This window comes from Embiotoca jacksoni, unplaced genomic scaffold (genome assembly GCF_022577435.1).
Source record: "Embiotoca jacksoni isolate LCO1_2020_lvr unplaced genomic scaffold, fEmbJac1.0.p SCAF_3, whole genome shotgun sequence".
In the NCBI taxonomy this organism is placed as follows: domain Eukaryota; kingdom Metazoa; phylum Chordata; class Actinopteri; family Embiotocidae; genus Embiotoca; species Embiotoca jacksoni.
In genome coordinates this window covers 13760023-13899382 of record NW_027185381.1, presented here as the reverse complement: position 1 = coordinate 13899382, position 139360 = coordinate 13760023, and the positions used below count along the sequence as shown (strand labels likewise).

General features: G+C 40.7%; 13 protein-coding genes across 19 annotated transcripts in view; 6 read left to right on the top strand and 7 right to left on the bottom strand.

The window, feature by feature from the left end:
- The window catches only part of klf13 (Kruppel like factor 13), a 19783-nt gene extending 8661 nt beyond the window's left edge, over positions 1–11122 (bottom strand). The window contains exon 1 of the mRNA XM_069161886.1: positions 10225–11122. Coding sequence (XP_069017987.1) covers positions 10225–10702 — 478 coding nt within the window. The 5' untranslated portion in view covers positions 10703–11122. The remainder of the gene's footprint in view (positions 1–10224) is intronic.
- A 25381-nt stretch (positions 11123–36503) lies between these two features.
- Positions 36504–47852, top strand: LOC138205762 (transient receptor potential cation channel subfamily M member 1-like). The gene is made up of 24 exons (XM_069161977.1): positions 36504–36676; positions 37021–37234; positions 37538–37662; positions 37769–37940; positions 38284–38458; positions 38553–38676; positions 40263–40335; positions 40508–40608; positions 41032–41208; positions 41311–41445; positions 41578–41628; positions 41714–41854; positions 41951–41980; positions 42080–42372; positions 42636–42864; positions 42959–43090; positions 43183–43314; positions 43412–43540; positions 43625–43876; positions 43976–44150; positions 44924–45068; positions 45171–45376; positions 45611–45743; positions 45833–47852. The coding sequence occupies exons 1-24, from the start codon at positions 36593–36595 to the stop codon at positions 47193–47195; spliced, it is 4791 nt and encodes a 1596-aa protein (XP_069018078.1). The 5' UTR covers positions 36504–36592; the 3' UTR covers positions 47196–47852.
- LOC138205764 (ras-related protein Rab-8B-like) lies at positions 47481–51642 on the bottom strand. Its single transcript, XM_069161979.1, has 8 exons — positions 50333–51642; positions 49674–49734; positions 49494–49554; positions 49335–49412; positions 49096–49185; positions 48919–48984; positions 48773–48823; positions 47481–48651 (listed from the first exon to the last, which is right to left on the bottom strand). Exons 1-8 carry the CDS (start codon positions 50454–50456, stop codon positions 48559–48561), a joined length of 624 nt encoding a protein of 207 aa, XP_069018080.1. The 5' UTR covers positions 50457–51642; the 3' UTR covers positions 47481–48558.
- On the top strand, positions 51119–52884 carry rps27l (ribosomal protein S27 like). The gene is made up of 4 exons (XM_069161981.1): positions 51119–51174; positions 51870–51978; positions 52357–52467; positions 52628–52884. Exons 1-4 carry the CDS (start codon positions 51169–51171, stop codon positions 52654–52656), a joined length of 255 nt encoding a protein of 84 aa, XP_069018082.1. The 5' UTR covers positions 51119–51168; the 3' UTR covers positions 52657–52884.
- Positions 52871–56954, bottom strand: dnaja (DnaJ heat shock protein family (Hsp40) member A). Its single transcript, XM_069161978.1, has 8 exons — positions 56843–56954; positions 56412–56553; positions 54682–54856; positions 54471–54575; positions 54164–54391; positions 53826–54056; positions 53622–53722; positions 52871–53497 (listed from the first exon to the last, which is right to left on the bottom strand). The coding sequence occupies exons 2-8, from the start codon at positions 56541–56543 to the stop codon at positions 53282–53284; spliced, it is 1188 nt and encodes a 395-aa protein (XP_069018079.1). The 5' UTR covers positions 56544–56553; positions 56843–56954; the 3' UTR covers positions 52871–53281.
- A 2220-nt stretch (positions 56955–59174) lies between these two features.
- Positions 59175–64043, top strand: acsbg1 (acyl-CoA synthetase bubblegum family member 1). The gene is made up of 14 exons (XM_069163692.1): positions 59175–59410; positions 60054–60121; positions 60299–60567; positions 60679–60767; positions 60950–61070; positions 61154–61234; positions 61318–61467; positions 61623–61799; positions 62011–62192; positions 62429–62662; positions 62756–62973; positions 63144–63283; positions 63504–63750; positions 63917–64043. The coding sequence occupies exons 1-14, from the start codon at positions 59364–59366 to the stop codon at positions 63991–63993; spliced, it is 2100 nt and encodes a 699-aa protein (XP_069019793.1). The 5' UTR covers positions 59175–59363; the 3' UTR covers positions 63994–64043.
- A 267-nt stretch (positions 64044–64310) lies between these two features.
- idh3a (isocitrate dehydrogenase (NAD(+)) 3 catalytic subunit alpha) lies at positions 64311–69304 on the bottom strand. Of its 3 annotated transcripts, XM_069163694.1 has the most exons (12): positions 68731–68807; positions 68339–68404; positions 67775–67837; positions 67532–67615; positions 67235–67349; positions 66739–66926; positions 66358–66491; positions 66158–66260; positions 65964–66028; positions 65485–65569; positions 65114–65266; positions 64311–65032 (listed from the first exon to the last, which is right to left on the bottom strand). In XM_069163694.1, the coding sequence occupies exons 1-12, from the start codon at positions 68755–68757 to the stop codon at positions 64949–64951; spliced, it is 1167 nt and encodes a 388-aa protein (XP_069019795.1). In that variant the 5' UTR covers positions 68758–68807; the 3' UTR covers positions 64311–64948. The 3 variants fall into 3 exon arrangements, with proteins under 3 accessions (XP_069019795.1, XP_069019796.1, XP_069019797.1); XM_069163695.1 differs by lacking the exon at positions 68339–68404 and having other exon boundaries at positions 68731–69304; XM_069163696.1 differs by lacking the exons at positions 68339–68404; positions 68731–68807 and adding an exon at positions 68445–68716.
- A 102-nt stretch (positions 69305–69406) lies between these two features.
- lrrc61 (leucine rich repeat containing 61) lies at positions 69407–72755 on the bottom strand. Of its 2 annotated transcripts, XM_069163698.1 has the most exons (9): positions 72550–72755; positions 71531–71626; positions 71297–71443; positions 71144–71204; positions 70862–70947; positions 70706–70771; positions 70509–70577; positions 70188–70313; positions 69445–70077 (listed from the first exon to the last, which is right to left on the bottom strand). In XM_069163698.1, exons 1-9 carry the CDS (start codon positions 72575–72577, stop codon positions 69971–69973), a joined length of 786 nt encoding a protein of 261 aa, XP_069019799.1. In that variant the 5' UTR covers positions 72578–72755; the 3' UTR covers positions 69445–69970. The 2 variants fall into 2 exon arrangements, with proteins under 2 accessions (XP_069019798.1, XP_069019799.1); XM_069163697.1 differs by lacking the exon at positions 72550–72755 and having other exon boundaries at positions 69407–70077; positions 71531–72083.
- Positions 72315–81075, top strand: cib2 (calcium and integrin binding family member 2). Its single transcript, XM_069163699.1, has 7 exons — positions 72315–72389; positions 73830–74069; positions 75512–75546; positions 77861–77972; positions 79135–79282; positions 79387–79582; positions 80266–81075. The coding sequence occupies exons 2-7, from the start codon at positions 74019–74021 to the stop codon at positions 80285–80287; spliced, it is 564 nt and encodes a 187-aa protein (XP_069019800.1). The 5' UTR covers positions 72315–72389; positions 73830–74018; the 3' UTR covers positions 80288–81075.
- Positions 81076–84238: 3163 nt separating this feature from the next.
- LOC138206333 (uncharacterized) lies at positions 84239–87680 on the bottom strand. The gene is made up of 8 exons (XM_069162955.1): positions 87560–87680; positions 87329–87471; positions 86879–87045; positions 86399–86488; positions 85639–85804; positions 85392–85547; positions 84582–85274; positions 84239–84468 (listed from the first exon to the last, which is right to left on the bottom strand). Exons 1-8 carry the CDS (start codon positions 87612–87614, stop codon positions 84421–84423), a joined length of 1518 nt encoding a protein of 505 aa, XP_069019056.1. The 5' UTR covers positions 87615–87680; the 3' UTR covers positions 84239–84420.
- A 2404-nt stretch (positions 87681–90084) lies between these two features.
- tbc1d2b (TBC1 domain family, member 2B) lies at positions 90085–106352 on the top strand. The gene is made up of 13 exons (XM_069163045.1): positions 90085–90470; positions 92506–92656; positions 95268–95442; positions 96611–96762; positions 96872–97125; positions 99006–99431; positions 99581–99691; positions 99884–100080; positions 100788–101282; positions 101366–101483; positions 101731–101916; positions 103198–103319; positions 104099–106352. Exons 1-13 carry the CDS (start codon positions 90129–90131, stop codon positions 104292–104294), a joined length of 2925 nt encoding a protein of 974 aa, XP_069019146.1. The 5' UTR covers positions 90085–90128; the 3' UTR covers positions 104295–106352.
- Positions 106353–106555: 203 nt separating this feature from the next.
- Positions 106556–121895, top strand: dapk2b (death-associated protein kinase 2b). Of its 4 annotated transcripts, none has more exons than XM_069163444.1 (12): positions 106556–106645; positions 107233–107390; positions 113124–113345; positions 114179–114317; positions 115922–116051; positions 116167–116215; positions 116308–116334; positions 116433–116585; positions 117034–117079; positions 119860–119949; positions 120039–120119; positions 120911–121895. In XM_069163444.1, exons 2-12 carry the CDS (start codon positions 107314–107316, stop codon positions 120986–120988), a joined length of 1092 nt encoding a protein of 363 aa, XP_069019545.1. In that variant the 5' UTR covers positions 106556–106645; positions 107233–107313; the 3' UTR covers positions 120989–121895. The 4 variants fall into 4 exon arrangements, with proteins under 4 accessions (XP_069019545.1, XP_069019546.1, XP_069019543.1 ...); XM_069163445.1 differs by having other exon boundaries at positions 120039–120150; XM_069163442.1 differs by lacking the exons at positions 119860–119949; positions 120039–120119; positions 120911–121895 and adding an exon at positions 117807–119522.
- Positions 121896–129122: 7227 nt separating this feature from the next.
- Positions 129123–138292, bottom strand: LOC138206255 (circadian-associated transcriptional repressor). Its single transcript, XM_069162832.1, has 6 exons — positions 138163–138292; positions 135345–135810; positions 134920–134995; positions 134154–134232; positions 132209–132335; positions 129123–130740 (listed from the first exon to the last, which is right to left on the bottom strand). The coding sequence occupies exons 2-6, from the start codon at positions 135768–135770 to the stop codon at positions 130354–130356; spliced, it is 1095 nt and encodes a 364-aa protein (XP_069018933.1). The 5' UTR covers positions 135771–135810; positions 138163–138292; the 3' UTR covers positions 129123–130353.
- Between the last annotated feature and the right edge of the window lie 1068 nt (positions 138293–139360).

The following is a 139360-nucleotide window of genomic DNA, read 5'->3' as shown; positions in this document are numbered from 1 at the left end:
GCAAGGAGCCATAGAGTGTATGCAGTGTTCTGCAACTGCTGGCCAATGTGTGTAATACTGTATTCAATTTAGTTCCCTTTCAGTGAGTTTCTGCCTAACAATAGCGACATCCAGCAGTCTAATTTTACCAGCATGGCCTTACAGAGCTACAGCAAAGAGCAGCACCTATTCTTTCAATGTTTGGGTTCTTTCGTGAGAATAAGAATATTCGATCATCATGCACACGCCCCTGCCAGGGATCTGAGGTATTAAAAGGGAAAAGATGTTGAGATGCGTGAATGTTTATCAGGAGGCACATAAGAACACTTGTGCCAAATGTTTTCTTTGTTCTGTGGTTTCCCTCTGGGCCACAATGGAAACAGTGTTGTTCAGCATCAAACACTTATATGCTACCTGATGCCAGAGAGTCTCAAAAACAAGAACTCTAGTCTCGCCCCCCCCCCCCCCCCCCTCCGTCCCTCTCCCACTCCCACCCCCTATACTGCATGGTTACAAAACATGCAGACAGACAGAGCAAGTCTAGACAGTCAGGTCTGTGTTCCTGCCTCTGATGCCTCACCTCAGCCCCAGAAAAACTCAAGTCAGCCCTGCCCACTACAGTTCCTTTGGATTCATACAAGGCTCAGTGTACTTAAACTCTGTAATTTACAGATATGCATTTGCATACACTCTCTCTGCACAGTCCTGTCTCCTCAAAACACTATCTGTACTGTTTACACTCTTCTGGTGGAGCTGACATATATAAAAGGAACGCATTCATCTGCAATGCATGAAGTTCTAATTCATAAGGATGAGGCGTCTGTGGTTGTTTGACTCTGCTTACAAACCCTGGATTACACCTCCCTTGAAGCATAGCTCCAGGGGAAAGAAAAAAAAAAGAAAGCAGTGTAAATTTTAAGGTATTCATCTGATTGAAGTGACTCACGATAGACTGATTTTATACCATATGAGCAAAAGAAGAAGCCCGTGCTGCCGCCTGGCACTGCAAAATGAGTTATTGGCTAAAAAGTAGAGCGAAGCTCTGCAGGCTGCTTAAGGCTCAACAACCAGTGAAACTGATCCAACAACATTAATATTTAACCAGACACAAGAGAGCTAGGCTGAGATATCCAGTCTAACTGCCCTGATACAGTAACACAGTCATAGTGGAAGCATCAGGTATCCAACAGCAACTCAAGTCAGATTATTTGGAGCTCTATGACCTCTGAGAAAATGCAGAATTAACAGATACGGAGCCCATTTCGACCTCACTCTGAACAGCTTTTGGTATTTAGGCCAACAGTATGAATATTAATAGAAATCTTGCTGCTTTAATGTCAGCCTTGAAAGATTCACTTGCATGAAGGAAAAGCATGCATTAATGCCCCATTAATTGCGGTGCTTGTTTCATAACACAAATGTTGGGATTTCCATGAAGGCAAACATGTCTTCTTATGGTAACAATGAGGAGGTTTAGGGAACAAACGCTTTGACCCTGAGAGGAAATAATGAAAGGGTCTATTACCCTGTGTGGAAGAGAATGCCGCTCTCCACGATAGTTCAATTGACTGCAGCTATACTCAGCATCTCTGCTGAAGAAGAATGCCACGAGCTTCTCCCCTTATCCGGCTTTTCTTCCCATCTAGTTCCAGTGTTGCCACAGCAGGGCACCGTGGTGACTGTGACGCCAGGCCACGCCGATTGGTTATCCCATCTCTGGCAGCGTGCCACTTCCAGGGTGTGGTTTGTCTTTCTCAGAATGTGTCAGTTGCAGAGGGGGGAGTGCGGGAGGGGGCAGGGGGGTAATGAGGGAAGCTTTTCCCTAACGAACACAGTGACCCAGTTACCCATAAAGTGAGTTACATCATGCACGCAAACTGTACCTCTACTAAGCACTAGTGTCCCCCCTCCAAGGCAATGTGATTATGTCACAGGTACTCTTGTTATATAACTGTTCTCTGAGTCCACTGGGTCAGTAAATAAACGGCTCATCCCAGCTCCCCCCCCTATTCATATCTAAGAAGTTTAGCTCCTTGCTTTCTGCAGAAATGGTTTTAGAGAAATGGAATCTTGTCTCCCTGGTGTAAGGGATGCTCTCTGTAACGGTGAGATCAAATCTCTTTTTGACGTGAGTAGTGGCGCAGGAACTCAACTCGATCACCTGTTCCAACAACAGCGACCAGCATTTCAACCATGAGCAGATAACATTCCTGGAGTGTTCTCAAGCACGGGCAAAACTCACACAGTGTACACCTGAAACCTCGGTGTGAGCTTGCCATAAGAGAGTTAGAGTAAATAGCTCTGCAGGGTGAGAAGGAAAAAACGCAGTTCCTGTGGAAACATCAGAGATCACCTTGAAGTCAACTTTGCTCTGCCTGCACAGTGAGAACCAGAGCAGGAAATATCTTTTACAGAGCTCAGAACAACAACAAGGTGCACCTCAAACCTGCGTAGACTTTTAGAGGCAAACAAGCCAAGAAGGGAAAGTACAGATAGAATCAGACTGTAAATCGCAGCCCATTAAAGTTGGAGCTACCTCACTTCAGCGCTGGCTTAGTGGCAGAGCCAGTTTGGCAACATGAAATGAGAGGGACACCAGTAACTCCGGTGGCAGGGCTCAGCACAGTCCTATAATTTGGTTTCATGTTCACAACAGACTGTGACCTGTAACCAACCAGGAGCTAGCTTTACTGCCAGCAGACAACCATTCATGGGATTTTGGGTAATACTGAAATGACTGCTGAGTCCCCCATCAGCATAAACCACTGGGGCAGACAGGGTTAACCCAACTGTACTCAGCCGCTCCCTCTACACGCACCATCACATGCCAAGATGATATAAACACTACCATGTGTGTGCAGAACAATAAATATACATTAAAGCTTCTGCAGCTCCTCCTGTCATTGTTCACAGAGCAGTATATGCAGCCTTCGCTTCTGCAATAACAACAAAGGCTTACAAAGTTCTGCGGTCTGCAGTAAGACACCGCTTGATTTGAAACACATCTGAGATCAGAACGTCTGTTTATGGTGCTGTTTGCCTATGAAATATTAACTCTGTGGGCGATTAGACAAATTACCAAGAAAATCAATCAGTCAAAACACATTTTCTTATAAGCTCCATTCAGAGTGGGTTGCAAACAAGAATACGTCGTCTCTGCAGGAGCAACAAAGGACCTTTGGGTGGGTCAGGCATTCGTGATGAGATTCAGCTCAAGCTTGTCAGAAGAAAGCTCAGAAAACAGAGAGTTTTTAACGTATATCATCTTTTGTCTTTATTGAGAGGGACCTTGCTTGTGGTTGAATAGCCTGCCTCCCCTTGTGGGCCTATAGCTGTCAGGTTGTGAACAATAGCAGCAGCCTCGCTCCCAGCAGGAGAGGCACTCCTGTAATGCATTTCAATCAGACAGGCTGCACGTACTAACCGTAACTCACTCCCCTTGGTCTACACTGTGCAGGGCTATTGACATTCACACAGAGACATGCAGTGGGGTCGAGTGTGACCATCTGATTCCTGCACACACTTAGCCATACGTTACTTCATCCATCCCCTTAACTGTTTAAGGGAAGAGCAGAGAGAGTTTGCCTGCATTGACCAGCTCTTCACATTTACCTCAATTAGTTAAAATGGGCACTCTCTTTCAGCCTTGAGTGCATGTTAAAGCAACCCCCGGCCTTGATGTGTTGCTGGCAGTCTACTTATCTCTTAAACCCCGGTTAACTGACGACATGCAAACAGCTGTGGCCATTAAAGGGTGTTTACAGTTGGTCCACAGAAGCAGGTGGGAGCAGGGATGACCCATCATCCGTGACTCTTACGCAGCTCATTACACTGATAGAGTCCGACACTAAAGCTCATATGAGATAGACATCCTTACCCAGCATCAAACAAAGGGACGTACCTCTGCTAGATCCTGAGAAGCCTCACCACACTGCGATAAGAGGAGATACAGGGGAGATAGTGCGAGCTGTCCCAACATAATGCCTGATACTCTGACGACAAGTAGAAATATTTTCATGTATTGCAGAGTAAATGATTAGGTCCTCATTCTCCCAAGACTCTACAAAATACTCCTCATTTTGTCCCCAGGGCCACACCCAAGTGCATTGTGGTCTGCCACGGTCTGATTTATCACACGGAGAAAGGGGACACACCTTGCATAGCGTGCAGAGCACAAACAGCACAGCTCGAGACAAAACACTGCATGTGACATTAGCTCCACAGCAATTTCCACCATTCCTCTCCCATTCAGTCTGAACACAACACAGTGGACATAGTCAGTGTCTAACTCTCAGATGGGACCCTGTGAGTGCCGGGCTCACAGGAGTGGGTTCTGCTGTTGAGGTCACAGCCCTTCAAACGTTAATCAGATTAGCTGCAGATGCAGCTGAATAAATGACCTACATCAATGGAGGGCATTTACGGTGAATATCCTGGTATCTAAACCCACCCCCACCACCCTGCCGCACTGTATATTCTGTCTTTGTACTGAAGATCCCTCCCTCACATGTGTGATGCGGTTGGTGGTTCTTGAACAGTGGAGGTGAAAAAATACACAGTGTTCCACAGGTCTGTATCCCTCTCTTCCTGCTGCTGGTAATCAACACCAAACCACAAGACGTGGACGGGGCTCGGCCTCGCAACACAACACGCTTCAGCACCTATTTTGCTTTGCAGGCTGGGAAAGGGCGGGAGGGGCTGGTGGGGGAATAGACAGAGAAGCTTTTATAGAGCTACTCCAGAGCTAACTAAAGAATACATGAGCCCTGTGGGCCATTGAAAGCAGCACAACCAGCGAAGCCTATACTGCCTGACAGGAGCCTTTCAGTGTTATGACTGTCCACTATGCATGCTTGGCTGCTTAATCACAGTTAAATCAGGTTTATATTCCAACATTAGTGAGGAACTATCCAAGCTTCACACGTGCACATATAGGATAACATATGGACGGCATGTGCACCAGCACACGCCTTGGAGATGTCTTCCGTGGAGCAGTAACGCTGCACCAGAGGATTAACAGGCAAGATGGTGGCTCCACTTTGGCTTTATTTACATCCCGAGGATCAAGTAGATTTAACTAATTCCTTGTTTCCATTGGACACATACTCCACTGTTACACGTGACCTTCAAGGGCCAACCAGATTGTATTTGTGGGAGACACTACCAACAGAAGAAAACACTTGAATGTATGCATCTGTAAATTTATAACAGGACTAAGAGCCATGCAGTGGTGCCTCAAGCTGAATTGATGTCAGGTAGCATGTTCACAATGACAGTGCTGATGTATTTTAACTTGATTATGGTGCTAAACAAAAAGAAGATCACCAAAGTTATTACAATATGCAGACTAAAATGTACCAAATCTGAAGCAAATTTCAGGGCAAATAGTGAAGATACTTCACTCAAAACCAGAATTGTCAATCTGCTACTGGTGCAACAGGAAAAGCCAAAGGGAGGTCCAAACTCTTTGGGGTTAATTTTCTGGGAACCATGAACAAAATAAATGAATGGCAATCTATCCCATAGGTGTTCAGATAGGCTACTTCAGTTTGAATCAAAATGGTGGACAGACACGACCCTAGCATGCTTAAAAACACACTAATATTTATCTTGGTATTACCAGACCTAGATTCACTGCGTGAATATATAGGTTGAGCCATGTTTTACCACTTCCAAATGAAGGAAGACCTCGGATTAATTTTAAAACCAATGGAGCAGCTTTTAACCAATCGGCAATGACCACCTTGTCATGTATGTAGTGCGCCAGGCTGTAAGCAACAAAGACCCTCCCTCAATGTGAGCAGAGTGCAACGCCATGGCAGTAAATTACCATATCAGACCTTTTTTTTTTTTTTTTTTTTTTTCAATTTTAGGCAATGTTCTTGCCGTGGCTTCAGTTCCTTTAAATTTGCTAAAACTGTTCGTACTGCTTCACGTAGCTCTACCACCGCCGCCCTTGTTGGAACCACATTTCGAAACAACTGCTTGACTTCAGCGTCGTTGCATACTGGCCACTGATTGGTCCGCCCTTCTGATTGGCTCAGTGCACCTTAATGGGAAGAGTTTCCAAACTAAGAAGTTGAAGCTGTGAGCAATAGGCAGGCACAGACAGCCGAGAGAGGACCAGGAGCAGTTTTGGAAATCCTGACACGTGGTAGGTAGACGGATTGACCTCTTCTACCTCAGTAGAGTTTTTACCCATTGCTGTGCCAAGGTTAGGCTCAAGCAAGAGCAGGAAAACCCCATCTCCACCCTGCTACCTCGTCACTACCACCAGCCACACAGGAACACTGTGCACTCTTTGTAGCAGTGCAGCCAAATATAAAACCACTGGCAAAGATGCAGAATATATAATCAGAGACTCCTGCTGCTTTTTCCATGTGGAATTTGGGATAATTTCACGTTTAAAAAAGTATCATTAACCACAGTTATTTGACCAAACGCATGCATGAATAACTGGGTCTACATGGCAGTGGAACTGAGCTACCAGGTGGTGCCACAATTTTTTTAGGACAGACAGCAAAGGACTTTACAGCAATCTTACAGTATCAGCAGCAAAATACAAAAGAGGTTCAGACAAAACATCAACCCAACTGTAAAATATGCCATTAGGCTCTTTGTCTTTGAGTAATATTGACCTTGTTCCTCCCGGTGATTCCAATAATTCTCTAATAGGTCTTGTACACTGACAAGAAGGCCTTTTGTAAGACCTGGCTGTGGGGGGGGCACAGAATGTCTGCGCTGTTTTGTTTTTTTATGTGAAGAACAGTCAGGGGCCATCTCAGAGATGGCACTCTGCATGACATGACCACAGCACAGAAATGAGGCTTCACAGAGAACACCATAGACTCCGTGACCACCATACGCCTCTTGGGAAAGTGGGCCTTACTCATTGGGCTCAATTAGAAAGAACCTGAAGCAGTTTGTGTACGTCCTTCAAATGTTTCATCCACAACTAGGTTGATCTGTGCATCAGTGTTACATGACTGCATTTTCCATACTGCGGGATATTTGTCGCAGAAAAGCCCCACCTCCCACACCAGGAGATCACACAAAAGCTGTCTTGTAACCTTTGACCCCTAAACTGCTGTGGATTCCTCACCATCAAACTCAATGGGGCATTATGAGCGATTTAAATTCAGTGTGTTCCCCTGTGTCTCCTACATCCTGATGCCCCTCTTAGACTGTGTTTGAGAAGGAACCTAACATTAATCCTACTAAGTCTCCACTGAGGGGACACTTAATTGGGAACTTTATATATATATATATATATATATATATATATATATATATATATATATATATATATAAAAAGATGAGTTTCCAGTTAAATAGTCATAATCCACAGGCCTTGTTAAGGACAGTTTTTTTGCTGACTGTTAATGTAAACCACTCACAGTAAGGTTAGTAAGTGAAACCTTATTTTACCTATATTTTAATACTGTTAGTTTGGCAGACAAAGGCTCATCAGGAGAGTTCAGAGAGTTTAGGGGAACTGGCCCTTTGTTTGCAAAAGAGACACAAAAAAAATGCAATGTACAGCACAAAATAGTTATACTGATTCAGAATTCAGTTATAAAACAACTAATTGATCATATTTCATGTGCTTGGCAGTATTAGTAAAAGCTAATGTCAACAAACAACATTATAAAATAAACTGAAGTATGTTAATATGCAATAAGAATTATGATGCCTTCCAAAAGCTTTGCTACTAGGCACGGTTAATTTTGAGCAAGTCATGGGATTTATGTGCTGCAGACATTGCGTAAGAAATAAAACATAGCTTAAGTTTCATCTGCTGTAAGAATGCTGACAAATCAGACACACAAGAATTGCAAAAGCTGGGATGATTAGGCTTTGGGCGTTACAGAAGTCAAGTGAGGACATCGTGTCCCTGGCTCGTTGTTTGGTGTCTATAGCAGTGTTTCCCTCCTCAGTGAGATAGCTGTGTTTGGCTGGAACTGACTGAGTTGGGATCTATTCTATCTGGCCTCTGCTAGTTGGGACTGAAGGAAAGCACACTGCGAGAATTTGGCTCTATGAAAGCACTGCAAGGTTGGCTGAGGCAGCCCGGCTGAACTCAGATGACCCGCATTCTGCAGCCCATCCAATCAAACGGGTAGAGAGAGTCATTATTATCCGAATTTATGGGACACAAACCAATCGTGAGCACAGACGCCGGAGCGTACCCAAACAGAGAGGCAGGCGAAAGGAAGCGCTTAATAGGCACAGAGACAAGGGCAGGGCTAATACGGAGCAATAAAACTGCACGAAACTCACATGGTCAGAGCCGAAGGGAAGCACACTGAGGGGCTGGAGGCCGGCTCTCTGAAAGCGCGGCTGAAAGTTGGCCCGAGACGAGGCAGCTGAACTGAGATGATTCACGTTCTGTTACTATCCAATTAAATCAGCAGAAACTGGCCTTATCAGAAATTATAGGACACGATTACAAAGCCAAGACACAAGAATGTCAAAAAGAAAGGGAAAGGCTTCCGTAGGAAAGGAGACAAGTAGGCCAGGGCTGACAGACACTAATAAAACTGCACTAAAACAGCAGACACACAAGTCAGCAAACAGACTAATACTAACCACAAATCAGTGTTTCACTTCCATAGCTTGTTTTTGACCAACACTGATTTTATCCCACAGCAGACAACAGCAGCAGATGAATAAAATATACATATATTTTAAACTAATTGATTATCCACCGACCACAAGATAATTCATCATATATCAGGCGTGTGGTGTCTTATAGTTAAGATTTTTTTTTTTGGAATCAAATACGGCATCAATGTGCAGTCCTTCCTCAGGATAGGTGATTTTAGGACACAAACCGAAAGCCAGACAGGGGTGGGTCTTTACTGATGAAAAAGTGGATCAGACAAGATTCATCCATGAGAGGATGGGTGACAGATCTTTAATATTTGAAACAAGGGAAGGGTAACTTGGGGGGGGGGGGGGGGGGGGGGACTCAATGTCATGGAGGTGTCCCACATATTTAATTTTTTTTTCTTGCACATATTTTGCAGTGACTCAAATATGGGTCAAATTCACACAAAGCGTTTTCTCCAGTGATTCTGGGAGGTGGGTTGTGTTTCTCATCTGTCAGGTTGATGTGTGTGTGTGTGTGTGTGTGTGTGTGTGTGTGTGTGTGTGTGTGTGTGTGTGTAGGGGAGTGAGGGGGTGGGAAAGGAGCATAGCAGCGGGAAGCTGAAGCGAGAGCTGCAGAGGAAAGCAGCTCACTCCTCAGTCGAGGCTCAGCTAGCTGTGTCTGTTGCTGGCCAGATCAGCTGGCAGTCTGTCTAACGGGGGTGTGGCACATCACAACAAAGGGCTTTGGGCAGACAGGCGACTGCACAGCTCTTATCAAACCCCCAATTTGAGTCGATCTACATCACCCCCCCCCCCCCCCCCCCCCCCCCCCACACACACACACACACACACACACACACACACAACACCTCTCAGTAGCATATTCTGCGGAATGCAGAGCGCAAACAGGGAGGTACGGTCCTTCAGGAAGGTCACACGTAACATACTGCTGATCCGGAGCGCATTGATAGCCTTTCTCTCAGCAGTGCGACGGAACACACTCTGGATTGATCTTGCAAAACTTTCTGCATGTATATGTTTGTGCACACTTTTTTTTGTTTTTTTGTCATTGCACTTATATGTTATTTAAGATTTTTTTTATTTTTTGGGGGGGGAATTATTATTTTACCGGGGAACAAACAAAAGTTTACTTTAATTTATACGAACAGAACAATGAAATCCGATCCGTGTAATTTTGTTCAGCATTTGCACTGCAGTTTTGGTCTGAACATACTGTCCAGTGCGGCGGTGTGTGTGTGTGTGTGTGTGTGTGTGTGTGTGTCTGTGTAGGGGCGCAAAAGGAAAGCCGTGACAAAGCTTGAGTGGGAGTGGCACTATTTTCGACTCCCTCCCCCTAAAATTAAAAGGACATTTCGCAAAGTTCACACAAGTTAACGGAATAAATGAATTATACAACTATTCCGGCTTTACTCTCCTGAATGTGTACATTATTTCCATTCAGGGTGGAAACGTGAATGTGTATGACTCGAAAGACAGTAATGACCCTCCTCCTGTACAGATATCTCTATGAACAATTTACACTTTTTTTTTTTTAATCAGTATTCTCAGTTCCAATAATGTCATCCGTTGTCAAATGGCAATGGACATACAATATGTTCACAGCAACAAACATTTGCATCCAATGGAACTGACCTGTGTGTGTCCTTAGATGAGCTTTGAGGTGAGATGATTTGCCATAAACTTTTTCACAACCTGAATAATGGCATTTGTGCTTTTTCTGAGGGGATTCTTGCTCAGTTCGACCTCTCGATCTTTTGCCTCTTTGTTTGAGCGAAGGATCGGAGATGGTGGTAGGTGTGGCAGAGTTTCCATCATCTATGAGGTTCGGCATGCTCTCATCCTTTATTTTTGTCTGCTCGGCAACACTGTTGGGAGTCTGCTGGTTAAAATCCGCCAGAATCCGCGCCACCACAAAAAGAGAGGAGTTATCCTTCACCAAAGGCTCTTTAATTTCCTCTCCGTTCTTGGAGGAGGACGGGATTTCTGGTTTAATCTCCCTATTCCCTTTAGGAGCGTGAACAATTGCACGACTGGACATTGAAACAAGGCACTCTGCTGCAAAGTGATCCATTTTGTCTTTGAAACAGCCCCCTCTGCTTCTAAATGACATTCAAAAAATAAAATGATGGCGTGTGGAAAAAAACAAAAGTACTTGTTCCGTGGTTCCCTTTGTGTAGTAGTGGTGGTGGTGAGGAGGAGGAGGAGGAGGAGGAGGAGGAGGTCGTTCTCATCAGAGAGAACTGACTTTATGATCTTACCCGGCTTTCCAATATCATCAACATCCTGTGCGAGAAACGCCTCGGACAAAAATGCAGACAAGCCCCCTCAGAGAGAGAGAGAGAGAGAGAGCGAGATGAGGGGGGGAGACAGAGGACAGAAAAAAAATAAAAAAAAAATAAGAGAAACCTAAAGTCTTTGTTTAGTGCAACGACGCTGGTGGCAGGAACTCCTGAAACTTGGATGCGTTAACTCCCATCGCGGCTTCAAACAATCTCCAGCATAGTGAGTGTGTCTCCTGAGCGCCTGTTCCTGCTCGTTGTATCCATGCTGGGGGCGTGTCGACCGGCAGCGCTCGGCATCACCGTCAGAGGAGCCGCTCACTCATTGGGCACTGCGTGTCCTGAAATGCACTGTGCAGCACGAGTTACTTGAAAGTTTCACCACAGGTTGCCTCCATGCATTTCGATGATGTGTCTCGCCCAGTTATGCATTGCAGATACCTTTATGAAAACCACAGTCGTGTGCAGTGCTTGTAGCCTACAGTAACCTTTATGCACGCGTGATGTTTAAAATGTTTTTTTTTTTTTTTTTAATTTGTTTATCCATCACATAGGAGATGTCATTCGTTCCAAAATTCATTCCGCAGCATTTCATGACCTCAAAATGTACAGCCAAAGTCATAAATAACCATTTTCATCAGCAAGAAGAATAAAGGGTGCGGCAACAGGTGGTATCGCCCCCACTCGGCCCTGATCTCAGCATTATTGAGTCAGTCTGATTTAGATAAAAGAGACAGAGGACACTGGGACAGCCAGTCCACAGAAGAAAACTGTGGCAAGAACTGTGGAATAACCTACCTGCCAAGTATCTTAAACATCTGCATGCAATTGTACCGAAGGACAGCCATAAGGAGGCAATGTATACACCAAGTATAGGTTTTAGTTTCTGTTTACTGCACTTTTTATGGTGTTAATTCATAAATAGAATAAAAACTTACTCACAATTTAGAAAAAAAAAAAAAAAAAAAAAACGTGATTTATTTTTAGTGGCTAAGTCTTTTGTTTTGTATGTATTTGTATATTTTATTGTGCAGCTCAGTTTGCACAACAGCTACCCACATCCAAGCCATGAGCACTGGACATTTGAAAAAAAAAAAAAAAAGGTATTTGATGCGACTGAGTATTAGGGTAGCAACTAATTATTGTTCTCTTGTTATCCTGCTAGTTAATTATCAGAAAAAAATTGAATCTTTAGCTTCCAAACTGATGTCTTCAAATCACTTGTTTTACCTCACTAATTGTCCAAAACTCAAACATCATTTTCAGTGATATAAAACAATTCTCACTTTAAGGAGGCTGAAACCGGATTACAGTAACTGATTAATCATAAACGGTGAATTTTCTGTCAATTCTGTCTATCAATTACTAATTTCAGCAATACTATTAGTGAAAATACAAGCAATTTTGCTAAGGATATTAGTGAATTGTAAATCTTTAAGTATTAAAACAATTTCCCTCATAGCACTGAAAGAGCAATTTTTAGCAGTAAAGTAACCTTATGAGGGAAACCTCTGGAATCCTTATGGCAGTTGTCTGTTACATATTATCTCATAACAAATGAGGACAATAATACAGAAAAGCACACAAGTCACAGAAGAACATATTAGCATTGAGGCAAGTAAGTTGTATCGTCTGCAAAAAGGCAAACAACACGATGTCCCCATTTTTTTTAATATATTGATTGTGTCACTGTGTTGGAGCGATCTGCACACTCTCTGGCCAACAAGACTTTGTTCCAGCAGAGAACACAAATGCAGCAACTGCCAATTTATTGGTTTAGTCTACTGTGATTCCACACATTGAACATTTTTCTTCTTCACAGCCTTTTTTAATTACATTTTAGTCAAAGAAGGGATAGAGGTGTAAACTTGACTAGTAATAATAGTTACAGTCATTCAAATTCAATTCAAACCTGATCATTTAGCTTACTAACAGAAAAGTTACACTATATTTGCCTTGTTGACTCAAAGAGTTGACATGCTTCTTATGATTCATTTTTGAGTGTAATATTCTTCTTAAATGAACAGATTGTGCATTTTTTTTGGAAGATGGTGTCTTCCTTTCAGCAAACTAGCAATTTACCTCAAAACCCTCCCCGGAGCAACTCTATGGACTCTGCCAACTGAAATCCAGCCAGCCACCACAGGCAATGTCTTCTTCGTTCTATCCTCGGGCAAGAGACAAGTGACACCATTACAAGGAAGAAAGATAGAAAGCTGTGCGATACTAAAGTTTTTTTTTCCACTATTAGGCTGTCATTTATCTGGTGGTGATGTGTTACAACTTGGTGAATCTGAATATATACCCAAACATCTGGAATTAAATCCATAAAGAGGCCATTTTTCATTACTTTTCAAACACAGGCATGCTGGAAAATAGCTTGTTTATATCTACAAAGTCCTGGCAGAAAACAAATCAGTTGATACTAATCATTATACCAGCAAGGACACACCTGATTGTCCCTATTAAACCCCTTTGCACCTTTGAACCCCACTGTAAAATCAAGAGTTTTAAAGATCTGTTTGTCTCAGATTAGGAACAAAATTCTGCCTTGCACATAACCTCCTCAGTGATCATGTACATTTCAGCTGTTGTATCCCAGCTCAGAGACCAACAGACCAAAGAGTCAAATTAAAACACATTTATTAAGGACAAGAATAAACTTTCCATCCACTGATACAAGATTAGATCTGCTTTCCTGCAGCAGCTCATGCTCTCCTGTGAGAATGAATGCACACTTTCAGCATTGTGCACAAAAGCCCACACTAGAAAGTTCCCAGTGTTCAGTGTGAGCAAGGCGATGTGGCATTCAGAAGGCCATCTGGCTGTATTATTTTACATATTCTTTCACCACAAAAACGTTGTGTTCTTGTGTTTCATGTGGTGCTTTGGCGATCTCTTCTAACGAGAGCACAGCAAGAGGGTATAGTTCCTCTTTCACAGGGTTATTTCCCAGAGCTGTGCAGAAACTGCACGTGTTTATCAACTCCCATTGGGTGTAAAGTACAAGGAGGCCAAATGAGACAGTGAGAAAATCTGCTGCAGCTCATACAACTCAACGTCTCCAAAGGCAACAAGCAGCTGCAGCAATGATCATTTCTTTACAAATCCCACACTGAGTGAAAAAGGGAAATATCTCTCTCTGTAGCTGCAGCAATGTGATGATTCAAGAGACCTTTTGTACGTTTCCAAATCCCAGCACCAACCCCCAGCGCAGTGTCCAAACAGCACGTTGTCTGGCACTGACATAATGTTCTCAGGCAGGAACAGCGATTTGATTGGCCTCTTCACTTCTGTTTGTGATGGGAGAGATCCTCTTAAAGCAGAGGACAGATTGACCACTGTAACAATCTGTCTGAGGCAGCCACGTCAAGGTTCTCAATGCAGACCAAAAGACGACACCGCTCCCCCTGAACTTAAAGAACTATAAAAACATCAAACAGCCACTGCCTTCAGTCTATTGTCAGTTTTCTCCTCTCTGCAGCAGGTGGAGATGATCAGTGGAGGCTGCTGACCGCTCTGACTTTAATCCCAAATTTTGAGTGTCAGATGCCGAGCTGACGTCAACTGCAGACAGAGCTTTTTCTCTGTAATGTTACCCAGTGAGGGCACATAAGAACAGACTTCCTTTCATACTCGTAACAAAATCCTTGTTTGAGTTATGCAAAGGTTAAATAAACATCTTTTCGTGCCATGCTAGTGGCTGTGAGGTTTTGCTAAATGCTAACAATATCAAAGCAGATACAATGTTAAGCGTGTTTGTATGCTACGATTTGGTCATTAGCAATAAACAGGGTAACTGAGTTGGGTGGGAATGACTTTAGTTTTACAGTTTTATTAGTTTTACAGGCACATAAATGCATATACTAAAGAACTGGACAAATTAGACCTTTGTTGGCCCCATGATGGTTCTAAAGTTAAGGGACAACAAACATGGCTACGTGGCTGAAATATTTCCTTTTATGCTGTTTTGGAAATAAAATGCAACTTTCCTCATAAACCTGATCATTTATTAACTAAAGTTGGAAAGGCATTCCTGCACCTTGTCAAATTTCCCTGAAATGAAAATGAACTCTTATCAAAACGGACAAAGTAATAAAGCACCTGTTTTAGTACAGAGATATCATCAAGCCATGTGCTTCTGGTCATATCATGTTTTCTTATCCATTCTCGATTCCTAGGACAATAATACAGATTTAATTTGTGATGTCATGTACACCAGGTAATTCACAGATTGAAATAAATTAAGTTTGAGAGCTAATCAGTCCTACAGAGTATAAGGTGCTATAGCGTGGGTACTGTACTAGACCGTTTTTCTTTTTTGTTGTCGTACTATAAAGCTTACCCATCCTCAGTGACACACCAGCAGTTGGGTCCTGTGACTAATAATGACAAAACAGGCTATAGTTTCACCTGTACAACAGAAACGAAGATTAGTCATACAAAAGACACACAGGTGTTAAAGAGTAAACATGTAAGTGTAATATGTTTGAGTCAACATGAAGTACACCTACCCCCTGAGCCTCTGTGCAACAATGAACCACGTGTACTTGTGTTTCAACAGGGCTCAACTGAAATATTGTTCCTTTGCCTTCGGAGGGAAACGAACACCAGCTTATGTACAGCATGTATGAGTGCAGTAATCACACGAGGTCGGATGAGTCAGTCAGGCGTAGCTGAAACGAGTAAACAAGTCCAAACTACATGTTATAGTAGCAAAGTGCAGGCTGCCTGCTGTCTGGCAGGATATACTGGTTACAGTCTCATTGTGTCCTTATCAAGGCTCCACTGTCATAACATTAGCATGAGACACAGAGTGCAAACATGATATTGAACAAAGACTACTGGCAACAACGAAAGCCACATAATTACCAGGCACGTGTACTAATTAGATCACATACCTAACCTTTCTCCAGCTATTCTCAAAGATTTACGTATAATATATATGAATTATCATTTTTTGGTAAAGGTTTCAGTTAGTTTTAGTATAAAATCTACAGGGTTTCTTTTTATAGGTCAAATATGACATCTATTTACAGAAAAGTTACAGCAGAGATTAACTTTCCCATGTGAGTTTGATTTACATATCCAAAATGTGCTGTCTGGTGATCAATTTATTCCAGGTTTTTTTTTTTTTCAGTATATTTTAGGCAGATGACAGTTCAACCTCATATTTAAATGAAAAATTCAACATTTTACAAAACAGGTTTGTTTGCTTCTTGCAAAGAGTTAGATGAGATGATCGACACCACTCAAATGTGTGATCACTGAATATTTATTAAAGCAAGCAACTGATTAGCGTAGTTCTGCATAACCCCATGTAAAATCACAACTTTGTCACTTTTGTCACATTTTTTATGGATTAAATAAAATATGACATGTCAATCAATGAGATTTTTTTTGGTCCTGTACATGATTTTTGTTGCCTTTGAAGAGAAACAGACGAAACGGCCTACAGAAATGCAAAAATAGGTCTATTTTCCGATAACTCCCAATACAATATAGATGAGAGCTTTCAACGACCTCTATTGGACCACCATTTCCTGATACCTCAATGAGAATAGGTCATTTGCCATTTGTTTTTGTCATGGTAACAGTAATAAAAACGTAGTTAATGTTGTGAACGGTCAGGCATTGGTTAAGTTTAGGCACCAAAACTACTTGGTTAGGTTTATGAAAAGATTATGGTTTGGGTTAAAACTAGTACGTTTATTATGTAATTTACGTTATGTATATGGCATGAGTTAAAAACGTTACATAAGTTAACTAATGAGTTTGATCCATCTAACCATGACCTTCTCCCTATGCAGACTTTGTCACTCGTTATACTTCGTCGCCCGACTTCCTCATTTTCTCCCATCACAATTACTGCAGCTACTGGAGGTTGCAATAAATGTAGTTATGGGTCCTATTAAGATGCTTGTACATATAAATTATGCGTCCGTGTTTTAGCGGAGAATGGTCAAGAACCAGGGCAGTAGTTTCCCCCTTTTTCCAGCCATTAGGCTAAGCTAACCTAACTGTCTTCGTGCAGTGGCTTATTTCTCACTGGAGACATAAGTGATATTAATCCTCACACCTAACGTGTAGCAAAAAAGCATTTCCAAACGAGTAGCTATAAAGAATAGGTAGCTAAGCGTAGAAGATATGTGTAGTTTACAAGTGTCTAGACCTGTTAAATCATTGTCATAAAGACCTTGTGTAAGCAGCACGTGCGTACACACAAATGAGGAATCACAGCTTATCACAGCTTTCCCAGCAACAACTGGTAAGTGGAGACTGGGGAGAAAGGCGGACGATGAAGCATCGTAAAGTCTGATGGTATCAAAGAGAAGTCAAAGGTGCTGTGTGAGGCACCTTGCAGAAAGGGCGTTGAGGCTGAAATGGGGTCGCTTAATGAGTTCACAGAAGGGTGGGAGGTGGTGTTTAGGATGGAGTTCAGTTTGGTTGTCATCCTCCCTCTGCCTCTGCCTCCGGGCTGTCGATGTTCAGCCACACAACAGAGGCAGCCTTCTTCACTACTATGGTAATCCTGCCTGCCTCCCCCGCCTCGGTGCTGCCTCCCTGGCACACCACCACAAAGAACAGTGCTGCTCAACATCATTGAGAGAACATGTTGAATTTCCTGTTGCATAATTTGAAAAAAAAAGAAGCCAACTACTCAGTCATATGACGTGAGAGTGACCAACGTCACATATGTAGACTTAGGGTACCATAATCACAAGCTAACACCGACGTCACTCACTTGACCCCAGGCTGATGCTGAGCCATGACTATGTACTGCCATCATTGTTCCTTCACATTGCAGCATGGTGGCTTTGTCTGCTCGACACAATACAGCTCAAAAGGGCAAAGTGAAGCGGACAGAGTTTTGTTTTTGCACCCATTTGCTGGTCAGTAGTGGCTCTATTCAAAATGAATTGATCAGTGCACTGGCTGGAGAGGGATGTGCCTTGCAGGCACTGCTGAGGGGACCTGACTCTGAAATGCACTATACAGCTGGGTGGTGAGACTGCGGGGCGCTGCATGAGCTCGCAGTCCTGATACTATAGGGTTGATTGTCCCTTTTCTAAGGCCTTTCAACAGAGGCATTTCAAATGGTATGTAATCCACAAGGATTGTATAGGCCATCGCACTGAAAAAAGACTTCGATCTAGATATATCTGCATGATTCTGATGTCTGATGTCCCTGGCAAATAAAAGGAAAAGAAAAATATATCTCTCATTATTTATTTTTGTCACATTGACTGAACATCAAAAGGAATGCAAATAAAGAAGAGTTCAGTCATTAATTTTTATGATACAAAAGGCCCTTTGTGTACATCTCAAGTTCATGGCCTTTTTTTTCCCAAGGTCAGACTTCAAACCCTGCTTAATTTTGATTTGAATGTAATTCTATTGTTGTATACAAATGACACATACATGTTTGCTTTAACGAAATGTACAACTTACCATATGCTGTAAAATATGTTTGTATTTTCTCTATTTATCATTTCCACCACACTAATGCAAATTCTGAGAGTTTCTTTAGGGTCTGTATGCTGACATGCCACATAGTCATACTACTGCATATCACATGACAGACACATAACAAGGGATGCTGCTTGTATTGTAAGAAACCAAAAAAATGTTGGACTGCTGTTGTTAGCACACTAACCAGGATAACCAGGTCCTGCAGTTTATGTTTACAACCCTATTTACATTTTTTTCCTGTCTGACCTGCTCTGGGCCACACTATACGAGTCAGTTTTGGCTGGTGAATCTCAATCTAACTGCAGTTTCATGCATTTGTTTTTCCCTACATCTGCCCTTTTTGTATTAGATAAAAACCCAACCTGTTGATATTAGGAAACCAATGAAAATGGAGAATGATGAGTGTACACGAGAAGAGTCCATATGAACCCTCCTGCAGTATTCACAATGTCAGTACTCGTAATTTTCCATAATCCCCAAATTGATGAGTTGTGATGTGTTTGCTGACGCTTATGGAAATGGCAGGGGCCATGGACGTTAATTTTTGGTAGGATGTTAAGCTAATATATTGTAATTTTAGTTCGTAGGTGAAGAACTAGTGCTGCCAGATAATTTGCATTGATGTGCTTATTGATGAAACGCCCTTTGTGTGACAGAATATGATTTGTCCTCAATCCACTTTTGCGAGTTCATTTTTGTCTGATTTGTGCATTTCATGGTGTTTGATTCAAATCCTGACATTCTCCTCTCTTTTCTTTATCTATTGTATGTTTTTCGACTTTAATTGCAATAAGAAACTTGCTTGCAGTTGTGCACGGTCCTGATGCATTGCAGACCTGCAATTTGGATAGCGGAGCGTACATGGCAACTCCTTTAAAATCTATGCGGTGCACAGAGAGTTCAAAGGGAAAACAGCGAGGCTAAATTTCAAAACATACGATTTCTGAATAGGTAACGTTACATCACACGGCTGTTTCCACCGCTCTGAAGTCACCGGGTTCACGAGTGGGCGTGGCTCCACACGGACCGGAGCAGTGCACAACCTCTGCTCGGTGCATGAAGCAGCCTGACCGCGGCGATGCGCCCGGTGAGGACACGGTGGTATGCAATGAAATGAAATGGGGAGGGGGAGTTGCAGCGTCTCCCTTAAAACTTCCCGGTGTACGTTGCTCCGTAACACTCCCCGTAACGACGCCGTCTACAGGGGACGTACGTTGTTTATCCTCAAATGACCCGAATGCTGAAGCGAGAACATCCCGTTCCTGAGATATTAATAGTTCCCCTTGCGTCACCAAACTGGCGGACCGCTTCGCTAGACACGCAACGGAGCCACAAATTGTGCCAGCAACACATTCTCCTCCAAAGCAAACATGGTTATAAAACAGGTAGTCATCATTCTCCACCAGCTGTCTGCGGGTGTTACAGCCAATGTGATTACACTTTTAAGTGTTACACACGTTGTTATTTAGGTTTTAAGAGCCGAGTCTCGATGACAACAATAACTCAAGACAGTGCACATTTAGGGAGTGAAGTGTCAAACTGAATGAGTGCGACTTTGTTTGAGTTAATGCATAAAGAACATACAGAAAGTCGGTCAGCAGAGAGGGAATACTGTAAAGGGTGCATACTGCACAAAAGTCTGCAGCGCAATTTTCCAGCCTTAATTACAACACAATACTTTTGCGTTAGAAGGAGAGCCAATGTTGATAAGCTGAAAGCCATAGCCCACAATGCACAATAAGCCATATGTTAACTCAGCCCCTTCCCCCAATCCTGAAGTGAGGCTGGAGCTACAGAGCCTGGCCCGCATCGCTCCAGAGGGAGGGAGCCCAGAGAGGTGGGAGGAGAGTTTCTGTTGCTATGTTCACTGGGAGTCTCCTGTCTGGAGGATCTATGCGCAGGCTGACTTTGAGGGCTGACATGGCAAGTTGTATGTAGGTCAACAACAGTAAAACCACAAAGGCAGCCCAAAAGCACACTGGAAGAAATGTGTTCTCGTACAACACCAACTGTACATCTTTACTTATGTGCAACTAGAACACACTGACAGGCTGGGAATGCGCCTCATCCTGTCATGTCACTGGTGCTTTTGTCTCAGCTGACATTTTCTTATATCACCCTTTCCATACTGTGACTGCGTGACTGTTCATCACCTCCACACCTGCATCCACAAGCGCAACAGTCGAGGCTTTCACCTCTGGAGGATGCCAAATGAAACGTGCTGAAGAAACACTAAAACTATGTTGGAAACAAAAGTTCCACTAAATAACCTCAACTCCAGATCCACCCTTTGACTTCATATTAAGCTTTTGACTGTGCCACAAGGTCACATTTTGTCCAAAGTTTGCATGATGTCAAGCATCTTGTCATCCATATTGATTTAAAAATTGATAGTTTATTCTTGACCTCGGAAAAAAACAAATTCAATCTGCTGAAGATTGGGATAAAGTCAAAAGTACCTCAAGCTGGACTGTTTTGTCATCTGCTGCTTCAAGGTCAAGAATGAAGCTTTTCTCTCGGGCAAACTGTACTTCCTGTGAGTGTGATGAGTTTGTTTTGAACGGAAATAATTGGATTTGCACAGACAAAAAAAAAAAAACATCTGCAGAAATATACTGAGCAAAAGGCTCAGGTGAAACTTGCGTCATCATAACTGGCATTTCCATGAAAAAACAAGAATAACTTTGGGGTCCCGATAAAGTGCCTTGGTTTTGAATGGTGACTGGATGCACAATATACAGCACAGTATGTGTGGTGAGGTTGAAAAGGTTAATGAACGCCATGAGGAAATATCCATATGTGATTCAATAGTCAGTGGTTTGATTTTTATTTCAGATCCATCCACATCTTCAGAATAGCTGTAACATGCAGCTGAAGAGTTTTTCTTGATAATACGTCTCTAAAATGAAGAAGCTACAGTAAATGTGTTCAGACTGGCTCCGTCTGACTCGCGTCAATGAATGTTTAGCCTCTCAGGTCGGGTCTTTAAAGATTTGTCTGCTCCCACAGCCCCAACCGATTACCTTACTATTCGCTTAGTCTCCCACTACCATCTGTGTTTCAGATCATCCAAGGCAGTTCTAATTACAGTCACAGGCAAGAGCCCACAGATAATGACAATGCTGCTATGATCAGCAGGATTAGATAAGTGCTTGTCAACTTGCTTTGACTTGGGCTTTTATGGTCTGTAACACAACCTGGACAATCAATGAGGAGATGAGAACCTCACTGAGTCTTTGTCTTGGGCTCAGATACATTAACAATGCAATTTCCTTTAAGAAAGAGATATTTGGGTTTTTTTTCATGTCGCTGTTAAAGAGCCATGTCTTGTCGCATACACATAAACACAATGAGTAGTAATTAAATTGTATTTAGCATAGGCAGCTTTGAAACAGCCTGTGATGTGTTCTTGTGCTTTACGCTGGGTCTTCCAAGAGACTCAAAGTGGAGTGCAGCCAGGGTAACTGCTTCATTTTTATCCTTTTTGATTGTAAAACAGAATTCTGGATTAATGCTGAAAAGGATTGCATAAAAGATTTGTTCAGATAAGGTGCAATTTAAGGATTTATATTTTCCTAGTTCGAACCTGAATGTTTGGTAAATGGGCTGCGTTTACTTTATATAGTGCTGTTATGCTAATAGCAATTACAACTGACCTTTCATTCACTCATTCAGACACATGTGCAGGGTTAGGTCTAACCACTGGGATGATTGGGGTTCAGTGCCTTGCTCAAGGACATAGGGGGGGGGGAGCAAGGAATTGAACCACCAACCCTTGTAAACTCTCTTTAAAGCTACAGTCACCTAATATGATGTCTGAGGCAAATATTTTTGAAATATGTTTTATATTTACTCAATGATTTGAATCCAAAAGAGTGATCGTTTTATGCATCTACTAATTCAGCACGCTAACCTAACGTTCATGTGCTCTGGTGATAGTCAGCATATAAATGTCCTCACTGCTCTAGATCTCGCTCTTTCGCTAGTTGAAAGTGGAACAGAATAATCAGACCTCATGGCTCTCTCGTGCCAGACAATAGTGTTTATGTATGATCCAGTAATATAAATATTTCTGTGGATTACGGAGAGCTACCGTGGCATTAACGGCGGCCTGTGGCTCCGATGAGGCACTGAAAATATTGACCGTTTTTTGGTCTGTAATGCTCAGTAATCCCGCTCTCAGCGGCTCTTTGGCTGAGGAGGTAATCAAACAAGCGCAGGCATGATTATTGATTTTTGCTTGTTTACACCCAATTCTGACATTCATTTAAATCTATCAAACTGTGGTCGTGTACTGACGCAAAGACAGCCGCATCCCGAGGCTTCAGTTCTTGAGAACTGAGAAAGTGTTGAGTAGCACTTCTGCACTATCTGTCTGTCTGTCTGTCTGTCTGTTCCTATCTCCAGAAGTGTTATTGCAGGGCAGCTCAAATCCTTCTTTGATCACATCCATGTCAGTCCCTCAGAAGGTCAGGGAAAGTGTGGGGGGAAGTAAGGATTTTGAGTGTGAATCCCACATCTGGTTGTTTGGATGTTGGCCGATAAACTGGTTCTGGAAGTTTACGCAGCTGAGTGCAGGGCTCAACACCCCCTCGTCCAGTGAAAGAGATCTGCTCCACAGGTCCCTGGGAAAGCACAGATACTGCGGTCACATGTAGGTTTATGAAACTGATCTGATCAAAAGAAGGAGCCACTGCTCAGTTCAGTTTGACAGATTGTGAAATCTGGTGGTTGGAGTAACTTCCTGCAGGTTGAGAGGGCTGCTGTTTTACAGCCTCACTGCAGCACACACATTCCCTGTGAACCTTTGTGCGGGCCCCAGGGTCAGTCTCAGATATTCCCTATGCCAGCATGTGCTCACCGAGTAGCAGAATAGAGACATGCACACAGGCTATAAAAAGCAAGGGGGTCTTTAAATGCACTTCTCCAGGAGGACAGGTTTCCAGGAGCAGTTTTGCTCTAGTGGTGTGCAGTGAGCCACTCTGCAAGCAGGAGCAGACAGCTGGGTGTGCACGAGCCCGCCCTGGTGCTCACAAGTGAAGATGTGAGCCACAAGCAGACCAACAGTGTGCCACACCCCCTTCCTGTCTACTTCCCTAAAATCTATTTTGTGGATTGCTGACAGCAGAGTACAGAGTATCACTCACTACAGGATTAGATGATTAGATTAGATTTTGTTGTCATTGCACATTGTACGACAAACTGCACTTTAGAATCTAACCAGATTTTTTTTTTTTTTTTTCTTTCCACAATGACAAGTTAAAGTCTATAGTACTTTTTCTGATACAAATAAAGTACAAATTATGGGGAAATGCAAACATTACTGTCACAGTAGCACAAGTAGAGTCATAAAGAAAAAGGTCTGGCTGTGCAAAGTTAGCTTCCACGGTCCACACCAAGTGAAGCAGAACTGAACAAGGAAGCATTTTATCGCATACGATCCCAACCTTGTATTTTTTAAGATTATTTCTTATGTATGTCTGTAATAAAAAAGTTCCATATTCTTTTTTTGAATGGTAATTTAACACCATCAGTGGCTTATATCATTCTTATAAAGTTTCGATTCAGGTCTTTGACACACACTTCTTTAATGTGTCCATTTGTTGGGGTGAAGACGTACAAAATCAGGTTTTTTACTGTGTACGCCCAAGAAGTTGTTATTATGTGGGAAGCTCAAGGTGCTACCCATGGACAGGCAGAGAGCACAGGGAACATGTCCTGACATGACACGCGTGCAACAAACCACCAAAGACCATTTCCCGGCCTGAAGTTCAGGCAGAGTGCTCAATCTGTCTGTCTGTCTGCTCGGTCTATCTATGTGTCTATCCCTGTGATATGATATCTCCCTCTACACATGTAATGTAGTGTTGTTTTCCTCTGCTCGAGTGTGTTTGTCCTCCTCTGCAGTACTGAGGGACTGAACACACACCTCTGCAGCTCCAGGGTCTCAGGTGAGGGTGTTGTCTGTTTCCTGAGCAACCAGGACAAACACCGGCTGTTCATCGAGTCAAAAGCACGCAGGTTTTATTGTTTTGGTAGTGCAGGTCAGTGCAGATCACCATGATTAAAAAAAACGAAACAATGCACGCACACCGACAAAAGAAGACACAAATGCCTCTGTTTGTTGTTTTTCTCCAACAAGTTTCTGCAATACTCTTGTTACGTACATTGATGTGTTTGGGTTTCCTTGCCAGAAGACGTGCCTGCATGTGAGCCCTTTACAGGAACAAAGAGGGACTTCCACAGCCCAGCTAAACTAGACAAAGTGTAACATGTCTTCTTCCTTTGACGGTGTCTCCTACCAGATAATCACGTGGAAGTAGTTTCACCCTAACCTGTTTCCAGCTGTTGGTTTTATGCCATCTGACTTAAGTGCTGAGAGTAGTCCACCCAAGACATTTACAAAATATTAGGTAAAACAACTGAAGATAAATTGAGCTTGATGCAATGCAGGAGGCAGGAGCCCCATACTAAAGTATAGGGAACCAGTGAACCTTCTCTGTTTGTGTATACAGATTTATTCTCGATGTTCTGGCTGTGTGGACGAGTCTAACATAGGAATAACATGAATAGACGTGATAGAGTTGAAGCACAAAGCATTTCCTACAACCACTCTGTGACCCCCTTGTCTGAGCGCTGCCTGACTCGCCTTATAAAAGATTAGAGTGCCCTCTTGTGGCTGGAGTTAGAACCAGTCTGCTCCACTGACGCCTGTGCTTACAGATTTCTTTCAATTCGAGCTTTGCAGTAGGTGGTTTACTCCACAGTGATGTACTGCTGCTGTTTCATTAAATTCTGTCCGAGTCTTTATTTAATTTACATAAAGCTGTCACACATATTATGACTAATAAATTAAAAACAGTCAGATTATGTGACTGAATTGGATTTAAGATTACATTTGTCACTTGTTACGCCCCCTCCCTTTCTCCTTTCCTTCATGAGCTTGCAATTATGGTCGTTAAGGTAATGTGGTGACACCTTTGTGGGCATCTACCAGTGCTACAAATACCAGCCTGGTTACATTCTTTCTCTCCCTCCTACAGGCACCACATCTCCCAGGTTTTATTTGTTTGACCTTTTCTTTCACCGTCTACACTTGTATTTACATGTCTCACCCATAAATAGAGTCCAATTGCCACTGATCCAACTCATCTTCACAGTTGTAAGTTGTTATATTTATTTAAAATAAAGTTGAGCATTGGCATTCTAATCTCCCCTCCCTCTTTATCAAAACCATTGAGCCAGTTTGTGACTATACATCTGAACATGTGGGAGATGCTTTTTTTCCCCCCTTTATCTTTGCAATTACCAAGGCAGTGGCCTGTTCAATGTTCCCTTCCTGTCAACTTGGATTTATTTTCAATATTACCTAAATATTAGCTGTTGTCATTTTTTGATTGTTTTGTTTTTGCCAAAGTTTATCAACAGATAGAAACTTTGCAGAAGATAATGCCAGATAATATCAGCAATCCAACAAAATAAAAAAAATTCTATCGGCCGACCACACATGCATCCAGGGGTCCTCAAACTATTACTAGTAATTTTTTAACACACATTTTAAGATTTCTTACAACAAGAGTGATCCAGTATTTGCCTCTTCCATTCTATCAAAGCAGCGTATGTGTAGAGTCTGTTGCCACTTTTAAAACTATGAGAGTAGTGAAGATGGAAAGTGTGTCTGGATGAAATGTGTCAAAGGAAACTAAAATTGAGCCTGAAAAATCTGTTTAAATTGAGCTTTCTAACACATTTATGGATAGACGCCCATCTAAATTCAAATCTCCAGTTCAATCGACCTAAACTTATTGTAAATAAGGACCTGCCTTGTGTTTATGCAGAGGTAGTGATACATTTCCCTGTAGTTTTTTTTTTTACGTCACCACACTGTTTTCAGTCCTCACTCCTTTTCTCTTCTGCTCGACTCACTGCTCTACCTTCTCGTGGAGATAAATAATCTCCTCCACTGACCAATGCAAGGCCACCAACAGATGATAAAGCTCACCTGTGTTTGCTTACAAGGAGAAATTACGCATTATCCATTCTTAGAGGCAGCCAACACCTACACACATGGCTGGAGTGGAGGTGGGAAGAAAAGGAAATCATCCATTCATGGTCCATGTTTATTGGCTGAGATTATGACTGGATGAACATATCAAACTTTCTTCACTGACAACGGCAGGTATGGTGAGGTCACGGAGCTCATGATAGTACAACAGATTCTTGATGATTTCATACTTTGGATTAGCTGATTAGTTTCCTCTTTGCTTCACTTACACGTGTTTTGTTTCTAGTCTCGTGTGCTTTTATTGAGTTTCTGTGAGTTTCCAGTTCAACATGGGAGGGGTTTTATTTGTAATCTGCTCAGTTTATTTCATTGTAAGGCAGATGTTCAGTCACGTGTGCTGTCATATTCTGCTTTTGTACATGTTTTCTTGACAAGTTTGGATGTTGCTAAGGAAAATATTATTAGGGTGAGCTTGGCAATCAATTTCACGTGACCTATTTTTGCACCCTTAAAACCATTTAATTCAATATCCAGCAGAGGGAGGTGATACATATCTTATTTATCTGAAACCATCTGTAGCTCAGATTATTTTTTTGTTTGTTTGAAATTCAGACTATATATATACGTGAAAACTATCTACATTTCATTACTATATATAACCTCCTGTAAAAGATCTGCGATTGCAATAAGTTTAGATTCTTAAATGTAAAAGTTCAGGCATTAAACACCAAAGCTTAATTTCACCTTAACATTTAGCAGGTCATAGCAGGTCATAATGACATTGCATAACAGTGAAACAGGTCTGAAAGTGATACATTTGGTATCAAATAAATACAGTTTATTGCTACTAATGGTTTCAGCTTTTGTTTTTCATATTCACTGCTCTGTTAATGAATAGCAAAACATTTGCTCTAAATGTCAGGACCAGGCCAAATGCGATGTGGTATTCATAGCCTTAATAAGGAATTAATAGTTTTATTTTCCATTAATTTTGTACAGATTATATAACGGGTCAAACTCTTAACTATGCTGAGTATCAAGCTGCTCTGCATCTGCGTTGCACAACTACTTTATGAGGAAAAAAACGACATGTAAAATGTTGCCAGCAAGTGGAAGTGGGAGAATAAATGCAACATGCATTATACTTTGTGTACATTATACTCGGTGCCCAAAATATGACAGCTGTACAAGACATTTCATCCTCACTAAGGGGACCACCGTTGTTTCTGGAAGAGTCTAACAGTGTGGTGCAGTTTAAAATGCTTGGAGAGAATATTTCTGTTGTGGCCTCCAGCAGATTCATAGTGCTGTTCACTATAAGTTAATTCTGTCTCTGCATCACACTCTCTGTCTTTTTGCACCCTGATGGGACACTCCTGTCTCCACTGTCAGACACTCTGAGCCTCATCTGATGGGACAACCTTTTGGATCTCTGCCGGCTAACTTTAGCCACAGCTTGCATGGTCTCTTTAAGCCTTTTTTGGGGTTGTGGTGTGCCAAAGTAGATTTACCTTCAATAACCATTTATTAAATCTCTATCCATTAGACTCTGAGGCTTCATAAGAGCTGGCTGCATTAAGCCTGATTATGGGATGCCCGGCAGAGGAAAAGGGTCTATGTGTCAAGTGAGTCATCAAGTGATTTATATCCCTGGCTGGGATTTCTATCTTGTCAGTCGGGAGTAAGCTGCAGAGAAGGGAGAGAAGGGCTGAAACATATACTGATGCTGAAGAAGAAGAATTTTAAAGTGTAAAACCAGAGGTTGCTGTCATGCCTTGGTTCTGTAGTGGTTCTCGAGGGTTTCTATCTGTCTCTAATGTTGATGTTGCTGCTGAACCTTGAGCTGTCACCACTTTCGAAGGATCTCTCTCTTGACTTAAGTTTTTAACATGGACCCCAAGGGCCAGTCTGGCACCTTTAAACGGACCTCCCTCAAACGCTCCGTATCTGGCTCACAGAAGGTAAGATTAAGACTGCAGGCAACAATGTTGCATTCAACAGGGGGTTTTGTATTACCTTTCAGAACGGTCTTCATCCGGGAGTGTAGTCGTTTATATGGACAAAAAAAAGAAAGATGTTTTCTGAGTTTTTTTCTTGAATTATAATGGTATTTATTTTCAGAGTAAGTTTAATGTTTGGTGTTTTGTTTTCAAGTTAAAGTCCCCCTCCACTCAAAAACCTCGTTCTACTTGTTCCAAGAGTTGAATGTTTGAGTATCACTGTGCAGGATGCTGTATGTGCAGAGTTTAAAGTTTGTTTTCACAGGCATCTACTGAAGGGGGGATTGTTTCTTTGGGCTCACTGAAAATCTAATTTAAACGGGCGTGCCTACGAGCATGATTTGTGACATCACAAATAGTTTGCAAGATGATCCTGGTCCAATAATCAACTTACACAAGTATAAAACTTTAAACCTCCAGTGCACGCACACTGAGCATGGATTTTACAGTGAAGTAAGAGGCCTCGTGTCCAAAAGGTTACTTTTTTTTTTACTTTAGAAGTGAAATATATTTGCATATTCATAGATTCAGGAATTTTTAAGGAGTGAGAGAGTAGATGTCATTTTAAGAATTTTTACAAGATAATTGAAACTTATTAGTGAAAAAAACATCAGATACTGAATTTTATTCGAGAGAATTTTATGTACATCCTAAAACATGTCTGGAAAGGACCTGTAATTAAGTAAATGACTGACAACTGTAGTCGGTCTGAGATTTACTTTTGAATTGAGAAACTGTATGAATACTAAGATCACTTGTGCTGCACGGCATGCCACATGGAACCATTACTACAAGATGGCCTGAGCTAATATTAACCAATCACTTTAGAGCATTTCTCTTCGGCATAAAGACACGCACCAGTCAGGACTGCTGCTGGTGGTATGCTGGTGAGCACATGGTCTGCACTCCCAGCTCTTTAAAGTTACCGTTAAGTGGTGTTTAAAGCTGAGCAGCAACTCACTCCACTACAGCAGTTTTAATCCTTCATAATGGCCCAATGTGGACAACCACGGGCACGGCAGATTGCAGACTTTTATATATTTCTAAAGTCTGCTTTCATGTGATTAACACACTCCTGCTAGCATGTCCTTGAAAGCAAGAAATATCTCATTTTTATGTTCATGCACTTTTCAACTCCCAATCCAACGAGGAATGTATCCTGGAATTAGAGCACACGTACAACAAACAAACTCAGTTTGTATGGCTTTTGTGGCTGCTTATATTCGCAGAGCAGTGGTGATATGTTGAGGACAAATAACAAAAAACTTTTCTTATTTAAATGTTTTAAATAATCAGAAAAAAAAAATGCCTGTAGTTTTTGAAAACAGATAAAAATGTTCATTTGCCATGCCGTTATTTAGTCTTTAACTGTGGATTTATCATCTTTATTGAATTGTTAGGCATACGCATCACTTAAAGTGGTTCATGGTATGAAGAAGGATTTATTTTTTTATCCCGAGTAATTAATTTGATCAGAATTTAGAAGTTAACATCTCAAATTAAAAACTGAGGGTAAAAGTACTGCTGGTTTGAAGCCTTAACTCCAACAGAGAGCCCACTCAGTTAAATATGTTCATATGGCATTATCCTGTCGTGACTAATTAAATGAGTAAAGTATATCTCCATCTCGTTCTCTTTTACTAATGTGTATGAAGAAAAGTTTATGTGGTCTGACATTTAAAGCAAACTTGCTTCATTAGTAAAAGCTGTAGAGCCATCAAAACCAGTACCAGTTTGTGATTAACACGTCCTACAATTTTCGCTCTTTGTAGTCTCATATGACTGTGATGTAAGCATCAGGCTCTGGTCAGGTGAGGGCCAAGAATCCTCTCAATGCTTTATGGCTCAGGTCTGTGTAATAGAGCATAAATGTTAAGGACTGAGCTACAGGAGACATATTTGTGTGAAGAAAGTTCGATAAGTAAGAGTTGCAGATGTTGCGGCATTCTGTGGTAAAGTTAAATGTGTTTCTCATTACTTAAGTACAAAACTCAGCTGTCGTACCTAAATGATATCTTTATGAAAATTTGGTCAGACCGAATAGAGAGTGCCTGGAATATTTAATTGGGCTATGGAGGTGGCAAAGTCTTTCACCCCATGTGATTATATGTCAAAACAAAGTGGTTTGCAGTTTGGCCAAATTAAATACAATAAATAAATACAACCCCAACCGTCCTGCAAAAATGCACTGTGCACACTATGAGGGTCCGGCTTTCAATCTTCACTGTCCAAAATGTCACTTAAAAATGTCATGTTGAACTGTGGAGTCCATGACCCGATCTGGAAGACCAAGAAAACTTTTAGATAAAACTGCACGCCTGCTAGGCTGAAAGGCAAATCTAAACTCATATGACTGCAACAGATCTGCAGGAAGGGTTTAGCTGACTCAGGAGCGGTGGTGTCGTGTTTCACGGTGCAGGACTGATAAATGGAAGAGTCATCACGAGGAAACCTTACTGGCAACCTCATTATAAAAGTGACTGTCTGAAGTGGCTGTGAACAGAAGAGACCAAATTGAGGTCTTTAGACACAATCCCTGAGGGTACGTTTGGAAAAAAAAAAAAAAAAGGAGCAGCATTAGATTAAAAAAAACAACCAGATTGTGTGCAGGAAACACTGCAATGGATTCCACTAAATATCAGCAAATATATGACAGTGAATCCAACATGAGCCACTTCAAGAAACATAAACTGAATCCTTTCTGGAGTGGCCATCTGAGGAAACGCTCATTTTTAACGTTTTTTTTTTTTTGCTACAGCGGCTGTTTTATAATTTTTCACTTTAAAAATCAACAAAATATAGTATTTACCCAACTGCACACAACACTTTATTTGCTACCGATTGAAGTTCACTCACTTTCCCTTTAAGTTTCAGAATCACACAAACATTAAAAATCATATCACTTAATTGGATGTTTCTTTCTATGTATTTCTACATATATATAAAAACTTAAAACTGACGGGTAACCTGCTGTCACATTTTTTGAATTTGTCAAATCGATCATTATAAGGTTGGAAGGAAAGTCCCTGCACACAAATACTTCACTCTCCCTACAAAAATATTTAAAAGACCAGTTGCTTATTGTTAAGTAGGAGCCGTCTTTAACCTCATTCCTTGATTTTATGTAAAATTTCATTTGGCCTCTTTTTCAGTCTGACTACCCTCTGGGGAAAACAGAAAAACAGCATCTTTAAAACATGTCTTATGACTCCATCTACTCTTGGGGATAATCAGTGACATGTTGGACTCGTGATTGCTAACTGGATTTTCAAACTCAGGAGGACAATGAGTGCATTTACAAACAGGGCTGACTGAAAACAGTTATTCACAGTTAACACAAATTTGCCTCTCCAGAGCCTGAAAACTCAAGTGTGTCTCTTTGTCAAAATAAGTCTTCCCCTCAAGTGAAAACACGCAAAAGCAGCTTTTTATACGGTCCGTGCGGACTGAGCATGAGTCTGAAATACTTTTCTAGACGGTGAAAAGAGTCTACGTGGGTTACCTTCCTGTCACAGTGCATCAAGCTCTAACCACATCGCCATTCAATACCAAAGCCGAGCAATTAGTTGCTTTTATCTTCAACCCTGGTGACATTACATTCCTCATAGGACCCCCAAATCCTTTCTGATCCATTTCACTCGTGCTGATGAGGCCGTATGAAATCCGTTGTCACCACAATATTCTGATTAAATATGTGGCTTTGACGCATAGTTTAAGGCCATAGAGGGCAAAAAAATTACGTGTTCAAAATGTTCTGAAATCGACCAGGTCAAAGGTCAACATACAGAAATAAAGTCATACCTTATCCGAATGACTATTGGGGCTGAATAGGCTGTGTAATTATAGCTTCACTGGAACAAATTAGCTCTGATCTAGTTTCTTGCCAAGCTGTGGGTCAGGAGACCAGCACCATGTGATTCCAGTACAAGAAGGAATGAATGTATGGCACACTGTGTATGAGGCCTCTATGTGTCTGGACCAACATTATTACTTTATCTACTGCATTCTACGTCCGCTAGAAGAACTTATTCTTCGAGAGAATCAGAATGGAGATATGCATGTACAACAAGTGCACATCCCATATAGTCAAATGTTTAGGGAAAAGCATTATTGCATGAGAACGGCTAATGAAAAATAATTTCGTTCTGTTTCCTTTTCAACAACCCAGAAACGAATGATTTCCATCTCACACAATTGTCTTTTGTTTTCACTATTTCCTCAGAAAATTCAGCATTTTGTAATGAATGCCATTTATTGTTCAAGGCTTGTCTTAAGTTTTGTTAATTTGCTTGGTGTGACACAATCTGATTCTGCAGTGTCTAATTCTTGTTAAGTGCTCGAAGGCAGCTCTTAACGAGCCAGCTGGTTGCTGACTGGATTTTGGTTTTAATTGCTGTGGTTAATGAATTTAAGTAAGCTGAAATGACTGCGTCATACTGGACAAACCCTTCAGGAAATGCTCTTTGTTTTGTTCGGCTATAATTAACAGTGGCCCACGTGCGTTTTTTACCGGAGCAGAACGAAAAGTGGGAAAGGGGGGGTAGATGTTAGGCTTCTCTCGCTGTCTTTCTGTGTCAGCAACCACCAACGTCCCTGGTCTTTTTCACAGAGTAACAGGCAGCCTCAAACTGCTCCCTTCGACCATAAAAGGAGTACTTATCAAATAATTCACATGAGGAAGGTTTTAAGCAGCTCTCTACTACTTTGTGTGCTTGTTAACTCCATCTCAGCTTCTAGCTCACCGAATACCTTCCTCTAATTATCTAAGCACGCACCCAAAGCTAGCCCTTCATAAATTCAAACAAACAATAAACAAGACTTCTTTTAAGCAGATTAAAATTGGTTTGATTTGACTTTTCTAAAAGTCCAGCGATATGTATTCTTTTTATTTTAGTGTATCATTGAATAGTTGACTCAGACTGCAGCCAGGAAATTTTTTTTTTAAACTACTTGCTGAGAGACTTTATTATTCAAAAGCAATGATGTTCCTAAATGCAAATCCACTTAACATTAGCAACATTATAAAGCAAGATTAGAAGAATATTGAATAGCTGGTCTGCTGAGTTTTCTTTTGCTCCACAAAAACCTGGTGGGTGGAAATGGAGATTAACGGCAATTAGCATTGACTGACCTTGCCCCCAACTGGAGACCAGTCATGTCTTAACAAGGCGCCTTCCAAAAGAATGCCTGTGTCCAATTCTCTCAATTATGCAAATTGGGTTGAAATCAAAGTAGTTGGAGGGGCTGAAAATGTTCTAATGAAAAGTTGGGAAGCCTCTGAACGACAGTGCAGTGCTTTTAGGTTGGCCACTCTGCTCCGTCTTCTCACACCAACTAAGATCCTCCACACTGTGAAGTGAGCACAAAGAAAGGAGTTTGAACAAATTGGGAGATTAGGGGCCGGTTATCAAAGTAGATTTATTGTGCCTTGTTCAAGCGAAGGATGAAAATACCCTGTGGGCATGGAGAAGGGGTCATGGGACTCCCAAAAGGATTACCTTGAACTGGAGTCATGAGACTTGGGCGAACAAAGACCCTGCTCACATGCTCATCATATTAACTGGCCCTCATAAAGTGAAGAAGTTTCATGTCCTGTGGGATTCAATGAGACCACTTGACCGGGAGTGCAGCACCAGACGACAGCTCTGGTAGGGGAGCAGCAGACTCTAGACTTCCCCTCAACTCTCAAGCCTTAATCTTCAGCAGCCCTAGAGATAGGACTCTGCAGCTCCGTCACAGGATCGTGTGTAAGTGTATTCTGAAACTGCAACTCTTCTAAAACTTAATTTCTTTACTTTGAACTTTATTTAATCACTTTTATTACAGAATCACTTGGATACTACTTAATGGCAATAGTTGTGATTTGAATTGTAGAACCTGTACTGTGAATTCAGATGTGGTAAATGAGAGCAGGCAGCAATGCATGAGTTCTGGGTGCTTAATGATGCATGATCGCACTGACACGGAAAATTGCCAAAACAAGACAGACAGAAAGAAAAGAAAAACGGACAGCAAAATATAACAAGATGGTGATATTTTTTTCAAAAACCCACAGGTGAAATAGGAAATGCAAAAATGCAAATACAAAAAATTTGTACAAGTTAGATAAAACTAGTTGTATCGACTGAAAACAAGTTATTTCATCTACTCCTAAATTCAGATGATGTTTCGAATTGAGACTATTGAGACAAATTAATTGATTGTTTAATGATTCTTTTGGGAAAAATCCATCCTTGTGGTAGCAGACAATACATGTAAAGTTTATATGTATATTTATAATTTATACAATTGTAGTGTTGCAGTGCAAGTCGTTGACATTCAAAATCAAATACAACAAAAGAGTAATTTTTGAAAAATAAAATAATATGCAACATAAAATAAGTTATACGCCAAAAACATACTGTCTGCCAATATTTGCATTCACATGATAAATACTTGATTATTTAAGGGGTTGTTCGAGAACATACGAGCGGCACACACAGAAAAGGGATCCAGAGATTTGCTCTGGACATTTTCTTTGTAGTCAGTGATAGTTTGTGATTTTGTGGTGCAGCTTCCCTGCTGGCTGAGGCCATTTGAGCAGATAAACCGAGACAGAACAGTTACTGTACTGTGTAAGGAGCACTTGTGATAGTCACAAGACTTCAGTAGAGTTTATCTATGTTCCTTAATTTATTCTCATATGACTTCAGGCTTATAGGTAAAGATAATTAATTTTAAGATAATTCTGCAGCTAAATATTTTAACTCTGTTTTCTATTGAACTTCCTGGTGTTTTCTTGGAAAGCTTTGCTTCCAATGATTCAGTTTTTAATTGGGCTTCCACTGTCAACAATAGCCCTCAGAGAAACTTTGCTTTGAACTCGGGATATTTTTGCTCAGCCCTGGAAAACGACCAGACGGCAGGATCTGACAAAGTGTGTGGGGATTGTACTTTTGTATGGTGCTTTTCGCTGGCTGCTTATCAAACTTGAACTGACAATAAAAGTAGACAATTGCACGTAGTTATTCAGCATCAATTTTGGTGTAATAACCTCAGGAATAACAGAACGTGCTTGATTTGTATACTGTATACTAACATGCGAATTCAAAATGTTTTTGTCAGTGGATGTGACTCAACATGCAATACAAACTGTATTTACTTCTCGTCGCTGCAGAAATATTTTCACATTAATGAGATTTTAACCTCTGTCGTTTATGCTTTTTTTGTATGATGCAAACAGTCTTCATCTCTTAGGCAGGATTACATACTAAGAGGATTTGGATAGTGAAACTAAGATTCAGATGATCTCCATGTGACTGGTGTGACAGCCCGTAATGTGAGCTTTTTGTTTCGTATTTTGTCTTTTCAGGCACAGAGAGCTTGGATCGAGAGGTCCTTTGTTAAAAGAGAATGTATTCACATATTTCCCACCAAGGACCCAACCAGGTATGATTATGATTTTCAAATTTTGCTTTGAATGGATATATAGTACTTGTTTTAAACATATGAACTTAGATTGGAATAGCCACTTTGTTATTTCTGTTTCATATGAGAGATAACACTTTTAGTGAGTTACTAAAAAACTCACTAAAACAACTTTTTCTGTCAAATGCAGTCTGGTTTCATCATTAGTGGTGCTGCTTTTTACTGCTCAAGACAGTTTACTGTTCATTTTAGTCAAATATCTTTTAAAGTGTGAATGCTACATACGTTTATAAAAATGTTTGTCTTTTAAAAAGTGCTTTACAAAGACAATTTTTTCAGTTCACACAAAAAGATGAAGTATAAGGGTATATTTTGCTCTGTATTCACTAATTCATTATGAGACATTTCTCCCTATTAAGTCACCTCATTTACTAAATCATGACACCTATGACCGCGGTTTGTCAGACATTTATCATGATTAAAGCAGATTTTTACTGATGATTACTATCCTGGGCTCCAAAGCTCATCTGGGCTGCTGAGAGCAGCGAGGCAGTGCGGCCCTTTATTCATCGAGGCACACATTTCCCAGAAATGGGCACAGTCATGAAAGAACATGTGCGATGTGCGTCGCGAGGAATTAGATATGCCACCTTCACGAGCACGACTACACAACAGTGTTTCATTCACTTCAAGTCGTGGTTCATACCCTCTGTGATCTTTCTAGATGTGCCTGTGGTCAGCTGACAACGCAGCACGTGGCCATCCCTCCTGGTGCCAACTCAGTCGAGGAAACGCACCAGCTGGTGCAGATTGACACCCCGAAGGATAAATGGAGTATGATCAAGCACACCAGGACGTACCCAACAGACTCCTTTGGCATCATCGAGTTCCAGGGAGGAGGATTCATTAACAAGGCCATGGTGAGTCTCAGCCACTGAAAATTATCATTGCTTGTCTTGTAAGAAGTTCCAGCACCGTGATGCAGCCTTAAAGAGCTACCTCATGATTCAGAGTTTAAAACATGTTGAATTTGCTGCTGACAACGTGACTGTGTTGATCAGAAATAGGATGAGGATGTTTATTGTCATGGTAAAAAGATACAACGAAATTGAATTGGCAACTTATCAGTTCAGCAGCAGAACAAGATAAAAGATGTATAAAAACAACTAGGATAAAACAAGACATTACTGATTTAAAACAAGACATTAAATAAATATATAAAATAAGTTACAATACTGAACATTCCCCTTCTTTTTTTCCCTAGTACATCCGGGTTTCATATGACACCAAGCCTGACAATCTCCTGCATTTGATGGTGAAGGACTGGCAGCTGGAGCTGCCCACCTTGCTAATCTCTGTACACGGAGGTCTCCAGAACTTTGACCTCCAGCCCAAACTCAAGCAAGTGTTTGGCAAAGGCCTGATCAAAGCCGCTGTCACCACCGGAGCTTGGATCTTCACGGGCGGAGTCAACACGGGTACGCTGCTGACCGTTCAGGATAATGCTTTTAGTGTCCACTTAAGAAATATCAGCTTGTGACATTAGAAGATTACCTTTGTTCTAAATTGTCATTACATAATTCCTATTCTGCAATTTCCTGGGAGAGATTTGACCAACCCATTGTCACAGGTTTAAGCTCTATAATTAAAGCTTTGGTGGGGAAATTCATCACATCGGTGTTGATTTTGCGTGCGGCTACCACAGTATGTCCCATGATGCATCCCCACTGGGTATCTGAAAGAGGGATTCATATTGTTCTATTTTGCTCATTACAATTTAGGGGTGATTCGTCATGTTGGAGATGCCTTAAAGGACCATTCCTCCAAGTCACGAGGGAAGGTGTGCGCGATCGGAATTGCTCCATGGGGGATCTTGGAAAACAAAGAGGATCTCATTGGAAAAGATGTAAGAACATTCACAGCTGCATCTAGTTTCTTTTTTAAAAAAAGATCTTTTCATACTAATCCATCTTCCTTAAACACTTCACTCTTATGTCTCCTTCTTTGTCTAGGTAACCAGACCGTATCAGACAATGGCAAACCCACTGAGCAAGCTGGCTGTGCTTAACAATAGCCATTCCCACTTCATCCTCACTGACAATGGAACCTGCGGGAAATACGGCTCTGAGGTCAAACTCCGTCGACTGCTGGAGAAGCACATCTCATTGCAGAAGATCAACACACGTAAGTCAGATAGCACCCTGCAGATGTCATAAAACATCCTCCATCCTCCATGGTGTGTGCATGTGAGCCAGAGTCTTGCTGGACAAGTGGGTGGAGAGCTCCTCTGTGACCTGTGGGCTTCCCTTTGTCATCCTATGCCTGGAGCTCCGATAAGGCAGGGACAGCAAAGGGATGCTCAGCTGTCACCACTGACTTCACTCCCTCCTTCCTCTGGTTTGTCTGTTCACACATCAGATCCAACATACTCTTCTTCATCCCTTCATTCTCAAACGCCTGTTATTATACGGTTATACTTTAGCGATGAAATGAATGGAAGGACTGACTATTTTTTCCTGTGTTCCAGGTTTGGGTCAGGGGGTTCCTCTGGTGTGTCTGATAGTAGAAGGAGGTCCGAATGTCATCTCTATTGCCCTGGAGAGTCTGAGAGACGAGCCTCCCATCCCTGTGGTAGTGTGTGATGGAAGCGGCCGCGCCTCTGACATCATTTCCTTCGCCCACAAGTTCTCAGAGGATGGAGGGTGAGCTATTTTTCGATGATTTGTCCCTCACTCTACTCTGATTTTATTCCTCTGATAAAAATCGGAAACGTCATTTTTAAACCCTCTCCTCCAGCCTGGTTAACGATGATGTCAGAGATCAACTTTTAGTGACGATTCAGAAGACGTTCAATTACACCAAGAGCCAGTCGCAGCAGATTCTGCTCATGGTAATGGAGTGCATGAAGAAAAGGGAACTGGTGAGTGGAAGAAATATTCCTTGTAACGGTGAAGGTGTTAACATCTTCACATCATCTTGTATTGAAGAAAAACACGTCTGTGTCAATCAATAAATGTCTTTGAGTTGTGAAGCATTTGGTCTCCATCGTCATTCATCCGTTCCACTCATTTGTGTCACACCATTAACATATTGAATAAACATAATCCCCACAACCTGCTTGTCATTTCTCCTACTTTTTGTGGTCATGTGTGGTATGTAACCCAGAGCATTCACAGATTTACTGTAGGTTATCATTAACCTCTCGTAAAACACAGCTGTAAAAGGGTGGTGGATGTCTAATTCTGTAGTGTTACTTTCATGTAGACAATACAGTTCAGCACACGCCCCAGTAAGAGTCTTCACAGATAGCACATTCATCCCAGAGCGGAGAGTGTTTCTCCAAAGTGTTTGCTGTAGACTTTGGTACATAAATAGCGGCAGCATTTGTGCGTCTCCGGCAGATTTCCATCAGTATAAGCGATGTGATTAGTAGTTTGTAATACCCGGCGCATATAATCTCCGGACTCCATACATTCGGGTGGGAAAGATCAGTGCACACTACCACCTGCTTAGTAGAGGCTCTTACTTCATCTATTTAACAGTAAGCATGCAGCACACAGATGGAGGAGAGGCTGCATCTCCCTAATCCTCGGCCAGGTTCCTCTCTCCACTCCCCAAGCTTTCAGACACCAGAGTGCTATCACTTCATCAGCAACTCTGCATTATATATCTGTTGTATTAGACTGCCTAATGCTCCAACACACTCAGATAAGCAACTTAAACTGCTTTCCCCCCCCCACTATACCATTTAGTTTGATACCCAATCCAGACAATGTGTCAGAAAAGTTGTTTGACCTCTTTATACACAACTAACTACTGCCTTTCTCTTAAACTAAAGTGCCATGACTAACCTATAGGTAAATCAGTGTCGCAGTGTCTAGTCCCCATATAATCCTTTCATCCTAAGTGCATCTGATGTGAACAGCTGGGTTAGGCGAATAAAAACACTTATTTAGAGGGATGAAATTTGCTGTGATGTAACACCAGGATGCAACATTTCAAAATAAAACCCCCAAAAAACAACACACAGTGCACCCAGCAACCGTCTGAAAGAGCAACAAAAGTTTTCAGTGTTCATATTGATGTAGGCTGCTCATTATTAACACATCCCAAGGCCAGCTCTGAAATCTCTGGCGCCCTGCCGCATATTCATGCCAGTCTAATCCCATTCACTATGGCTGCACATGTGACAGACCCGTCAGCATAATTTCATTTGATATACTTGAGTCTATAACAAGGCGAGTGCTGTCACTCTGTCCGAGAAGTAAATTAGCTGTTTGTGCTGGAAAGGTCAGCCACAGAGTGCTGCTGTGAGAAGTCCTGCTGAAAATCAGTTGATACCACATGTTTACCGCTGCAATACATTCCTGGCACAAATTCATTCCTTCATTCATCCATCCATTCATTCATGCAGTGTGTTATTAACCACATCAACTATTACAGTTCACGACTCTCTAACTCGCACCTGCAATCGTTCTTTCTCTTTAAATGTTTTCTCACATGTAGATCACAGTTTTCCGAATGGGTTCTGAGGGACAACAAGATATTGAAATGGCCATCCTTACTGCCTTGTTAAAAGGTATTATCAGACTGCATCACAAACAGTAATCCCACTCTGAGTTGGAAACAAACTTTCACTTGTATGTGTACTGTGTATATTTCACAGCGATATTTTGTCTGAATGCTACACATACCTGCTCTTTTCGTCCTTGTCTTTCTTTCTCTATCCACCTTGGTTTCTTTTGCATCAGGCACGAATGCTGCAGCAGCAGACCAGCTCAGTTTGGCTCTGGCCTGGAACAGAGTGGATATCGCTCGCAATCACATCTTTGTTTATGGACACAATTTACCAGTGAGTGGTCCTCACATTTAAATGCTACAAATTAATTGTTTTGCGCAAGTTTACAATTGCAAAACTACAGAAGGTATAAATATGACTGAAGGAAAGAACCTGGTTGTAATAGTTTGAAATAGAGTTGATGAAAGTCCTCCTGCAATGAAAAATGTGTTAACTTCCCCTGGATGTTTGACTATAAGTGTGCAGAATGTTGCACGTGCAGAGTTTGACAATAGAAAGCTGTTTTCAAATTCATATGCTGAAACACCTGTAACTTTCAGAAGTGATGTGAAAAAGCGTTCAGTGCACATAAACTGAGAATGAACTTTTCTGTGAAGGAGGAGACATCATGTATAATCCAGCAGATAAAAAGACTGACGTATTTATGTTCAAGCAAAGAGGAGGCTGAGCTTTCTTCTTTTGCTCCTGCTTGGTCAGCCTGCCGGTGCCATGACCAGCACTACAACCTCTGGCACTCCAACCCAGGAGAGACAGAAGAGCCCTGCCACCGCTCCTCGTAACAAGACCCGTGGCAAAAAAGGGAAGGGAAAAGGAAAGGCCAAACCTGAACCTCCAGAGGAAACAGATCCGAGGAAGTTGGAATTGATGCGCTGGGTAATAACGGGGATCATGACAAACACTTTGGGTGGAAATCTAAGAGAGTAGAATAAATGTATTAATTATAATTTTTCTGTCTCATACATTACCTTCTTTCAGGTGAACTCTCTGGAGCAGGCGATGATGGATGCTCTTGTGCTGGACCGAGTGGACTTTGTCAAACTGCTCCTGGAGAATGGGGTCAATATTCATCATTTCCTTACCATTCCCAGGCTGGAGGAGTTATACAACACGGTGGGTCTGAGGACCTACAGCAAATGAAAAAAAGACCAATTCTGAAAGTTCTCAGGGGCAACAACATATGGAAATGGCAGACCCTTATTATTTACCTTCTTGTTTGTCCTCTCCTCCCTTCTCTTCTCTCAGAAACTTGGCCCTGCGAATACACTGTATGCCGTGGTTAGGGATGTCAAAAAGGTGAAACCATACTTCCTACTATATTAAATATGCAGTCTATCATTTCAAACTATTTCAGGTTTTATGATACTTAACTATTTTTCAGGGAAACCTTCCTCCAGATTATCAGATCACTTTGATTGATATTGGTCTGGTTCTGGAGTACCTCATGGGTGGAGCTTACAGGAGCAATTACACCAGGAAGGTTTTCCGCAACCTCTACAATACTTTATATGGACTGAAAAGGGTACGCATGTCTGCCAGAAAATAAATTACAATTGCTTGTTTGTGGTATTAAGTACTATTTAATATTAATTACAATGTTCTGTTCTTTTTTTTGTAGCCGAAAGCGCTGAAGCTTCTAGGAATGGAGGTGTGGTGTCCTTTTCACAGCAAAATACTTCTAATTTGTTGAAACAATCAAAACTCCTACAGCAGAATGATCAATCATAATTTGTTTTCTTTTCATCAGGATGATGAACCCAGGGCAAAAGGCAAGAAAAAGGGAAAAAAGAAGAAAGAAGAAGAGTTGGACATTGATGTGGATGACCCTGAGGTCTGTCGATTCAAGTACCCCTTCCATGAGCTGATGCTGTGGGGGGTGCTGATGAAGCGCCAGAAGATGTCACTATTCCTGTGGCAGCGTGGAGAAGAGGCGATGGCAAAAGCCTTAGTGGCATGTAAACTGTACAAGGCCATGGCTCATGACTGCTCCGAGAGTGAACTGGTGGATGACATCTCCCAAGATCTGGAGAACAACTCCAAGTCAGTGTAACAGTAGAACACAGTCAAACAAGAGTGCATAACATAAAACACATTTCACGTCGATTGTAATGACTTATTTTATCCATATAAAAGCATACGGGTGCATACCACTCTAATTTTAGCACCATTGTGTACAGTATGTTTTCTGTCCACTACGGCTTAGACTTTCTGTTATGTTTTGACATTTTCTTCTTGGTGAATGATTTTGAGAAGTACTATACAGTAATAAATATTTATCTGTATGCCATATGTTCCATTCACAGGGAATTTGGCCAATTGGCCTATGAGCTGTTGGACCAGTCCTACAAGCATGATGAGCAGGTGGCCATGAAACTCTTAACATATGAGCTGGTTAACTGGAGCAACTCCACCTGTCTGAAGTTGGCTGTGGCTGCTAAGCAACGTGACTTCATCGCTCACACCTGCAGCCAGATGTTGCTCACTGACATGTGGATGGGCTGCTTAAGGATTGGAAAAAACCCCGGGCTCAAGGTTGAAATAACTAAATATTTTCCCCTGATAAATATTTCACCATAACAAAAAATAAACAACAAACTCGCTGTTATGTCTCCGATATCTCACCTAGGTTATTCTTGGAATCATCTTCCCTCCTCTGATTCTACTGCTCGATTTCCGTCTCGGAGATGATGCTACGTATCACGCACCTAGAGGCAAAGAAGAGGGAAAAGACAAAGATGATGACGCAAAATCCGGCAAGGTCCTTGTTTGTGCTGCCTTTCTAAGATTTTATGTACTGTTAATGCAAGAGTGAAAGATTACACACTGAGAGTTTGCTGTTTAATGTTGCAGGAACAAAACACTGATACAACTTCCCGAAAGGGAGACGAGGAGGAAGGCAGCACTAAAGTCAACAAAATCCCTATTGGCAAAAGGTTCTTTGAGTTTTATGATGCGCCCTTCACCAAATTCTGGTTTAACACTGTAAGTTCCCTTTATGTGCATTGAAAGGATTTCGGCATGCATCTTTGAAAATCATGATAAAATGGGATGATTTTTTATAAATTTCTCCTTCTGATAGATTTGCTATTTGGGCTATTTGATGTTGTACAACTACATTATCCTGGTGAAAATGGAACGGTGGCCATGTTTACAAGAGTGGATTGTCATAGCATACATCCTCACACTTGGCTCTGAAAAAGTCAGACAGGTAAAAGACACAAAGACCTTCAGAATATCTGAAAAGATGTTTAAGATGTTTAATGGGCTCTGACCTTTAAATCCTGTTGTCCAGATTCTGATGTCAGAGCCAGGGAAGCTGAAACAGAAGATAAGTGTGTGGTTGGAGGAGTACTGGAACATCACAGACATGGCTGCCATTTTCACCTTCCTTCTGGGGCTAATGCTGCGGCTGCAGCACGAACCGTATATGGGCTACGGCAGAGTCATCTACTGTATAGACATCATCTTTTGGTACATTCGTGTGTTGGACATCTTTGGAGTCAACAAATACCTGGGACCCTATGTGATGATGATAGGGAAGATGGTAATGATTGATTAAACAAATCGTATGAAAATCACATGACAGACATGACATGAATAACGATGAAAAGTTCAAATGTTATGTTTGTTTCTTTTCTTCCAGATGATTGACATGATGTACTTTGTAGTGATCATGCTGGTGGTGCTTATGAGCTTCGGAGTGGCTCGGCAAGCCATCCTTCACCCAGATGAGGAGCCTACATGGCGCCTGGCCAGAAACATTTTCTACATGCCCTACTGGATGATCTATGGAGAGGTTTTTGCGGACTCGATAGACCGTAAGACTAGAATTCATAGTAAGATTCTGTTTCCTGATTCTGGGCAGATGATCAGTGTTACATTAAGTTCTGTCCTTTAACTTCTGTGATGTTTAGCAAGAATATATTGAACTGAGAGCCCTCAATGCTTTGTCTCCCTCTGCTGGCACATTTGTTATAGCTTCAACATGTGGCATTGAGTTTGAGCAGAACAAGTATCATTACCTCTTCTGCATGATCATCTGCCATCAAGTTTTATTTTTCTGTGAGCGTTTCTTCTGTCAGGGTGAAGGCAACAAACTAAATTATCACTGTTATTAAATCCCCAAATAGTTACTTTCTGAGTAAGATATTAACATATTATCACTCATACATACTGGAATCTGCATATTTGAATTCCTCATCTTGAAAACAAATGCTGCGGTCTTTGATTTTGCCGAGCAAGTTGAGAACTAATCTTAAAATTAGATTTACCACAAATTACAGTATTAAAGAGAACCGTATGGAACTAAGTAAATTTGAATCCTGGAAAGACGGAAGAACATTTTGATGACACGAGTCCACTCTTTCATGGACACCAGCTTGACCTTGACAGAAATATGAAATAAAAAACCCACGTTCATCGATTTTAACACTTTCTCCTTGTTTGTGTGGGACGGCGCTTTTTTCTGATTTTTCCAAGTCTATGCAATGGAAATCAACCGTGAGTAGTCTTTAAGTCAAGAATGTAGATCCAATCAATCAGTTTAAGTTCTCAGAAAAAAATCTATAGCTATAACCTCGTTTTCTCACAGCTCCATGTGGTGAACACTTGTATGATGAAGACGGGAAGAAACTGCCTCCGTGTATCCCCGGTGCCTGGCTAACACCTGCTATCATGGCCTGTTACCTTCTCGTGGCAAACATTCTTCTGGTCAACTTGCTCATTGCAGTCTTCAAGTAAAATACATGTTCCAGTGTTTGCCTGCCTGTTTTATTATTTTGTGGGAAACATCTGCTTCTATAGTGTGCACTAACTGGTTTGCATTTCCTCTCGCAAAGCAACACCTTCTTTGAAGTCAAGTCCATTTCCAACCAGGTGTGGAAGTTCCAGAGATATCAGCTGATCATGACTTTCCATGACCGCCCCATTCTGCCTCCACCTCTCATCATCTTCAGCCACCTCTACATCGTCTTCAACAGGCTGTTTCGACGGTGTGCCAAGAAGAAACAGGAGGGAGAGCTAGATGAAAAGGACCGAGGCCTCAGTTAGTCTCTCTATTAATCTGTGACAAATCCATACAATTTTATCAGAAGCATGAAGTAGCATTAATATTTATTATACTGATAACCCTTTAGAACCAGACCAAATTTAGTTCGAGGCGACTACAAAAATTACAATTTTAACATGCAGCCGATAAACATACAAACACAGATGCACAATCTTGGACAAGACCAAGTTGAAGAAACGCAATGACATCATCATGTTCTGTTTCCTTCAGAGCTCAGGTTGAATCCAGAGGAGTTAAAAAATCTGTACGAGTTCGAAGAGCAGTGTGTGGAGGAATATTTCAGAGAGAAAGAGGACGAGCAGCAGTCTTCCAGTGGTGAACGCATCAAGGTTACTTCAGAGAGGTAAATTGCCATCTCCCACGTGATTTAGATAGTTCAAAACAATTTACAGTTCCTGTTTTCATAAACTCTACTGCTCATGTTCTCGGCAGAGTTGAGAATATGTCGATGCGTCTGGAGGAAGTAAATGAGAGGGAGAACACGATGAAGGCCTCCCTGCAGACAGTGGATCTGCGTCTGGCCCAGCTAGAGGAGATCCATGGACGTATGGCGGTCGCATTGGAAAAGCTTGCAGGGGTTGACCGACTGGAGCTGACCAGAACCTATTCACGAAACTCCTCTGTGTGCGACCCTTCCTCTCTCCTTCGCCAGGGTAGCATCAGTAGTGCTGACGGTTACAGTCTTTACCGCTTCCACATGGACATGGAGGATTTTGCATCCAAGCAGAAGGACATGGACGAGACGACTAAAAGTGGCCTAGAAAAAAGCCGCAGTTTGAGGCAAGCACCCAGTACCTGCAATCTCAACACAAAGGAAGGCGGTCAGACCTTGGAGGTTGGTGGTTTGGACAGGTCGCGACCGAGCTCGGGTGTGGACATTCTCATATCTCCGTGTGAACAAAAACCTGCTTCGATAGCATCAAGCCAAGAGACCATAACCGACATAAAACAAGGCAGCACAATACTGCTAGATAGACTGGCTGACAAAAATAGACTAAGCCCTTCGTCCCCTCCTAAAAGGACTAAATCCTTGAGATACTACCCAGTTGAAGATCAACCCACCTCCCCTTTGACAAAGAGGAGGGCTATGAGCACCATCATTATCAACCCCCCTGATGAACCAGAGGAAGCTGCCGAGCCCACAGAGAAGGTCCCTCTGCTGCCGAGAACCTCATCCTCTCCAAAGAGGACTAAATCTCTGCGATATATCCCGACTGAAAGCCAAAGCCAGACTTCTCCTATTACAAAGAAGAGGGCTACGAGCGGCATCATCTACAACCCGGCCGAGGCAGGTGGCGATGTGCTGCACGCCGCAGATCACAGCTCACTGGTAGACCAGGTCACTAAAGCTCCAAATCAGTGGCCAGAAAATCTGGAGTATCAAGTGCAACCCAGCACTCTGGGTCACCTGCCTAAAGTGTCAACAGTCAGAGCGCTTGCCATGCAGTTTCAAGGTGCACCTGCAGAGCTTAAAACACAGAACGAAACTGATGCAATTCCTTCAGAAAGTAAAGGAACTCCCCTCGAGACAAAACCGGTAGAAGACCAAGAAAAGATGAAGGCCAAGAGAAACCTCTCGGACGCCACCGACTACCTGACGGTGGCTGATGCGAAGTATATGCCGTCTCACAGGTCACAGAGCTGGAATGCCAGCGACAGGAAGGTGAAGTCCTCGAGGATGAGCAAGGAGCCGAGCAGTGAGCTGGACCTTGCTGAAGCCAGAATTGTGTCAGCTGCGGAAGATGAGGGAAAGGAGACGGAGGCAAAGAAGATAGGAGATGGTGCACAGGAGTAGAAATGAAAGCCTTAGAGGATAGGCTGATATAAGTAGCAACAAAGGGAAATAAAACTGAATGAGGGAAAATGGAAAGTGACTATAATTCTTCCGGCGAGACTGTGAACTGTCCTGAATTAGATAGTCTGCCTTCAAAGATCATTACTGACCAAGTTTCTGAAACTGTTTTCACAATGATAAATACGGAATGACACTGATGGAAAAATCCCCACCAAACCTGTCAATATTTTCAATCATGCAGTTGATGTTAGTCGTCAGAGGAGGGTAGTGAAAATCCAGACTCTCTTGTAGAGATACACTTTCTTGACCATCTTTACTTTTCATTGGTGTAATATACAGTAGCTTACAGAGACAATCATTTACATTACAGCTTTCCCCAGTCACTGTATTTTCATGTTGGAATTGTAAAGGGAACCTGTTGGATGTCTACAGCTTCGGGAGAAAACAAAGAAAAACCAGTTAGTTGTGCTGACATGTATAGTATATGAACAGCAAAAACATGAACTTCTTCTGTATGGTTGTCTGTAAACATGTTCTTTTTTTTTTTTCCCAGATACTATGTGCTTAGTAATGACCCCTCAGAGGTATCCCTACAACTTTCATGCAAACACTGATAATTGTAACAATATGTAGCTTCTCAATAAACGAAAAACCCTTTCACAGTTTCATTTTTGACTCTGAAACCTGTATAAATAAAGGTTCCATTAGAAAATAAAAAAAAAGAGTAGAATACAGTCGGTTGTATTTATACGTATTTTTTATCTTTTCTATCACAACACTGTGGCTCCTTCTAGGCACACATGAACAAATAGAAATAATGCCAATGCAACTGGAGACCATAAGCATATTAATATATGTAAATTCACACAGACAAATACAATCAATGCTGAGACTTGATATGTTTATCTTACAGCATCATCATAGTAAATATGACAATAGTTAGTGTGTACAAAATGATGCTACAATATATGAAAGAATCTGAATTTTTTTTTTTTTTTTTTTTTTTTTTTAATAAAAGACTGTGTGACTGAGATATTTGTAGATCAAGCAGACGTGTTATAAATGCCAGCAGACTCATTGCCCACTGTGAGCAGGCACTGCAGGACAAGCTACAAACCACTGCTGATGGTCACGCACAAGTCTTTTGCATGAGCGGATATTAAAACATCAGGCCTCATTCCTCATTGATCCTCTTCAAGGTCAGCGGTTCAGGGTAGCATCTCAGCCACCCATGAACCTGTGACCTCAGCTGGCAGCAAGGCCCCTCTGATTATGATCAGTGCTGCTGCTGCTGAGGGGAAGCCCGAGAAGCAGGAACCCTCCAAAACAGCAAGGTTCACATGAACACTCACAGACGAGCTGCCTACAGGAGCGAACACTTGAAGAATTTAATTCTCTTCGACTTCTTCTCTGTGATCTTGACTGGTTTGCCCGATCCTCCGCCGTTGTTGTCAGCCTACCAAGGAATAATATGATCGTGAAGAAATGTAAAACATACAGTATTTCTTTTTTTTTTTTTTTTTTTAAATGCAAGTACAAAGTGTAGCATCTATTTTAAGAAACTCTTCACTACTTACCGTCTTTGAGCTCAGATTATGTAATATGTCTCTTCCTATAGTATAAAAAGCCTTGTGTGACAGAAAAACAAAAGCAAATGTTATATTTACATATTGTATACAAGTCACGTTGTATGATACTTTCAGGGTTAAACCATTCATCTTACCTCTTCTACATTTAAGCTAGACTTTGCACTGGTTTCCAAGAACTTAACTCCATAATCAATAGCCAGCTACGAGAGATAAAAAAAAAAAAAATACAAATGTTAGTGTCACCCAACGCAAATTGGAAAACTACATTTGAATTTGTTTGAGAGTACTTTCTAGTAAGTGCGGAGACTCACTTTTTCACCTCTGTCTTTAGACACCTGTCTCCTGTCAGTCATGTCACATTTGTTACCCAGGATCATCTTCTCAACATCAGATGAAGCATGCTGGGAGTTTTGAAAAGACTCATTATGTAAGGTTGTAAAGTCTGCTACTTCAAGTATCCAATGACAACATCAAACAGCAATTTACACCAATTCATTTTATAGTAAAATATGAATTAAACTACTACTAGAACATTGAATTCAGAGCTCACCTCTTCAATATTTCTAATCCAGTTTTTTATGTTCTCAAAGGACTTCTCATTGCAGATGTCATAGACCAGCATAATACCCTGTGAAGAAAAAATATATGATGATGATATGTAAGGGTAAGGTAGGCTTATCGTCACAAAGTGAGAGCGGTAGGGACTTACCATTGCCCCTCTGTAGTAAGCTGTAGTGATGGTGCGAAACCGCTCCTGCCCGGCAGTGTCCCTGAGCACATCAAATCAAAAAACGATACAGTCCAAAATGACTTTTTTTTTTTCTTTCAAAGTGTAGATTCATTGTACTTTCACGTGTTGAAAATGGAGGGAAAGGCTACTCAAACTTACCAAATCTGAAGTTTGACTCTCTTCCCATCCAGCTCTATTGTTCTGATTTTGAAGTCTATGCCTGATTTGCGCAATAAAGGAAAAAACAGGGCAGCGTAAGCTCATGCTTACTGCATTGATTAGTTACATGACATCACCTAATTTGTCGCATGCCATGGCAATTCTGCATGCATGGTTATTCTCTGTCAATTTTTTTTAAAATTATTATTATTATAAGAATGAATAATTTGTGAAATAAATCCAAATTCGATTTGTAAAATATAATTTGAGACTATCTTTAAGAGATTATTATAACATGAATATAGCAATACTGATGGGAAAAAAAAGATAACAGTGCAATAAGGTTTTTAAAGGTCAATAGTCTTGACTATAGTTTCGCACTCATTCTATATCTAATCTTTCTGGTGTATGATCCTTCAAGGGCAGAATATCATTATTCGTCTCAGCCCCATTGTCTTGCTCTTATGCAGTTACTGCCCTGTAACACTCTGGGTCTGCATTATAGAAATACATTTTTAAAAAAAATCCCGAGTTTAGGCTACAGGTATTACTAGCAATATAGAGTCACTGTTATCTGTTTAATCCAAAACGCTCCGTTATGTCGATGCGGGCATTCATTGGGTTGGATTTATCCAAAGGGGCGTCTGCAGGGTACTCACCTATTGTGGATATGAAGGTGGTATTGAAGGAGTCTTCGCTGAATCTGAACAGCAGACATGTCTTGCCGACTCCGCTGTCTCCTATGAGCAACAGTTTAAAGAGATAATCGTACGTTTTCGCCATCTAAACAAACTATAGACTCCAAGCGGTTCGCGATTATAAGGCCGATTATATGGATCCCGCGTCTGGAGATCCTCAACTGTCTGTTGCAGACTGGCAGCAAACCGGTGTCTAGAGAAGTGACGTCACTTTCTACTTTGCATTATGGGTTGTGTAGTTTAAATGGAAGACAGTGATTTTTTTTTTTTTTTTTTTTTTACCATACTGACTTGCATAAACAGACAAAAGCATAAAGGTTAGTTAAATGTGTCTACTCTGCTTCTTGGTAAAATTTAACTGAGTTGAGTGAAACAAATACAAACTGGTTTCTTGGAAAAGAAAAGAAAAAGACAAGCCTACAAAAACAAAACTCTGGGGTGTTTTTTTTTTTTTTTTCCTCTTTTTTTAAACGAATTTCGTCTTATCAGAAATTGTTTGCCCAACGTAAGGCAATACAGAGCTCCCAAACGCACTGCAGAGATCTGAAACGGGTTACAAGGATTGACTGTATAATATTAAAATTATTAAAAGTTGACTTTTTTTAACCATATCTACAGCAAACACGGGCAATGCGTGGCAATTATAATAATAAAAAAAAGGTCAAAACAAATATTAAAACCGTTGAGCTCAGCTTCATTAGATGTTTATAATATTTCTTCACGATTCTCAGTGTCGCGCTGTTTCTGTCACGTCAACACGCGCATGCGCAGAGTCAACCTAGCGCAGCACGGCCAAAATGCCTGTAAGTTCCCAAGTTGTTTTGGGTTTTTTTTTGTTGTTTTTAGTTCAAATGCAACATTTTCAGCTTTCCTTTCGTTTTTGTCGACGAGTCCCCTGCCGTCGCACGGTGCGGTTGCGTCCGCGGTGTGACTTGAGGCCTCGGAAGTTTAGTTGTTGATTAAGTCGCAGCGACACGTGGAGTCGAAGTTAGCTTTCGTGTAGCCGTCCGACCCGGAGGGGTGGCGACTACTTGCTGAAACGCAACAGCGACAAAAAAAAAAAAAAAACGGGTGTGAGGTTTAAACCGCGGCGGAGCAAAGTCGTGCCGAGAAACCGTAACCGCGAGTGCTATTTCAATGCCCTCATCGTTTTTTTAGATCCGTATGTTGAAGCGAATATTATGGGCTGTTCGCTTTTCAAGAAAGTGTCGCGTGTTATCGGCGTCCGTGCTACCGCTAAAACGTGAAAGTCGGCACGTTACGTGGCACAAATATAAGCTTAAAATTAAATAAAAGAAACTAAACAGTCTTTTTTTAACCTCGTTAATCGTATGAAAACCGTATATAGAAAAGTAATGTGCTTCAACCAGCTGCTATATTGTACGGGATCCTGTAAAACACGAACGCTCTCACTTAGTAGACAGCACCTGCTTCCGGTTTTGCTGGTTGAAATTGTCAAAATATGTGACTGACTAATGACCTTTTTCATTCATTTTAGCTGGCTAAAGACCTCCTCCACCCTCCTGTTGACTTTGAGAGAAGACAGCATAAAAAGAAAAGACTTGTCCAGAGTCCCAACTCCTACTTCATGGACGTGAAGTGCCCAGGTTTGTTATTAATATTATTATTATTATTATTATTATTATTATTATTATTATTATGAGGATTTCACTCGAATATATACATAAAAGTGTGATGCATGCATTGGGGGGGAAAAAAGACAGCATGTCGTTGGAGGTTTGGTGCAGTGTTTTTAGGCCATTGAAAGAGCTGTTACAATTAATCAATTAGTTCATTGACAGTAAATCAATTGCAACTATTTTGGTAATGATAGTAAGCATCTTAAATGTGAATTATTTTCTGCTTTCTTCGGTCCTCAATGATAATAAACGATACATCTTAAGGACGTAGACTGTTCAGGACTGAGCCTTGCATTTTTATGCCGGGCCAGTTGTTTTAACAGTTTCACACTTATTTCTTTGCAGGCTGTTACAAGATCACTACTGTGTTCAGTCATGCGCAGACCGTGGTACTTTGTGTGGGATGCTCAACAGTATTGTGCCAGCCGAAAGGAGGAAAGGCCAGACTGACAGAGGGTAAGAAATCCAAGAGAGCGTTACTGCCAGTGCTGTAATTACATAAGTGTAATGGTAGTAAGAATTTGGCCAAGTATCACAACCTTGAAGTGTACATATCCCTGAATGAAGTAGGCCATCTAATTCATTTTGATTTTTTGTTTTGTTTTTTGTTCCACAGGTTGCTCTTTCAGGAGGAAGCAACACTAAAAGGGCATTATGCACTTAATCATGTCTGTAATTAAGTCATACTTTTCAGAAATCCTTAATTTTCCCACTGATCACAGTGTTGTGCATTCACGAATGACAGGTTCTGTCATTGTACAGATGTTCAGCTTTTATGATAAATTTATAATCTTACTCGCAACATTTTTATTATGCAAAATACTTAAAAAGTAAAAATGTAAGTCAATAAAGACAGCTGTTGTAAAAGTTGAAGGATCCTGGGACTTTTATTAATAAAATACCACATGTTTGTTGCGATTTGAAATTACCTTCACAGAAAGCATACGAAGTTGTCCTTTCAGTTTCTGAATGAAAAGATTGTGCCATAAGTTTCTGAGAAGCACGTACATATAAAAGACATGGATTTAAATAGAACAAGATGGTAACACAAAATACAGTTTTGGGAGCCGACGACTCCACTTGCATATTTGCGTCCCCAAAATAACAGCAACAGTGGGAACTGTTTTAACTTCTCACTGATAAGTGTATTACTTGATGAAATAGAGACTAATAAGGCAGAGGTCAAACTTCTTTGGAAAAAAAAAAAACGACAACCAGAACAACAAAAACCGCGACGAGCTTTACAACAGATTTGTATCGCTGACTGCAATCACTGCGTCTGACATTGCACTCCGCTCCTGGGACCCTCGTCGTCTTCCTCGTAAGCTTCCCCACCGTAGTTTTTCTGTTGTTTGCTCCCGTCTGCCTCCGTAAGGTCCACTTCCTCCATGTCATCAGTAATCATCACATCCTCTCTGGAAGGAAGCAGTCTTTCAAGCTGGAACATGAGATGCTCTGGGAGCCAGTGCTTTTCGGGGAATTCCACCTGCAGGATACATTACAATGAGCTGAAATTCACGTTTGCACTACCAACACAAGAACGTGCCAAACAGATTTAACTCCAGGGTTGTGTCACACTTGGTGAAATGTTTAGTGTTCCGGTCTTTTACCTGGAAGTGAATATTAAGCTGTCCCTTCTCATAGGGATCCCTGTAAATCGGCATGCCCTCGTTCTGAACACATTTGACGGCATTGTGCTTGACTACTTCACCTGAATAAGAAATACAGATGTTAGTGAAATCTGTAATGCAAATACTGACGACCAAAACATTTCGCAAGCCAGCTCTGGAGGTAAGCGGACATCAGGCAGTTACCTTGCAGTGAGCTGATGACGAGTGTTCGGTTGTCTAACGTTTCAACGGTCTTCCTGAAACCACACAGGGCCTCCACCAGTTTAATGTTCATCACCATGATTAAATTCTCATCTTGTCTCTTGAACACCGCATGCGCCTTCTGATCCAGCACAACGATCACATCCCCGGGCTCCAGTCCAGGTTCCTGGTCGCCCTCTCCGTTGAAAATAATCTTCTGACCATCTTTCATACCTGCACAAAACATTTATCTCAAGGATTAGTTTATGAAAATACATTTACAAGTAATTACATTTTCTTTTAAATATGTCACGGATGGGGAAAAACAAACAAACGCGTACCTTTGTCAATGTGAACTTCAAGAATTTTCTTCTTGCGTTCTACTTTGCGTCCGTTGCAGTTCTTGCAGCGGTCCTTTGAGTTGAATTTCTCACCCTGTCCCTGGCAGTCCGTACACATGCTTTGGATCTGCTGAATCATGCCTGGCCCAATCTGTTGCACCTTGATTTGTACTCCTCTTCCTTTGCAATTTGAGCACTTCTCCAGGGCACCCTTCTTACCGCCATACCCTGTGATTAAAAACACTTTGGGTACTGCTGCGCACACTTCAAATGTTACTGGGATTTCTTTGTAGTCACCGGTACTTACCGTCACATTTCTCACAAATGACATTCTTTTGGAGTCCGAGCTTCCTCGTGGCACCATTGTACATCTCGTCCAGCGTAACGCTGAGCTGGTGGACAACATTCTTCCCTTCAGAACAACGATAAATGTTCACGTTATTAATTCATGAATTCAAACTGGACAAACGGCATTTTGCGGAAGTTCTTAGAAACTCTTAACAGCGTGTATATCTTACCTTTTCTCTCTCTCTGCATCTGTCCTCCGCCGCCAAAGAACATGTTGAAAATGTCCATGGGGGAACCCCCTCCACTCATGCCCCCCTCTTTGATAGCTTGCTCCCCTCCTTGGTCATACAAGTCTCTCTTCTTTGGATCTGACAGCACCTCATATGCCTGAGATATGAGCTTGAACTGTGGAAATGAAACAAAAGCCATTCCGTCACTTTTGAAAACAAAATGGCATCATAAATAATTTAAGTGAATCACTCCACCATCACCGTACTGGAATAAAACAAATCTTAAGTGGCTACAAATGCAGCATAATTAAATTGTGATATCTAGAACAAAGATGTAAGTTTGTATCTCCGCATGAATATATCTGGTTTTCAAGTATATCTGCATCTGTTCAAAACAAATTTGATCCTAAACAAAATGTATTCAGATAATCATAGACAATCTTAGGATCGCCCACAGCGCAAACTTGTTTTATTTACTCTGCTCCAATGTATTTGCAAAGTCGGAGGAGCTGCAGGCTGTTTTTCACTACAGGGTGGAGCTGTGCACCAGATTGTTAATATATTAAAAACGTAATATGCAGCTAGATATTGTAATATTATGGTATAGCACAAGCATCGTCTTTTCCTGGTTTTAAATGCTGCATCACAGTCAAGTGATGTGGTTTTCTGAATTTAAGAATCTTCTCACTGTTCTATTATTTGCATTTACCCACTAAATCATACTGATGATTATTTATCATTGTGTAAATATTTTGTGAAAGCATCAATAGTCATCCCTCCCTACATACAAATATTGTAATATTTGATTGTGTGTCCTCATAACCCGGTCTTACCACGGGGTTATGTTAGGGCTGTCATTTCATAATGGTCCATCTTTGTTTTTGAGAAATCGCATTACTTCGACCATTCAAATGCCAAAATAGCACCAAGTACCGAGCCTTGACTGTTGCTATGGTGAAGACGTCCGCTGAAGCAACAAATCGCATTCAAATAAATTCAATATTAAATTATATTCTAGCAATTTCCCTCACTTTGTATTGTGTCTACTGCTGGATTTGTTACTTTTTGTTGTTGTTGTTGTTGTTTTACTTCCTGTTTGCCAGCTGTCTTTTCTGAACATGGTGGTTTACGTTGGTAAGTTTCGTGCTGGTTTTATCAGTTCTTGTCCCCTAAACATCACGCATCAACATAGTTGTTGATATTTCCAGTATATAAAATGTGAGTAAAACCACCAGCATGTACGGAAACACAAGATATCCCACTTCAAGAAAAAAAAAAAAGCAAGTTTCAACTCAAAAGGGACATTTAAAACTACCTAAAGTGAAGTAGTTCACACTAAAAAAAAAAAAAAAAAAAAAGACCATAGATATGCTACAATTAAAGCAAATTACACATCCATTTTTTTCTTACAAAAAAAAAAAAAAAAAAATTAGAGGATATACATAATAATTTATATATATAAAAGGCAGTGGATGTATTTCGTTTTAAACATGTATTTCCCCACCTCCCGACACAGTCTTAACAGCGTTTCCGAGGACTGATCTCCCGGTACCGACCCAGAGGAGCTGCTGCTGCTCCGAGATCCGTCCAGAAACCCCCCCCCCCCCCTCACCCCCCCGGACCAGTTCAACACAGCCGTGCGGTTTAAAATTAGAAAGGACATTTTCCAAGCAGGGCCCATAAACGGCCGCAGTTGGCTTTCCGTACAAGGTCGATAAATGGTCGCTCACCTTCTCTCCTTCGCTGGGATTCTTGTCGGGGTGATATTTCAGTGCGAGTTTCCTGTAAGCTTTCTTGATCTCCTCCGGTGAGGTTTTGGGGCTCACGCCCAGGAGATCGTAGAAACCGGTTTCGCGTACCATGGTGACCGATCTTAACAAACAAAAACAAAAACAAAAAACACGAACATATTACATGACTGCCGGACGTAGAAACGCGTATTACATATTATATTATATTAACATCGCCTGAATGTTCTTCTGGTTTTAAGCTCCGACGCGTTAAAAGTCACGTTAAGATATAGAAAGTTAACGGATACTAACGTTAGCTCACGTTAAAGCCTGAGTGTGACCGCTACCGGTTGTTTGTTTGTTGTTGTTGTTGTTGTTGTTTTTAGCCGTATAGCTCCATCGTCTTTCGTACTGTGGGTTAGAGTACTTACTTGCCACTGTGTTTGGTTATGTTAGCTTCGGCCCGTGTTACTGAGGCAGCGGAGAAGATGGCTGGTTGCTATTAGTCTCGCTTCCACAGTGCAGAACTTTCTAGAGAGCTCCGGTCGAAGAGGGGGGAGGAGGGGGAGGAGGAGGAGGAGGGAGGGAGGAGGAGGACAAATAACATAAAGGGGGGAGGGAGAAGGGGAGGAGAAGGGGGGGGGGGGGGAGGCCTGATCAGCTTCTTCGAAAGCTCGTGTTACCTCGATTTGGGCGCATTGTGAAGCAGCTTAAACATGTTGCGTGCAGTGTTGTTCTTATAGAAAGAGCAAACGTAGCAAAGTCTGTGTGATCTCTCTTTACGGCGAGCTTCATAAACATTTCCTCCCCCCGAGAGCACGCTTCATTCAGGGGTGGGAAGTTAGGTTAGGTTAGGTTAGGTTAGGTTAGGTTAGGTTAGGTTAGGTAGTTACTTTATTCATCCCCGAGGGGACTTTTTTTTTTTTTTTTTTTTTTCGCTACAGCAGCATACAGGAAGCAATAAGATAATAATAGAACAATAGAAAAGCAATAAAATAGCAGTAAAAAAATATAAAATATAATATAAAATGCACAGTATATACAGTACAGTATATATCTATATATATTATATACAACATATAATAAGTTAGTGCATTTATCCATCACATAACAATAACACTGTTGTCTGTGTTTCTTGGTTGTTTGTATATAATATATATAGATAATATATATAGATATATATATACTGTACTGTATATACTGTGCATTTTATATTTAATATTTTTTACTGCTATTTTATTGATTTTTATTATTCTATTATTATCTTATTGCTTCCTGTATGCTGCTGTAGCGAAAAAAAAATTTCCCCTTGGGGATTAATAAAGTAACTACCTACCTACCTACCTACCATTTACTCAAGCAATGTACTTAACTAGCTCTAATTCTGAGTTACTTGCAGTTTTACTTGAGTATTACCGTTTCAATTTCCGCTACACTAAAACTACACAAAAGATTGTAGATGATGAATATCACCTATTATCAGTGGATAATTGGCTCTAACAATCTGTTACAATACACCACATTGTTAAAGAGTAAACCAGTTGTTTCCAACCTTTTTTTTTTTTCTTCTGCTGTCTTACAAACAGAAGTATGTAGTTAGAGTCACATTTCAAATGTCTATAAGATGTTAACAGCTCCACCAAATAGTGTTGTTGTTGTTTTTTTCCTCCAAACTTCTCACATGGTTTCATTTCAGTAAATGTTCAAATGATTCAACATCTCACAAAAAAAAAAAAAATCAAAGATAAGAGAGAAAAGGTCCAAAAACAAAAAGATAAATAATAGATTTGTGTAGGCCATCAGAACTTTTTCTTTCCTCTCCCAGTAATCATCTGATGACTGCTCAGATTCATGTGCTGTCCCTGTTTATGAAACTGTTTACAAAGCAGTCCAAACAAGCTCCAACTGCAGCAGCTACAACAGTAACATGCTGCTCACACACTGATGTTTCACTAGCAATGATCTGATGATGTTATATATTGTAATATATCAGTTAGAGGATCCAAACCAGAATTTGTACTCAAATATTAATTACATTTTGCTGAGCTACTTATGTACTTTTACAACTGTACTTGAGTACAGATTTGAATATACTTCACTGGCTTTAGTTCCTCTTATTCCCATCCAGAGGCACTATTGAGCAAGGTAACATCAAGAGGTGTATCTTGACATTCTATTGACTAATGACAAAATAAATTGTTATTTGGAAGTACTTTGTTGGATGAAGAGACTGGTGTTTTGAGCTGCCTGTGCTAGGATTACATGTTTGTTAAAATGTGCATTTTTAGGGATATAATAACACAGTGGATTCTTGGTAACCTATGCAGTTGCATTGAGGCAAGAAATAATCCACACCAAATGATTGTATAGATGACTGTAACAGCCTACAATTTTATGAATTTGTCAAATTGTCAAAAGATAGTGAATTAACAGCTGCAGATGCTCCTGTAGCTACCTCCATGTAAGTTTTTTTTTTAGATTTTCCGAGAGCCACATAAAAGCTATCAATTAAATCGATTAAACTTTTTGAATGCTAAAGCATTAGCCTCGTCCATTCAAAATACAATTCATGTGGATTAAGTTTCAATCAAAAAAGTTGTATTTTACCTATCAGTTTGTTTTTGTTTGATTTGGGAAAGATTTATAAAAAGACTGTTTTACATATGAAAAGACTGAGCTAATTTAAATTCAGGATGTGGCCTTGAGAGAGTGGTCCAATGCAGTGCACACATGGTCTTTCTTATTTGTCTCAACCAGTTACGACTTCATCAGTCTCGTTGAACTGTAGTCTGCCAGTCCCAGAAAGCACACGTGGTCCAAGTAAAGGGTGTAGGGCTACTCAAGAAAATATATATACGTCAGTTACATGAAAAGTGTCTCCTTGGGACAAATTCTGAGGATTGATCATACATAAGCCGGAGCCAAACTCACAGGACATCTACAGCTAAGACTATGCTATTTCCTGATGAAGAGAAGGCCGTTGATCAACTTAAAGACAGGTAAGCAACTTAAAATGAACTTTTTAATTTTATTTTAATTGATATGCACAAGTACTCACTACTGGCAGAAGTGAACAAATCATTGGTATATTTTCACTTTGGCTGTGGAATGGATTTTAATTACTTTTCATAGAACCTGATTTATCAGCTAAAATGCAAATTGACCACAGTTACAAAAATGTGTTGACAGTAGAACCTGATTTTGTCACTGATCACTTCTTTTATTAGTCTGTATCTGTAAGGGTATCAGCACTTGTGCCCAAGTTATTAAATGAATGTTCCAGCTCAATTGGTATTAACATAGCTCTTTGCCACCACTCTAAAAATCAATGTGATCTCATTTAGCAATTTACTGAGCATATTTGTAATGTAGAAGGTTTTGTAAGTAGCTGTATATATAAGTATGTTTTTTAATGAGTGGGAGTCACCAGTCTTTTTGCTTTCATTGAATATACCCTGTCACACAAAGCACGGGGGCTTTAGCTGTGCCACAAGCCGGACATTGTGTTCCGTAAAGGTCAACAATGCAGCTGAAAATTGGACCCATGTGATGTAATGAAAACAGCAACCTAGACCACTGCCAGAATTTGAGGTGGAGTGTGTATGAACTGTTCGGAGCCCATGTTTTCTCCGTGTGTTTCAGTGTGGTGTCATCAGTTCAGGAGTCTATGGCACAAGTGCAGATGGACAGTGAAGAACTGGCCTCTGTTGGTAAGTTATGGGCATAAAGGCTTTCCGAATGAGAGGACATCCACTGTGAAGCTGGGATCATGGTGTAAGCTGTACAGAAGTGACCCCACTAGTTGTAAATGGACACAGCGATGGATTGTATTCGTCTGTGGAAAGGACTGACATTGTTTTTCAGATTAGATTTTTCTCTCATTACAGGAAAGAAAAACATAGAAGAGGAGTTCTTCAGCGCATCTCTTGCTCCCGCTCATTCTTTATGGACCTCTGATGCTAGAAGTTCGGTCAGACTGAGAATAGAAGAAGGATGTCCAGAGGAACCTGTCACAGTTCACCAAATGTTCATAGCCTCAGTTGAAAAATATGGAAACATGCATGCTCTCTCCAGCAAGAAGAACAACAAATGGGAAGAGATAACTTTCTTAGAGTATTATCAATTCTGCCGGAGAGCAGCCAAGAGCTTTATAAAGGTATATTATCCAAAAAGATAATTCGATTTTTCTTTTACTACATGCTTAAGTGACACAATAAATGGTCATAGTTGTAAAAAAAAAAATAAAAGAATGTGTTGATGTGTGCAGCTCGGTTTAAAGCGATTCCACGGGGTGGCAATACTAGGATTCAATTCAGCAGAATGGTTCTACTCTGCAGTCGGTGCCATCATGGCAGGGTGAGAAATACACATCCCACAGCGACCAGACTTGCATTAAGCACTGGTCTGAATCAGTCAATAACTTTGCACATAATATACTGTGAATGTGCTCTGACCATTATTTATTCCGTACACTCCTGTAGCAGTGACACATTCTCTAACTTCTCTCTCTCCCATAACAACCGTACTGTTCCTTGCAGAGGAATAATGACAGGAATTTATGCAACAAACTCCCCAGAAGCTTGCCAGTATGTGGCGAGTGACTCCAAAGCCAACATTATTGTGGTAGAAAACCAAAAGCAATTGGATAAAATATTGCAGGTACTGTTATAAGTGAAAATGGTACAGTTCTTCATTTACATGCAAAACAATCTGTGGTAAAATGTTCACTCTTGCTACCATAGATACGTGACAGACTACCCCATCTGAAAGCCATAGTGCAGTACAGTGGACAGCTCCAGCAGAAGATCTCAAATCTCTACTCTGTAAGTCCTTCAGACGCAACTTAAAACGATACAGATCCAGAATTACTTTTATGGCTGAGTGGTATATTGCTGTTTTTGGATAGTGGGAGGAGTTCATGCAGCTGGGTCAGGAGGTTTCTGAGAAACAACTGGATGAAATCATCAGCAGCCAGAGAGCCAACCAATGCTGCATCCTGATTTACACATCTGGCACCACAGGCAAGCCGAAAGGAGTCATGCTCAGTCATGACAATGTAAGCTTCCATGTGGCTGTTGTTTATGTGGACTTATTCAGAGAGATGTTGTTACGCTTATAATGCATTAAACTTACCGATTTAAGAAAATGAAAACACTTTTTTTTTTAAAAACAACAAACAATATTCTGTCTTGGTTCGTGATGAATGCACAGATCACATGGACTGCCAATCATGCCAGCAGGGTTGGAGACATGCAGCCAGCCGACACTAAACAGGAGTCACTCGTGAGTTACCTGCCTCTCAGCCACATTGCTGCTCAGATCTATGATCTCTGGACGGGCATCCAGTGGGGTGAGCTGGTATACTTTGCACAACCAGATGCCTTAAAGGTAAATAATGAAAATGCTTTGATCACACAAATGTTAGTATTACCATTTAATTACACGGTATGTCAAAGGTCTGGCAATAGACCAAAGATACACTGTGGAAGAATAAGCACTTTGACAAGTGTTGTTTTTTTTTGTTTTTTTTTTTATAAACTTATTTAGAAGCAAGAAACACACTGAATAATGTAATGTACTCAGTAAAAAAAATTTGCAGGGAAGCCTGGTATATACACTGAGGGAAGTTTGTCCCACATCCCACATGGGCGTCCCACGCGTATGGGAGAAAATGATGGAGATGATAAAACAGGAAATTAGCCAGTGTGGATATGTGAAAAAGAAACTGGTGACATGGGCGATGTCAGTCAGCCTGGAAGCCAATCGAAAGTGTATGCAAAAGTAAGTACAGATTGAGTTTTGTGAATAATTCTTCTGAAATGTGACAATATTGAAAATGCATTACACTTTAGGACTGATGATCATTTGGGTTAATATTACCAAAAATACAGCATACAGTCAAGGTGCTTATGGTTGCTTTGATACAAATATCTCCTCAAAATATATGTACAGATGGGTTTTCAAGAGGGAATGATTTAATTGAATAGCTATTTCACTCTTGTTTTTTTTTTTTTTAGGGATGATGAGAAACCATTCCTCTTTTCCCTGGCTGAGAGCTTTGTGCTGCAGAAGCTTCGGGCTGAGCTGGGCCTGTCTCGCTGTCAGAAGTTCTTCTCTGGAGCAGCACCAATCAGTAGTGAAACAGTGCAATTTTTCTTGGGCCTGAACATCCGTTTGTATGAAGCCTATGGCATGAGTGAGAGCACGGGACCTCACTTCATGTCAGGTCCTAAAGCTTACAATCTACCAAGGTAAAAAAAAAAAAAAAAAATGTTGTGTAATTTTTGTGGTGCTTAAATTTTAATCTTCTGAGTAAGTGACAGAAATCTTTTTCTGACATGTAGCTGTGGTAAGGTGGTGCCTGGTTGTCAATACAAAATGGCCAACGTGGACTCCGAGGGAACTGGTGAAATTTGCTTTTGGGGACGCAACATTTTTATGGGTTTTCTTAACATGGAAGACAAAACAAGAGAAGCTTTGGATGATGATGGATGGCTGCATTCTGGAGACTTGGGGAGGATCGATGAAGAGGGTTTCTTGTACATCACTGGGAGGATAAAAGGTAGTGTTATCTGAGAAAATAAGGCTATTCTGAGAAAATTGCATATGTTAGGTCAGTGGCTCACATTGTGTTCTGCGCTGTGCATGCTGTTCTGACAGTATACGACTTCCTTATTTGTGTTATGAGTCATAAACTGCTGAAATGTCAGGGTACCCTTTCTTTCCATTTAGAGTTGATCATCACAGCTGGTGGGGAGAATGTTCCTCCTGTTCCAATAGAAGAAGCAGTAAAGAAAGAGCTGCCCTTCATCAGCAATGCAATGCTGATTGGAGACAAAAGGAAGTTCTTGTCCATGTTTTTAACCCTAAAGGTAATATGCCATTAGTTTAGTTAATCTCTTTATATAAATAAAAAAAAAATAAAAAAAGTTTTTGATTTAAATGCAGCTGCTGAATTCTTTATTTTGCTTTTAATTCTCTTCTTAGAACAAGGCATTACGTATAAAGCGGGTGAAACAAGTGTTAATTTTGACCTATAATCATGATTTATGTGAAAATATGTGATGTTCAGGATTTAATTCTTTGTTTCAGTGTTGCAGCAATGCAGAAACCATGGAGCCAACAGAGGAGCTGAGTGTGGAGGCTGTGGAGTTTTGCAGACAGTTGGGCAGCCAAGCAACCAAAGTGTCTGACATAATTGGAGGAAGAGCCAAAGAAGTGCACCGGGCAATTCAAGAGGGAATTGACAGAGTCAACTCTGCAGCCACCTCTAATGCCCAACGCATACAGAAGTGGACTATTTTAAGGAAGGACTTCTCCATCTCTGGAGGAGAGCTGGGTAAATTTGCATCGCTCAGTTGACTGTTCAGCTAAATGCTTTATCATAGTATGAACAGATATGTCACACGATGTTAAAACACTGTTTACGTGCTTTTTGCGTTGAATGCCATGCAGTTTTGGGACAGCAGTGACCTCCTCCACATCGTTCTGTTTTCTCGTTCCAGGTCCCACAATGAAGCTTCGTCGCCCTGTTGTCTTGGAGATGTACCACGAAGACATAGAGAGCCTTTATCAAGGATAGAGTCATGTTCCCAGAGAAAATTCTTTGTAATTGTTAGTATGAAATCCCATGTCACTTGCACACATCTCATGACTCATGAGGACATGCATTGAATTTAATTATACCTCCATCTTGTTTGCAGAATGAAAAAAAACAAAAACAATAGCAAACCAATATTTTATTTAATATTTCAAATAGTGAATAATGCGTTCTATTATAATACTAGACATTTTAGGAAGTCACATCTTTTTAATGCATCTTTTCATAGGTCTAATTCACACTAGTTTCTAGCCAACACAAGATTTTTACTTTTAAAATCATACAAGTTGCACACCACCTGCATGCCAGGAATTTATTAGATTTCTTTGGTGTAAATATTCATACTCAGTATATATTTTGCACCATTTTGGAGAAAACACATTATAGCAGCTGATAGGCCTTGTGACACCCACAAGAGTAATTTGCATAACAGTGAATAAATAATAATAAAATAAATTTCCTTTATACATTCATGATATTTTCAGAAAGTAAAACAGTTACTCACGCAAAATGTCTGCAAGTTATGTTAGGGCAGTCTCGTGATGTTTAAATCTCTATTTTTTAACCACATAAATGTGACGTATAGCCACGAACATAACAGCAGAATTTGATTTATTGTTAAGCGATCACTAGTACCGTGTCTTAAAATAACAGTGTCAAATACATTTAAGATCAATTGCAGCCAATAAATAGACAATATCTACCACAGATTAAACAGCTCAGAAATATCACGTACGTAACAGAAACTGTTGGTCAGCTGTTTTAAGACAGTAATTTGGAGTGTGCAGTGAGAAAAATAAAACATTCAGGATCTTAAACGCCTGAGTCTTTTTTTTTTAAATACATATTTTGGTTCAAATGTGCAGATACAACATGGCATGATGAAGTTAAATAACCCAAACCCTAACAGTTAACTCCTGGCCTCACGAGTGTCCTTTCAGTCCATGTCCAGCACTCTTTGACATATCGCTCCTGTGAATTCGGAACACTTGGAGTTTCCTCCCAGGTCTTTTGTCAGAACCTTGAAGACAGACAACAAAAGCAATTTTAAATCTGAACGGAAATATCTATCCAAAGCTGCCTTTCGGGAATAGTAGATTACCTTTTTGTCTCGAATAGTGTCAAAACAGGCAGTTTCAATGTTCTTGGCATGGCCGTGCAGGCCCATGTGCCGCAACATCATCACTGCACTGAGCAGCAGGGCAGTGGGGTTGGCCAGGTCTTTTCCTGCTATATCTGGGGCAGTTCCATGAACCTGACAGTTAGAAATGAATCACAACATCAGAGTCGGCATCTCCATAAGGACGACATTTCTAAAAAGATAACAAACGTAAATAGAACACACTTCCAAGTGCCCTCACTAACTTATCCCACAAAGTGAGTTAGCCTGTGCAACTTGTATTTTGATCGTATGACTACCTGAAGCCTGTGGGGGAAAAAAAGGAGTGGCAAATGGGAATAAAGACAACATACCGACTCAAATATGGCCACACCGTTGGCGCCAATGTTGCCACTAGGAGTCACTCCCAGACCTCCAATTAATCCAGCACAAAGGTCACTGTAATGGTAAACACATCAGGTTAACATTGGATTTATTCCAGTGCACATCTTAAACTTGCTGATTTGATTTGTTACACATTTATAAATACTTTGCATCATCCATGCCATTATTTTCATTGTAGTAGCTTTTTCCTTGATTGATGTTAAATTAATAATAAAAAAAAAAACTACAGCTCACGTAAACATAAATTACTCTGCCTAATTTTAGGTTCTTCCAAATGTTACACAACCTAAATTTCATGTCAAAATATTTCTGGTTGAATCCAGAGAGTCCAGAATACTCTCTTTGTTCTAACACATTTCTTCACGTTCTTTGAAAAAAAAAGGCAACCCCACCAACTATCCTATTATTACAGTATAAATATAGGAGTTTCACTGATGACGTTAGTTACCTCAAGATGTCGCCATACAAATTGGGCATCACCAGAACGTCAAACTGTGTGGGATCCTGTACCATCTGTAAGTGTGCATCGATAGTGCTGCTATTAATTAAAAGTATGTTCAGAGTGCGGCAAAACATTGCTTCTTCCATCGAAAACATCTATTCACACGAAATCAATTGATAAGAAAAGTTATTGTGACTTACATTGAGGCACACAGTGTCCAGATACATCTCAGTGAATTTCACATTTTTGTGCTTTTCAGCAGCTTCTCTGCATTTTCGTAGGAAAAGTCCATCCGACATGCGCCTGTAAAATAATGTCAACAGTGGACAACCGTTCGATTTCAGCAAACAGCTTTAAAATGACAGATCACTGTAAGTAATTCAGACCGAATAAAACTTACATGATATTTGCCTTATGAACAGCAGTAACACTGGCCCTCTGATTATTTCTTGCATATTCAAAAGCGTACTCTGCGATGCGATGGCTGGCTTGTTCTGTGATGAGCTTAATACTCTGTACAACTCCGTCAACAATCTGAAATGAATAGTGTGCACAGTGACTGCGAGTGTTATTTGAATGACTTCAAACTCAAAATGTTTTGCGAACAATTTCTAAACATCAAAGGCTGTCTGGGTGGATGAAGCAAAAATGAACAAATTCATAAAATACAATATTGAGACAACATATAGATACAATGTTTAGATATAAAAAAAAATAAAAATAAAAAAAAAATACAACAACAACATGTTACACCAACACAAGTGATGTTAAAGGGTCTTACCACGTGTTCAATCCCGCTGTATTCTCCCTCAGTGTTCTCCCTAATGGTAACCAGGTTAACATCCGTGTAGGGAGTTTTGTAGCCCTCAATGGACACACAGGGGCGGACATTAGCATAAAGGTCAAAGGTTTTCCTCAGCAGCAGGTTCATGGAGGGGTGGCCAGCAGCTATTGGTGTCTTCAAAGGACCTGTAGATTGTAAATAGATTCAAAACTGTTGCCTGTCAGCACAAAAAGAAAATCCCTTTTTAGATATAAGGTCCAAACTAATGTGAACAGTAATGCATCATTACATTTAAAATCCTCCTCTCAACACAATTTTATAAAATGATTTTATTGGTGCTGCAATTTTCAAGTTTGACAAGTTTATTTCACATTTCAAAAACAATTTCACTCCTGAGTTTTTACTGAGGTAATAAATGAGGGTAAAGCTAACGGAATAGTGAGATTAGTTCATATTCTCTTAGAAAAATAAATGTATGAGTATGTCATCATACCTTTCAGGCCAATTTTGTTCTTGTCCATTGATTCTTTGGCATCTAGAGGAATCATCCACTTGCCACCAGGTCCTTTAATAGCTGTAACATTTCTCTCTTCCCATTGAATAGGAGCCTATAGATCAAAAGCATGTGTACAGGACAAGAGCTAAATTAGTTTCCACAATGCAGTCTTTTGACATGAAAATAAATATCTGCTGTAACAACTCTAAACTTTAGTTGGATTTATCATTTAATCTGATTTGTGTATCGAGTGTCAATGCTCCAGTTGCTGGCTAATGCTCCTCCAGTACTAACTTTTGCTGCTTCAAATATCTTCATGACAGCAGTCGAGATCTCTGGACCGATTCCATCACCGGGGATTAAAGTAACAGTTTTCATCTGTGAGGTGGAACAAAAACCCAGAATATTTGAGGACACAGGCAGAAATACACACTTAAAAGATAGTCTGAATTTAGTGCAAGCACTAAGTTATACCAACAATCATCAACAAAAAAGTGTATATATATATATTGTAGCTTTAGAAGGAAAGATACAAACTCCACGGATGAATGTCTTGGACTGTGGAGTCCCATTCTTCAATGCGCCAACTACCCGTGACACCTGCCAAACGAAAAGACCCAAACCACAATCAGAAAAAACAAAAAAAGACGTATAAACATAAACAAAGTAATAAATACTGTTCTATTGTAAATTTATGACAACAGGCGAAAGCATTAAAAACACAACAATGATGTAAAGTGACCTGGACGTTGTTTTCTGGAGTAGTGAGCATACTAGACTGACCCCAGACTTGTGCACATACATGTTCAGCAGCAGAGCATGCTTTGATCAGAGTAACTGCTTTGTGTTGTAATGTTAATCCAAAATGTCCACAATTGTGCTGCTGTGCCAATATTTGGTCAGTCTAGTAAACCAGAGAGCACGTAAAGCTAAACAATTACATGAAACGCACAAGCGATTAACACGCTCCGACTCGGAAAAGATTGCAAAACAAAATGCCCATTCCAGATTTCAATAACAATACTTCTACTGTGGGAGATTTTTTTTTTCTAACGCAGCAAGAATAATCAACATTTGAATAGTTACGGATGTTGAACTTACTTCCTGTGGTTTGATTTTATCCTTGCCATTGCTCGATAAACCCAATTTTCTGAGCAGATTAAGAATCTGTAGACGATAGATATTTGTTGCCATGACGTAGACTTACCAGAAAATAATCAAACTTGAGCAATCAGGTATGAACCGTGTCTACGACGCGTTATAACAAGAGACCAAATGTGTAGTTAGCTTATTGCCAGTCAGGAGGTCAGGTTGCTATAGTAACTGCAAGCGAGTAGCATTATGCGTTAGCGCCGAGCTAAGTCGTTAGCAGTCTCCGGGTCTTTCCTGGAGTCGAACCGCGTGAACGACGGTCACAGAGCCCGACGTCAGCTGAGTATCTGAAACAAAGTGCCGCAATTGTTGGCGATTTACACATATTTCCGCCTACATACCGCTGACCTCCATGCGTTCCCCGCCATCCTGAGCGAGCCAAGGTCGACGCAGCAGCAGCAGCAGCGGAACTTGTCAAGCTGACAACAGTAAAGACCGGATGTCCGTTCTAAGCGATTTATTTTTCAAAATAAACTCATATTACAAACATTCACACAGTTCATAACGTTATGTTCCTACGAATACACATTTTTTTTTTATTAGACATGGTCCACATATGCACTTCCCTCCCCCTCCAATATACTGCTGCTCATTTCTACACCGAGTAAGATGTTAAGAGGCAGGACGCCCTTTGCTCTTACTTTGGATGTCTTCCGGAAGTGGTACCGAGATTTAGGAGTGTGACTTTACGTGTACTGTGAAATATAAAATTTAATTAATAAAAAATAAATAATGCAACCTTCTCATAAGAAAAAGTAGACTATGTGTGACCCTTCAAAGGGCTAATATTGCTCATGTTAAGTATGGACGGCCTGGGATATTAAGTGGAACAGATTTGCAATACGATTGTCACCAGCAGGTGGCGCCAGTGACAGCTTCTTCTTGTTGAACACACATCATTAAGACACCTTCTTTTGCTCTGGCTATACAAATTGTGTATATAATGCATGTATACCTATTCCTAAATTAGACTATATAAAGAAATGCGAGTAGAAATAAAAAAACATATTTGCAGCCTTTACACCTTTTTAAGCGTTATATTTTCCACAAGTTGGTTGAACACTTAATAAAACTTTATGGTATAAAACAAGTAGAAACAGCTGAAACAATCATTCAATCACTTTGTTTTTGCAAAAATTCAACTTACAAAGAAAGCACACGGCTTGGGACACATTAACTCCCCACATTATCCAGCAATGCAAAATGGAAAAAAGCTTCAAATTACTGAAAACCTATATAAATTCTTAAGCAGCAGAGCTTTCAGCATAAATGCAGGCTACAACATGGTACAAAATGCACACTGTGCAAGTAAAGACATCTTTGAACCACACTGAAGGGTGTCAGTATGGGTAAAGGTTTTCACACCACCTACATGTTTTGTTCGATACCCAAATGCATAGGATGAGGAGTTTCAACAAATGTCACACGCTGCAAACACACAGCACGTGTGTCTGGCAATGGTAATTATCAAGCATTTGGATATAGAGTGGTAATTTGAAAAAACTACAGTACATTAGCCATGGTATATCATACAACAAAAAAGTTGCTAAATATCACAAAGCTATGTCGAAATAGCCCAACTCAGATGGCGTATTGCTTTGGTTGCTTCTTCAGGCTCATTGACCTTTCAGTTTGAGAAATTACATGAGTGGCTCTGTTGTTGAGGAGTCTGCATTCATGAAGAACATCTGCAGAGAGAACAAATACAGGATATTACACCTTAAATTCACCACAGTTGCTTAGATTACATTACACGCCTTTTTTTTTTTTTAGAAAAGAAAAAAAAAGAACCTCTTACCATTAAACTGTTTGTAGGCTTCTTCAATAATAGCATTGTTTGATCTCTTTATCTCCCAGTAACTATCTTCTACCCATGGCTTGCAATCAGGATGTTCAATAAGCTGTCCATTCTTATATAAACCAGCTTAACATTTATAGAGAGAAAAACAAACAGTTGCAAAATATATATTATTCAAGTGAAACAAAATTTGTATTAAGAAAGGAAAGGACAGCTGTTTCTACTTGTTAAAAACAATTAACAACTTAATCTGATGAATGGACTGTGATAGCAAGTTATTAGTCCTGGTACATACTAGTTAAAAAAAAACCAACCATTTACCTTTGATGGTATCATCAATGTCTTTGCATAACTGGTACAAGTCACTCCCACGTCCGACGACTCTTTCACCTGAAATGAAACAAATAAAACATGAAAGACTTCCAAATCCAGGCGACATGTTTGATATGGCCTCCGAGTTCATGTTAAAAGTTAAATGTCTAGTTAAAGAATGAATGGAAAAAAAAAAAAAATCTTACCATCCAGCACCTTAATGTTGGGGAACATCTCAAGAACTACAGCTCTATATGACACGTTCCTGCACACTAACATAGAGAAAGCCATTGTGAGTTCACTAATCGCAATCTTCCATCCACCGGATGCGGATGTGTTTAAATAAAGTCACGGAAAATTACCTGGATTAGTGTAATTGTACGTGTTGTCTTTGAGACGTATATTTTCTAGCTTTCTCAAAGATCCGAGGCAGTGTAGGTTCTCAATACTGTTTCAAAACAAAACAAACGTGAGACGATCTCACAGGGCCAATGTGAATCATTTTTCGTAAAAATAACTAGCAGTCACAAAATATTTGAACACACTTGACTGTTTGTATAATATGCCATTAACATGGTAATTAATGTCATATTCACATTATTGTTCATCGAGCACAAGCATTCGGTCAGTAGTTATAGTCATACCTGGATATGATATTACCGGCCACATTTAAGTTCTGTAAACTTTCACAACTGCGCAAGGGCTCTGGAGATACAAAAACAATAACAATTTCCTTGATAAATGAAAATGTACAGCATGGGAATAAAGATTTTTTTTGTGTGTAAATTAAGTCTTACCTATACTGGAGATCCTGTTGGCGGACAAATTGAGAATAGAAAGAAGCCTGAGGGAAGCCAGAGGAGCTAAATTTGTGATATTATTTCCAGAGAGGTCCAGTTTCTCCAAATTGACACATTCCCCGAGACATCCAAGATCATGTACGCCTGTAAGATATACAGTACAAAATAAAATAAAAAAAAAAACAAGGTCTTTTTCCAGGATTAAATACGAATGTATTTATTTGACCTTACCAAGACTTCTCAATTTGAGAAACAGTATCGACTCCAAATCAAATTCTCCTGTACGTGACTTGAGCAGCACAGCAGTTACCTTCTCACAGTCTGCATCTGAAACAATTGGGAGAGGTAAGACAGGCAGCATAAGATGCATATTCACTTTCCTCGTCTTATATATACACACACACAACCCTCTGACTCTGTAATCCGTGACTCGGTGATGCACCAGAAAACGCTGGAAGCGGTGTCGGCTTTGTTTACACTGGAACAAACAAATAAAATCACATCTAAACAGAAAAATACCAAGTTAAGCAGTCGTGATTTCCATATCTGGCAGCAGCACACTGTGCTTTTCTTCTGCTGCCAAGATCCAGAGGAAAGGATCCCAAACCGGCAAGATGTGCTTTTTGTGCGGCATTGTTTACCTCTCCAGTTGCATGCATGAACAACAACTGAGGGGAGTTATATTTGGTTATATTTCCTAAGGCGGTGTCAGTAATGCACATGAATCCCCCCCCTGCTTAAATAATAAAAAAAAACCTGAAGAAAAATGAGGTTAACCCGAGATAAAGATGCCGGGCTCCGTTTTCAGATTTACAATCCGACACGGGTTACTTCACTTCAGCGTTTAACTGCATAAAGAACCGGCAGACAAGGGAAGACGACGCGACCGAATCATGAAAACAGTCGCGGGAGGAACAAGGAGGACAACCAAACCGAGATCCGTCATTCGTGATCGCCTCCGGATTATTAAACAATGTCGCTCCGCAGAACCGCAAACAGCGACGTTGAGCGTCGTTAGCTCGGGTCGGTTGCTGCCCTTTGTGTGTTAGCTGCGTGTATTCACGAGGATGATTCAGCCGGATGAAAGTGGGTGGGTTATTTCATGAAATGGTTACTATCCCCGCTTTTTCTCCCCTCCTCTCCCCCCCTCTCTCTCTCTCTCGTGATGGCACACCGTGTGTATCAAGCAATTAGGTTGCTAACTTAGCATCCGCCGCTAGTGGCTGCAGCATAGCAACAAAGCAACGTACCTTGGTCTTTCTCTCGCTTTGAGTCCATCGTCGGGCAACTTATAGACAACTAACCAACACGAGAGCGACGGCTTTTAACCAAGCGCGATGGGAAAAGGGCGAGGCCGGTGGTTACAGCGTGCGTGCGTGTGCGCAATTTCCACCTGTCCCGGGTGCAGTCAGGACCACACTCGGCTCGTTGCTCGTGACAACAGGCAGGTTGGATGAGACGGACTTGGGGGGGGGGGGGGGGGGGTTTCCGGGTTTCCGCAGTCCAGCAAGCACGTGGAGGAGGAGGGGGGGGGAGGCTTCGTCACGTGGCGCTCCAAGTCACCTGGAAACGTTGTTCCGGGGTTTCGTTAAGAGATGGCGGCTGCGCCCCGCGCAACAGGTTCCTTCGTCAATTAAAAGTTTTACTTCCCGACACTAAACGCCGGCGACAATTATGTTGTTGGCGGATCTGTTGACGATCGACGCTAAATAAAAGTCAAATTGCGCGCGTGTTGTTTAAATCAAAGGGATATCAAGTTAATGAGCGCGTAAAGTCTGATCCAATCAGGGGCGAAACGGTAAAAAAAAATAAAATAAATAAATGCTTTTCGACTAAATTTGGTTCAAAAAACGGGGAAAATACCGTAAATATATATATATTTTTTTTAAGGTTGTGTCTGTGCATATAATTAATTACCCGTAGAAGTGTATTTACTCAAATACTGTAAAATATTGTACTTATGTTCTACTAGGCCTATAATATTTCAATGGAACTTGAAATATTATAGGCCCCTACTGCAATACAGCTGACTGCGGATGAAGAGTTTATAAACAAAACAGGCCGATGATCAGTTTACAGTAGCGCCATAATTTGGGATTTTGCCGTCTCTCTCAGTTTATAAAATGCAGAAGGCTAAATGTTGATCACCTTAGCTCCACCTTGACTAGTTGTAACATTACAACACGGATTACATGTTAATGAATAATAATAGGCTACTAATAATACTACTACTACCACTAATAATAATAATATTATTATTCTAAGTTATATTTAAGGCCTAACTATAAGGTTTTATCAATATTAAGCGGTAAGTAGTTACATCATCTTCATAACCATCAGGTTGTAGTTCATTATTTATTTACTTATTTACCGGAGGTGCCACTGGTTTGTCTGGACACCACCGGGGTGCTTAAGAAGCGGATCAGTTTGCACTCCTTGGGCTCTGCAGACAACATCCACTGTCTCCGAAATAACTGGACACTGACTGGTACTGACTGTTTTTTTTTTTTATTATTATTTTTTAATGTAGTATGCATCATTGTGCAGTCATGGCGGACATCTCCAGGAAGGACATAAGTGACCTTTTTTTTAACATCGATATCAACTCATCCTGTACGGAGACTGTGACTCCGCGGAGCCCCTAAATGCCTCTCACAGAGAAAAGGCGTCGGACGTTCAGTGTTGGGAATGTGTACAAACAACAGATCACCTGTTTAAGATGGGAAATAAGCAAACCATATTTACCGACGAGCAACTGGATGCTTACCAGGTGAGCTTGCATGTTTGTGTCTACCTGCATCTTTTTGGAGGATACGTGACTGTAACCCCTGCAGACTAATTATTTTAAATCTGTTAGACTTTAAGTTCAGTTAATACAATATTTAGATAAAACGTGTTTGTGGAAGACAAAGTGTAGAATGAAAGCAGTGTGAAAGTAAATATCTATGCCTGTGAGTAGGCCCTATTGCTTCAGTGCTCTTAAGTGATTTTTATTACTATTCCACAATGAGCTAATATTACTTAACAGTTTACTTATTTTCCTTTCTTTATATTTTCTCTGATGTTTAATGGAGAGAAAAGTGAATGGATATTTTCAAGCTTGATGATTAGTACTGTTTAACCTCAAGCAGGAGGTTCTGGATCCCAACTCATTTAATGATAAGCAGTACTCATTGTCTTTCTAATGTGTGATCAGTTATGACTCTACTCTTTAAATATTGACATCGTCTTGATAGGTGAGAGTAGCAGAAGATTTTGATTTCATTGCAGAGTGGAGGATCTTACACTCAGTAATCATCTGAGAAGATCTGACCTTTTGTTGCCTGTAACAACGAAGAAGAAAAACATCTTCGTGTGGGCAGGTTTATCATGTGATTAGGTGTGGACTTAATAATTGATGCCAAGCCAGCGTGATATGCTGTGAAACTCTACTCTCAGGACACAGTTTAGTTCTCAAGAGCCTCTCTGGTTACTCCAGCTGCTCTTAGAATACTGCTGCTTTCTGTTTGTCACATAGTTATTTTCCCTATTTAGTCTCAATACATTACATGTCTTATATTTTTTTTGGATCAAATATTTAAAGGTGTAAGATATGACACTGGAGCCAACACCAGCTGACTCAGCTTGAGCAGTGAAATCCAAAGTATAGCTTTCCACATAGTAGTTTCAACAAAAACTCCACAAACACCATTGTACTACCTTTTCTATTGCTCATATCTTGTATGATGGAAATGAGTAGGTTGTGATGACTGGTTAGATATATTGCTTTAAATAAACTCACACGATTATCGTAACCCAGACATCTTAGGTGGCCCATGAAAGTTTTATCTTTTTAAATCCCACTGTCTGCAGAGCTCAGCTGACTGCGCTCTGCTTCTTACACCCAGGAGCACAGCTCAGACAGAATAGACACAAAAGACAAACGTAAATTGAGGTGCCGCTGGTAGAGCTGTTGGATAATGCGTGTGCCATCACATGCATGTCAAACAGCAGCAGATCATGTTCCCTTGTGTCCTCACACACATCACCATTTAATAGAAATCAGACACCTCAACCAGCGCTTTACAGTAATGGTTGTTCACGTGACTTCAGAGGAACTACTGTATAATGTTATTTCCAATGACTCACTGATGTGTCATTGTACAGTCCTTTTATCAGACTTATGCATTTATATGTTTAGTCTGTTGACATCCTGTTTTTCTCCCATTGAAGGACTGCACGTTTTTTACTCGCAAGGAAATTCTGCGGTAAGAATTTTATTACCTTTTGATTGTGACTGATCACTGATGTGCTGCTGATCAGGTGTAAACCACACATTTTACCACTGTTCGTTATTATAAGTTATATACTGTAACTCTGATAATATCATCTGACATACAGTTTTAAGAAAATAGTAGTAGGAACTCAGTCACAGGTGGAAATAAAACAAGTAGCCTTTAGGCATAAGGGCACATGCAATTAATAAAGGTGTAGGTTATAACTGTAACATGTGTAAACGTGTCAATATCATCAAAATGTCAGGCAGTAAGTCTAAATGCAATGTTTTTAGTGTCATATAATGAATATGAATCAACAATGTAAAGCAAAATTAAAGAGTGCATTTTAAAAATGTAAGTTGTGTAGTGCTGCAATTTACAGTTTAGTGGCTTCTAATTTCTCTCGTACAGAAAGGAGTCTGCTATCCAACCTAATCAACAGATCACCCTGGCAAATATTAACAGGATGCTGCTAAAACCCAACAAAGACACGAACAAACTATGATTGGCACAGTATATGTGGTAATTATTTATGGGGTTTGCTGTTATGTGTCACAAATAAAAAAATTGCTCGCGGCTGTCAGTGAAGGCGTAGTATGTTATTTCCTGTCGCAGAAGCTCTTATGTTACCTAAAACGTTGAAAGTCGTGTTGACCTTTTGACTGAGGTGTTGTTTTCAGTCCGACCCAAATGAAGTGTCATGTTTCTACATCTTTCGACGTGTAATTTCAACATTGAGAGAAGAAATTGATATAAATCGATCTAGTGATTAGACTGGTATCATGACCCGCTGGGTAGCATCGTCTCTCTCCTCCTGTCACTCACCCACTTGATGACAGACGTAAATGACTGGCTTTTCTTTTTAATAGGATCGACCAGTGACTCTCACATTTCTGTATCTTTTGTCAGTCGTTCTAGATGCTGGAAGATAAATAGCTACTTAAAGAAATTAAATGCAGACACTCAAGAATGTTGCAGTGTAACATTAGATAACGAGGAACGTTGTGTGGTCCAAGGCACGCCGCAATTTAGTGTCTGGTTTGTTCCCACAAATGTGCAGTAAAAAACTAATTCTCTAAGAACACGTACAGGAATTTGTGTTCTCTTACTGTCTTCTGAAATGACCTGAGAGGAGATCAAATCTGTGTTAGAGTGTAACTGTGTGTGCTATATTAAAACTGCAACCTCACCTCAGTTTTTCCAGCAAGAGTTTAATCAGACTTCTGATTTTAATTTCTCCTTGCATTGGACCCAACACAGTTAAAGAGGTTTTTTTTAATCCATTTTTATTGTTCGGCTTTTTTTTTTCTATCCAGCAAAATAAAGCCAGTGTTCTGTTTATCTTCCATTTCCCTTAATAATAAAAAGTACACATGTAGTTCCTCTTCAGTGATATTGAATTGACTTTGATTCCAAGGCTAGCTGTGGATTGGAGGCAAAATTATCTATCGGCAGAGGGTGTAATAGGGTCCTACACTTTACGACCATTATAAAACACTCTTGTCTCTGTCCACAGCTGCAACTCTTACAGCAGTTATGTAACATCAAAGAAGGAGATTATCATTGATGGTCATATTTTAAACCCTTCAGCATTACGTCATATCCAGCATTAACACCAGATCAGAACAAGTCAGGATTTTTTTTAAATGTGCTGTAGTTTTGGAAATAAAACCTAGTGTTACTATGCCTCCTGGAGATCATCACATTTTTTTGCAATAAAATGTGTCCTCATGATTTGGGCAAAGATCACCAATGAAACCCCATCACTCTGACAGATTTATCTAATTTAATTGTAGTGAGTTTATCCTCTAAGACCAGCATCCCTGCTGATTAATGGCTCTGCTCTGCCAATGAAGGCATGCAATGACAGGATTAGTCTAAGGACAGGATGAAATGGAGGCTGCAGATAAGACTTTGTGTGTTTATCATTCATGCAGCCTCCTGACAGTTTATAGACATTATTCTAGGTAATAAATAATATTAAATTAAAGCAATAAAAGAGAATGATGGAAGAGAGAAAGATGCTCTGGTTCAGCATGTTGGCATACTCAGAGTTATTCACTTTAGTCTTTCTACAGCCCCATGCTTAACTGTATTTTATATAGGAAACGTATAAGGATTTACATTGTTTCACTGTTAAAAGCAGTCGAGCTATTTGCAAGGTTTCGAGTTTTTTTTTAAATTTATTTAGATTATTACATCAGTTGTGATGCAAATTATCATGTGTTTACAGATAAATGTTTCTTTTCTGAATGACAGCAGCAAATAAAATTGTTCAAAAAGTGTTTTTTATTTTCTGTTCTAGGTTGCATGGCAGATACCATGAGCTGGCTCCACATCTTGTACCAATGGACTATACTAATGATCCTGATTGTAAATTGCCGTTAGCTTTGATAGTCAACATGCCAGAATTGAAGGTAAAGAACAAACTAACAGTGACTCCAATGTGGATCAGCCTCTTCTATCTGTTCTTTGCGTTTCACCAGCAGTGTCGACCATGTTGTGTTTGTCTTATTTTGGATTGTGCTACAAGGACACAATTGTGGCACCGGCTGCTCATGTCGACCGTCGTCTAATCAATACACACTCTGGTCCTGAGGCAGAATTGATTTTTAACCGTCGTCGTCACTGATCTGATTGTACGACACCACATCCTGTAAGCTTGTGAAAGTTAATGTGCCGTGAAATGCTCTGCCGCTCCATTCTGACAGTTTCATTCCCTTCCTATTTTTAAGCATCTTGGCAGGCTGCATAACGTCACAGCCACATTTACCTCCATTTTTCTCCTGCACGCCCAATCGTATTGTGTAATATGGACTCCTTATCCAGCAAGGGCTTAGCGCAGAGACTCATAATGTGTCCTTCTTCTTGGCATAATTGGCCCTTGCCTGTAAAACTGTCACATGATTTCTGGGTTGTAAGGATGGCAGGAGAAAAATGGAGACAGGATATATGGGGACGGCACAATACACAGTCACCCAAATTCCTCAATGATGACTAATGAGCTGTGTGGAGTAGAGCAGAGTGATTCAGACTCCACTCGCATGTATTTTGGGATATCAAGTTAAAATGGCATAGCCTGGCTTCATTTAGTCTTCTTTTGCTGATCTTGTCACCTCAAACTCTGGTCAGGACAACATGTCTTAATACAAAAGTAGAATTACTGAAATGTATGACATCCTCTTGAAGTAATTATAAGTTTTCCCAAACCAGTGAATTATCTGGGTTATAAAACCTGTAGTAGCAACGTATGGTTGACCAACAGAGGAGAAAATATTGGCTACCGGCAAAGAGAGAGAGTCAGCTTTTTTCATCTGAACCCTGTGCTCAGCAGATTACACCGAATGGTTCATACCTCTGCAGCTCGTGTGAAAGAACAGCATGGAGAGCACATGTTCCTGAAACTGTCAAAGCTTTCTGAAGATGGTTATGGATTTCTTTTCTTATGCAAACTTCGTCCATTTTTTTTTTTTAATTACAAGGTGCTTCTGTTTACAGAGATTATTACATTTATATTAATGTGTATGAGCATTTGCAATTATTCAATATATTTAAAATATAATCCTGTTTCTTTCAAAGGAAAATCCTTTCTGCAGCAGGATTGTGGAGTCATTTTCAGAGGATGGGGCGGGGAATCTCAGCTTCAATGAATTTGTGGACATGTTCTCAGTCCTCAGTGAAATGGCTCCTCGAGAACTAAAGGCCATATATGCCTTTAAAATATATGGTATTGATGAATTTCTAAAACATCATTCACAATTTTTCCAAATGTCCCGGAGCTGAACTAAATAAAATAAAATATTTATTTACCATAACCTTTGTTGCCCATAGATTTCAATGTGGATAATTACCTGTGCAAAGAGGACCTTGAAAAGACTCTAAATAGACTGACAAAGGAGGAGTTGACTCCTGAAGAGGTCGTGTTGGTGTGTGAGAAAACCATCGAGGAGGCCGATTTGGACGGAGACAACAAACTCTCCTATGCTGACTTTGAAAATATGATAACCAGGGCTCCGGATTTTTTAAGGTAATTAACTAATGTTTTTTTTTCAATACATTGTGTAAACTTCATTCGATACAAACATCTCAGTCTAACAGCATCACCTTAATCTTGCTCTACCATGCCCATCCATTTAAAATGCAAATAACCTCAACTCTTTAGCCAACCTAGACAGTTCACTTGACAATACCAAGTCAGTGACATGTTTTGCCTCGCCTAGGTAAGAAAAGTAAGCTGCCTTAGGTTTCTACACCAAAACCCACATGTCTAGCTTTAGGAAAAGTTCATGGTTTAAATAAGTCATTTTATGTAAATAATGTTTGTATGCCAAAGTTATTCAACACACACTACGTAAGATGAATGCATTTCTTACTTGCATTACTTGAAAGAAATCCAGGTCAACTTTTGCCGGTCAGGTGTATGTCCGGTGTTTGTTTTATTTTTGTTCTCCGTCACATGACCTCAATCGCATTGGTCATACATCCGTGTACTTTTCACACACAGGTGAGGCAAAATGTGACACTGACACGGTACCTTCTAGTGGACTGACCGGTGTATTACATGCTTAAATGTGATACTGAGCTGGTCTATTCCCGCTGAAATGATGAACACATCTGTTACTGATTCCTGTGTTTATATTCACATTTACAGTAAGACAGCATGTTTTATATACAATGGCTACTACTGTAATGTGTCTTTTGTTATTCCAGTACGTTCCATATACGAATTTAAGAGGACTGGATGGATGGTTCCTACAGTGGGCAGCATGCTGAACGTCAGGACTCTACCTGAACCATGTCCTGGCCACAACACAGTGCCTGTCTCTTACATACATCAGTCCTCTGTGGGCCTCCTCTCCAGCTGTCGTTACCTCAATGAAGTCTGCTAAGTTTGAGAACAAAATACTCCAAGAAGCTGAAAGGACCCTGGATTTTATTACTGTTGATCAAAATGTATTTTCCTCTCACTACCTATGAAAGGGCTTGACCTAAATTGGAAAAAAAGGCTATGCTTTCCACATTTATGGTTGAAAATGGTAAATCAAACAAGTCTGAAATAAGCTAGACTCTGGATTAGTGCCTGTTGTGCACATTCAAAAATGCATTAAAAAAAAAATAATAAAAAAAAGCCTATTTATCTATTACACAGGAGATAAATCCCAGTGAAGTCTTCCAACAGTGACAGACTAAATATTCAGTATTTGTAATATAGACAAAGCTTGAAGTGAATGGATACAGCACTGGCATTAAGGGCATACAGATATTCTATATGGGCTATGCAATATTTGTACTCGCAGTGTTTAGGTTTCGATTTCTGCTTGTGGAGCTGGAACACGATGACAATCATATTTTAATGTTCTCCAGTTGGACGAAGGGCTTTTTCATCTGAGCTAATTTTGGTAGCTTTCATCTTCTGCCTCAGCCATCGTCATGACATGTAAGTTACAGCCATCTTTTGGATATATATTTTATAGTATTTTATGTGAATTCAGATGTGTCTTTCTCTGAATAAATTTGTTTTTTCCTGTGTGTACTGATCAAATTACTTTGTGTGACTCCAGGTTTATCGTTGTTAGAAAAAAATAGCATGAAAGAGCTCTCGCTGTTTGTCATCAAAAGGGAGTCATTTCTGACCTGCAGCTATAACAAGTTCTTCATATGACCTGCCCACCTGCACCAATCCACCCATGATGATCAAGGAGTGGGCACAGTAAAGATCAGGAAATGACTGTGCCTCCGCATAGCCCATCATATGAGCTTGTTAAGGAGGATGTGATCATTAGAAGTGAGCTGTGTCAGCACTCACAAGTATGATTACATCCTACACACACAGTTAATCTTAACGAAAATCTGGAGGAAATAGTCTTGGCCATGCTAGTTGATGATTAATGGGTCGTGCTCTTTGGGCTGTAGGGTGCAGATTTGCATCAGGTACATATGGAGTACAGTATATTGGTTTGTTTGTACAGTTCGTGTTTAGTCAGGTTATGCCGATAAGTCATACTGCTCAATTTGATGTTGGGTAACCATACATGCAGATGAAGACAAAGATGCTTAGGCAGCGCATCTGCTAAAAGTCACATCTTTTTTTTTGCTGCTAAGTGCAACGTCTACAAAATGGATGTGACCTGGTTGCTAGTGCTGAGTCTGATGTACACAGTACATTGTAAGAATTGGGACACTAGCTGCAGGCTAAAACAACAGAACATAACATGCAACCCTGAGGGCCCACACCATGTCATGCCATGTGTGCTATGTGGAAAGAGCTTTGGTTACTCTCCTGTTAGCTATTGGCAAGCAATGCAAAAAGAAATAAGCCGTGAAGAACTCCAACTATAACTGAAAGTGTTGTGATCTAACCTGCACCTTGTGGGGAACTGCAGACAGAAAACATACAGGAGCACCTGAGCAAACTAATTGATTAATACCAAAATATAAAATGAGCCATGTTGAGCAATTGATTTCTTTAAGATATCCTGTATACAGTACCTAATAATGAAGAGAGGTTGATACTGAGGAACCTACTTGTCTGTTACGTCTGTTAAGCAGTGCGCAGTCATCAGAGCAGCCAATTCATTCTTCCTTCCATTATCTCAAGTTCCCTTTATGAGCGCAGTATCACATTTTTCAGGGCAGTGCATTGCTGATTGCGTGGCTTCATTAATTACATGGTCTCACTGGGAACATTCGTTAATTATGATTCCAGCAGAGAAGCTTCTGGTGTAAAGTGATACTGCGGCTGTAAAGCAGCTGTTATTTCAGCCGTTTCTGAGGTCGAGAGAGGACAGACAGAGTGTGAAACTACTGGTTTCACTCCATGAGACCTTGTCTGCTTTAATTTAATGTGATTTAAGATGCTGCCTTTAGCTCTCACAGCATAACAACAGTAGAGGTTCAACAAACTGCATTAAGGCAATTAGACAGGTTGATTGTGAAAGCTAGTGCTGGTTAGTTTTTCATAAAAATGAAACTTTATGATAGTTCATCTGAACCCATTCCTGTTTAACAAAATAAACAAATAATACATTATGACCATGAGATGTGGGTGAAAGCTCCAAAAGAAATAAGTAGGCCTTGAGCTGCCTTTTCAGTTTTAAATTTTCTTTACGTTTTTTTTTGTCAAACTACTGTTTCCCAGATCACAAAAAACCTTCAAGCTCCAACTTGTCTTTATGAGTACCGTTAATGATTTGTTCATTCAAATATGTTTTAACACACAGTAAGATTTGATTTACACTTGGTCATTTATTAACAACATAACTGTATTAACAACATTTATTGATGTTGACAATACAGTAGCATCCAAATGTTAAACATTTCCATATATCTGCCACATAACTGCTATAAATGTGGAATATGTTGATGAACTGCTTACAAATGATTTATAAAAAAAATAAATAAATAAGGGAAAGGAAATTTATACCTTATTAGTTGTGTTGTCATGATGCCAAAGTATTTTTTCTGTGTATTTCACATAAACCTGGTTTGCTTTGTTATTGTGTAACTCAGAAGTTCAGAAACCCACTCATACAATCAGGCAGTTGTGACATCTTATTTATCTGTTGTAAGTATTTAAAAACATTACCTTTTGTTTTCCAGTGACACTTTATCATGTGGATCTCAGTTGTGAAAAGAGAACATGACAGAAATGTCAAAGTTGTTGATATTTTAGTGGTTTAGCATATCCTGGTTTTTATTACATGACATTCAGAAGAAACAGCATATTTCCTAATATCTGTCTAATTTTCTGTCACTCAGTGGAAGTACTTGTTGTCAACTGCTCAACAAAGTAACGGTGAAAGTGCTCAAGTAAACAGATGGAGGTATTAGCTTTACTGGAGTTTTACTAGCCTCACTAAAACTATAATTATAAAAGTAAAAGAGCAACGTGATGAAAGAAAATAGATGACATTTCAGCACGAATGATCCACTTCCTCACCATTGTCATGTACAGACGTTTGAAATCTGTATGCAAATAAAGTTTCCTGTGAAGGAAGCGCTCCACTGATGGCAGCAACAGGCAGTCCAAACATTAGAGCTCAGATCGTTAAACAGTGTACATGTGAGTTTGGAGGAATTTCCACTGAGTACACGGTAATTCTCAGAATTAATATGAGAAATTATCTTTTAACAGGAATGCTCTTCAGGTCCGCGAAGGAAAACCACAATAAAAGTGCATCCCATGGGGATAGCATGCTGTGCACAGTTTTGAAAGCAAACACAAAAGGTAACTCTCCTTTGTATGGTGATATATTATTTACATCTTGACACTCCACTGTTTTTATCTCCATTTACTCATGATTAAACTTATTTCTGCTATTGTCTTATCTATCATTTTGTCAACTGTAACCTCCCTCTTTTTACACAAAAACTGTCAACTGCACCTGCCAAGAAGTAAACATTTTGTGATCTAGCATTAAAAGTTTAGTACAAATGAAGCATATTGAATACACTCAGGTTTGTCTCTGCTGGTGAGAGGATTGAAACAATTTCACTCAACATAAACTACTATTCACTGTGAATCACACACTGTAGCTTGAACAGCATGTTTTTCCCCTCTGCAGTCGTGCATTTAGGGACTGGTAAACTCTTTCATTGCAGTCATCACCCAGAAAACAATCATTTTAGAGGCTCTTGTGTTTAATAATGACATAACAGTTTGTTTTATTAATAGCATATTGGTTTATATCTTCAAAGAAAATTCCAACCATATGGTCACTTTTAAATTAATACATTAAAAAACCAAAATACAGATGATGTCATTTTTATGTTGAATATATAAAACAAGTTGTCACAGAGTGTATATTGGCCACAGTAGTGTCAAATTAGTAAACATTTTCTTCAGTAGCTGGTCAGGTAACCTCTTCACCATTTCCTCTTGGCCTCCGGGAAGAGCCATTTCCACTTGTCATTCTGTTGGAGATAAAGACGATTATTAGAAAAAAAATAATAAAATGGGATGAATATTAAGTTTAATGTAGAGAATGAAGTATATAAATTAGAGCATTTTGAATAAATTGACTGACCTTTAATCCCCAGGATGAGGGGTTATGTTTGCGTCTGTTGTCCTCCAGAGTCTCATACGCGTTTCTGTTGGGTTTGATTGTTTCCTTGTGGATGGGAATCAGCTCATATGTACTGTCATGAGGGAGGCAGCCCATGGGAGCTTCAACAAGGACCTCAGCATACACAGAATCACTGTGCTGCTTCTGTTTTAAGGCTCTAGTGTCAAAGGATATAGTGTGTGGGCTACCAGGCCTGCCAGCCAGGTGATAAACCGCATTGTTACTCATGTAGTCCAGACTGTGGCTGCTGCCTGGCTTGCTGCACTGATCCGTTCTCTCTGATGGCAGGACACACCCCGTAGGTATTCTGATTGGCTTGGGGGAGAGTCTTGGTGGGGTGTCGGGAGGCGCGCTCAGTCTGTAGGATTGCTCCCCATCAGAGCTGATATCCAAGAGCGGCAGAGACCTGCTCCTGCCGTCCAGCAGGTCGAGCTCTGAGTATTCTGATTCTGACAGAGGACTACACCTGCCAATGTGCTGATCCTTGGTGGTCGACCTCTCAGCTCTCCCTGGGTTAGCTCTGGGTGAACTGTCCTGACACATTTGTTGGGCTCTGGGTGATTGCTTCATGAGTTGAGCATACAAAACTCTATCATGGTCATTGAGGGGGCCACAATCAAGGTGCCTGCTCCTCCGAGGCAAAGGTGGTACTTCCTGTTTTAAAAAACAAGCCAGTTTCTTAAAGTCAACTTGGAGATATCAATACAGTCATAATTTCAGTGTAACATGTCAGTGAGGATGATGTCTCCTTATTTTAAGGACTGTAGTCACCTCTAGTGTCCTGTTGCTCTTTGTTGGCTGTTTAGGTTGCTGCTCCCGGGTTGGGTTAGTCTGATGTTTTCGTGTGTTCTTTACAGCTCTGACAGCAGCAACAGGTTTTTCTTTGGGACTGAGCTGGATGATATCATACAGGTCTTCATTCAGTTCCTGCCGGAACAAAACACCAGTTACAGAACCCCATCCTGGATCGGTGTTATTTGAAGAAAGGACACCAAAAAAAAAAAGAGTTTTGTCTCACCGCAAAACACGAAGATGTCAGATACTCTCCAAATGGCTCAACGGGGCTTGACTTGTAGTATTCTATTAACTCAGGCACTGTGTCGTGTCCCTCAGTGTCTCCGCAGACTACAAACTGTCCCGTTTCACTTTGGTTTATCACAAAATGTCGGCACCGATCCCTGCCTCTGCAACGGACAAAAAAAAGTGTTTGTTAAAGTGCTGACAACACATTATTGTTGGCTCCGTGTTACAGTCAGAGCGAACTGATAATTAATTTGCAATTTTAAATACATAAAGAATAATACAAATGAAAGGAATTTGCTTTGTTAAAGTGTTTGTTAAAGTGCTGACAACACATTATTGTTGGCTCCTTGTTACAGTCAGAGCGAACTGATAATTAATTTGCAATTTTAAATACATAAAGAATAATACAAATGAAAGGAATTTGCTTTGCAAACAAGATTTGCAGTGACTGACTGAAGACAGTATAGTGCTTCGGTCTGTGTGAGAGTAAATGTAACACGGAAACATCCCATTTGTGAATTTTGGAGCCTGAATGTCCTCTGATAAGGAAAGCTATAAAAAAAATAGCTTCGAAGGAGTCCTAAAAAATTTGACACACTTCATAGGATCTTCACAGTAATGATCACATCAAAACTCATAGAAGCAGTATTGATTTCTGAGGATTACACTATATGCAGCCGCACATGAATATCATACATCTTTAATACAATGCAGACTATAGAACAACAGCTTATTTACACTAAATCAAGACTCACTTATAGGACAGTATGTATCCAATCGCCTTATCGCTGAGACGGATCAAGAAGCAGCCCAGCTCCTTCTCTCTGAGTATTTCTTCAGCATCCCTGTAGACAGACCAAACACAGGTTTAAAATCCTTTACTTCAAAACTGTCACCTGCGCGTTTGAAGCCCATTTGTCAAACGTTTACAGGAACAGCGAGGCAGATTTTGACGAGAGGCGAGTCACGTAAATCCCCTAGGAAAACCCGTTTCATTGTGAGCCCTTTCCATAAACCTGCCATTACCGGTACTCAGGTCTTATATGACTGTCCCTTGTGCTCTTTATGTAGCATTATAATGAAAAAGCGAAACTACTTAAAAAAACAAAGCGAGATTCTCCATAAAAATAGAGCATCGTGGCATTTTAGGGGATGTGATTTTACAAACTAAAGTACACTAATATTAAGAGTAAAAGTTTGTTATTTCCAATTGTTTCCTTATAAAAAATACTTACTTTCTGGTGATGAAACCCAGGAACCAAGTAGGGAAGAGGCCGTTGTTGACGATGAGTGGCACTTGAGTCTCGATGAACCACTTTGATGCCAGTTCCCTGAGTCTCCTTTCAGTCCCTTCAGCACAAGAATCCCCTGTTGGTTCCCATTGCTCCATCCTTGCTCGATCCTGATCAAGACCATACAGGCAGGCATCCAGTCATTTGATTCCAAATGTACGCAGTGATGCAGTACTTCAACAGTCTAATTTGCTTATTTTTCAGGAGGTATCAGCCACAGCCTGAAAGCGGCTCAGTGTATCAGGGGCATCATTGTAGCGTAAAGCAGGTGCTGCAGAAAATCCTGTTTACTCCCGTCCCTGTTTTCCATGCTTGTAATTTAGCGTATGACATTTATTTATTTTTTTACCCTAACGCTAACCTGTTACAGTGAGATTTGGAAGCAGTTCTTACCTTAAAGCAAAACTTCAGACAGCTTCTAATGCAGAGTGACTTTTTATGTTTTTGAACTTTTGGTCTTGACTGTGAAAAGTGGCAGATCTTTTCAGACCTGGCTTTTTGTTGCCTGTACAGTATGCAGCAGTTCCTTTCAATCCCTTAAAAAAGAGTAAACAGTAAATTATCAGTTTATTGTAAAGCTCATTATCTTTTCATATATTGCATTTTTAAGTAGAGAGTACGTACCTGTCCTTGAGATTAGCTGTGTGTGGTTTGAACCTGGTGTCATTTCAGCAAACATTAAAATGCTTCTCTTAGCTTCAGAACTGTCTGTAATCTCCAACTGAAAGTGTTTTGAGGGAGTATGAACCTACATGGGAGATATAGACACATGACATTTACAATTACGCATATTTTTCCACTGGTCTGGAAAGCAGTGTCAGACGGCAACGGCACAGTAGAGTTCACACAGCAAATTTGCATAAGAAAGACAGCAAGAGCTTCCTGAATAGAAACGGAAAGTAAGCAGTACAGACTCTGTGGTTTATGAGCACAGTCGTGGTTTTTCAGAAGAGAGATTTTACCCATGGAGCATCTGATTACCATAGTAATGGGAGTTGCGTCAGCAGTAGATCTTTTGTGTTTTCTGACCTGGGTGTGCAATGAATTCAGATCATAGTGGGTAAGTCAGGAGCATATGAGTGAAAGAATGGAAATATTTTGGAAGATTCAGTATGTTCGCAAAGTTTTTGGGGGGCCTAAACAAGTAAGATGAGATATTTCCCGGGTTTGTTATTGAGGTTTTCACAAATAATGGATAACTCATTCCCCCCCCGGCTGACACATCTGTGATGAATCACCTCAATCAGTTTTAGCTATGTGGGGAGTAGTAGGAACTCCCTATGGGGGAGAATCAATAACCAGAAAGCGTCTGTGTCATACTGAGCGGGATGAGACTGGATTTTAGCACGACCTAATGTTAACTGTTCATTCTTGTTAATATGCAACTGGCCAAACACTGACTGTACCTTATTCCAGTGTTCATGTAATAGATATGCTTAATGTTGATAGATATGAATCTAGCCAATAAGTCCACTGTTATGTTCCATCTATGACTAAATATTGCTACAGTACCATGATCTAGAATTTCAACAGTCTTAACAGTGCTCTGTCCTTTTCATATATCTTTGTGAGTCATAATGTGCTCCTCTGGGGGAGTGGTGACATTCGGGGTCAAATGTTATCACTGGCTCCGTTTTTGTAAAGAGTCGGTTTAATGTGTGCAAATTATCTGACTATGCATATAATGAACAGTAAACAATATGGGAAGAGCAGAAAAAAAAAAATCGACTTCACAAGGTGTACTTACTATCTATCTATCTATCTATCTATCTATAGATATATATATATACATCTACAACAGCAACAGCTTTTAGGTAAATGTAGCCAACATAACAGATGTAAGTTAGCAGATAGAGACCAGACTAAAGGCTCTTTATGCTGATGTATTTTCAACCTTGTGGCGACACACCTATGAGGAGGATGCGAGTCTTTAAAAGGTCACAAGTCAGTTGACGCCTGTAAAATGTCAATATAACAGAACCACATCACATTTAGCTAACGCCGCCTTTTAGACCTCAGGGTAAATCAAGCATCCTCACAAACAACCAAATAACCATAAGTAGGTCAAAGGGAATCTTCCTATAATGTAACTTGTTACAACACTCAGTTTTCCAGGTGGTTTGTGGGATGTAGTTGGGGTTTTTTTTAGCCTCCACTTCCGTATTTAAGAAGAGTTTCAATCGAAAAAACGGCAGGTGTATTTCCCAGCATAAGACCAGTCACCTATTGTTTACAGAAATTATGTCCTAGAATGGTCGGGTCTGCAACCATCAATCAGCCAACGTGTTCACCTTCACCTCCAGTAGGAAAAGTTCCAACAGGCCTTGGTCTGTAATCTTTGCTTTCTTGTCTTAGTTTCACAGCATGCGTTACAATATAAAACTACACTCAAAAGTATACAAAGCAGTTAAAATTTGCCTCACATTAAGCAGCTGAAATTAACATTGGTTAGTCAGTGGTCTATAAATGATAGACCACTGACGGGTTACATTCTGCTTAACAAGTACTTTTACCTTTAGTAGCCTGCTCAATAATTGTTGATAATAGCCTACATGTGTATTTTAAAAATTACAAATCTAAGATTTGCATTTTTACAGGCTACTAAAGTTTGCCGTGTGAGGTCTGCCGCGGGGACTGCGCTTAATGGAAAGATGAATAGTCACTGTGCTAGATGGGGGTGACAATTGGGGTTCAACATGACATGTTTTGCCCATAATGGATAAATCCAGCCTCGTTCACCAAACCATTTTAGGTACTCGTTTCTTTGAACTTGTAATGATTCGTTTGTCACTCATCAAAAAAAGGATTTGAAAGTTCATTCTCACTATTTGTTTGCTACTTCCTCATGCTGGACGGTTTAATGTCGCTCATTTTGTCCAACAGCACCACCGAGTGGCACTCCAGCTTCACACACGTGCAATGTACCGAAAGCATTGACTGTACATAAAGATGTTAAATTGCCGGTGGCGAATTGCAAGGCGTTAAATTAACAGCCTGCGGTGTTTAAAACCCGGCGGGATCGAGACGAATTGTGACCCTCTTGGCTTTCTATAGCGCCACAAACCCGCGCACACGTCACCGTTGACGTAAACTACATCTCCCATGCGCCTCGGTCCGAAAGGCAGGCAGTCATGCGGATTGAAACAGGAGTGGGCATCCGCTGCGCTGCACGAAGAAGAAACTCGGAGTAAAGATGCACGAAGAGGAGGATGGCAGCGAAGCGAACTCCTGCAGAACTTCGCGGATTCTGGCCTCCAAGTCGGTGGATGTGGCCGACATCGAGGGAGCGAAGGAGCAGGCCTCCAAGCTGTGCGGCTACTTGAACAAACTCTCCGGCAAGGGGCCGCTGAGGGGTTACAAGCCGCGGTGGTTCGTGTATGACCCAAGAAAATGTTACTTGTATTACTTCAAGACTCCTCAAGATGCCTTGCCCCTCGGACACATCGAAATAGGCGATGCGTGCTTCATCTACGACGTGGAGGGGGAAGAGGGTCAGTTTGAGATCCGCACAGCCGACAAAGAGTTTCTCCTGAAGGTATAAACTTTTCGACATGTGTGTGACAGCCCTGCAGACTTTCTGTTGTTGTCATCTATCACTTCCTTTCTCTCTGTGTTAAAGGCAGACACACCCATTTCTAACCTAACAGAATTAGTGTCAGATTTGCTCTCGGGATAGCCCGTGCAAATATTTGCCTGATGTGATTTGACAGTCACTTTCGAGGAAATGCTGGTTTATAAATCACTTTCGCATGTAGGTCGTGTTTGTAAGATAAGAGCTTAATCAGCAAATCGCCCGGCTGATTGTTCCAACCGACTCCCTGTCAGTCCACTATTTATGTTTGGAGATAATTTTAGGCTTCACGTGAGCTCATCCGCCCAAAATGGGTCACGGCACCCCATGTGATGGTGTCTCGGTCCTCCTTGCTGTCATATGACTGTGACGGGTTGAGTGCTAGTACAGGTGCCTCTGGTTTCACTCAGCCTGGCTCCCACTGAAGTCTGCGTCTGCTTCAGCAGATGGCGTGAATGGTTAATACCGAGCAGCTTGTATGGCCAGAGGCTGGAACTGAGACTGAAACCAGCGTCTGCATCCATTCACATGACACACATCTTAATAATAACCTGCTATTTGTAAGAGTTGTTGGGCTGTTTCATGTTACTTTACCGCTTTCATTATTGTCCTGTTCAAGGTGGCGTTGTATTCATATCGGGGATTGAGCTGTGTTTAACCTTTGACCTCTAAAACATGAGTCATTTAACAGCAATGTGAATTCACAATGTTTGAAGTAGCTCACAGAAACTTTTGAAATATTAAGGTCTTATTTTTGGTCCTGTAAACATACATGTCTATCATTGACTGAGTGATCAAAGTGTTTCACCATTATGCCGGGATCAGACTACACAATATATTTGCCTTTCACGATGGTAAATATTTCAAATTAGACGATCTAAGTGCCTTTACTTCTTGCTGGGTCTTTGTCAGGAGATTGCCAACACTACAGGTATGACCCGGACCAATCACCGCTCGCGTTCGTGTGCGAGTTCCTCTGTTGTCAGTCAAGAAGTTGAAAATCATGGCTACACAGGCACTATGTGAAGCCCCCTGTTATCATATAGGTTGATGTAAAGATGTCAGACTAGACGGGTAAAAGACCAAAAATATTCTGATATGCCTGACTTTTCGTCGGGTGTCCTGCGTTGTCCCAAATGCCGCAACACTGTTCTTAAATTATGTCACAGCACAAGATCCACCGGTCGTTCCAGACAATCATATTTGGGCCTGACACTAGAAATTTGTCAGCAGTGATTAGCTCATGTCAAAATTAGGCTGAACTCGTGTAGTCTGATCCCTGCATTAGTCGGCACAATGCTGTGACTTCCTGTATCATTTTCAAATGAAAAGCTCATCTCATCTCGTCTTCTGAACCACCGAGTCCAATTAGGGTTGCGGTAGCAGTAGCGAAAGCAGCAAAGCCCCCTTCTCCCTGTAACTTGCTCCTGGTCATCCCAGGGATCCCGAGCCGTACCAGGCCAACTGGGAGACACAATCTCTCCTGTGGGTCCTGGACTGGCCTCGGTGTCTCGGTTTTGCCAGGGGGCATCCTAACCAAATGTCTGGACCACCTCAACTGACTCCTTTCAGTGTGGAGGAGTAGCTCCTTCACTCTGAGTTCCTCCCAGATGGCTTAACTTCTCGCCCTGTCATGAACAGTGAGGTCCGCCACACTGCAAAGAAAATTATTTTCACCACCTCACAATCTTATTCCTTTGGTCAATATCCACGGTTCATGATCATAGGTGAGGGTGAGGATGTAGACCGACCAGTAAATAGAGAGCTTCGCCTTACCGCCAACTCCCTTTTTACTCCGTACAGTCCGGTACGGTGGCCACATTACTGCTTACACTTGTCCCAGTCTAATAAAATGAAAACCCTCGTATCAAAATAAAATCCTACGAGCATTTTTTAGAAGGTCCACTCATTTGGTAGGATTTTACCCTGTCTTGTTGTCCATTGAGCATGAATGGTGAATAACCATGCATGCGTTTCTTGTGCATTTGTGTGTTTCTAGGCCCCCTGTCGGCAGGTGATGAATTACTGGCTCCAGCAGTTGCAGCAGAAACGTTGGGAGTACAGTATCACACGAGGCACTGGTCAGAGAAACAGCTGGAGCTCCCCGACGATGATCTATCCTCCCACTGGACTTGTAGGCAAAGATAATGGTAGGCACACGCACACACAGATACACACACAGATAGAGGGGCTACGTACAATTTACTGAGTCTCCTCATGTCCAGGCACCAGCTGAAAGTAAACACCTGTAGCTGTTGGATCAATATTTACACAAGGCTGCAAACGCAGAGTTATTTTGTTGCACCATTTCCAAGTTCGTACAGAAAGAGTTTGTGGGAGTGGTTGTTTTTTTTTGTCAAACTGCTAATACGAAAAATCAAAACGGTGCAAAAGCAGAGTTCACATTGACTTTATCTGGTGTGTGTTTTCGTTTTGATGCACTCAGAAACAAAAATCTTAGTGTGCGCACCGCTTGATGCTTTCAAGGTCCAAGTGTTCCCACAAGCACTTGCCAAAGTTAATATAGTTCAACAGTAAAATGTCATTTACCACAGATAATTAACAAATGAGTTGCTATCATACCTGGTTATAACCTCTATTGTGTTATCACGATTCAACCAATGAGTGCACACCAAGCTCATGTTATGCCCTGTTCTCCTGCTGTAAAGAGTCTGTAAAGTGTTCACTGAATAGCTGTCTGATGCTCAGTGTTGACCCCTAAGAGTAAAAGTTATTTTAAGTCTGTTTATTGTGGCACGATTTTAGCTTGGATTGGAGGCTGTTCTGAGACAGTTTCCACCCAGACCTCACGGGTATTATTTATATCTCGGGCTGCAAATAACACTTATATACTTTATTAATTCATTTGTTGGTTATTTTTTTCTCGATTAATTGATTTGCTGTATGTTTTTAAAATTTTCAGAAAATGCTGAAAAATTTCAACAACTGTTTCCAAAGCCAAATTTGCAGCCTAAAATGTATTTTTTATTATCATTGAAGACTAAAGGAGCCAGAAATCGTTCTCATTTAAAAGATGACTCTCCACATTTTTTCATTTGAAGAATGTGTAAAACATCCATATTTGTAGCTAATAACTAAGATTTATACAAATGAATATTTGTTTGTTTGTTAGTTAGTTTCATTTTCTTGGTCTTTAAAGCTGCTTGCAGTGAAGTGACACTAATTCTTCTACTTGTTTTGGCTGTTCTAGTTGAGTGAAATGAACCGTGAATCCGCTTCCTTTTTTTTTTTTTCCATCGTGCAGACATGACTAATCATGTTTTATCTTCAAAAGGCATACATTTCCCTGTTGTCACGGCCTATGAACACAGTGGTATTCAGTCCAACATGTTGTCCCTGATCTCAACATCAGTGACGAGCTTCATGACGAGACAAACCTACAAAGTCCTAATCCTAAATAAAGAAATTCCTCTACCACCAGCTAGTTGATAACTGTCGTTAGCAGCAACAGTTGCTGACCAAAAGTAAATATTGACATTCATCTTTCATCTACTTATTACCCAAATGTCCCTTTTTAGAGCCTTATTTGTTGATAGATTTTTTTTTTTCTTCCCCAGTTGTTTTGTGAGGCTTGATTTATTAGAATGTTGTTGATTAGTTTTACTAGATTTATTATTGCATTGTGGTCTCTGTGAGAAGTTAATTTTGATAACACGTTTTTCTTATCGACATGAAACATATCGTTCACTAGCTGGTCTAAACTTTTCTGACTCCAGTTTCCCTGTTTATCGTCTTACCTCAGTTTTTACACAAGACTGCCGCCTGTCTAACAATGGAACATTTAACTGCTTAGTGATTTGTAGTTAGTTAATCATTACCATTTGTTATGACGTACTAGTTTCATAATTGCTTCCAATAAAAACTTCAGTGGTAATCTGTTGAATTCAACCTTTTAGGGTGTTCACCTTTCTGCCTGTGCATGAATACATGCATGGACATGTTTACTTGTACAGTTTTTGTTTGTTATCATTGAATGTTTTTCAGTCTCAGAAGACCTTGACTTTTTGTCAGTGAGCTGTGATAAAATGTGAGAAACCTGTGAAATCAGCCAGGCTGTCAGTAGCTAATGTCTCCTTCACTTGATCCCCCCCCCCCCCCCGGCTGTGTTTTATGTTTCTTTTTTGAGTCAAAGATTAACAGGTCTCCGCTGTTCTTCAGCCAAGGTGCTGGATTAGTGACAGTAAAGGCCCAAAATAGAAACCACGCTGCCACATGTGAAACCCTTATTCTGCCATCAATAAGTTTGCTCCATTAATAAATGCTGGCTCGTAATAAGAGATGAAAGAAGTATTTCGTTTTTCTTGGCGGAAGATGCCAATTTATATAGTTTGAAAGTTTTATCAGAGCAAAAGGAGTCGGATCATTGTTATACTTCTGTTGCAGTGGAACAACTTGGTGGTTTACCTTCTTGGGTCTGACGGCATGAATATGGCGCTACGTGGTCCTTTTTATGAATTGTTTCACTTTCGCTGGTAATTCCTGTTATGCTACAAAGTGTGTAGCTGACAGTTAGAAAGCTGGCCATGAATCCACAGACATTCCCCGTGCTGTAAATACCATTCTGGGTAATTCCCGCTGTTGCGTCACTTTAATCAGTAATTCATTAAGTGTCATTATGATTTGATTTCCTCTGCGAACAATACACACAAACAAGGCCTTGCAAAACAGTAGCTGTGGTCAGAGTGGTGCAATATTATTATTATTGTTGTTGTTGTTCCAATGGACTCTGTTGTTTTTCAGACACCTTCATCTTTGAGAAGCCCAGTGAAAGCATGGAGAAGGTCCGCAGTGACTTTGCCATGGAGACAGAGACTGATGGTGGGGGAATGGTGGGGATCCAGTCAGCCAGGGGGCCCTCGGGTGGGTCCACGAACCCCCTCAACTTCTCCCTTAAAAACTTTGGAACAGAACTCAGGTGAGGCCGCGAGCACAGATTATGCCCAGAGTGGCTTTTAAAAAGGGAGCATATATTCAAGTCTTCGTTTTGAGTTCCAGCCAAACAGGCGCAACTAGTTTGTCTGCCATGTGCCCCAATAGAGCTCAATTGAGGAAAGAAAATACCTCTTCAGTTCTTCCTGAGGTGGACAGCAGGAGAGGAAATTGTTACATCCACAGTTCACCAGTTGATACACCCATCAACAGTTCCCCTTCTGGGACGTACAACATGTCTATTCAAAAGATGCAACATGCTGAAATGCTGAAAATGTGACATGTGGATTGGAATTTGCTTTGTGTCCTCGATGGAAAGAGAGTTCACTTGTTAAGGTGCACAAGAGCTGCAATGTCGCCTCCTCCTAATGGCCAAGTCTCCAAACCACACTGTCCTAACTTTTACACAGAGCAACTATTTGTGTGCTCATACAGTATTTTTGTCTCGACACAATTGCAAAATAATTCGTTCTGACACAGAACTCAGTAGAGCAGCTAATTGTAGATACCTGGTTTGTGTCTAAATCTGTAAATTTCCAGAAGCTGGTTGCATCAGTTTCTGAAGCTACGAACTCATGATCAGAACAGAAACGGCTGAACCTCAAGAACATCAAAAACTTTGAAGTTCAAAGATGCTGCGGGTCACAGATATGCTCCTAAAGCGCAAGTGAATTGTGATCCGTCATGGGGCTGCTGTGATCGGCTGTGCAGATTAAAATGTAATACGTGTTCTGTCAGATGGACGCGAGGTGGACGGCTCAAAACCGTGGGTGAAACCCATCTGATATAGACACGGTGTGAGGCAGGCAGGAGCTTAGTTCTGTTGCACACAGCTTGTCACACTGTGTCTCACAATTAAGCTGTTTATCGTCAAGAATGTGCCTTCATAATTAGGATTTAATCCTTCACATTTATTTCATATATTTATAAGTATTTGATTACCATAGATTACTCAGGTTCTGGAGCTGTATTTGTTTGTTTTTTTGTTTTTTTGCTCTGCAGCTACATTTCATCCCAGACCTGTTGAGTTCAGTGTAAAGACGTCAAGGAAAGGCTGTGTGTTAGCATTCATATTGACATTTACAAAGTAGCGGGTACCTGTAGTTGTTCCTGGATCTCTGTGCATTAAAACAGCTTATACCTTGTTCTGTCAGGAACTCCATGTCTTATCTGCGGCCGAGCAGAGCAGGTGACAACAGGCGCAGCGTGTTTTATACCAGCAACAGCAACACGGATGAATGGGAGATGGTGGATGCTCCACCCAAGGACTTCCCTGAGCAGAAACCTCATCTGGACACTCACAGACGTACGTCCACTCCCTGCTGCCTCACTCGCTACCCTCTGACCAGGGTTTAATATTCATACTTCCATACCTCCTGAGGATCACAACTGATGAACCTCTCCTATCTTCTCAGATTCCTTGGGATCACCGTTCACCTTCGATTTTGTTCGCAACTCCTCACGACCTAAGAGGCCTTTGCTTCGAGACATGATGGGCCCTGGGAGGTTTGGACGCAACGCTGAGACACGCAGTGCTGAGAACTCAGCGGTGGAGTGTAACGGCAGCAAACCTTCGGAGTTGCAGCTTCGCCTTCAAAGCCAGCAGGAAGAAGTGAGTCGGCTGCAGCAGGAGCAGGTCAAACTCAGAGAAGAGCTTGCCACTCAGAAGGTACAGTTATTTCTCTTCTTTTTAATATTTAAAAAAAAAAAAAAATAATGTAACACTTGTTTATTGGTCACATGGAAATATAATATTCTGATGGAGTGTTGTCCGAGTTTGGAGAAAAGATTCTATTTATAATGCACTGAACCACCGGGACATGGAGCATTTTTAGCTGTAATGCACCAACATTGATTACATAATGTGTGAATTATCCCTGTTAGGAGAAATTCAAAACATACTGGAGTGATTTTACTATCATTTCAGTTAGTGTAGACCAAGCCTGAGGTTGTGGTGTTTGACTGAGGCGCTTGTTGTAATTCAGATTTCCTTACTCGTACAGGAAGACAGTAAATGATTAGTCATGCTTTGCAAGAAACAAGGAAACGGCAGTCCATCTGTCTATAATTGCAGCTGTGGCGCTACTTCCCATCACTCTCTGTTCTCTTTTTTTTTTTTTTTATGTTTTTAGACCAGTTAATTGGTCACAGCGGCTACAGCTGGGCAGATATATAAGTACTCTATGTGTGTGAGCCGTGGTTTACTTCAAGGTGAAACATAACGGGAGATAACTGGGTAACTCGGCGTAACCAAGTCAGCAGATGTAACCATTGATGGACATATGAAAATATTCTGTCACCCTTTACACCTCAAACAACATTAGGCTGAGTGGTGAGTGACCAGCAGTCTGAAGGAGGAAAGCGCTGAAACCTGACGAGTATAATATTTACAGATTAAATGCCGTGTATTCTACTGTCAGGAGGTTTGAAGAGAAAGGCAACACAAAAAAAAAATAAAAAGGAGACGAGATCTTAAAAAAGTACAGCAATAACAATTTAAAACCACATTTTTTGTTATTCATATTTTAGTTGTTTTTTTTTTTCACGTCAGGTCAAGTGGGCCGAAGCTGACATTGTATTGTTATTGGTTTCAGACCTCCAGATCATGTTGGGCCTTGAGTCACATTGCACTAATATTAAAGGGTAATTTCATCCAAAGTGCAGACAGATATTTTCTCACATGCTGTCCTTATATCAAAGTTTGTGTTGCTCATTTGCAGAACAGCAATCTTTTTTTTCAAAGAATTAATGTATCAGTGATTCAGTTTAAATCTTCACACCTCCCCTTGGCAATTTCCAGCATTTTCTACCCGTGTTAGAAAACAGTTACCCATGAAAACTGTTCATTTAATTTTATGTTAGTTACTTCATCTGCATCTGTGTGACTAAATGTGTATGGGTGTGTTTTGTGGGTGCACATGTCACACATGCATGTGTGAAGCATTGCACATTGGCCACATTTTCTCGTGGTTCACTTTTCTTATTGAATTTCTTGCTCTCTAATTAAATCAGGGAATAGTGGTGGTTGTGTGACATTTTGCTTCGGTCAGCATGTTTGTGGCCTCTGTTGGTGTGCACCAGCAGGGTTTACCACCTCAGCTGAATAATTTCCAGGGAGAAAGTACACAAATCCAGATCAGACGAATGCAATTTAATTAGTAAGTAAGAACTTGAACAACACTTTATTATATAATTGTGTAAAATAGTGCCTCTACTCTTTTTCCTGTTTTTCATAGATTAATAAAATTTCCTGAGATACCCAAATTCTTTTTACATTTTTAAATTAATTAATTTTTTTTGACAATAAATTTGTAGTTGAAGCTGAGACAGGCTACAAAATTGTGGCAAAGATGACACTACTTTTCCCACATATTGGGGAATTTCAATATGTCATTTGTAACTGCAGTCCATAGTAAATGTATGTAAAAACAAATTTTTAAAGCACCCAGCTTGTAAAAAGTCATTTCATTTAACAAATCCAGGCTACCACATCTTAAGCCTGACCCTGCAAGACAATGTGTTGACCACAAAGTGCTCTGTCTCATTCAGGAGCTGGTGAGACTTCTGCAGCAGACTCTAAGAACCTCCCAGTGTGACTGGCCAACAGCGCGCCGTCCAGCTCCGGCTCCAGATTCATCTGCAGCCTCAGACCAGCCCCAAACTCCAGAAGTAACCCAGGAAGAAATCACCCAGTTGCAGGGCCTGCTTCGGGAAAGAGATGGACAAATTCAGTCCTTGTGTGGGCACATGGAGCGTCTCGCCTTGGAGAAGGAGAGCCTGCAACAGGAGCTGAAGGGCCTGAAGATCAAAGTGGGGGAGATTAATGACGAGCTGGGAATGTTAATGGAGACCATCCAGGCTAAAGATGAAGTCATCATGAAGCTGTCGCAGCAGAGCTCAGAGGAGAGCGGAAACTTGAATGAAGCCGGTTCACCACTGCCCCACAAAGAGCAGCAGGAGCTGGACATCCTCAAGGTACAGAAAGAAAAACTTCAACTATATTTATTGTTAAAAGACATTACAAAGCTGCAGATTATCATAACTTGAAACACTTATTCTGAAGAGTGACTCGGGCGTGATTGTAGAACTGATTAATTTAAAACAGTTTTTTTTCTCTCTTTTAGGACAGTGTTCAAGGCTACAAATCCCAAAACAAGTTCCTGAACAAAGAGATCCTTGAGCTGACAGTGCTGCGCCGAAATGCAGAGAGCAGAGAAAAGGCTTTAGAAGCAATGGTACTATCTTATGTTTTGTGGTTTTGGTGGTTAAAGTTACATTGTTCTGTTTATAGAAATGGGAAGTCTGAGTAGCTTTAGGGGAAGTCCACTATTGACTGTAACTGGTGCTCCTCAAACCAAAAAATACCAAGTAGATAAAAAAATCATCTGAAACTTTGTTTTTGTCCTCTCCTCTTATCTTCGCTGCAGTGTACGGCCCTGGAGGCCAAGCTGTGTCAGGTGGAGAGTAAGTATTTGGTGCTGCTTCAAGAGGTGAAGACCCCAGTGTGTTCATCTTCGGAGCAGAGTCCTGCCCGCGAGGTCATTTCCAGATTGTTAGAGGATGCATTGCAGGCAGAGAGCCCAGACCAGCATGAACACCCAATCTTCAAACCGAATACCGTAAGGTATGTGCAGAAAGCCTCGTGAACAGATGCTACTTTGTTCGCAAATTATTTAGTTCACTAAAAAAAAAAGAAAATGCGTCCAAGCACAAAAGATTACATTTCACTTTTTAGATTTACCCTTAAATTTAAATACATTTTATTTGTAATATTGTAAAGTTGCAAGAGTGCATGTACTGTATATTCTTATCAAGAGTTTATTGCAGTTTTGCAAAAATAAATGGCTAAATGATGATCTAACATTTAATTACAATGAGAAATTTCAAGCACAGCCACACTGTAAAACTTTTCACTGTCTGTAACATGAAAGGCAAAAGTGTTCCCTCCATTTAGCAGCCAAATGTGTGTACTACTGTGTAGACGAAGCTTTCTCCAACAACTCAATGAAAAAGTCACTTCATGAGAGGAGACACTGGTGTTGCCTCAGCAGCCTTAAAAGACCCCACTGTTCTACTTTGATCAGCAGCTGCACACAGTTTTTCTAAACTGGAAAAACTAACTCTGCTAACTGGTATTTCTGTCGCTGTTTGCTATGACTGCTGTGCAAGCTCAGACATGCCCTTTGTTTGTGCGTTATCAAAATAGAAAATCAGGAAACCCCTGAGTAATGTAAAGCTGAAGGCAGGTATCAGTAGCTATCAACAACATTAGTTGAGTATCACTGATTGATAATTTCATCTCATTTTCTCTTTGCCATGATTTAATGTCAGTGAGTACGACGTGTACGGCTTCAAGACGGTTCCTGAGGAGGAAGAAGAGGAGGAGAAGCTGGTCGCAAAGGTGAGAGCCTTAGAGCTGAAGTCTCTGTCCATGACGGATCAGGAGGTGTCCGTCGGGGTCAAGTGGGAGAACTATCTGGCCGGCACCATGAACAGAGACCTGGTGCGCTCCCCTGAGCTCAAAGCCCTGATTCGCTGTGGTGTGCCCCATGAGCACCGCTCCCAGGTGTGGCGCTGGTGTGTCTCCTTCCATGTCAAGAAGTTTCGAGACCACCTGGCACCAGACTATTACGAGACCTTGTTAAATGTGGCGCGGGAGATGCCCAACCCGGCTTCGAAGCAGATCGAGCTGGACTTGCTGCGTACTTTGCCAAACAACAAGCACTACTCCTCGCCAAGTGCAGGCGGCATCCAGAAACTCAGGAACGTCCTGATGGCTTTCTCCTGGAGGAATCCAGACATCGGCTACTGTCAGGGACTGAACAGGTACCGGAGGGCATCTAGTTTTTTCTCCTTCACTCCTTTTATGCCATGAAGTCATTAATTGGTATTGCATGTCATCTCCCCAGGCTGGTAGCAATCGCCCTGCTCTATTTAGACCAAGAAGATGCCTTTTGGAGCCTCATTGCCATAGTGGAGGTCTTCATGCCAAGAGACTATTACACCAAAACTCTGCTTGGCTCACAGGTAAATAAGTAACATGGAAAACACGGTGACAAGTTACTGCCTACCAGATTTCACACAAGTTTCTCTGGTGTCAATGATGTCATATTCATGTGACTGAGGCTGCAGCTGATGACTTCGCAGAGCAGGAACGCAAAACAGTGATCAGCACTTTCTTTTCCTTCTGCTGGTTTTGAACCCGTACCCGCTGTGAAAAGAAAGGCCTCCATCAGCCATAAAAATATAAATTTCCCTTGTTGGGTTTGTGCAGGTTGACCAGCGAGTGTTCAAGGACCTGATGAGTGAGAAGCAGCCACGTCTGCATGCCCACTTTGAGCAGCACAAGGTCGATTTCTCGCTCATCACCTTCAACTGGTTCCTGGTGGTGTTTGTGGACAGTGTGGTGAGCGACATCCTCTTTAAGGTCTGGGACGCCTTCCTGTTCGAAGGACCAAAGGTAAGAGGCAGAAGGGAAAGTACAGCCGTCATCCTCTGTTTTCACATTTCTGTCTGAAAAGATAGGAATCTTGAGCTCTTTCGAGTGGATATTAAGTTTAAATCCGTTTATCATTATCTCTGATATAATTGAAATGAAAACCCAAAAAATGAGATTAGGTGATTTTTGGAAAGTGTTGATGTAGCCACTCAGTTGGCTGAGTTGGAATTTGCCTGCTGCCCAAGCTGGAATGTCCAAATAGTTTTCGATTCAGATGTAAACAAAGTGATGGAGTCATGGCGAAGTCAAAGCTGCACTGTTTATTTTCTTTTATTAACAATGGATTAAAAGCCTGTGTGTAAAATAGTTACTCATGGTAATGAACCTGCTTAAAATTATCATCCAACTTTGCACAGATCGTTTGCCTGTTTTAGCTTGTTGAATGGCTTGTATGATGTACAGATTCTCATCTCATAACCCTAATTTCCAGCAGTATCACGCAACTGTTTTACAGTTGGCAGCTAACCATTGAAGAAAGTTGAACATCTAACAAGCTAAAGACTCGGATGTTTTTTCTCATTAGACCTTTATACTACCAAAATGACTGTTAGCATTTGAGTTATATTTTGCAAGGTGGATTTAAATGCATACTACTGTGGTCTGCTGGGTGTGTACATGGCTAATCCTTTGCTGCTGCCAGGGACCAAACAGCTGTAGCCAAATCCTTTCAGTGATATGTCAGGCTTATAAGGGAGCTCTACCCCCAAGCTGCCCAAAATTCTTTTTTAAACATGTGATAACAGATTTGTGTTCAATTGGTGGTAGAAACGGTAAACACTGTGAAAACAACACGGACATATCCTCATCTTTTAAAACTTCAGTGTGAAGGATTTGAGAGGGATCTATCACCAGAAATGGTATTTAATATTTGAAATAATTATTTTATTCGTGTATAATCACCTGAAGTGGTGACAGTGAACCAAAGCAGTCAAGCTGTGGGCCAGAAAACCAAAACGTGACTAAAAAAAAAAACACTTTAAAACTCCGGAGAGGGATAATGAAAAGTTGGATTATATTTTGTATCTGGGTTTATCACTGTGAGCGATTTTACATGCAAGTAAGAAATAAATAGAATAGATAGTTTTTGCCTCATATTAACACGGTAAGGGCTGTACTGTGCTCTGTGTACAGAGCAAATGTGTCCATGCATTCCTATAAACATGTTCAATACTGTTATGGTATACACTCACTGAGGGGATGTCATAACGTGGATTTCACGGCTTTGATTATGTTTCTCCACAGATCATATTTCGCTTTGCCCTTGCTCTCTTCAAGTACAAAGAAGAAGAGTTTTTGAAATTGCAGGACTCCACAGCCATCTTCAAATATCTCAGATACTTCACACGCACAATCCTGGATTCAAGGTACAGCAATTGTAATTTGTTATGGTAGTTTTAGTCATTTGTAAGCATGACATCTCTGAGCATTTATCTGATCTCCCTTCTGTGTAGCTGAGGAATACGAAGAAACACGTCACCTACACTGTTGGGAGTTTTGCACATATCAACATTGCAATTCAATTTTATGATCAGTCTTGTATAGAGAAGAGAAGGTCAGGATCAAAATTTTGACCTAATGGTAGTGAATGATGAAAAGTCAAATGATCTCCAAATTTATTGCAGTTCCTCCAGAGAGAACCGTGTGTGTGTGTGTGTGTAATTTCATGGCAGTACATTCAGTTGTTAAGATTAATAATTGCCATATTTACAGTAAAAACACAGGCGGTTACATTGTACAGTGAGATTCTTACTATGCTAGTCCTCCTTTCACCTTCAACAAGAATTAAAAAATTTATAAAAAATCTTTTTAAAGATTATTGAAACCTTATGGTTTCACTTGAGGAAAAGACCCTCAATGCTACAGATGTTGAGATATTTGATGACTGGATAAGGGAGGACCTTCACCTGATTAGTCTTTGCCACATTTCATGGCACCCCACCGGTATTTGAGATAATTCAGTCCAGACTCGGGTTGAGAACCGACACACCAACACACATTATTTAAGTGATACAGACAAGTGAAAGTTTAAAAAATTAAAACTGGATGACAAATACAGTTCAATACATCTGCACAGAAACAAGCATGAATAAAATCAAACATTCCAGACTGACAGGACTATGTTGTTTTTATAAAAAATTTCCAGGAAGCTGATGAACATCGCTTTTGTGGACATGAACCCGTTCCCCATGAGGCAAATCCAGAACCGCCGCTCTTTTCACCTGGAGAAAGTCCGCCTGGAGCTGACAGAGCTGGAGGCGATCAGGCAGACCTTCCTCAGGGAGAGAGAGACTAGGCAGGATGGGCGGAGCTTTGTCAGCGACGATGAGGAGGATAACTGACCTCCAGCTCGTCGCAGGCTGTGTGGCGGAAGTACGAAGACAAAGAGATCATCTGCACAGACCAGTGATGTGCTACAGTTGTTGAGGGAGTTATTTGGCATTCAGTCATTGGACAGTTGGTCTCTGCATCAGAGCTGGAACAACTGACTTTACATACATTTTGAGTGAAATCAAAGGACCAAAATATTACAGGCGGAGCGGGCTTTTTATCAGTATTCCTGCCATTTTAGATTTTGTGAACGCCTTATTTGCCGTAAGCTCCTGTGTTTATGTGATGACCAAATCAGTATGCTTCAGCTCGAATAGTTGCTGATATTTTGTGCCTGTTGAAGGAATTGTTTTATTTTTTTTACTTGTTTTCAATTGAATTCAGTTTTTGTGCTGGTTCTTTTCATTAATCTCATAATATTGTTTACCTTAACTTTTTTTTTTTAAATATTTACCAAATTGCCACTTAACAATACATTTTTGTATTTGATCCCAGTGTCTATTGATGCACTTGAATCACTTATGCTGAAAGTGAAACTTTGCTGAAACTTCAAGTCTTAAACCCTTTAAAATGAACATATCATTCATTCATTCATTGTATGTGGTTGAAAGAATTACCATGAAAAGAAAGATTTTTTTTTTTTTTCAACTCATGCAATTAGAGACACACCAACTAACACAACATCCTCATGCTGTGAGCCAGTATTGACTTTACAAGTGATATTAGTCAGTCCAGTTTTATCTGCCTGTGTTTGGCCTCTATCGTTTCCTTATCATTTATTTAGTCAAATTATTTTAAGAATCATTTCATTAGTTTTCAAAGACTTATCCAAAAATATTAAACTTTTGCTTCTACATTTGCACTTAGACTTGTCCTGGACTACGTAACACTCACTATTGATTAGTAGAATATCTGATATTGGTAATGACTTAAAAAAACTGAATCAGTGGATCCCTCTAAATGACCTGATAATCCAACTATTGTATTGTAACTGCTCTGTTATCTGTGTATTTTAATTTACCTTTAAATGCCCTGTCCTGAGAGCACTGTTTTCAATTGTTTTGTTTGAGCATGTTCTTGTCTTTTCTTTGATTCATAGCTGTTTATAGGATCCGGTTGTCCCCCTCTGCTACTTTGACTTGTATGATGCTGCATTTGTTTTTCAGAGCCCAACTGAAAACGCTGATGTATTTGCATTGATTATCCTCAGAGTGGCAGTATAACATCTGTCTGGTGTTTACACTGTTCACAGGTACCCTCCTCACAGAGTAACTGTACAGTTTATTTGAAATGGCTTTGAAATCAGCTTGCCAACATGAATGTTGTGTGAAAATGGAAATCTGATTTGTAATCTGCAGGGGAAATATTTTCATGAGGAATGCTCAACATTTGTGACAAAGTCTGTCTCTTTCACATTCAGGTACAGAGAGAGATGAGTAAGCTTGTCTCACTTGCTGCAGGCCTTATGTGCTGATGTATTGTTTACAGATTGAGCCCATGTTCTTATTTTTAATTAACTTTCAGGTTAATGTTAATTATAAAATTGAACACCATTTCTTTGCTACAGTTTTGTTTGACCATGCAAACCTAGGAACAAATGGCAGAAATTTTAGATTTTAAGATGAAGTTATAAATGAAAAAAATGTGTAGAGGTAGAAATTGAATTTGTTTTTCTTTCCTCATGAGAGCAGGACTCTCTGGGAGTTTAAGAATTTGCAAACTTAATTAGTTTAAGGTTAAAAAAAATTCAGAGGGCCACCGTTAAGGCTCATACAACAGGTTTCAAAGTTTACTCACTGCACAACTTCTCTTCGAGGCTAGTTTGCATACATCGTTCACATTTTCTGTCACTTTGATGTTCATATTGAATAAGCTAATCTTTTCTGCTTCTTTTTTTCCCCCAACAATGTATTGCACAAGTGACTTTAGTATATAATGTATGTATCTTGTTTTTTTTTTTTTTATCATTTAATGATGAAAAATGCTTTTATGTTACACAATTAAGTATATGCCACTGTATGTTCTTGTAATACCACTTAAAATACAAATTCAATAAACAATGGCTGATTCATAGGTCTCGTTTGCAGTTGTTGTAAGAAGCAGGAAAAAGAAAGCACCTTTATTGAGTCCTCAAATGCTCCATCAGTCATCGTTATTGATAGCCTGCCTCTCTCATGCTGCAGTTTCATAATAGAGCCATCAGGGGGAGGGACTTCTGCAGACACAAAAGCCTGATGGTGCTCCCATGAGTGACAGAAAACAACAGAGCGTCTGAAGGACTGCTGCCATGAGAAGACCAGAGCAACTGTAGTAGATGTGGGAACCAATGCAAGTTTATTATCAGCTCTGCATCTGACAGAAGGTAAGACATCATGTTCAGCTGAAGGCTCTCTGTGGGGCCACTTCTGTGAAACTTACCAGATAGGAAGTTTGTGGTATTTCATTGTGTGAACAGCTTTTTTCTTTTACTATGCATACATGTTCTCTCCCATACTGCGCAGTGACTTATGTTTGAATCCTTCTTCAAAGTAGTTTTAATGGTCATTTTTTGATACTTGCAAAACCTATGTTTGTGGCCAATGTCCACCTCTTAGTCAGACATCATGTTTCACAATAGATGCCCTGCCCTAATTACCCAGAAAGGCTGTTTTCTTTTCATTTGTAATCCTGTTTTAATCACGAGAACTTAGCACTAATGCTACCCGGCTTGACAAAGTTATAAAAGGTGTGTTTTAAATTTTAAAGCCACTAATCAGCATTTTAGACCAGTGAAAGACTGACTAAGAGGACTTTTTTTTTTCTTCTCCTTTGGTGTTCAGTCTTTCTCAACAGCAAGGTGAAAGTGGGTGCAATTCAGTGACTGAATGTTTTACAGCAAGCTAGAACATGTCATAACCATTTTCATTACTCCATTCAGAAACCAACAGGAACTCTCCTTTGTATCAGCAGGGTTGGAGTTGTAGAGAAAAGTAAGAGTGCTCCTGGAGAGAGAGATCAACTGGCTTCAGTGGTGCATATCGAACTACATCAATGAGGACACCTGGCATGGCGGTATTCAAGCAACAGAATGTGGGAGATTTCTATGAAATTGGAGAAGAACTGGGAAGGTGAGAATTCTTCGAAGTTGTTTAATGAAGCATGTTCAGTGGAGGATATTTAGTCCCACGTTTTAGAACATGAGTGTCCACGCTTTGTGTGAGTCAGAGGCTGATTCAGCTCCCCTGCAAGTAGCTTGACCCACAGTGGTCCTCCTGTGTATGTGGGTATGCGAACAGCTGGCTTTTTAAGCTTGAACTGGGGAGTGTCACTGCGTTAAAGTAGGCTGAAGTTTACGGCAAGAGATAACGTTTCAGAGGTAAACACTCTAAGAAAACAAGCGATGTTTGGGAGGAGTTTTGCCAGTCCAGGAATGTAAATAAAATCTGATTTACTGCTTTTGTGAGGGCTGATTGTGGGGGGTGGACTAGTGTGTTGAAGTTGATCACCTATGTACAGAGCAGACATCAAGGAACTGTCCCCTGGGGAAATAAATAAAAGGAAGTTGGCAGAGTGCAGTATGGATTGAGGAAGCTACGCATCCATTTCGCACGGAAGGACAGCTTGGGCATGTGCACCAACAGACAGAGAGGGTGTAAAAGGAAAGTGTCTGACCTCTAACCTTTCACTGTGAATCCAAGTATGTCCCTGCGGTTGTAAATGGCCGCAGAGCATCTGGACCAAAATACAAGTAATAAAACTTCATCAAATTTACAAACTAAAATGATTGTTAATAAAGCAGATTGATTGAGAAGCCTTTATTACTGATGATTTACTAACATTTATAATTACACAAGAGAGTGTCCCAGAGATGAGCTGAGAACTAAAAAGACAAGTTTCATACTGTTCACAACTTGGCAACTCAAAATTTATTTATGGTCTATTATCTTTTATTAATTGACTTATTAGAATAAATAAATCCATTAGTTGAAATTTAGGAGTTCTGAAAATCCTTAAAATATTTATTTGTTTCTAGAAGGTTTATAAAAGGTTGAAAAACTCTTTATAAACCCCTCAAACAAATAACGGACATGGAAATGTATTAAAGACTGATAATATCACTGAAATGTATTTGAACTGAAAACAACAGCTGTGAGCTGAGCTTTGTGTATGTTCAGTCTTCCTATCATGAAAATCAGAAACTTTAATCTATCCTGATTCAAAGCTGCAGATTTCTAAGACTGAAAACAACTTTTCAGTCAGACATGTCATAGTTTCTTTACAAATTCTGCAGCTGTACTTATTTCGCTCGCAGTTGTTTTGTCTTGCCATGACAGGTTTGTAGATAGCTTCGGAGGATGCGTGTCACCCGCCCACACCGTTCAGCCCTCTCCACTACATGCCACATAGGAACTGTTACTCAATTGTCCTCTCAAGAGGGTGGGGGAATTTGATGAAGGGGGCTAAAATGGATCTGTCTGGTGTATTTAAGATGTTCTGTGCTCTGTGGAACTGTTCAGCCATTTGCTGGAGGAAAGTTAATTCATCACTCTGCCCTCCCGTTGACAGAATTTAATGTCACGGGGTCCCAAATGGTTGCACTCGGGGTCTCTTTCCACAAGTGACGTAGACGTTTGAGTAAACCTATCTGGAAAACAACCCTCTGTTCGATATGTGAGGCATTTACTGACAACTGTATCTGTCTTTCCATCTGAATGATGACACAGATGATGACATATAGTAGGAAGTGTCACAGTGTGAGCCCACAGCTGCCACTGTCCCTGTAAATACCGGTAAAACTGTAGTGAGCTGTTACGCAAGTTATCATCATGGCAAGACTGAGAGAGATGGTAGAGCTCTGCACAACAAATTCATACCTGTCCTTGTTTGGTTATAACACCTGAGAACTTTTATATTTATTATATATGTCGTAGCCGTAAAACAACAGAATGAAATAACACCCCTTTTGTAAGTAGTTGAAGAAGCCCCAAAACTTTACAGTGCCATTGTCTTTGCATGCCTGAACAAAAGTTAAAGTTTTGAAATCAGTAAATACTGACTCAGTGGAAATAACAGCTGCTCTATGATGACTTCTTGACATGTCTCACTTTGGTTTCAACACACAGTTATGGTTCTGTGGTGTTTCTAAGCATGTAAGCGGTATTGCTATGCGGTTGATAGTAAGTCCTTCAGGTTGTAGATCCACCACTTTGGTCCAGAATTCAATATTTTGACAGCTATTGGAAGGATTACCAAAAGATTTGAGGCATTAATGATCTCTGAAAGATTGCTACTGGTGACTCCAGGACTTTTCCTGTAGCACCACCATGAAGTCTGTGTTTTTCTGTTCCTATAACATAGGGTATATATGAACATTTATTCTCACCTCAGGATGAATTATAATCACTTTAATTTTCCCTAAGATTTATTCTAGCGCCTTTATCCAGTCAGAATTTTAATTCCAGATTTACAACCTATTTCCATCAGCCACAGCTCTACTTTAACTCTAACCCAATACAGTAACATAAAACCTGCTAAACAGCTACATGTTAGATTTGTTATTCTGATCATTTTAACATGCTAAAGTTAGTATTTAGCTATACATATAATTGTTCTTAAATACAATCTCTCAGCGCTGTTAGTGTGACTGTGGATTCTTGTTGTTACTCAAATCTTTCATTCTAGCACAATCGAGGAACACTGAAAACGTCACATCTCATCGTACCTGGTATTATAAGTGTTTCCCCAATTCATATTCGGGCACTGCAATGATAATTTTCTCAAATTAAATTAGCTCGGTAAATTTTTTTCAGTTTGCAGAAGTGTGTTGTCTTTTGAGAGGATGCTGGGAGGGCAGCAATTGGCTGCAGTATTCACACACTCGATGTGTTGAAGTGAAAAGAGTTGACAGTCGCGAGGCAGACAGCTGTTGCTGATCAACACAGTAGTAAAGTCCTAGAATTTCTCCAAGGGATTTACTGTACACAGTGTATCTATAGCAAAGGCAGTAGGCATGTATGCATAAGGAGCAGGACAAGAACATTTGTAGGGACAGACATTCATGCTATTGAACAAGTAAAAAAAAAGTGTTTATTCAACTCCGTTCCCGTTTCTCAGAGGTCTTCCTGTTACTGTCGGTAAACGGCCCTGCTGCTCCACAGATGCTCCGTTGACAGGGGGGGGCACTTAAAAACCAATGGGAATCTAGAGAATCCTGAACACTGGGTTGAAAATGTTCACAGATTTTTAAATAAATAGCAGATCAAATGTTTCTGTCTTTGTGTTTTCAGCACAACAGAAGAGATAATCCTGCAGAAGTGATATTTTCTGTAACGATGAGTCATATTTTAGAAGTTTTAGCTGCTCCCCAAGCCCCCCATTCGATTTACACATTAGGATAGGGCTTGGTCAATTATGAATCTGGCTCTCTTTGTCATGCTGCCCCAGAGGTTGTTCAGCTGAGAAATGTGTTTAAATATTGGGTTGGCGCCACTTGTCCGAGCATTCCTCCAACCTTGGCTGTGGATAATGACCTTCAGCTGTTGGAAGTGGAAACTCTGCAGAGAGATGGTACTTTCAGCCCCACCGGCCGGCTTAGAGCTAAGACAGACGGCACGCCTGGCCCGTTGTGGAATACCACTCCTAGCATCACCGCTCTTTCTGCTGTTACTCTACACTTCCTAACAACGCTGAAGCAAAGCCCCGACACTGACATTTGTGTTGTGCACTTTCTTGCATTTGGGCTACGACCATCATCGCAAGGGGGGGGGGTTATTCTGCTCAGTATTGTTTAACAAGTACACCAAGGGCACTCCTGCTGCTCCTGCCATGTGACGGTTCCTCCCTTTGGGGTCCTTGATGCCTGTTTTTGCAAGAGTAATTCACTGAGGGACTTACCCTCCTCTTCAGTTCACACATTATCATAGTCATCTCTAACAGGGTCAGCCTTTCAGGGAGGACTCAAGGGTGGATACATCCTGTGAATAGAACAGTCAGAGATTTTACACTGCTGCTGTGCTTTATAACCCCAAAAGCTCCGTTTTTCGTTTTCCTTTGCAGCATGTAAATGTGACTCTTTGTGGAGCACTGCTATAATTAGTATTTCCCCACCGTCTCTCTCCTTCTCTCCTCACTCCTTTGTTGGAACATGTTTGCGCACAAATTAAATGATCTTAATGATAACTACCTCGATCTTTATGATTGAATAGAGACCTTTCCCTTTCCAGAACCAGGAAGCTAAACTGAGGCGTAAAATGTATTGTTCAAAAACATTTATTTTTTATTAGACACACTGGTAAAAACAACCTTGCACGATGCACGTGCCCTACAACTAATCTAGTTTTGTGCAGCTTTTTAAGTTTATAGTTTGCAGTGTTGCATCGTATTTGAAGTTTTAAATGTCCTCACTCCACTGTGGTAGTCACTGAAAATCTGTGCTTGGATGGTAAAAGTGCACCTCGTTGTCATTTTTATGTTGTTTTTTGAGGAAGGTATATTTAAAAGGTGGCTTTGTGTCTTCAGTGGAGCTGCTGCCAGATGTGACTGTAGAACTGAGGCAGCACAGGACAGGGTGTGCCTCAAAGCAGAGCAAACTGGATCGACCCTCCCACACTGAGGAGAGGTGACGGAGTCAGAAGTTGCTGTAAAATCACAAAGACTTTGTATTTAACCTGCTTATTGGTTTTGTGATGCGCTGCTGCTATCTCTGTGTAAGCACCATTTGAAAGTACGAGCCTTGTGTCTTCCGTCTCAGCATGCCCTCTCCTTCTCCCCAGCAGCAGGAGCAGAGAGGTGGCAGGTGGAGGAAGAGCCTGTGGGCGTTGCTATTCTTAGCCAACTAGATGGACTGGACAGCCTCACACAGTCACCCGGGAGTCTCTGTGTGGACAGTTATGTCCAAAATGTATGAGATGCCTCCAAGTTATTAATCTCTTCCTCCTCTTTGTGAATTCTTTAGCAGTGCCACAACATGTCTGTGCTGTGTTGGAGAAGTTGCTATAAATTCCTGTGTTCACAAGTTGTAATGTTTTACCCAGCCATTCTGAAAGTGTTTTCCAGCTCTGTTACCACACTGATGCTTCTGTGGCCTGATAGTGAGGGATGAGTGACCGAGAGGCTTGTTTCACAGTCTGAATGTAGAGAGAGGGCAGGTCAGCCCACAGCAGCAGGAAGTGCTTGATATCTCAAGTGCCGTTCTGATTATAAAACCATAGAGACTCCCCTCATATATTTAACAGGGCGACTGTGTTGGAAAATGTTTTTACACTTCTCATTCAGCCTGTCAGTGGGACAGTTATGAGTGAAATGAGTTATGTTAGGGAAGGGTGACAACAAAGGAAAATGTTTCACTCAATAATTATTTGTCATGAGCACAAATCCATCAGCTCGAACATGCAGAACAAGAACACAAACATCCAGTAAGAGATAGTGTCCAAGCCACACCTCTGTTGTGAAATATTTAGTTGAGTTTTTGGGATGTTTTCAGAGGACTGAACTCTTGAGGATGGCTAGAAATTTGGCAGGAAGTGAGATGGAGTGGGAGGACAGAGGCTCTGTCTACACAACCGGCATGCTTGATTGTTCTCTGTCTCGCCGGGAAAGAGGAAGTGACGGACTATACCGCAATATTTCAGCCATTTTTGACACTTTGCAGCTTCCTCTCAGATGTCTATCCATCGAGTCATATCCTGTTCATGTGTGAAAAATGTCATCGTAAACTCTTGTCCATCTTTAAAGAAGAAAATGGTACCTGTAGTACACTTTACACAAATAAATGTGAATGAAAGATTTGAATCATTTGTCAAATCACTGTAATATTACCATTAAGTGATGTCAGAGTTATTTTTTTCCCCTTGTGTCTGAAGTGGGCAGTTTGCAATCGTCAAGCGCTGCATAGAGAAGAGCACAGGCACTGAATACGCTGCCAAGTTCATCAAGAAGCGTCAGAGTCGGGCCAGCAGACGCGGTGTAAGGAGGGAGGAGATCGAGAGGGAGGTGGACATCCTGCAGCAGCTCCAGCACTCCAATGTTGTGGCGCTGCACGATGTGTACGAGAACCGCACAGATGTGGTGCTTGTCCTCGAACTGTGAGTCACTGCACAACCCAGCAACACGTCACAATATCTGCTCAGATACGAGAATAAAGTTTGATCATGCTTGCCAAGTCACACCAGTGTCCAAACGTCTGTGTATGATGTATATTTTTTTGTAAAATGATCAGAACCTAAAAACCATAAAGCATGTTTTATTGTTTAAATATAAAAATGTATTGTCAGCGCAGTCTTTTGAATGTTTGAGATTAGACCCTGTAAAATATTTCACCTCCCATGAGCACCTGTGCTGGTGTTCATGCTCTGATCTGTGAGTTTATATTTGTGAATCTGAATTGTTTGTTGAAGCTGTGTTTGCTGGAAACCTTTTGCCAACATCATGCGTGCCAGAACCGAATGTCTCTCACAAAGCCAATAAAAAAAGAAAACGAGGCCTCAGAAGGCCAAGTGAGCGCCTGGATACTTGGAGGGGCCTAATTAAGACTAATTGAAAACTCAGTCTAATCCAATTCATGTTGAATTGACTGGTTGACTGTTTTGCTGCAGGATGACACACTGTCCTTCATTCAGTGTAATATGTTTACTTTGTCTGATTGTAAAAAGAACATCGTGATTATTGGCTGCCAGCTGGTCAAAAGGCTTTATTTTATTACATTTTGGAGAACTTCAGGGATTCCTAAGTAGGACAAACTGACTCCAAACAGACCTGAGTTGTCACCATAAACAAACATTCAGGCAACAACTAAGGCATTCAGGACTTGCGCATCGAATTCCTGACAACACACTTCAGATAAAGTTCTGGAGAGACCAAATCCCAGATTATCTGAGCTCACAGTCACTGAGTGTGTGTGTGTGTGCGTGTTTTGCAGGGTCTCTGGAGGAGAGCTGTTTGACTTCTTGGCTCAGAAGGAGTCTCTCAGTGAGGAAGAGGCCACTCAGTTTATCAAGCAGGTCCTAGATGGAGTCCAGTACCTCCACTCCAAGAGGATTGTACATTTTGATCTCAAGGTACAGCATGCTCCATCTGTGCTTCACATGTTAACCTATATTTGTCTTGTGTTGAAGATCCTTCACCTCCACAACAACTGCACTGTAATGTACATGCAATGTCAAAAAGGACTTCATGTGAAACATATATAGAGCAGGTGTCTAATGTGCATGTCAGTAGAGTCTTGCTATTCTGATTCACACATCCTTCCTGTTTTTTGTGGCCGACATCCAGACTCTCAGATGCCAACACCACAAGATTATCTCTTCGCTTTCAGAGAGCAGCGTTGACCACAGCGCTCACTGAAGGCCGAGTCATGTTTTTCTGCAGCTCCTCTTCGCTCTTGATACATTTGGCAATTAAGGGTTAAAGAACACGCAGTGAAGGGCTCGATTCAGACCCACCCAAGGCCTTGATCTTCCGTTCACAATGACAGATCTGTGCACTAATTAGTGCTTGATATAGTCTGTGAAATCAGACTCTCTCTGTCCACTCAGTATGGATGTTATGTTTGTGACCTTTGCAATGATTTATAGGAATCCAGAACAACACTGAAAAGTCAAAATCTTGCCTGCAAAAACTTTGCTTAACCACTTGAACAGAGTAGCATGACGAGAGTAGAGTAGGAATTTACTTAATTGCATTTATGCAAAGAGTTAGGTCTGATTGATCCTACTCTCAAAGAGTGGAAACTACCCTGTATAGAAGAAAATGTGCTCCATTTCTGCTGCCAGAATACAAAAAAGTGACAAACGACCTCATCATCATTTATGTAAACCAACACAAGGACGAAATGAGGCTCAGGAGGACAATATTAGTTGTGCACTATATTTCTACACAGCAAGCAAACTAGGTAGGCTAGGCTAACCAAGGCTGGCCATATTTAGAGCAAGTACATTTCTTAAATTTCACCCAAAATGCGGCCGTGTCAAGTAAACTCAAACCTACTTCGCAAAGCTTTCAAAGGTCTGCAGTGTACGAGGGGGGTATTCCGTCTTTCACAGGTGTTCAGGTGTATTTTCCCACTCGGAGGTCAGAACTTTCCCATTTCCCAGTTGTTCATGAAAGCACCATCAGTGCTGAACATTTTCCCAACAATTTGTTGTTAGGGTCCAATAACTTCCTGTTGTCTCTGTTGATTATCTGGCAGCTGGTCCAGACCAACAAAGAGTCCTGTACATAACCCCTATTGTTACTCTATGGCTTTTTAGGGTTTAAATGAAACAGGCACAGTGTTACTTAGTGAACTTTAAATTATTAGACGGACAGCTAAAGCTGGATTTTGATACTTATGGCCTGGCTAGCTGTTTTCTTGTCTTTGTGCTAAACTATACTAAGTTAGCCGGTTGCCAGCAGAAACACCACGTTTATATGATCTGCAGGCAAGAAAGGAAGTGAATAAGCAAAAATGCTCAGATGTCTTAACTGTCCATCTCATATTGTTCTCTAACAACTATGACTGTAACTGTTTTTCTTTAATGCTTACACTAAAGGCGGCTTTATCCAGGTAACTTGTTTTATATTTTATTTTGTTTATGTATTACCCAGTCTTGGTATGAGTATAAATCTGGTGACAAAGTAATGTGCCTCTCTGCTTTGTTCTTTGTACTTTACACCTCTGCAGCCTGAAAATATAATGCTGCTGGACAGGAATGTTCCTCTACCCAGCATCAAAATCATAGACTTTGGACTGGCACACAAAATAGAAGCCGGGGCCGATTTCAAAAACATTTTTGGCACGCCTGAATTTGTTGGTGAGTTTTTTTGTTGTTGTTGTTTATCTTTTGGCACTGTTGCACTGTTTTAGAGGAGGCTTAGTATTTTGCCTGATGCTGTTGGTGATGTTGAGTGTGTGCTGTCTATTTTCAGCTCCAGAGATAGTCAACTATGAGCCTCTGGGATTGGAGGCAGACATGTGGTAAGAGCTTTTAATTACCTCTGACTCTGCTGACTGCCATACAACAGACTGCAGCGCATAACTTTGGATTAACATTGTGCTGTTTTTCACAGGAGCATCGGAGTCATCACTTACATACTGTAAGTTGGGGGGTGATTTGTGATTATGACTGGGAATCTTAATGTATCTGGGGAGATTATCGGGGGAGGTCCTAGTCAATGTGTGAATGTTGTTTCAGTTTGAGCGGCGCATCTCCTTTCCTCGGCGACAGCAAGCAGGAAACGCTGGGAAACATCTCGGCGATGAACTACGAGTTTGATGAAGAGCTTTTCAACAATACCAGCGAGCTGGCCAAGAACTTCATCAGAGAGCTCCTGGAAAAAAACACGAGGTAAACAGAGTGGGCCGCTAACAAACAGCTGATGGTCAAAGGTCAAGTCTGACAACTCAATACAGAGCTCAGTGTTAGAAGTTTCACTGTTAGAAATCCTTACTTACAGTCCTGATCCAAATGAGAATAAAACACTACTCAGTAAACATAAATCTAGAGCAAGGATTTAGACTCAAAATAAGCTAACCAAACATTATTTATTCTGTAAATACATTTTTACAGACAAGGTATTGTGTAATACTTTCTTTGTACTGTGAGGTCTTCTTCTTATTTCCTAACATGTGTTTTCATTTGAACGCACATCCAGGAAACAAAATATTGTTGTGAAAGTTCAGTCTGACTGTATTCCTCAGAGCTTCACTTCCTAATGCATGACTGATCAACATGCTCCGGGCCTGACGGACTTGTTCGGGTGTGTTCACTCATCTGCATTTTGTTTTTGTGACAGAAAAAGGTTGACGATACAAGACGCCCTGAATCATCCCTGGATTAAGGTATGCTCTTCTTGGTTCATGCTGTATCGCTGCATGTTTTTTCTTTTCTACTAGTGTTGCCAGCGCTTCACATTTTAATTCAAGAGAAAAATATGTGACCGTTTACGTCAAAGGTAGCAAACAGGAGAGGCAAATCCATCTTTTTGTGTGCTAAGAAATGTGACTGCAGTCTGTAAATCCCAGAGTTCACACCCACTGATGTGCTTGTTGGAAACATACTGAACCAAAGTTACTGTATATTGTATTCATCTCTGAACAACACACCTCTCTCTGGGAAAATGTATTTCACCCTTCATCTATCATCATACTTCGCTGCACTCATCTCATGAAGCCTCATGATCTCTAAAAGAGTCATTTTTGTCTGGAAGTTCAAGTGATGAAACTAATTGTGTTTTTAATGGCATGGAAATTTAACACTGCAATGTTGAAGACGTCTACTCCCACACTGGCTGCTGAACTGCATGTGAATGGTGTTTTGCTGTGGAGTCTTCGTCTTGTTTGGATACAAACATGAAGCCAGGAGACTTTACACACTCATCAAGAAGGTTTGCTGTTTTTTTTTTTTTTTGGCACCCTTACCAGCCCCAGCAATGGCTTTTGCTGTAGGGTCACCCACTAATCCTATAGTGCCTCCAGTCTGCTGGGATTTTCGCCACTGTGTGTGTTTTCAAGATGCAACAATGAGACAGCCTCTCACTAATGTCCTCCTCCACCCTTCTGTCTGAAGTCCCGTGGCCCCACCGAAGAGGACAGCACTGCCCGTGAGGCCGAGAAGAGAATGGAGCAGCTGAAGACAAAACGTTTAAAGGAGTACACGATCCAGTCGCACTCCAGCATGGCCCAGAACAACACGTATGCCAACTTTGAGCGCTTTGCCCATGTGGTGGAAGACATCAGCGCGATGAAGACGGGGCTGTCAGAGGTGGCAGGAGCCCACCACACCTTGCAGGGTGACATAGAAGCTCTGCTCGCCATCTACAACGACAAGGAGGCCTGGTACAAGGAGGAGAGTGAGGCCGTGAGGAAAAGGCACTCCCAGGCTTGCTACGAGTTTCGTAAAGTGGAGGCCACCAGGAGGCTGCTGCAGGAGGACGTTAAGGCCATAGATGCCAGTCTGGAGAGTATCAGCGGGAAGTACACCCACAGGCAGAGCCAGCTGGACGCTCTGAGGCAGGAGCTGAACTCTGAGCTGCAGTGGCTGCAGGAGGTGATGAGCTCTCTGCATTCTGAAGGAGCCAACGGCAGCATCCATAGCGGCAGTCTAAACCGGGCACTGCAGGAGCTGCTGCAGCCGTCCTGTGCAGGGGAACTGTGCCCCGAGGCCGAACAACCACTCACAGAGTCCGGCTAACACACACCAAAGGAGGACACAACTTTATTGACCTTAAAAAATCTTAATATGTTTTTGAAAATTAAACTTTCGTTTGAATTCAACACATAGATTTTTTTCCAACAGCACACATTTTTGAATGTGTAGCTGTGTCGTCTTTACATTTTCTTTATTTCTTTCTTTATTTATTTTTTCCCCTGTGAAAACAAATAATTCTTGCGTTCTGTAAAACAAAACTTTTTAGGTGAAGAAATAGTAGTTGTACACAGAGGAACTTTAGACAATATGCTTATTTGTTTTCTTGCCAAGTTATAGTTAGAGGAAAACCATTTTTTCTCAATTTTCACGTCTGTATGGTTCATATGAAGCCACAGGCAGGAACCAGTTTGCTTAGCTTAGCTATTAGCACATCGTTTGAATTGTAGTGCACTTTTTTTTTTCTTAAAAAAATGTAATATCAGACGTAATATATGCCTTTGGTTGTCTTTGGACAGAGTTGATTAGCTGTTTCCACCATTTTGTAGTCGTAGTCTAAGCTAAGCTTCCCTTTTCATGGGCGAACCGTAGGGTTGTATTGCTCTCAACTCTCGGTAAAAGAGAGTTGAGAGCCAAAGAGCCAAAAAGTGTAGTTCCCAAGCTATCAAACTATTCCTTTCAGTGGGTTGATTGTGGCACAATATTGGGAATTATTCTCACTTCAAAGCGACAGATGATAAAACTAAAGCTAAATACTTATCCATGTATTGTTTTGTAGAATTTTTATTTCAACAAGTACCCCAATGAAAATACAAGCCAATATTAATCTTTAAAGGTTTTTACTGCGTCACGGCCAGAAGAAGACACACAATCAAACGGCAGTTCTTTTCAATGGAATGTATCGGTTCACATTTTCTGATTGATTGATTGATTTTTGTCATTCCTTTTCTGTTTTAGTCTGTGTATTCATGTTTTATTTTTAAACAATGGTTATCATTTTTATGAAGCGACATGTGTAGTCATGAATGTTTAAAGAAGAGAAGAGTCTTTTTTTTTTTATGGATTCAAATGTGCACTTTTACTGAAAGATACATTTATTTATTTAAAAAAAAATCTTATTTCTTTCTTGGAGATGTTCTGTTAGCTTACAGGAAAAACATCTTTGATCAAATCTTGTGTTTAAAAATGTTTCACTTCTTTATCAATGTGTTGTTTTTTTTTTTTTGCATCTCAACACACAACACACTGTTTAGCCTTTCATGTGACATTTTGATTGTTGTCAACCCTGAAATAAATGTCAATCATTTATTATGTATGCAGTTTCCAAATTCCTGTGATCAGAAACTTCAGTAGGTTTCTTATGTATAAATTAGAGAGTGTTTGTTGGCATACTGTATTAGAAGCTGTTGGAACATTTGACATTGACACGAGAGATGTTTCTTCTGCCATTTCATCCCTCGTTGTGTCTCCACAGCCTCTGAATCCCAGACAGGCTATGGTGAAGAGGTTGTCAGTGGTCAACTTGGAGAACTTTAGGAGACAGTATGCCCGACGCAGGTGGAAGGTAAAGTGCAGTATGTGGTTCCAGTTACATTATTTTCTTACAGCAAATTAGGTTTCTATTAATTCTCTTTGCTTTTATTTCTTCAACAGCTGTCATTTAGAATTGTGGCCTTGTGCAACCACTTAACGCGGATCATGAAGAAGGGCCAGAAGCTGCCTGAGGAGAACGGGGTAGGAAAGCACTGTCGTAAAGTTAACAGCAGTGAGTCAAATCAGACTTAGGGTGACAGTTCAGCATTCTTGCCTGAAGTTAAGCTAAAGATTGATGCTGCTCTTATGTCTATACGCCAAGTGTACAACAGCCACTTAGCTTAGCTTAGCATAAAGACTAGAAACAACAAGCCCCGGCTCTGTTCGAAGGAAATCAGATCTGTCTACCAACACCTCTAAAGCGCACTAATTAACATCTAATCCGTCCAATAATTGCATAATTGTCTAATTACCCATACAATGAACGAGGTGTTAAGGCGTCTAGTTTTAAAAGGGGGCGGGTGCTGGACTTTTTCATTGGCCGGGAGCAGTGACTTCCTGAAGTCTCAGGTGGTTGCTCAGCAATTTCACAGTAACAACATGAATCTAAAAAGTCACTATTCCAGGAAATCATCCAGCAGGTTGGAGGTGCAGGTTCTGTTTCCCTCTGTTTCCAGTCTTTATGCTGAGCAACAAAGGGTGGCCGCTGGCTGCAGCCATATATTTATTGTCTTCTCATCTACCTCTTGGCAAAAAAGTAAATAAATGTACAGCATTTGTAGATCACAAACTATTTCTTCAGGAGTTCCAGCTTTAGTTACTATGCGTGTTGCATTGGAATCAGCACATTATGTGGCATACTCTGGTGCCACTGCCTTAATAAAATACCATAATCCTTAAATTTTGTGAGCCTTCTCCAGCTGTTGTCATCCTCTCAGCACAATATGAACAGTACAGCTGTTTCTTATCTCTAACGTGTCATTTTTTTTCAGAGGGATTGTGAAAGTGACCAAGAAGAGGAGGTTATGAAAAGGAGGCCGAGGACAAGAAAGAGAAGCAATACTTCCTGAGAACAACGCCAATGTTATAGTTGCTAAACCGTGACTGCACCTTTTTAAAACACGCTTCGCAGCTGTTACTTGTCATAAAGATTTGAGTGATGTCTGTAAAAGCAGCATCTTTAAAGGTCAAAGCAACTTTGTCTTTTTCATCCACAAAGCCAGCACATGATCTGCTGCATGTTAGATAGTGTTCTGCCATTTCTAAATTCGAGCTACTGTTTTCTGACACAAGAAGACATAACTAGATTGTCTTTGACAGCAACAGGAATGTAGACAACTTCCTCTTATAGTATTGTTATAGTATAACTGCAGTCTTGAAAATAACTACAGCTGAGTATTGACACATAAATAGATTCCTTCCCTTTTATTTTACATATGTGGATTTACTGAGGTGTTATTGTCCAAAGTATTGACAGATAAAGGGGTTTAGCACTGCAAGATGACATGGTGGTAACCAAATGTTTACATGTTGTTCTGCTTACCACACAGTGGCGTCTGTGCGAACGCACTGTTTACTGTTAACCTGTTAATTTGCCGCCTCAAGAATATTTACCTGAAGCCTGTACACTATACAGAGCAACCTGTTTACTGCATGTGACATAGGATATTATAATTTGCTGTAAACTACCCTCATACAATAACTGCATTTCATCTTGCATGTACATAAAAACAGTATATAAATACTTAATATACATATGTGAAGCTAATTTTGCAATTCAACTTGTAATGCATTTGTTAGGTATCGCTGTATTTTGATGTATTTATGGTGTAAATAGGCGTAATTCAGTCAAACGTCTTAAGTTCACTTTTACATGTATCTTAGCTCATTTAATGGAGCATTCACTGTTTTCAACACACAAATGTTTTTTCTGTATACTTGTATGAACTGTAAATGGAGAATCTGTTTAATAAATTAATGAACATGATTCTTTTTTGTTGTCGGTTTTTATAAAGTCAAAATTCAGTGATTGCATCACAGTGTGATGATTTTTAATATTGATGATGACTATTGGGTAAAAGTCATCACAATCTGTTTTCTTTCAGGGCAGTCATGTGATTTGCCTGTCAAGGTTTGATCACATCCTGGTGCTTTTTACAATCAGAAATCCCTGTTAAACTCAAAGACTAGAAGAGTTACACGTATACGAAGAAGGAATTCTCTAAGCATCAACGAGCACTAATTGTAATAATGCATATTCTGCGTTGGCTTCTGCTTTTTCTTCCTGCTACCGTTCATTCATTTATTGTTACAACAGTAAGGCTGTTTGGACTCAGTAGGGCTGAAAGAGATTGGAGGAATAATTCGACCTGAACTAAATACATTTTGGCAGTGGCACAATCTAGGCCAGTTCCACACGGATGGTGAGAAAGGAGTCATAATCAACAAGTGGGTCACTGAAATCTGTAAGCTTGTTTGTGCTTCAGTATCCCATTACAGAATTACTTAATGTTTAGCATGGGAACAAACGCAATTTTATGTATTGTATGACATGTCAAAGTGGGTATGAAAAACAATGTAAAAGGTTTTTTTTACCTCTGAGGGCATCAGACAACACAGATCAACATAGAGTACAACGTTTAATTTTAAGCAAATGCACACAGGCAGCAACTTACATGTCATGCATAGCAAATACTTATTCTTGACAGGAACTTGCAACTTCATGATCAGTTAAAGTTTGGCATGTGCCCGTGTCTAATTCTAATAAATATTATCCTCTCAACTTTGGCAAGGGTTTTTAATTAAAAAAAAAAAAAAAAATTGGTTTCAGCCTGTATTACAGGAATAAAAAAAACGTAACCTTGCCACTGTCAGGGTAAATATTACACTGCAGTGAATCTTGTCTCCGATGACTGCACTGTTGTAGCATGTTTCTGTGTTAGCAGCTCCCAGCACTGTTTCATGACAGCCTGTGAGTTACTGGCATAAGATGAGATAAGAGAAAACATTTAGTGCATGCTTGGGTCACTCGTCTGTATCCAGCCTAATGGACCAGGCTGGTGACTGCAAATATTTCAGCCATGTCTCACTGAAATATGAGGTGAGTCCTTCTGTGGCTTTGTCATTGGTAGAGTGAAATGACATGCCTTCCAGTCAGCCGTTACTGTTGAGTCTGAAGCATCTCATGTAACGGAGTCACAGCTGGTATGGTGGGATCAATTCAGTGGGATCATGAGATACCAGCAGACTTATGTTGGGATGATCGCACGGATGCTCCGTTCACACAGACAAATAAGGGCTGCTGTCAGAAAATCATCCTTGCATGTAACTCAAAACCACATCCCTCGAGATGTCTCTTGAGGCGCTGCTTGACTCAGAGATGTGTCAGGAGGCCAGATTGTGATGTGTGATGGGGTCAGCACAAGACAAGCATATTCAAGTGACCTGCAAGTGAATCTGTGAAATGAGGTGCCATGGTGATGCATAAAATCATAATTTAACTCTAAAATGCAGTCTGATACACTCATAATTCATATGATAATTGTTTTCCAGACTTAAATATTTCTGCTTTTATGGCAGCTGAATCTCTGCTGAAAATTAATTAGAATAATATTCCCACTCCTTTGAGACTTTTGAGATCATTACATGCAGGCTTTATGTGGAAAAATTTAAGTTTAGTCAGATCAAGTATCATTTTAGTGATATATTGTTGTTTTTTTTCTTTTACAATGACGCCACCTAGTGGGAAAAAGAAGAACATCTAAAGTAACATCAATAGTAGAAGTAACCGAAAAGAAATGATTCCTCACAAGAAAAAAAATTGCAGACAGACAGACTTGAAAATTAGCTTAAGTAAAGGAAAAAAATAAAAAAATAAAAAAATAAATATATATATATATATATATGATCACTTCATGTTCATAGATCAAGGGTAGACAATGAACTAGTTTTTATTGTAAATATCTCATCAACAAAGCGTGAAGACAAAGAAACAAGCAAACGGGAAGTCATATCAAGTGATAAATTGTATACTTAGAAAAGCATTTATGGTATAAATATAGGTATGTCTTATTTTATGTCTATATAAAGGTGTGTCTGTATGTCTTTTTTTTTTTTTACCCATATAGAAAGCAAAATATTAGTTGTAAGTATGAATATCTACAGATTAATTCTGCAATTTGTGGTATAAAACAGCACCACCAATTGCTCCTATAATGTTTTAAATGGGTTTGTCATATATTTATAGCAAACAACTATATGTCACATGAATATATTACAAATCCCTGTTTATTTTTGTGTAGTTATCAGTATAATACATTTGATGTTACAGCTGGCTTTGTAAGAGGTGCTCCTGATGCTGTGTGCTCAGTGAACAGAGCGCTTAGAAGATCTGACGGCAGAGGCTGCGTAGCTCTGGAGACAGACCTGAGGGTATTAATCATGAATGTCAGCCTCTCACTTTATCTGTGTGATCATTAGGCCATACTTTAGTGTGATGATCACTCTCTGGAAATGAGCTCCTCGAGGCTGCTTCCATTATTCATACCTACAAGAGCACAGTCTGCCCCCTATTCTTGGAAATGAGACTTAATGAGAGGGGGGGGCCATATTTAGGCTCCGTGCTCTTGATATGTCGGTGAGTGGCATGTCTGTGTTGGTGATCTCATTCTCCTCTGTGCTTCATCCTTAGCGATCTGGATCGCTGGTACCTGCACAATTAGACCAAAGGGAGGTGACAAGTGTTACTCATTAAGATACAGAGAATGATTTGTTCCCTTTAACGCAAATCCTGTCATCTGACTGACTGACCTTTTCATCAAGGCTGTGTTTTGCAGCTAGAAGACTGACAATCTAAAAAAGCTGACTTATGTAAGTTTCTTGCCTCGGGACGATGTTTTGAAAGGAGTAGTAGTATTATTATATTGTGAACATGGTGTACAGCGTGTTCCATTTTCATACATTTTCAAAATGATTAGCCCAAATACCATTTTTTACAGGCCAATTCAAGCTTCTTGTCAAAAAACAATTGTGTGAAGTGGTTGTTAAAGGTGTTGTGGTCCATTATACATCCATTCCCACCATATAATGCTATAATGTCCACTTTCCCTTCTGTGACATGTGTCGGGACATGTTTTTGAAGAAATTAAGGTCCACACAGAATACACATACCCCCCAAAGGAGTTCCCAAGAGTCACAAATTCCCAGATGCACTGGACTAAAACATGTCTCATTTGTTCTTTTAAAGGGTAGTTTGCATCTTCCGACTAGACCAAAAGCCCACGAGAATCAGTTGTGCTCCTCTGCAACAAGAGTAAGTGCAGGTAATTAGCTGGCAATATGTGGATGCTGGTGGTGTCACGGCCTGATGATGCCTTGCTCACATAATGAATCTCTGTGGCACTGAAGGTCCACATCTCAAAAAACTGAAGACAAATGAATCATGAAGCTTTATGACGAAATATTTAAGTTGCTGAATTTAATCATATATTTAAAAAAAATCTGTTTCATCATATTGTTAAACAGTGATCATTCATGATCAGATGAAATGCTTCATGTTCTCCTGTATGAACCTAATCATTTCTGCTATGAGCTCGCACCGTGAAGCATTTATCAGCCACATAACAGCCTCCTTGACAACTACTTATGTGTGATCTAGCCCTTACATCATGTTCGCCTTTTTCACACACTATTCATGTCAGCTTCCTGTGCAGGTGCAGTTCACCATTTGGCTTTTGTCATTTCAAATAACCAAAAGCTGGTATCTAAATAGAAATCCAGTATCAATGCTGCTGGAAAAACCCACGCAGAATGGTGCTCTTTGAACATTGTTCCTTCTCCTAAAAGAGCTGAGCATAACCTGTTGGAGATGACAAAATCAATCACACTTTATTGAATTGCAAAGGCCCTTTCTGTCTCTATCAGTGATCATTAGGCTCTGGAGACAAGAGTATTCCCACTGCAATTTCAGGAGAAAACAGCAGCTAAATAATTCATATCAATATCCTATATATAACTATACAAATATGTTAGTTGTTTTGCAAAAAACAAACAACAAAAAATAAAATGCCATGTTTCTGCAGAGAGCCAAAGCTAAGACAAAGACTGGCTGGACTTCCCTGGTGTGTCTGCAAACCACAACCCTGAGTGTTGATGCCAAACTGATGACCTTCTCAGAGAAAAGCAGTTATAGATAGCTGCGGCTGTTTAATCATTTGTATAACCTGCTCTTCTAATAATTGAGCAGGGGATATTTTAGGTTCACAGGTCCCTTAATTAAAGGTGCTCAGCTCTCTGACAAATGAGACCATTATCTCTGTGGAGTGTGAATGAATCAGCTGCACTTCATAATAACATCATGAGGCCATTCCTTGCTTTGCAGGGATCAAACTGTGCGACAGGCTCGGGCAAAGACTCAAAATGTTCTGAGCATGCTGTTCTCTCTCGTACAACTCCTGCTTTTCTGAAAACCTGTAAATTATCAATTCAATCCATGTTTGTTGTTGTCGTTGTTGTCGTTTGGGTCTTTATGTTCACACTAGCATCATACATTTGAGCATCTGAATTTAATAATAGAGGTTACAATTTGGTTTCAATCAGTTTTGGTCACAACATGTAATTAAGTTATATTTGAGATGACTGTGTGATGTGACTCCCTTTTAAAATTGTAGTTTTATAGAGTGAATAAGAGCCGTGGTGAGCATCAACTCAAACTGTATGTAACTGTAAGGTCTGACTGATGCTGTACAGGTGGAAGATTTTTAAAGTCTCTGTCGCGGAAATGCTTCAAATATCTACCCTTTATTCACCACCTGCACAGATGTAATTAGTCCTTTTTTTTTTTTAAAAGCATCCAGTGTGACATGATGTACCTTACAGTATCACTTCCTGATTGGGTAGTTAGAGACTTCACACACACACACACACCACATCTGCCTCTTTCTGTCTGGGAAGACCATAAATACAGTAAATATAAATAACTACAGCAGAATGAAACACCGCCTCCTTGCCTGCGATTCAAGCTGTCATTTCACACTCAGCTGGAGCTCAAATCAAGGCCAATTTCCAATAAACTGGGGAGGGAGGGGGGGGGGGGGAATGAAGGCCTATTTATTATTCCTTTCAGCATTTTGCAACTGAAACTGCAGACCTGTCCTCCTGCCTTTTTTCTCTCCCACTCCCCTTTGGATGCTTTTAACAAAAGGCTCCCATCTCTGCTGCTCCATTAATGAGTAGTCTTTGTATTTACTGCCGCCTGGACAAAAAAACCTCACACATCAATTCATTTTGTAAAGCATTAACCCCTGTGACCCTTTACAACTGAAAGCAATATAATTTCTTGTCCATAATGATCTATAATGTTACCAGGTAACACGTAGTTGAACACAGTTGAATAAATGAGGTATTCTGATATTTGCTTTATTTTGTGCACTTATTACTTACCTTTTTTAGGTTCACAAACCACCAGTAAGGCAGAATATTCCTTATTTGGGTATATTTCACAATTATTACAAGTATTTTAAAATTGATCAAAATATGAGAAGTATTCTGCAATAAAAAAAAAATATTAGATTTAGATTTCAGAGCATGTCCTCGAATCCTTCAAGACCTCACGTTTCTGTCATATTGCACCCAAACAGAACATATTTATCTCGATCATCTTTTTTTTGTGTGATTACATTTATATAACTTGCCCTTTGTTTTCTGTGCTACTCCCCATCACATCACATGTTCACTGTTTGCAGCCTTGTCACTGCACAATGTGAGTCAGTCAAACTCCCTTGGAGAGCTCTATGAGAAAGGTGCCTCTGTTGATGCAGCTCTTCCTATCATTCATAACAACTTCCGCTTTCAGAGCTGATCTGTGCCAGCTACCGTTGGACATGGATGCTGTCAGGTCGTCTGTGCACGTGAGTCCAGACCATTAGCCTTTCCCTGGGAGATGGGATCTGGGGCAGCAACACAATGCAGCGTGGGTAATCGACCCAATCAACCCTTTTAGACTGGAAAAAGAGACACGTGACTTTACTGAGTAAGTCAAAAGAACACAAATTAAAGGAGTTAAAGATCTCTACCACATTTAATCTCTTTCATTTCCTGACTAATTGTTTTCCAGGACGCAGGTTTCCCACAAACGTCTGTTTTCAGGACCGGTGTGAATACAACATGCTCTAACTGACAGGCTGACATGAGAAAAAATGGGTCGGGCATGAGCTGACTGAAACAGAATCTACAGTTGGTGGTTTCACAAAAATGTTTAAAGTCTAAGACTGTGTCACAAAAGAAAGTGACTACAGTGCAGTTGTGTTTTGCAGGTATTTTGGGATCTTTTAGCAGACCAACGAAACTCTTGATGTTTACCTTTTCACCTACAGATGGCAGCTTTTTTTGAAGTTTCTTTTTGCATTGTTGTTGGCAGGAACTGTGTTTGTCTGTTGCCAATGTAGGTAGTTTCTTAGAAGCTAAGCTCAGAGTGCAGCGCCACGCAGAAGATCAGATTGTGTTTAATCATGAAAGACTTTAGAATTGGACTTAACTCTTTATATATATAACGCAGTTATAATTGTCTCGTTTTTTCATTCTTGTACTGACAGGTTAGTGTATAACTGGACCCTTTGCTGTGTGGTTTGTCTACAGGCATGTGAAACCACACAGTCGCAACACTTTCTACGAAATGTGAAGTGATACTGAGCCATGTATTAAACAAGTCCATGTATTCCTGTAAAAGCAGAAATTTTACTTTGTTAGTGCGCTAGAACTGAGGTACTGAAAATGACACCCAGCTTTACAAACAATGAATCAAATAATTCTCTCCGGAAATAAGCCCCCTTTGAGTTTTCCCTGTCGACTTGCCCAATAATTGGTCCAACTGTGATATAAATCAGAAAGCACCCTTTCTTTGATGCATAATTGAGCTGCTGAGACTCAGACGGCGCTTTTTCATTGGTTCTTTGTGCTGACACAGATGGCTTGTGTCTTTCAAACAAGCCTTTAGGGTTACTGCAGAGTGGTAACATTTCACTCAACATAAAGGTGAGTGAACAAAGTAGTAAATATAGGCTGTAATCTTAACAAATTCAACATTGAAAAGCTTCCTATCGTTAGGAATCTAGGGTAAATTAACAGCAAAAATGCTTTGAGCAACCACCGTTTCTATGCTTTACCAATCTGTTTTAAGAAAATTCACAACAAAATAATCTACAGCCATTTTGCATCAAACAAATATAACCACATTTATTTTGAAAGTATAAAATTTCACACTATAAAGGCCACTTTTCAGGGTAAATTGACAACCTTTCTGTAAGATTTACACAGACAAATACCGTGTCCCTCTCTGCTGGTCTAACATACTATCCAGGTCTGTGGCAAAATAAAATGGTAATTGTTCTACTCCACCACAGAAAGTAGTTGGCAAGATCTGAATAATTTACTCAATACAGGAAAATGGCAGGAGAGTGAGAATTCCTGATTTGTACATCCCACAGAGGAGCAGGTATTCCTAAATGGTTCTCTCTCTTTATTAAACCGGCGTACAGGCACAGCTTGACATTACAGGCACTGTTTGCCTTCTACTGGGAGACTCAGAAAAGAAATCTGCAGTTGACATTCTTTACAATGGCACCAGTCAGGCCACGAGAGCATCCCCATGGAGAGAGCATCCTCTGTTTGTACAAGCAGGGCGACTTGCACTATGGACCTCGCTGTCAGAGGCCGTTTGGCTCACTGCAGATCTGGTGAGGTGTCCAGACTTTGAGCATAGTGTTCACATTCCTACTCACTTACCGTGACGTGGTGCTCACTGAGGTAGAACAGTTGTACCAAAAGACTTATTTATAAAGAATACAAATGAGTAACAGTCACATCAATAAACTTAAGAGTGGAGTCATGGGGGGGAAGGGGAGGGGGGGCAACGTCACATTTCACCCACATTTTCATCACAACAATATGTAGACCACTGACATGTCTGGATATCTGAAAATACCTCCTTCCAGCACAAACTTCTCCTGCGCTTATTTCCCTTTCAGGAACAATGGCAGTTTTACAGATATACTCAAACTGTATTATTACATCTACAAGCCAGTGGGAACAATTCAGGTGTGAAAATACTTGCTCGGGTTATCTCGGCATGTGAAATCTATCCTTCCAACTCTCACACATGCTATTCAAGAGTGCAAACAAAAACAAAGATAAGTCAACAAAAGGGAACTAAAGCAGACACTTGTCCTGTCAGAGAGGGCACATTGCCATACAGAGAGTACAACGTGTTTGTCGATACTCCTTCCACATTAAAGAGGAATCTGTGACATCCCTTTTGAAGGCTCCCATCTCTCCTGAAGGCTGGAATGAGCTAAGCGAGCCGAGTGGCTCCCGGCAGGGTGGGCAAGGCGAGGCTGGGCTGCGCGCCGCTTACAGCTGGACGCCCAGCCCTCTGTAAGGACTAGGACCAGCTGCTGTCCATCAAACCCCCCGTCCCCTTGCGTGTGATGATGCTGTCTGTTGATTTAAGGAGCCTCTCTAGACAGGGTGCGTTGATTTTGCCCGGCGGGGGGCCTCTGGGCGCAGAGTCTGTCTTAATGTGGCTGTCTGTGCTGGAGGACACAGCGCTGTCCTGCGTTAGGTCTCTGGTGAACAGCAGGTGCCTGGGACCAGCCTGGGCCTGCTCTGCTGTGGGGGAGCAGATGGGTGACGTGTGGAGCCACTTCAGGTTATTGGCGGAGTAGGCTCCAGGAGGAGTGAGGTTGGTGACTCTCAGGGCTTTGGCGCCGGCGGGAGGATCACTGACAGGGACAGGGCTCACTGCTGCAGCGGTGGTCACTGGAGATAGCTGTTGATCAGAGATGGAGACACAGATTAGGGTAAATTGTTAAGAAATGTAGTATTTAGTGAGAGTTCCTATTGATCAGTAAAACTGTGAATGAGACAGTTATGAGTTTGCATAGAATGCCCATTTTCATCTGCATATATTGGCCTAACATTTTATTTGATTAAATCTGACTGAGGACCGGAGGATGAAAAGGTAAAAAAAAAAAAAAAAAAAAGAAGAGAGATTTTCTTGTTTTTATACACACAGAAAGGTAGGTAGGTAGGTAAGTATTTACTTTATTAATCCCCGAGGGGAAATTTTTTCGCTACAGCAGCATACAGAAGCAATAAGATAATAATAGAAATAATAGAATAAATAATAGAATAGAATAGAATAGAATAGAATAATAGAAAAGCAATAAAATAGCAGTAAATAGCAGTAAAAAATATAAATATAAAATATAAAATGCACAGTATATACAGTACATTATATATCTATATATATTATATACAAACAAACCGATGCTATAATCGCACACAAAAAATAAAATAAATAAAAATAAAAATGTTTGGCCACATAGGGACAATGCCAATCATCACCTCAAAAAACAGCTAGGTTGCCTGCCTACAAACCCAACATAAAGTACACATTAGCATTCATTTGCAGTTGTGTTGTTATTGGGTACCAAATACATTTCAGTTCAATATTCACTTTTAGCTCTGTTTTGCTACCTTTAGCTGCAAAATGCGAGTTGCTGCTAAAGGCCAGATGCTAACTTTGTCTGTATGCCATTTGATGCTGGGCACATAGTCGCAGCCCACTTTCTCTGTTTTGGAAAGCAAAGCTAGTAAAAGAGACTTTTAGCCAAAACCAGTAAAGTTGAAAACATAACACCAAAACAGTGAGCTGAAAGAAGATGAAGTGCACTGAGCCAAGAAGAGCAAAAGCTAGTAATAAATCTGTGCATTTGTCACTATATTTATTTCACAGTACAAATGGCAATTTACTTCATTTTTGTTATAAAAAAAATACTGAATATAGCAGTAATATTAACAGCATGACCACTTCCAAAATGAAAAAAAAACTGTTTATTTGTGGTGACTGGAAAAATAAAATGGAGCATGAAATTCCAGGTTATGGGAGGGTGTCAAGATTAGCCACAGAAATAAATCCTTACCAATTAAATGCAAAGGAATGTTCTGACCTTTCTTATCCCCTTAGGGACACTCCTCCAAAATTACCTTTTCTCCTCTGTCATTGTTCTTAGCAAACCTGAGACTGCAGTAATACCTAAGTAAAAATAGCTTTTAATCCTCCTTTCCCTGTCCCAGACCTGTGATTAAATAATAATAGATATTTTAGTTGCTCCTTCACCGCGTCGTCACCATATGTTCCTGGCAGCAGGCCTCCTCTAACCGAAGAGCTCTTACGCAACACTTCTGCTTTTTTTTCTTTTTTTTTTTTTTAATTATTTTTTTTATAACCTTACCTTCAGTTTCTTGGCAGGAGCAGCTTCCTCTGTCTGGGTGACAGCAAGTTGGTCTTGGAGTTTAACATTGGGGAACCAGCTCTTCAGCATTTCCTCCATTTTAAGAATGATACTGATATATTTCTCCCTGAGAAGTAGGAGAGTAAGGAGAAAGAAACAGAGAGAATTAAAAATATTTACTCAAGCTATTGTGCATGAATGAGTAATCTACCAAAAATCTTGCCACCCCCTTCTCTGAAACATTATATCTCCATCAAGCTCACAGGAAATATGCAATCTTGAACAGCTCGTGAACACATCAACTCACTCAGCAAAGCCTGTGCTCCATGTGTGTGTGTGTGTGGGGGGGGAATTGTCTGAAGTACATTTCTCACATGTTTTGCGCTCACACGTGGCCTGATGTATAATAGTTCTCCTCGCCTCTAAATATAAACACCAAAGCCGCAACGGCCTCCGACAGCATCACATTGAAAATTAAATAGTCGATGCAGTTTGGATTGGAGGTGGGCACAGTCAGCGTCACATAAACTCCCCACCCGTCAAAACCAGATGGTGAGCAGGGATTAGCCGGTGTCATATGATCAGGAACCTTCCTGCTATATTCCATTCAGAGCATGTTAAATTCACGTGAAAGATTATCTGCAACAGTGACTGCTAAAAAAGTCACTTTGATCTTATCTACCATTGTGTTGCTGCAGGGGCTGCCAGCTGGCAAACACAGAGCAGGCACAGGGAAGGACGGAGGGGAGGGGTTTTAGTCCACCTTCCAGCCTCTGCCCGGCTGTCTGCAGGGAGGCTGCCACACCCACTCTTTGTCTCCCACATGAAGGCAGCAGCTGGTGGGTGAGGGCTCTAATTAGGCCGTGCCAGACTCAGCAGCACTTTGTCTTGTATCAGTACACCTTGACGCAAAGCCTCTGACTGCCCGCCAAGACAAATATTGCGTCCCGTATACGTATCAGATGTCCGGTGTGATCATATCGTGTTGATATGGTCGCGAGGTGCTATTGTTCTGGAAAATTGTGCTGTTCAATTTAGCTCTAAAATGATTATGTTTACTTTTTTGGTTATTCAATCAACTAAAGACAAAAGCTGATCACTGGTTCCAGCTTCTCAAATGTGACAACTCTCTGCTTTTATATGACTGGATATAAAACCCTGTCGAGCTTTTAACAGGCAGTTTGACAAAACTAGCAATTTTAAGATCTAACACTGGGCTCTGAAAATTTTTCATAATTATTAGCTATGTGAGGCTTTTTTTTTTTTTTTTTTTTTTTTTTTTTTTTAATCTTGCACTGGAGTTTATTTATTGTCATTTCATGTTTCATCAAAACATTGTCTTATTTATATTGTGATATATATTTTAACCATATTAGTTAGTGCGTAAATATATGAAATGAGCCTGAAAATGGCAGCTTCATCAAACATTTCAAGGAGAGAGACTTTCTCCTTTAAAGGGTGTGATATCATACTCCATTATACTGTCTGGCCAGTGGAGAGCTAATCAAGCAGACACAAGTGTGCTGCTCCCCCTGTGGAGCCTGATACATTTTTAACAAGATGCCCAGCTACAGTGAGACCCAGCCATATCTGCAGTAAATTTATCCTGAACGTGTGGGGGTAGCAGCAACCTGCTGTGAGCCATGTGTCAGACACATAATGGAGACCACTTTGACCCGCAGATAGAAAAGCTGCATTTCTAGCACTTGTAATTGTACGTTGGGGGGTAGGGGGGGATGTATTGAAGCCGTAATTCTGATCCAGGTTTGAAACAACCTCAGTGGACGATAGCATTTAAGAGATACAGGTTTTCTAGGCTGTATGGAGCGCACATGTTCCTCAGCTTATATATAAATGATCTACAAAAATAGACACATACATGGGGAAATACTGACTACGATTGTTACATGTAGAACGGTATGTGGGTCACACTGAGGACACTTACCCCATGTAGGGGTTCTGCAGAACACCCATGATCCTCTGAATCCTGTCCATGGCCACGCTCTCCTGGAAACTGCTGAGTCCTGGAAAAGAAGAACGTTTTAGCATTAGCCACATGAACTGTGTTGACAGCAGGGCTGAGTCTGTGCGGCAGATGGGTTGTGTGAAACGCGTGTGCGGAGGAACAGACTCCCTGCTTTCTGTAGATGGGAAGTGTTGGGTCAGACAAGGTTTGGGTTCGACCAAACTAAGCAGTTTCAGAGCTTATCTGAACATGGTGCCGTGTCTTCCGGCGACCCATATAATGCCTGCTTCACTTGAGACTTGAGACTTTAGTATAATATGCTCCCAATCACCTCCGTCAAGCAAAGTTTACAGGGGAGTGTGAAGTGAGACATTTCTTGATCTCGATGGGAAAAATAAAAATACAAATGTATCTCTTAAATGGATTGTCAAACAGTGTGACTGCTGAGTGAACTTTTACCCAAATTGAGCTCCATTATAATAGACCAACATATGCACACACGTTCACAGGGAATACTTGTGGTTGCTTGATAGTCCTACAACAATACATATTTTGGACATCTCACTCTCAAATCTCAGGGACACGTATGCCACAAAGACTGTCTATTCAGTCTATTGTTTTTCTCTGAGAGAGAAGAAAGACAGGAGCAAAGAGAGACACACAGAGATGTAGACTGAGAAACTGTTGTGTTAAATTGTAATAATTTGTTCAGATTCATAGCACAAACATGAAAGGAGTGACTTACTTTCTTTGTATCTCCCTGAACGAAGGCCATTCAAGATTGATGAGAGAGGATGAATGTAGCATTGGAGCTCCATGCACTGAAAATGATAACAGATTTATTTGTAGGCAGGTGATAAAACGTTCATTTAAAAAGCTGACATCAAACCAGCTTTCACAAAGTGCTCCTCATTTTAATACAGAAGTTGATCAACATGTTCTGGATGACTGACTGGCTTAGGACAGAGTGACTCTAGTTCTTGAGAAAAGCATAACTACTACTCCCTCTGTGGGAACAGGTGAGGGTCATCTTTACTGGAAACGCCATGCATGAGGCGTTCGGTAAAAATCAGCAGGGGAGTCGATCTGGGTGAAGGGGCACGCTCTAGTTTTGCTGACACTGTCAACCACCTCCTGTGGGAAGCAGACATGAGTCACAGAGGTCCTCACCTTAGTGCGAAAAATCCGGTCTTTCTCTGATGCGTTGGAAATGAGCTGCCGTTCTTTGCACTCCTCCTCCTCCGCGAAGCTGCGAGGTCTCTTCAGTGCTTGCTGCGTGCTTTTGCCATTCAGTTTTTCTCCTTGCTGTGTTCTACACAGTCCGGTGGCACTGCCTCTGTCCCGTTTCTCCATGCGGCCGGGAGATCCCCGGCTGGAAACCTCCCTGACCTCGCTCCAGTTAGTCTCGCCCTCCTTCAACTCGATGCTCCGGCGGCAGCTGCTGTCAGACGGGCCCAGGTGTAGGGGGGCGCCGGGGGACGGAGGAGCTTCTGTCTGGCTGTGCTTTCTGGTACAGTCAGACTCCTGTTCGCTCTCGTTTTCCTCATTGTCACTAGCCAGCCAGTCAATGGAGTTGTCCGAATCTGTAGCAGACATCCTCAGCTGCAGGCTCTAACTAGCACTGACCATCACTGACCTAACAGAGAGACAGAGACAGAGAGAGAGAGTCATGGTTACTATATTGCAACAACACAGTGATCACCGTGATAAGGACGAGAGAAAGCAGCTAAAAAGCAATCATTTCAAGCCGTACAGACAAAATAACCCACTGCAGTGTCCTTGAGCAAACACTGCAGGTTGGTCTGGATAGAAAACGTCCACGGAAACACGGCATCTCCAGCCAAGCAGACGTGAATAAAGGCAAGAGACTCGGGAGCAGATGGTGGCAGTGAGACCACAGTTGTTGAGACCACAATGACCTGTTTGTTTTGCAGATGCGACACCTGAGCCAGTAAACACGGGCCGGCAAACATCAAAAGCAAACACCAAACAATCCTGCGCTGCCATCAAACACTGAGGGGCTAAAATCCTCGTCTCTCTGAACCATCGTCATTGTTAACCTCCACCACGTCTTGACGTCACACACACACACACACACACACACACACACACACACACACACACACACACACACACACACACACACACACAAACACACAGCTACATTTTACAGTCGGAGGTGTATTTTTCCCTCACTCGGCCTCTATCAGCTGGGCTGCCAGCTGCCACCACCACATTCATTCATAAACATTGTTAGCTTGTTTATTCAATGGGGGGGGGGGATCTGCCACCATGGCGACCAGTACCTCAAAAGACTGCAGACCTCCCATCGGCACAAGTGACACTTGTGGGGTTGAGAAAAAAGAAAAAAAAAAAAAGGGTTTCACAAAATGGGAGGCTGCAGCTCTTGTGTGTTCACAGCAGAACAGTGCCTCGTGAATGAAAAGTCCATCCGACCAAATGCCCCCACACAGATACTAGATTTGCTCGAAGGATCTTCCAACATGTTTGCTCAGTGATTAGTGCAGAAAGGAAGTGTGAACGGCATTTTCAGCACAGCCGATTATTTTTGGTGTTTGAAAGCTTGACGTCTGCCATGTCCCTCATTTCCTGTGAAATTTGAGGAAAGAGGAGTTAATTGCTCCCTGGTTCTTTGCCTCAGGATAAGTGCCTTCTGATCTTATTGTTGCAGAGGAGGGTGGAGCAGAGATTTAACGATTCACTGAACATAACACAAACAAACAAACAAAAAAAACAACCACATAAATATTTCACTGTTGTTGTTTTTTTTTTTATGATAGCAGGATTCTTGGAATGGCTCCTGGGGAACAGAGACCACAATTAACCAGAGTTAACACATATTTTAAAGCAGTATATTAATATCCAACTCCAGAAAGGTATTTAAAATTAAACAAACACCACAAGAGCATTAAGTAACACACTGTGGCCATTCAGATAGGTCAGAAAGGACCTTTTATCTCCATCCAAGCTATTGCAATGTCTATGCAAAGCGTCCGTTATCTAACTTTTGTGTTATATAATACCTACAGTGCCTATGTGTTAAATATATCTCATTACTTCCTAAAATGAGTTAATCTTCTAAGTCAGATATTTATGTTTTTCTATAAGAAGGCAAACCAGTACAGTGTCTGAGAAAAGGCAGGCTATCATTCTGTCTCTTCTTAAATAAAAAGGCATTACGTGTATTTTCAGTACAGCTGAGAGCCATGACTTGTTTGATTTGATTCTGTTAATAAAACAACAGACACATGCCAGGCTTGTCCAAATACTCACTTGTCCCGGGCCTTTGAATAGCTACAACTCACAGGCCCACAGTCGTTTCTATGATAAAAATCCATATAGCTGCCGGCTGTTTACACCGTGTTTTATTTTTTTTTAAATCAAATTAGAGTGTGACATTTAAAAAACATATAAAACAACAGTTAGCCTGCGTGATCTCACGTCTCCATCTACCTGTGTAGGTGGGGCACCTAAATAGAGATGCACAACACTTAACACCTACACCCTGATGCCTGAATTATATGAGAATACTTTTTTTTAAATGATAATAATTCAGAGGTCAAAACATCACTAACTTCCACCATAAAGGAGAGAAAAGCGATAATGTGAATGATCGGATCTATCCGCCTGAACGCAGGTTCAGATCAGTTGGGTAACAGACACAATAGACTTCCTCATCAGTTTTAAATTTGGCAGCATGCAATGTTAGATTAAATAAAACCAAAGACGCAGACAAGGAGAGACTAATAGTCACGCCTTAACTGTCCTATCATATAATTCATCCTTCAACACCCAATAACTGCCTGTTTTTTTTTTTTTGTTTTTTTTTTTGCTATCATCAAGTCAGTGTCAAATTCCTTTGGATGATCTTAAAAAAAATAAGATTATCTCAGACTTTCGAAGAGACACACACGCACAGAGAATCGGTTTGTCTGAGGATTGAAAATGAGATGTGGAGACTGCCTACCTTCCCAGGATGGAGCGGCTGGTCGTACTCGTCCTTTGTTCAGTGGTAAATCCAGCAGGACTGTCGGGCAGAGAGCAGCTGATGTGCTGAACGTGCGGCGTGTGAGCGGGGAGGGAGTGCAGCCAGCGATCGGGCCCGTGTTGCTTCTCCCAAGGCAACGTGTCTGGGAGGGCGGGATTAGCGCGCAGCAGCACTCCCATTCGCTCCTCCAGCGAGCCCGACTGACAAATCGGCTTCTCCGCTGAGTGCAACTGCGGTCCAATAGGCGAGGCCGGTTTACATATGCAAATGACATGGAAATGACACAAACACGTGGACACGCGGATCGGTTTCATTTCAGCAGCTGGGCGCAAAGTCAATCCAGGGCTGGCTTTGGTCATTCTACAGGCATTCTTCCTCGTTATATCATCGGGATGATGATGCCTGACTCGAGGCATGTCAATGCGCTGAGCGGGCCTGGTAAAGGCGCAGTCAGCACTTTCAGGAACAACTGTGATGGAGTTTGCTCAAGGGCACTTCAACAGATGGTATTTTAAGTGGGCACTGTCTGGTCATTTGGTCTGTAAAATAATTGTGAAATAAATGTATCAGTTGTGGAAAAACTACTTTCATGATTTTGAGTTAAAGTCCTGCATTTTAAATGTTCCAGAGCATACTGGCAAAGCTATTTTATACATTTAGGTATCAATAACGATGTATCATAATTAATTAAAATGGTTTTGTAATGTAATGTAAAATGTATATTTCCCCCTTAAAGTACATTTAAACAGAATCATGTTCAAAATTGTACTCAAGTAAATGTACATCGTTTACATGAGTTATGAGAGGTCTCTCAATTGTGAGTGATACATTAGCATGAATAATAATCAAATTCATTATTAATGGTTTCATGTAGCTCTTCTTCAAAAGCCAAATACACCAAAATTAGATTTTTACAAGCAAAACTGTGGTGAAACAATAATAGTGTTCAATATGCATCTTTTTTTTCAGGCCTAGTGAGGGTAAAGGCATGACTCACAGGACCTCTGTTTGACTGCCTGAGAGGGTGGGATTAGAGCACTCTGTCAGAGGCCAGACGAGAATCCTGAGCCTGGAGCCAGTGAGTCACGAACCTTCTCACAGCAAAACAGGATCACGTGCGCTCGGGAGACACCCACTCCAAACTCACGACCATCCTCCTCTCCTCGTCTCCCTCAGT

What these genes read in the sequence shown, in the direction of transcription:
- cib2 (XM_069163699.1), top strand. Translation starts at nt 74,019, where the DNA reads ATGGGAAATAAGCAAACCATATTTACCGACGAGCAACTGGATGCTTAC. An exon ending in AGCAACTGGATGCTTACCAG is followed by an intron (nt 74,070 to 75,511) that starts GTGAGCTTGCAT and finishes CTCCCATTGAAG; the next exon opens with GACTGCACGTTTTTTACTCG. An exon ending in AGGGCTCCGGATTTTTTAAG is followed by an intron (nt 79,583 to 80,265) that starts GTAATTAACTAA and finishes TTGTTATTCCAG; the next exon opens with TACGTTCCATATACGAATTT.
- dapk2b (XM_069163442.1), top strand. Translation starts at nt 107,314, where the DNA reads ATGAGGACACCTGGCATGGCGGTATTCAAGCAACAGAATGTGGGAGAT. An exon ending in TTGTACATTTTGATCTCAAG is followed by an intron (nt 114,318 to 115,921) that starts GTACAGCATGCT and finishes ACACCTCTGCAG; the next exon opens with CCTGAAAATATAATGCTGCT. An exon ending in TGAATCATCCCTGGATTAAG is followed by an intron (nt 117,080 to 117,806) that starts GTATGCTCTTCT and finishes TTCTGTCTGAAG; the next exon opens with TCCCGTGGCCCCACCGAAGA.
- idh3a (XM_069163694.1), bottom strand. Translation starts at nt 68,757, where the DNA reads ATGGCGGGGAACGCATGGAGGTCAGCG. An exon ending in GTTCATAAGGCAAATATCAT is followed by an intron (nt 66,261 to 66,357) that starts GTAAGTTTTATT and finishes ATTATTTTACAG; the next exon opens with GCGCATGTCGGATGGACTTT. An exon ending in GTGTGGCCATATTTGAGTCG is followed by an intron (nt 65,267 to 65,484) that starts GTATGTTGTCTT and finishes TCTAACTGTCAG; the next exon opens with GTTCATGGAACTGCCCCAGA.
- LOC138206255 (XM_069162832.1), bottom strand. Translation starts at nt 135,770, where the DNA reads ATGTCTGCTACAGATTCGGACAACTCCATTGACTGGCTGGCTAGTGAC. An exon ending in TTCAGGGAGATACAAAGAAA is followed by an intron (nt 134,233 to 134,919) that starts GTAAGTCACTCC and finishes CTTCTTTTCCAG; the next exon opens with GACTCAGCAGTTTCCAGGAG. An exon ending in CTGCAGAACCCCTACATGGG is followed by an intron (nt 132,336 to 134,153) that starts GTAAGTGTCCTC and finishes CCTACTTCTCAG; the next exon opens with GGAGAAATATATCAGTATCA.
- dnaja (XM_069161978.1), bottom strand. Translation starts at nt 56,543, where the DNA reads ATGGTACGCGAAACCGGTTTCTACGATCTCCTGGGCGTGAGCCCCAAA. An exon ending in GATGCAGAGAGAGAGAAAAG is followed by an intron (nt 54,576 to 54,681) that starts GTAAGATATACA and finishes GTTGTTCTGAAG; the next exon opens with GGAAGAATGTTGTCCACCAG. An exon ending in AGCTTAATATTCACTTCCAG is followed by an intron (nt 53,498 to 53,621) that starts GTAAAAGACCGG and finishes TGTATCCTGCAG; the next exon opens with GTGGAATTCCCCGAAAAGCA.
- acsbg1 (XM_069163692.1), top strand. Translation starts at nt 59,364, where the DNA reads ATGCTATTTCCTGATGAAGAGAAGGCCGTTGATCAACTTAAAGACAG. An exon ending in AATCGAAAGTGTATGCAAAA is followed by an intron (nt 62,193 to 62,428) that starts GTAAGTACAGAT and finishes TTTTTTTTTTAG; the next exon opens with GGATGATGAGAAACCATTCC. An exon ending in CATCACTGGGAGGATAAAAG is followed by an intron (nt 62,974 to 63,143) that starts GTAGTGTTATCT and finishes CTTTCCATTTAG; the next exon opens with AGTTGATCATCACAGCTGGT.
- LOC138206333 (XM_069162955.1), bottom strand. Translation starts at nt 87,614, where the DNA reads ATGTTTGCTGAAATGACACCAGGTTCAAACCACACACAGCTAATCTCA. An exon ending in CTGGGTTTCATCACCAGAAA is followed by an intron (nt 86,489 to 86,878) that starts GTAAGTATTTTT and finishes GTCTGTCTACAG; the next exon opens with GGATGCTGAAGAAATACTCA. An exon ending in GGATACATACTGTCCTATAA is followed by an intron (nt 85,805 to 86,398) that starts GTGAGTCTTGAT and finishes TGTCCGTTGCAG; the next exon opens with AGGCAGGGATCGGTGCCGAC.
- lrrc61 (XM_069163697.1), bottom strand. Translation starts at nt 71,669, where the DNA reads ATGCATCTTATGCTGCCTGTCTTACCTCTCCCAATTGTTTCAGATGCA. An exon ending in GTACAATTACACTAATCCAG is followed by an intron (nt 70,772 to 70,861) that starts GTAATTTTCCGT and finishes TCTCTATGTTAG; the next exon opens with TGTGCAGGAACGTGTCATAT. An exon ending in AGCCTACAAACAGTTTAATG is followed by an intron (nt 70,078 to 70,187) that starts GTAAGAGGTTCT and finishes TTCTCTCTGCAG; the next exon opens with ATGTTCTTCATGAATGCAGA.
- tbc1d2b (XM_069163045.1), top strand. Translation starts at nt 90,129, where the DNA reads ATGCACGAAGAGGAGGATGGCAGCGAAGCGAACTCCTGCAGAACTTCG. An exon ending in AACTTTGGAACAGAACTCAG is followed by an intron (nt 95,443 to 96,610) that starts GTGAGGCCGCGA and finishes TTGTTCTGTCAG; the next exon opens with GAACTCCATGTCTTATCTGC. An exon ending in AGGAGCTGGACATCCTCAAG is followed by an intron (nt 99,432 to 99,580) that starts GTACAGAAAGAA and finishes TCTCTCTTTTAG; the next exon opens with GACAGTGTTCAAGGCTACAA.
- LOC138205762 (XM_069161977.1), top strand. Translation starts at nt 36,593, where the DNA reads ATGATCAAGCACACCAGGACGTACCCAACAGACTCCTTTGGCATCATC. An exon ending in TGAAGCTTCTAGGAATGGAG is followed by an intron (nt 41,981 to 42,079) that starts GTGTGGTGTCCT and finishes TCTTTTCATCAG; the next exon opens with GATGATGAACCCAGGGCAAA. An exon ending in GAAAAAACCCCGGGCTCAAG is followed by an intron (nt 42,865 to 42,958) that starts GTTGAAATAACT and finishes TATCTCACCTAG; the next exon opens with GTTATTCTTGGAATCATCTT.
- rps27l (XM_069161981.1), top strand. An exon ending in CATGGACGTGAAGTGCCCAG is followed by an intron (nt 51,979 to 52,356) that starts GTTTGTTATTAA and finishes ATTTCTTTGCAG; the next exon opens with GCTGTTACAAGATCACTACT. An exon ending in AAAGGCCAGACTGACAGAGG is followed by an intron (nt 52,468 to 52,627) that starts GTAAGAAATCCA and finishes TTTGTTCCACAG; the next exon opens with GTTGCTCTTTCAGGAGGAAG.
- LOC138205764 (XM_069161979.1), bottom strand. Translation starts at nt 50,456, where the DNA reads ATGGCGAAAACGTACGATTATCTCTTTAAACTGTTGCTCATAGGAGAC. An exon ending in GGATTAGAAATATTGAAGAG is followed by an intron (nt 49,186 to 49,334) that starts GTGAGCTCTGAA and finishes CAAAACTCCCAG; the next exon opens with CATGCTTCATCTGATGTTGA. An exon ending in CTAAAGACAGAGGTGAAAAA is followed by an intron (nt 48,985 to 49,095) that starts GTGAGTCTCCGC and finishes TATCTCTCGTAG; the next exon opens with CTGGCTATTGATTATGGAGT.